The sequence below is a fragment of the Neovison vison genome, chromosome 6 (genome assembly GCF_020171115.1).
Source record: "Neovison vison isolate M4711 chromosome 6, ASM_NN_V1, whole genome shotgun sequence".
In the NCBI taxonomy this organism is placed as follows: domain Eukaryota; kingdom Metazoa; phylum Chordata; class Mammalia; order Carnivora; family Mustelidae; genus Neogale; species Neogale vison.
In genome coordinates this window covers 222,390,057-222,532,471 of record NC_058096.1, presented here as the reverse complement: position 1 = coordinate 222,532,471, position 142,415 = coordinate 222,390,057, and the positions used below count along the sequence as shown (strand labels likewise).

The 142,415-nt window shown below is 48.9% G+C and overlaps 3 protein-coding genes across 4 annotated transcripts in view; 2 read left to right on the top strand and 1 right to left on the bottom strand.

Annotated features, from left to right (window-relative positions):
- The window catches only part of LOC122909900 (zinc finger protein 77-like), a 13,276-nt gene extending 613 nt beyond the window's left edge, over nucleotides 1-12,663 (top strand). The window contains exons 2-4 of the mRNA XM_044254596.1: nucleotides 4,920-5,046; nucleotides 10,691-10,871; nucleotides 11,285-12,663. Of these exons, the coding sequence (XP_044110531.1) occupies nucleotides 4,920-5,046; nucleotides 10,691-10,871; nucleotides 11,285-12,563 (1,587 nt within the window). The 3' untranslated portion in view covers nucleotides 12,564-12,663. The remainder of the gene's footprint in view (nucleotides 1-4,919; nucleotides 5,047-10,690; nucleotides 10,872-11,284) is intronic.
- A 55,001-nt stretch (nucleotides 12,664-67,664) lies between these two features.
- Nucleotides 67,665-100,592, top strand: LOC122909899 (zinc finger protein 791-like). Its single transcript, XM_044254595.1, has 4 exons — nucleotides 67,665-67,758; nucleotides 96,957-97,083; nucleotides 97,508-97,691; nucleotides 98,836-100,592. The coding sequence occupies exons 1-4, from the start codon at nucleotides 67,756-67,758 to the stop codon at nucleotides 100,442-100,444; spliced, it is 1,923 nt and encodes a 640-aa protein (XP_044110530.1). The 5' UTR covers nucleotides 67,665-67,755; the 3' UTR covers nucleotides 100,445-100,592.
- An 8,206-nt stretch (nucleotides 100,593-108,798) lies between these two features.
- On the bottom strand, nucleotides 108,799-134,088 carry ZNF77 (zinc finger protein 77). Of its 2 annotated transcripts, XM_044254594.1 has the most exons (4): nucleotides 134,006-134,088; nucleotides 113,970-114,096; nucleotides 112,769-112,949; nucleotides 108,799-112,142 (listed from the first exon to the last, which is right to left on the bottom strand). In XM_044254594.1, the coding sequence occupies exons 1-4, from the start codon at nucleotides 134,006-134,008 to the stop codon at nucleotides 110,447-110,449; spliced, it is 2,007 nt and encodes a 668-aa protein (XP_044110529.1). In that variant the 5' UTR covers nucleotides 134,009-134,088; the 3' UTR covers nucleotides 108,799-110,446. The 2 variants fall into 2 exon arrangements, with proteins under 2 accessions (XP_044110529.1, XP_044110528.1); XM_044254593.1 differs by lacking the exon at nucleotides 134,006-134,088 and having other exon boundaries at nucleotides 113,970-114,389.
- Nucleotides 134,089-142,415: the final 8,327 nt, after the last annotated feature.

Below are 142,415 nucleotides of genomic sequence, written 5' to 3'. Positions count from 1 at the left end.
GCCGCGGCCGCGCATCCGGCCACGGTTCGGTCCGTGTTCGGGGCGGACACCCGTGGGCGTGTGTCTAAGCCGCCTCTTTACCGAGACCGTGACAGACGCGCTGCAGTTCACTGCGTGATTTGGGGACGTTTTGCTGAAATCCTTCTGCAGAGGCGGTGACCCCCGGTGCCCCTGTGTCCCGCCGGCAGCACAGGCGGTGCGAGTGTGGTTTTGGCTTCGCCGTCCCGGCCCCTCGCTTCCGGCTGGGGACCCGGCTCGGACCGCCTGTCGGCTCCGGACACCCAGTCCCCGCGGAGGCGGCGTGGGGTGGCCCAGAGCAGTTCGAACGTGTTCCTGCGTCCCGGGTGACGGAGCCAGGGCTTGCCTGGGGGCCGGGGGCGGAGCCGCGGACAGGATCCCGCCGCGGAGGTCGCTGTTGGGACCGGGAAGGGGGCGAAGGGCCTCCTCTGAGAGCCGGTGCGCCCTGCAGGGGGCCTGGGGCTGGGACCTGGGGACGGACCGCGGGCCTTTGCGTACTTTCCGTGCCTCAAGGAGAGATTCATTGTCTCTGATAGCCTTTGGCTCTTTCCAGGCCTGGGGGACACTGTTGGTCTCCGTGTGCCCTTTGTGCTCCTAAAACTTTTAAGGAAGGAGGGTTTTTTTGTCTTTTGTTATTCTGGTATGTTTTTTTTCCATTTCTTTGTGATTCGGACAGACTGGGAGGTGGTGGGATGGTAGTTGGAGGCAGCCCTACTTGGAGGGGAGAATGTTGCCAGGGGCTTAAAAAGGACCTCGTTCGGGCCGCCCCCGACCCTCTGAGCTCACAGGGGGACCCACTGTGGACCTGTAACCCATCCATCCGGGTGGTCACTCTTTGGTGAGTCAGAAAGGGCACCAGGTTGAAATATCCCCCCACCCCTCCCAAAAGAACTATGGATTGGCCGAGGCAAGGTCTCAGGAAAGGGCTTCCAAAGCATCCGCTCCGGGAGGCAGGGTGATGGATCTTTCCCTGGGGACAGCTTGTCCTCCTCTGCAGAGGGCGGGCTGAGGTGGGTTTCTGGTGCTGCGTGGGGACAGCAGCCCCTGCTCTGAGCCGCTCACCCGTGCTACTCCTCCCGAGTGTGTCCTGGGGAGGCTCTTGCTACCCAGTGGGTCCAGCGTGGGCGACACGACTTCTGCCCTTGTCATGTGCAGTGGGCTCTTATGTTTTCGAGTGTGGGCGGGTCGGGGCCTTGGGGGGTGGGCGGTCCCCACGTTCATCCCCGGCTGGTGTGGGCACCGCAGCTGCAGTCATTCTAAGAGTAAACCGGAGTAAACACTGACACATGGGGGGGGGGTCGCTGGCGGTGTCGGTGGCCGGACCTTAAAATTGACCAGTGAGTGTGGCTGCGGCGTCCATCCGGGCGGATGCCTGTCACCCAGCCCCGGGAGCTCTCTGGCTCGGCTCTGTCCAGCCCCGGGAGGACCTGGGATCTGCTGGGCGTCACAAAGCAGTCGCTCTAATCCGTACTGGGGTGGACTCTGTCATCCTGGGATTCCCCTGGGTTTCCCGCGTGCTGTCCCCTGTCACCCGCGCGTCTGCTTCCTTCACGCTCTGTGGACGTCCGTGCGGTCTCATTTCCGTGCGTTGCACAAAACAAAAGGAACAAAAGCTGAATGACGTCTTCTGAGAACGAATAAGCCTTGGCACAGGTCCGCAGCAGACCCTGCCTGCCGCAGACAGGGCACCGACCTCTGATCCCAAGACAGAACTGACCCTCCAACCTCCGGCCCGGGGTCCAAGAGAAAGCAGCACCGTGGGCTCTGTGGGACCCACACTTGCGTGCTCAGTGGTCAGTGTCTTCTTGGGGTCCATTTGTGATCAGCAAGTCACACTGACATTAACAATAAAACCATCACTTCTTTTTACAGGAAAGATTGTGTTATGGGGTGGGGGGAAGTAGGTGGTTCAGTGGCTTAGTGTCCAACTTTTGATTTTGGCTCAGGTCATGATCTTGATGTCTTGAAATTGAGCCTTGTTCTGTGCTTAGTACATGGTCTGCTGGAGATTCCCTCTGCACTCATAGATCCATAGGTAAGGAATAATGACAAATAAATGTATAAATAAATATGAATACAAATAAATTAGTAATTAATGAAAAAGAAATTAAATTAAAAAATTTAAAAGTCTTAAAGAAAAATGGGTTTATGTGGGAATATCAGAGAATCGTAATAGGGTACAAGGAAGCCCCCAGCAAAAGCACAGGCAAGGCTGGGAAAGAAAGGGAGCGGCTCCTTCTTCCAAGAGCAGGGGGTGGGGCACGGGAGGGGCCGTCACACAGAGCATCCATTGGAGCAACCTGGTTGGTCCATGTGTTGTGGCTTCTCATTGGCTGAGCCGTGAGTGTCTCTCATTGGCTGGACTGTTGCCACGCGGAGAAACAATCTTCCTTCCGCTGGTGCAGGACGGACTTGGCTGCGCGCGTCTCCGCCCGTTGCTCCGCAGCGGGCCCTGAGCCAGGGTTCGGGAGCTTTCTCTGCGGACTCCGGACTCCATCTTAGTCGTGTGTCCGTCACTCGTTTCCGGGGAGTGGACGGGCTGCTGCGCGGGTTTCCTTGCTGGCTGTGGGGTCGGCTGCTGAGCGCGTGCGAGCGCGAGCTGGTGTTGGCGCGCGCCCGCCCTTGTCGTGGGCAGGTGGTCGCTGTCGTGCGCGGTGACTCGACGCTCACCACTTTGACTCTTCCCAGGCGGCCGCACCGTTCGGCGTTCCCAGCAGCAGAGATGGTGACAGCTGCCCTTCCTCGCCTCCTCCCCGGCTCGCGCCTGCGAGACCTCGTAGCTGTTCTAGTGGGTCTGAAGGGGGTCGGCTTGCAGGGCCGCGTCCGTCCCCTGACGGCTACCGTCCAGCATCTCCTGAAGCTGTCGGCCGCTGGCAGATCCTCCTGGGAGCCGTGGCTGCTCAGTTGTTAGGTGTGGGCTTTTCCCTGCTGCCCCTTACCAGGGCGAGGCCGTTCCCCTTTGTTCCTGGTTGGTTGAGTTCTCTTGTTAAGACAGGGTCGTGGTTTCGTCAGATGGCGTCCTGGGTCCGTCGAAGCGATCATGGGGTTTTGGTTTTCATTCTGTTCACAAGGCTTATGACTGCAGTTGTGCTCCCTGAACCGGCCGTTTTATTTCCTATCATGGGACAGACCTGCTGCCGATGCCCAGAGGCCTGTCCCACCGAGGAGGGGTTGCAGCGGATGGCGGTAGTAAGCCCCGCTGCATCGTTGGCGGCAGTGGCCGGAGCCACACACCAGGTGGCCAAACCGGGTCATACAAGGAGAGGACTCCCCGTTGGGACACATAGGAGCGTGTTTGGCTCTAGATCAAATGGCGGCTGAATGTAAGGGAACAAAGAAATTAAGGGGTTTGTCTCCAAGCGAAGCTGCTGAGAGTCAGGAGGCCTCAGGAGAGGGTCTGGGAAAGTACATTCCCCCTGCAGAGTCACTTTGCAGGAGCTGCTGTTGCCACCTGCGCCGCGTGTTGGGAGTGGAGGGCTCAGGTGATGTAGTGGGAGAGAATAGGAACGGGGTCCTTTGCCCACATGGGCACTCACAGCCCACGACCTTCTGTTTTTTGTGGAGTACTAGGGTTAGACCAGCCGAAGGACTAAAAAGAGAAAGAGGGAGGAAAGGGGTAAGGGGGGATATCTTTCACCCTTTTGGGCAACGCAGTCCGTAGGGCACTCCTTGGGCCTCTGGATGATCTCAAGGAACAGTCCCAGCTGGAGATCGTCACCGAGGGAAGCTCCCACAAAATTCTTAAAGACTCTGGGGATACAGTGTCAGAGCAAAGTGGCCCCCATGACGGACGCCAAACTAGGGTGGCCTGATCCCGTGGCGCTGTGGCATGGGTGGGGAAGAATTCCCCGAGACAGACCCCGGAGATAGAAGTATATTGAGGACCCCACAGGGGAGCAGCACACGGGACAGCGGAGGACAGTGTCTGCCTCAAGGTGGTGCCGAGGGGCGAGAATCGGGGGACCATGAGGGAGTATGTGATCCTATGGACTCTTCCCTGTTTGGGTAACTGTCCCTGGTTGGAGGAAGTCTGCTGCTTGCTTAGGGCCTCTGCCCATTTCCCGGTAGTGACTTCATGAGCCGGGTAGCATTCAGCTGTGGTCGCTGTGCGCCGTTTGCTTTGATGCTTATGTTTCCATTACCCGAGCTTATTGCTGGAAAGCGGCCCCTACATTATGTCCCCCCCTTCTGTTAAGGTCACCCTGGGCTCTGTTACCATCCGTCTCTCAGGGGCTCCTCTTTCTGGCGCCCTTCTGCTTGCGTTCTGGGCACCGGGGTATATGGCCGAGGCCCCGCTGATTTCCGTGACTCTTCAGGAACTGGAACTCCTCTTATGCACTACGTGTGCCAGGCCCCTGGGCCCTGTGTCCCTGCTCACTGTCCACCTAACCCAGGGACAGGGTGGCATCTGCCTCTGCCGGGATGGAGGGGACTGTGCTAGGCTCCGTGACCTCGTTGCCCTCCAGCGAGAGCAGCACTGGAATCCGTGTCTTCACAGCATCCTGACATCTGGTTCCAGTTCTTGGGGCTGACAAGGCAGTAATCGTCCTTGCGCAAGTCAAAGATGTGCCGTCCAGTTTCCGTGTGCTCTGAACGAGTATTTCATTTTTCATTCTTTCCCATGCAAGTGTCCTCAGATCTGCTCATTTTCAGTACAAACAGCCTATATTTGGGTGTGTGTACGTCTGTATGAGCTGTCGTCATTGCCCTCTGCTTCAGGGTCCCAGCCCTTCCGGTCACTGAGGGCACTGCTATGGGTGTATTTGTGTGTTGTCACTTCCCGCATGGGTGTGACTTCGGTCCTAGCGTGGGATGTGGTTCCCTAAGTGTCGCCCCCACATCCTCCCACACACATGGGTGAGGACGGAGCGTTGCTACAACAGAACACGTGGATGTTCCAGGACGCGGTGGTCTTTGAGGATGTGGCTGTGAACTTCACCCGGGAAGAGTGGGCTTTGCTGGATGGTGATCAGAGGCAGCTCTACAGAGACGTGATGCTGGAGACCTGGAGGAACCTGGCCTCCCTGGGTAAGCGTGGCTCCTCCCGTCTCTAGAGTTGTAGGGAACGGGTGCTTCTTAGAAGTGTCTGATCTTCCTGGGGCTGAGGAATGGGAATATGCTGGAGGAGAGACAGACGTGGTCCAAGCCTTCTTGGAAACTACCGAGGGTCACATAACCTTTTGGTAAAAACAGAGTTTCATGTGTTAAATCGACTCTTCTTTAGTCTTGATCCAAGTCTGAGACTCCCTGCTTTTCTAAACGCGAATGTGGTCTCCAGGGTCCCGTTAGGGCAGGGAGTGTACTTTTCACTCCTAAGAAAGTTACATGGGGGTCGCTACCTGTCAGGCTCGGTGACGTCACTCCAGTTAAACCCTGACTTAACGAGAGGGAAGATGCCAGAGTAGGAGAATCCCGAGCTCACCAGCTCTGCTGGACACACTGAGGCAAGAGCTGCTTGTGTTCTGACTCAGTCTGAAAATGATCTGAAGGCCGCCAGAACAGATCTTTTGCAGCTAGTCCCGGTGAGAAGTCCTCATGGGAGAGGGTAGGTGGGGCAGAGATGTGGTTGGAAACCCAGCCCCAGTGCAGCTACGTGGAAAACCGATGGGCTCATCTCCCAGGTAGATAGAAGCAAGGAAATGAGTCCCTACACCAGGCATCTTGGCCCTGGGAACCACAGTGCAAAGACCAGGGCCTGGGACACCTGTCTTTGAAAATCAGTGGGTCTTAAGTTTGGGAGCTAAAACATCAGTGGGGCGATGGGACTGTTCCTTGAGAATGTCCAGAGATCAAAGGGGAGCCTTACGGACTGCCTTTGCCCAAAAGGGTGAGGGATTTCCCCTCTTACCCCTTTCCTGCCTCTTTCTCTCTTTAGTCCTTTGGCTGGCCCATGCAGGAAGGATGGAGGGCTATAGACAACTGACAGAGAGCACACTGTTGCAGTTGGCTCGGGACGGAGCACAGATCTGCATGTTGAAATGTCCCTGCTTTATGTGTGAAGATTCATTGCCCAATTTCAGGGCACACACTGGAGGCCCAGAGAGCCGTCTAGGGACTGACGTGTTGACGGGTGTCATTTGTCTTGCAGCCCGTCCCCGGAAATAGCCAGCGGCATCTGGGAGCCAGTTCTGACCCGTCACATGTGCATTCCTTATACTGGTTCCCCCACTCGGCACTGGTTCCCACTCACCCACCCTGTCTAACCCACCTGTCCTGGAGGTGCCCGTCCAAAGTAGCTCCTGTCCAGTCACCCTTGGTGGCAGCCTCCCTTGGGACTGATGTCTTCCCCATTGGGACTCCTGTCCTGCCACCCCATCAGGCAGCCCGCGGTGTGATGCGCACCTCTCCATCATGATTTCTGTCCCAGGGAGTGAAGGAGCTAACCACAGCGACCAGGGAGCCTGCATTGGCCGCATTCAGGCCTTTGGTCCCCTGGCCTCTCAGCTGCCCAGTACTGCCCACCTGTGCAGTCCCCACGCATTGTTGCACACAGACATATTGAGGGTGACCCCCATTCATCAGTGCCCCAGCAAGGCTACAGCAGGACTTCTCAGCCAGCCATGCAGGGGTGCGAGCCCCACACAGTGTCATGTAGCAGCTGGGTCTCAGCCGTGACAGGCGGCCACACAGGGCTCACAGCAGGACACTCCTGGAGCAGCTGTCCTGGTGGCTGGGGTATGCTGTGGTGGAGGGCACCGTAGCGTGTCTTCTGGAAAGGCCACTAGTCTGAGGACCGGGAGATGTAGCTGACTGACTTAATACCTGCCAGCACGGGGAGAAGACAGAGGAATTTGTTGCAAAGAAAATAACAGGATAAAAGCACTGAAAATGACCTAAATCATAGAGAGATAAGTCATCTACCAGATAGAAGAATTCAAGGTAGTGGTCATGTAGATACCGCCCAGGCTTGAGAGAAGAGTGGCTGGACACGGTGAGAACTACAACAAGGAGATAGAAAGTATAAACGAGAACCAATCACAGCTAAGAAACGCCATAACTGACGTGAAGAATACACTAGGGGGATCCATAGCACATTGGAGGAGGCCCAGCAGCTCCCCGCGATCTGGAAGGTGAGGGAACGTAAGAAGCAACCAAGCCGAAGAGCAGAATTACAGTAATGGTGAGAAATGAGTAACTGACGTATTAAGTTCACGGGCCTGTTGAGCACAACAGTGATGACAACATTTGCATCATGGGGGTCTATGGAGGAGAACAGAGAAAAGAGCAGAACCTTCTCTGAAGAAACTGTGGGTGAGGCGTTCTCAGATCTGGGCATGGAACAGATACTCAGGTCTGGGAGGTTCAGCAGGGCCAAATGGGAAGAACAAAAGAAGGTCCACACCCGCATTTACAATAAAATGGAGAAAAAAGGAAATATGAAGAGATTATCTGAAACCAGCTGGAGAAACTCTAAACTACAAGGAAAACTCCCTAAGGCTGTTAGCTGATTATTCAGGAGAAGTCCCAGGGCCAGTGGGAAGTGGCTCAGAGCTTCTGGCTCAGGTCGGCTCTTTGCTCAGAGTGTAGTCAACTCCTTTTCCCTCTGTCCCTCACCCAGCCGCTGCTCTCGGGTGCTCTCTCTCTCACTCTCTCTCAAATAAGTAAATCTTAAATAAAACAAAAACAAACAAACATTTAACAAACTAGGAAGAAGTACATGCTTCTCAGTAATTCCTTTCAATGTGGACAGACTAGACGCTCCAATCAGAAGACATACATTGACTCAATGATAAAGAAAAGAACCGACGTGTCCTCTGCCTAAAAGGGAGACTCAGTATGACCTGAAAGTCAAGTGGACTAAAATAGATTCTCCACGCAAATAGAAGGGGGGTAGAAGCTAGAGCTCGAATACTTACATGAGATACAGTAGGCGTCACAACGAAGACTGTGACAAGACAGAGACTGCCATGACATGACGATAAACAGATTAGACAAGACCAGTTGAACAGTTGAATATATCTCTGCACCCAATGGGAACGCTTAAATATACAAAGCAAATATTAGGAGACATAGAGTCAGAAAGTGACAATAGTAAATAATTGTAGGAGGATTTAACACTCCACTAACATGCCTGCATAGAACGCCCAGACTGAAAATCAGTAAAGAGTGGATTCCAGTGACATCGCACCAGGGGGACATAGTGAACTTTCCATTCCAAATGGCAGAACATGCATTCTTTTCAAGGGCACACAGAACATTCTCCAGGATAGTTTGAGTGTTAGACCACAAAACGAGTCTCAGTAAATTTATGAAGACTGTGATCTTAGGAGGCATGCTTTTGAAGAATGGCAGCATGAAATTACAAGTCAATACTAAGAACAGGAAGCAGCTTGGGATGCCTGGCTGGCTCAGTTGGTCAAACGTCTGCCTCCCACGTGGGTCACGGTCCCATGCTCAGTGGGGAGCCTGCTTCTCCTCTGCCTGTGGCTTCCCCTGCTTGTGCCCCCTCTCTTCTCACTCTGACAGATAAATTTAAAAAATGTTTATCAGGGGCACCTGGTTGGCTCAGTTGGTTGAAGCCTCTGCCTTCGGCTCAGGTCATGTTCCCGGGGTTCTGGGATCAAGTCCCATGTGGGGTTCACTGTTCAGCCGTGAGCCTGCTTCCTCCCTCTCACTCTGCCTGCCTCTCTGCCTACTTGTGATCTCTCTCTGTCAAATAAATAAAATCTTTAAAAACAAATCTTTACCAAAAAAATAAAAATAAGCAAATACATGTTGAGGCCAAACAGCATGCTACTTACACCAGTGGGTCAACAGAGAAGGTCAGGGAGGAATCACAAAATACTTGGAGCCAAAGAACAACGAGGGGAAGATGGAACATCTTTGTCCCGAGCAGCACAAGCTAGTAAGAGAGATGTGGACTGGGCGCCTGGGGGATCAGTGGGTTAAACCTCTGTCTTCGGCTCAGGTCATGATCTTGGTGTCCTGGGATCGAGTCCCACATCAGACTCTCTGCTTGGCGGGGAGCCTGCTTCCCCCTTTCTCCCTGCCTGCCTCTCTGCCTACTTGTGATCTCTCTCTCTGTCAAATAAATAAATAAAATCTTTAAAAGAAAATCATCAGGGAAGTCCAAACTGAATCAGCAGTGAGATACCACCTCAAGGCAGCCAAGTTGGCTGTAGGAGAAGGACAAGGATCACAGGATAACAGGTGCTGGTGAGAATGCGGAGAAAAGGAAACTCCTCTTTGCTGGTGGGAAGGTAAACTGGTGCAGCCCGCGTGGAAAGCAGTACAGAGTTTCTACAGAACACCACAGAAGGACCATATCATTTGTAAATCTGCTTCTGGATATTTAACCACAGAGAAAACATTAATGTTCATCGTAGTGTTAGTTGCAATACTCAAGATACGGAAGGATCCCACACATCCGTCGACGGGTGCATTGTATAATGAACATGTGGAAAATGCATATAAGGGACGATTACCCGGCCGTGGAAGAAGGATGACGTCTTCCCATTTGTGAATATGTGGATGGAACCGAGGGTTTTCTTCCAAGTAAATAAGTCAGAAAGACAAACACCATATTTAACTTATGAATCTAAATAACAAAGTGAATGAACAAACAACAGGAAATAGACAGACTTAAAACTATCAAGAAGAAATTGGCGTTTGTGCCACTGGAGGGTATGGAGGGAGAGGAGAAATAGATGAAGGTGATTGAGCGGTCCAGAGCCGCACTTACCGAAGGTGTGAATGAATGAAGGAGGACACTATTGCGTGGGGCCCTGGGTGTGGTGTATAAACAGTGAATATTGGAACACACACACACACACACACACACACAAAAAAAAAACCTAAATGTGGGAATGGAAAGTACAGCAGAGGGAATACAGTCATAATATTGTATTAGTTTTCCATAGTGACAGATTTTAATTACACTTAATGTGGCAAGAATTTTGTAATGCGGATGGTTGTTGAAACACCGTGTTGGGAACTGACCATAAAATGAACGGTCAATATACTTCCAGCAAGAAGAAGAAGAAAAAGTCCACACTTAACCATCATCAGTGAACTCGAAGAATAAAGAGCCCATCTTCCAGACTGCTTGTGGCCCTTCAAATCCTCCCCCCTGCTGGGCTGTTCTCGGGGAGCTCTCGGCAGCCACACCCACCGTCCGACCCCCCTGTGGCAGCTAGGGCAGTCAGGCAGGCTCCCCCGATGGCCTCGGTGCCTTCAGAACGGTCCAGCAGCCCTCCCTCAGTCGGAGAAGGGAGAAGGGAACGGCATTCGCGCATGTCCGTTAGAAACGTGACCCGTCCTTGTTCTGAGAAGGGCGATTTTGTCATTGCCCTGGCCTCCTGTCACACATTTCATCCATCCTCGCCCACGTGGCAAGCCTTTCTGTGTTCCTTGGTAGAAGTAGGGTGTGAAGCTATGGATCTTGCCCAGTTCCTTTCTACTTTACTTTTCTGATAATACTTCCCTCCACATTAGTCGCCATGGATTTTGAAGTATTTCTGAGTAAACAGGCTGCCCTACATACACTTTTCCTCTTATTGCCAAAGTCCCAAATCACTAGGGTCCTGAGGATTTTTCTTTGGTTACTTGTCTGTTCTTCCTGATGAACCTCGTTTCCATTTCGGGATCAGTGTATGACTAGAAATCGACTTATGGCCTGTTTTCTTACCTTCAAACATCCCAAGAAATTGAACTTTGCTCCTAATTTTTGCAGTTGGTACAAGTCAGGATGAAAGGAGTGCATCAAGGACTCAGCGGAATGTTCTGCAGAATGAGCTCCCCAGTGAAGGCGAGACCGTCTTATGTGCAAGAAATGATTCGTGCTCTGTCTTTGGAGCAGACTGGAAATTTCCTAATGGTGGAGATCAGACCCAAACCAAGGAAAGGCGTTTGAGGTGAGTCACACTCATACAGGGGAAGGAGGGGCTCAGGGCGGACGGTGAGACTAACTTGAAATCAAAGGGCCGCTGAGAGCACACCTCAATAATCGTATGATCCAAACTTTCACACGAAGAAGTTTTAATGAATGCATTCTAGATACTGAACATCTGAAAATTCATTCAGTTGGAAATAATGGTGAGAAAAATGACATCCGAGAAACCTAGCGTGTTCGGACAGTATTTCCGTCTTCAGCCAGTACATTAAGCTTGTTTCACTGTTACCATGGAGACAGTGCCACAAACACAGCCGTTCACTGCAGACGGCCATTATGTAGTCAAGTAATCACTAATATGGATCAGTAGGTAATTAATAAAGAGATCAGTTAAAATGATTATTCCGTAACAGTGTGCCTTCCCATTTTGAACAGAAGTCATCTGCCGGAGCGGGTCTGTGAAAGCAGTGAAGATGATCGACATGGAGAAACCAGAAGGCAGATGACAAGTCTTCCCGTGCGTGAGGATCGTCCTACTGGAGACAGGTCCTGTCGCTGCGCCAAGTGTAGAGACGCCTTCACCGATGGTTCTTTCCCTGAGAATCCACTAAGATCCCACCCTGGACACAAACCTAGTCCCCGTGAGGAATGTGGGCCGGCCTGCAGCTGTGTCTCTTGCCCCAGCCCTCACGTGGACACAGGCCTTGGAGAGAAACCTTATGAACCTCCGGACACTGGGGGAGCATCGAAGAGAGACTTGAAGAGTCGCGGTAGTAAACAATCTTTAAAGTGCAAGAAATGTGGAAAAACTTTCACTTGCAGGTCGTCCCTTCGGGGTCACGTGAAGGGTCACTGTGGACAGAGAGTTCATGCGTGTGACGTGTGCGGGAAAGTCTTCATGTATCAGTCCTACCTTACATGTCACATGATTACTCACACTGGGGAGAGACCCTATGAATGTGTAGAGTGTGGGAAAACTTTCCAGAAGTGTGGACATTTTAATCGTCACATGGCCTCCCACAGTACCGTGAAACCCTATGAATGTAACCGGTGTGGCAGATCCTTCCGGGATAACACAGACCTGCGAATCCATATGAGGACGCACACTGGGGAGAGACCCTATGAATGTCAGCAGTGTGGGAAGGCCTTCAGATATCGTGGAAATCTGCGGGAACATATGCCAACACACACGGGGGAGAGACGGTATGAATGTCAGCAGTGTGGGATGGCCTTCAAGTATAACTCAGGCCTGCGAGAACACATGCGGAAGCACACTGGAGAGAGACCCTATAAGTGTCAGCACTGTGAAAGAACCTTCATTCGCCACTACACACTTGTACTACATACTGCGAGAAGGCACACCGAGGATGGAAACTTGGAATGTAAGGAGTGTGGTGAAACTTTCAGAAAGCATCAACCTTTCAAATGTCACATGGCCACACACGGTATCCTGAAACCCTATGAATGTAAGGAGTGTGGCTCAGCCTTCAGGTGCCACAGAGACCTCCAGGTACATACGAGGACACACACTGGGGAAAGACCCTTCAAATGTGAGCTGTGTGAGAAAGCCTTTAAGTCTCCTGCAAACCTTCGAGCACATATGAGGACACACACTGGTGAAAACCCCTGCAAGTGTCAGCAGTGTGGGAAAACCTTCTCGACTCCTGGACACCTGCGAGCTCATATGAGGACGCACAGTAGAGAACGACCTTGAACATGTCAGCAGTGTGGGAAAGTCTTCACCTCTCCTGGAAACCTACGAGTGTCACCACTGTAGCAAAGCCTTCAGGAGTCCATTGCGCCTAGAAGCACACAACGTGCACACAGGGGAGAGACCTTTTAAGTGTAGAGAGTGGGAAAGCGTTCAGTCGGCCTCACTGAGAGAACTTCACTCACAGAGAGAACTTCACTGGTCACTACTCCTTTCAGGAACACGTGAGGAATCACAGTGGACGGTGACCTTTTGTGAATCTACGGTCTCTGGTAAGACCTTCCACTGTCACACAGAACTGCAAGTATCTGTGATGGCACTCACTAGACGGGAATTGTGTGAATGTCCACGCTGTGGGAAAGCCTTCAGGTGTCCCTCTAATCTTCGGGGATGCTTGTAAGAGCACAGTGATGTGAAACCCTGTGAAGTTAAGAACCATGGAAAGACCTTCCAGTATTTCCTCAATCTGGGAGCACAGACACTGTGGGAAAGCGTTTAATCTCCCTAAAATCATTTTTTAAATGAGAGCCAATATACTGGAGACAAAGGCGAATGGACACAGTTTGGGGAACACTTCCCGTATAGAACGTCATGTATTTTGTTCATGACAGTTGTGGCAGGACAGAAATCATTTCGTTGTTACAAACTTTTTTTTTTTTTTTTGCAAGTGCCTCTTCCATGATAGAGATGCGAAGTGTCTTAATTTCTAGTTCCTGTTGCTGATACAAACACTCGTGGTGAGTGACTTTTGTCCTCTACATCGGTACGACATGCACTTTGTTGTGTCAGACTTGAAGTAATCACCTGGTTATGTAAAACATATTTGGTTTTTTTTTTCCTCCCATTACAATGTCTTTTACACTCAGGTTGATAAGAATGTGTTTGTGGGAGGGGTGTGTATGTGTACAACTTTATATAATTCTAGAAAAAAGGAAAAAAAAAACTTGAAGTTCATATTCCAAACACTTCCCAATCTGTGATCATCACATGAGACTTTTTGATTGTTGAAAGTTCTTTTCTGTTTTCTGTTGCTAATAGTGGAATTTCCTGACTGAATCACCTCTGTATTTTCAGTCTTCATTATTGAAACACATATTTTCACCTAAATTTTCTCCTTTTATTGAAGAGAAATAAAAAAAAGATTATTGTTACATATTTTGTGTTGTTTTTATCTCTTCTGAGAGTTATTGTTGGTGTCTTTGGTTTATTTTATTCCAATATGACTTGGAAGAATGTGCCTTTTGACCAATGCTCAGGATTGCTTGTTTTTTTCCCCGCAACTAGCGATGGTGGTGGGAATATCTATGAAGTGCTTTCTTCTTAACCTCCGAGCCAGTCTGGCGTGCACAGTGCCAGTAATAGCAGCCAGAACTCCTGCCAAAATACAGCATAACGTACATTATAGGCATGGGAGCCTCTTCGTTTTATTGACATTGGATGTAACAACATTTCATGGTTTCCATAATATTCCACAGTCCTGAAGTACCCCAGTCGCATACCAATTGGACTAGTGTTTGTGGATTTACCCTTGGCAAAAAGAGAGAGTGTAACTCACCCTGTTGGGGTGGACATCAAACGGGATAGTATTGCTGTCTCAGACCTTCAAAAGAATTTGCAGGGTGCTTGGACGACTAGGTCTGTGGATCGTGGAACTCTCTCTCATCTTGGCGTTGTGGATTAGAGCCCCACATTCTGTGTACAGATCATGTAAAATAAGTAGTCATCAAATAACATCTTACAAAGGGAAAGGATTCCCAGAAGCACACCCAAGATAATGTTTACTACATTCATGCTTTTTAAAATACCCACCAGAAAACTGTGAAAAAAGTCTTTTTTCCTTAGAAGAGTGACACGTAATGTCACCGGAACTCAAAACCTGATGTGTCTGCATTAAGGATGAGGGGTTTTGCCTGGATCCCAGTGTGGTCTGGTTCCAAGATCAGATACCCTACGTGTTTATCTTGAGTTTGAGCAAACTTTAATTTTTTGAGACTTTATGTCCCTTTAAAACTCAAAGTTTCAACAAGTAGATGATGCCTTCCATTGAAAGGCAGAGAATGAAATTGTCTCCATAGTGTGCCAATATAAAGATGCAGATTGTCCGCCATCCAGAGTTACCTTAGGGGTCCATGGAAAGTACAGAAGATTCTGCGGTTCCCTGTGGCATGACTGTCTGTGGGTGTTATCCAAGTGGAAGCAAAAACTCGCTACACTTACCAGCTGGAATCCCAAATCCAGTGCATAGGTGAGTTACGATGAAAAATTCCCTCTAGTGGCAATGGATGTCAGTGGCCTGTGGGGTTAGAAACAACAGTGTGGAGGCAGGAACATGTTACTTAATTGCCGAGAGGTCCGGGATAGATGTCCGTTGCCAGCCATTGGGTTTTCTCACCAGGAAGACCGTGTTACACGGAGTAGTGCTGGGAGATCATGAGACACTAATGCTTAAATCTTCTATCATGGGCTTGATGCCTGAAGTGCATCTTTATAGACTATTGTCTCATTCTCCCAAGAGATTTTGAAAAATACAGTTTTATCTTTATGAGGCGTACTGTGGGTTCTGCCAATCTCAGCTGAACGTGTTGCCCGTAAAGAACAAGGTAGCAGATCCAGTAGGAACAGACCCCATGGCGCCATCAGAGACGGAACGTGCAGAAGAGGCCAGGAGGTCGTTCGCTTCTCCTGGTTGATTGTTTTGATCACTGCTGCCCAGTTCTGGAATTATGGGCCCATTTTGAGGGAACCAGATTCTGGCATTTATTTTTCTTTTTCTTTTTTTTTTTTTTTAAAGATTTTTTATTTATTTGACGGAGAGAGAGGAATCACAAGTAGGCAAGGAGGCAGGCAGAGATAGAGAGGGAAGGAAGCAGGCTTCCCGCGGAGCAGAGAGCCCGACGTGGGGCTCGATCCCAGGCCCCTGGTATCATGACCTGAGCCGAAGGCAGCAGCTTTAACCCACTGAGCCACCCAGGCGCCCCTGGCATTTTTCTAAGGAATGTCAGGTGCACACATGAAGAGAGGAGAAGCAACAGAGGGGAAGAAGGTGAGTATCTCTCCACGGGCCCCGAGAGGAAGAGGCTGAGAGGCAGGAAGAGACCTGTGGAGATGTTTTTAAGAGGGCCCACTGTTGGAGCTGTTTAGTCCTTGTAGGCAGGGGTTTTGTGTGAGGGAGTTGGCCCCCAGGAGGGTAGTTCTGGTGTCAAGGGCAGAGACTCCTCCCAATGTGCAGATGGTCTCACCAGTTGTTTAAAAGGGACCCCTGGGAACAGCCCCCGTAGTTCCTTAGAGCCCTGGTCTGGGAATGCAGGGAATGTTGGGACGGCCAGCTGGAAGGATCCAGGTGTCTGCAGCCCTTACGTGTGTAACAGGCTTCCTCCAGTATCCTGGCTCCTTGTCGTAATCGCAGAACGTACTGGTTTCATAACTGTTTCACATGTCGCAACTGAAAATTGAGGAGAAAAAAAGAAAGGGGCGCCTGGGTGGCTCAGTGAGTTTGGTCTCTCTCTCTGCCTTTGGCTCAGGTCATGATCTCGGGGTCCTGGGGTCAAGTCCCACATCCGGTGCTCTGCTCTGCAGGGAGCCTGCTTCCTCCTCTCTTTCTACCTACTTGTGATCTCTCTCTGTCAAATACATTTTTTTAAAATTTTCTTTAAAAACAATTTGAAGTCAGTTTTAATCATCCTGAATAGGCCCATCAGGTTTTTGTGTGCAAGTCTGAATTTTGTTCCACTCAGCGGGCTTGAGGGAAGATAGTAGAATTGCTCAGTAGTATTTCCAGCAAGTGTTCTAGTGTCCCTGCAGAAACATGCTGTTCCCTTAATACTTCTTAAGATGTTCCTACCGGGCCAGAGTCAACCAGTGTTTGGCCTGGCCCTCACCAACAAGCATGTGAAGTAATTCCTAGAAATAAATTTGAATAACTGTTCACCATACCTCTGGGGATCCTCAGCCACATTGGGAAATGCTAACTGTGGCTCATGGTTCAGTCTTGAATGCAGGGAATTGAGGTTCCTTGGACCCCCAAATGGGCCTGTTTTAACAGGTTCAGGATAGGAAGGATTGGGGAGAGCATCTGAGGAAAAGGGACCTTCAGAGAAAGAATTAGAAGTGGGGGGTGGGTTCATAGGAGATGAGGATTGGGTAGAGGAAAAAGAGGAGGAGGCCACTGGAGGACTGGTCTGAACACCAGGTGGTGGCAGCTTTGGAGACAAAGAAGATGGGGGAGGTGGGGACAAGAGGATCAAAAGCCATTTTGATAGCTTTCAGTGGCTCACCTCTGTGAATTTAGAAATGGTGTTTTGCAGAGAAGCACCATTAGGTCCTGATAGCGTTTGGAAATCTCGCAAATAGCCATTGAAGCAGGCATTGGATCTGGTTTTGACAGCTGTAGTCATGGCTGTTAAATTGCATTTTGATAAGGGTCAATTTGGGGAGATCAGAAGTTCCCCATAAGGACTATTGATGTTCTACGTTCTTGTGTAGTTAGTCCATTTAGTTAGAAGCGCATGTGAGGAGAGGTGGTTTTTGTAAATATAACACTAGAGGACGCCACAAGATGGGACAGAGGGATACCCTCAAAGCATTTTGATGTCTGGGATCCCATTTCTTTAGAACAAAAAGAAAGTCCTAAAACCCACTTTTTCAACAGGAACAGGTCAGGTTCAAAAGCAGTTAGTCTGAAGGCCAGCTCAGGTCCAGAGAGATGGGTCTGGAGGCTGATGGTCAAGAATGAACTTGGAATCGTCTTTGGTGCAAAGAAGGTAGTTTTATCAAAGCACGGGGACAGGAACCAGGGACGGGGCAGTCTGCCCTGGGGTTGGCAGGAGTTGGCCGGTTATATCTTTTCAAGTTGAGGTGTACTTATGGCTAGCATCAGTCTCTAAGAAATTTGGTATCAACGTTTTAAGGACCTTGAGGGACTGGCTGTTACCAGCAAAATGCATTATTGCTATCTAGTAAAAGCTTAGTCTTGAGACCTTTTGGTTTTGTATCAGTGAGCCTTAGGATTGGAGAATGATTGTTAATATACATCTTGGGGGGTAGAGTTGAAGGGAGTTTCTGAAGAATATTTATATCTTCAAGGAAGTTAACAGGATCATGGAAGTAGGGCTAACGTTGAGCTAAGGTTGCTTTTTGCCCGTAGCAAAGTATGAACATCAAGGCAGTGAGTTCCTAGAGGAAAGTCAGCCTGGCCGTCTCAAGGACTTGTTTGTAGGTTGCCAGGAAATTGGATTTTTCTCTTGCATTAATTCTCCACATCACTTCCCCCTGAGCAGTTGTGACCCTTAAATCTTACAGTTGCCGCCGATAGAAGGTCTTCTGTGACGTCTTCCGGCTCCGTGGGGTTGTAGAGGTGTCCCCACCTGTGGACGCCAGGGACTTACATATAGAGAGAGCATTTAAGAAGGCAGTGGCAGCTGCATCAGACGGAGACCACAAGTACGGATCTGCCCTAGTGGAGAGGATCATCTGCTGGCTTGACCTTACAGCGCTGAAGGGGTCTTGGCACCAGGTGGAGAGTCGTGGTAGAAAAGAGCAAAGTGTACTTATTGGAACAAAAGGAAGAAGAGGCAGAAGCCCAAATAAGAGTGGTTTTATTGTTGACCAAAAATCTTATAGTTTCGAGTTCAGCCATCGCTAAAAGAAAGAGACGGATGGTTCAAGGGCCCCGTTGAATATTCAGGTCAGGTGGGACCCCTGAAATACTACTGGGACACGCCGGCATGTGTACACAGCATTCTGTTTCTGTCACAGCACAACATCCACCTTGTGCAGCAGCTAAAGCATCCCCTGCATTCTGTGTCGCACACGCGCTCTGCACAGTTGTGTTCCTTCAGCCTTTAATAGGGAAATGCTATTTGAGTGTCATTTAGGGCTTTGACTGCTATGAAGAGCTTCCTTGTGCAAAACAAAACCCTTCGTCCTAAAGAGGAGTAAAAGTGGACGCTAGGTGGTCATACCAGTGAAACACAGCATGTGTCCACCATTGTTTTCAACGTGAAAGGTTGGCTGGGTTGATAATGGTTTTAAAGTGGGTCTGTCCATCCAGGCAAAACCCAGAGTGCAATGGTCTATCCGGCCTGGGGGAAGCCATGGTTAAGGTTAGAGCCATACAGCCATTGGGCTCTGTTAGGAGCCAGCCATGTAATTCTGGGCCTCCTTGTCCACTCAGTAGTGAACCCATCCGTGGCCTAAACACTGACTTGTGAGCAAACTTCTGATGGTAGCCTCTGTAACGGCTGTGTGCTGTTGGTTCATGTGTTGTCACTGTTTCCTTTTTTCCCCAGCGTAGAATTGCCTTTTGGCTTAACTGTTCCATTGTGGGGTAAGCCATAGCTATTAATTCCGGTTCGGTGTATTCCATCTAGTGTGTACCCGGGTTTGCTTAACGTGGCTGCTGTCGGCTTGGCTAAAGGCTCTACTTGCCATTTTCTATCACTAGAGGCAGTTCCTGGGGCAAATTGTGGCTAAGGGTTAAAACCATCAAAGCCCTCTTTGTTTGAGATCTAGCCTTAACAATATCCTAATAATGAGGAGTCAGTGGGAAGTGGTAGAAGACTTGTCCCAGACATAGGGCATCCCCAAGTGCATCAGCCAGTCCCATCATACGCGTAGTGAGGCTACCCATTATGTCCATCAGTCCGCAGTCAGCCGCATGGAGGGGGGCACCCCCTAGCTTCAGGAGTGATTTTACCATCTTACCCATGCACAATAGGTCATGGTGTTCCTTGAGTTACACGATTGTTGGGGGACCCATTCGTATTGCCAGCTGTTCAAGCAATCATGTGTTGCTCGGATACTGGTATTACCCTCACAGAAGCAGTAGGGGATGTTGTGAAAAACAGAAGACACAAATCCATGATGTTCTTTTTTTTTTTTTTTAAGATTTTATTTATTTGTCAGAGAGAGAGAGAGCACTGGCAGGCAGAGGCGGAGGGAGAAGCAGGCTCCCCACCGAGCAAGGAGCCCGATGTGGGACTCGATCCTAGGACGCTGGGATCATGACCTGAGCCAAAGGCAGCTGCTTAACCAACTGAGCCACCCAGGCGTCCCAAATCCATGATGTTCTAAGCGACCTTTCTTTTTTTTTTTTTTTTTAAAGATTTTATTTATTTATTTGACAGACAGAAATCACAAGTAGATGGAGAGGCAGGGAGAGAGAGAGAGAGAGCGGGAAGCAGGCTCCCCGCTGAGCAGAGAGCCCGATGCGGGACTCGATCCCAGGACCCTGAGATCATGACCTGAGCCGAAGGCAGCGGCTTAACCCACTGAGCCACCCAGGCGCCCCCTCTAAGCGACCTTTCAACACACGTAGTCTTTACAGCAAACTTCCCTAGGAAACCTCCTGGTTGGGTTTGAATTCAATCAGTTACTGGTTTTGTCCAGTTCTGAGCAAAGGTCTCATGGCCAAAAGCAGCTAGACGAAGGATGTGAAGGGATCACAGTAGACCAACGAGGAGGAAGCCTCACACGGGAGTCTTAAGATCGGCAGCTGTCATGGTGACTTACTTGGCTGTCTGGTGCCCAAGACAGACAACTTTGTTTAAGGACAGGAATAAAGAGAGGGCATCAAACCATTCCAGCCCTGGCACTAACTTCTAGCCAAGAGGCAGGCTTTCCCCGCCCCAACAGTAGCCGTGGGCTACAGGATTTCAGCCTGAGCAATGGACCAACTCCTTGAAAAGTCGCTGAAATGGAAGTAAAGGAAGGGAAGGAATTTGCAAGCCAAGTTTGCTCTGAGGCTTGGAGTGCAGGTGAGAAGAATCAAGCCCCATAGTTCAGTGCCAGAAAGATGTGAAAGATGTGAACTGTGGTCTAGAGAGAATTCTTGAGATGTCTTCAGTGCAGAGAGTGGTTTATAAAGCATGGTGATAGGAGCCATGGGCAGAAAGAGCTGCCCTAGGGGTGTGAGGCTGCCTGATGGCAGACTTTCAAGTTGGGAGGGACTTAGGGATAGCACATCTGTCTAAGGAATTTGTTACCAAGTTTCCCAGGTGCTTGAGGGGCTAGCTGTGGTTAGGAAAAGGTCATTTATTACCGTCTAGTAAAACCTTAGTTAAGAGATGCTTCAGGTGTGTATCAGTGAGCCATTCTCTTGGAGGCTGATTGTTCACATGTATCTTAGGGTAGGGGAGGGTAGAGATAAAGGACGTTTCCTGAGGAATTTTTGTATGTTAAAGCAGACCTATGGGATCTGGGAGGTTGGAGTAACGTTAAGCCAAGCTTGCCTTTTGTTCTTGCCAGAGTATTAACATTGAGGCAGTTGAGTTCCCAGAAGAAATCCACAAGCATGACAGTCTAAATTGGTGGCCTGGTTGGTGGTCACAGTGGGGCGGAAGTTGGGAACCCAGAGCTGTGGATTGCTGATGATAGACTCTAGAATCCCATCCTCGATGGGGAGATTTTGGAGATGGAAGTGGAAGGCAGGACAGCAAAGAAGACAGAAGGGAAAAGGTTGGCGTCTGGTGGGTACAAGCCTGATTGACAGGCTGTTCATCAGAACAGTGGACTCCACTCTTGCCCAGCCAGCTCCCGTGGATCAGTTCATGTGGATGGCGACCCCAGCCGGAGTCTAGGGCATCATCGGTGTACTTTAAATACTCATGCAAGTTAGGCCACTGGTGAATGGTCAACCTAGAATCATCAAGATGGGAATTCTCAGAAATGTGCCTGCGGGCCTTACCAACCATGAAATAGCACAAGTCAGCAGAACTGTAATTATTGTTGACCTTTCAAGGTAGCATGAAAATATGGAGTCCAGTGAAGAGATGAAAGGAAAATGTACTTGGAGATAATATATCTATTTCAGAAATACACATGTGTATATAGTCCAAAATATGCATGTATATGTCAGAGACACACATGCAGATGACGTTGGAAGGATGAGGAGCAAAACAGGAATGATTTCAGTTAACACTACTGCTTGATTCCCAAATTGATAAGACATACGAAGTACAGGCATACACATGCTCTGGGTTCAGTATTGTACCCCCCACATTTCGTGTCCAGTGGAACCTCAGAATACACCCTCACCTAGAAATAAAGTGAACGCACAAGTAATGCAGATGAGACCATATGGGATTAGGGTAGGTCTAGAGCCAGTGACGGGTATCCTTATAAAAGTGGGAAATTTAGACACAGAGATCTGCACTGAAGACAGGGTCAGACCACGTGAGACAGAAGCAGGGAGGGGCATGATGCGTCCACCTGTCTGAGAGTGCAAAGGACTGTTGGCGGCCACTAGAAGCTGGGACAGAGCCTCCAGCAGGAACCAACCTTGCAGACAACTTGATCTCCGGCTTGCAGCTTCCTCAGTTGTGAAACAACAAACATCTGTCATTTCTGCCACCCAGTATGTGGCACTTGGTTATGGCAGCCCCGGGAGATAAACGCGGTTCTCAAGGAGGGAAGGTGCCTTGGATATCCGAAGGACAATGGGAGCACAGTGAGAGGGGGCGGAGGAACAGCAGAGGCCAAGAAGACTGACTTTGGTGGTGGGTGGCCTGGACCCTCAAGATGAGCTGAGGAGGCAGCCTCACGGGATCCCTCTGTTACCGTGACAACAGGGACTAGGATGGTGATGTAGCCATGGCGGTGGATCAGACTGAGTTGTTAGGAGTGGCGTTGATGTGGAGGTTGGACCCCAGGTACAATTTGAAGTTAGAGCCATCAGAATTTCCTTGCTTGGAGGTGGGGCTGAGAGAGAGAGAGAGAGTGAATCAAGGGAGACCTCATTATTTTGTTGGAGAAAAACTGCCACGATGGAGAGGCATCAGCTGCGATGGAGGTCTTCACACGTTGAGAAGGTTTTGGTGGAGTGGCAGGAGAGCTCCTTGGAGCCCTCCGAGATGGCAGTGAGATAGTGCACATCAAAGGAGAGGATAAGCTCTTCACAACACTCATTGATTTCACTCCAATTCAAAACTAATTCGAGAAGTAACTTACTACCAACATGGCTTTTACAAGCAAAAAAATGTGGAGTCATTAAGATAGCTGCAAGCATTTTTTTTTAAAGATTTTATTTATTTGACAGAGATCACAAGTAGGCAGAGAGATGGGGGGGGAGCAGGATCCCCGCTGAGCAGAGAGCACGATTCGGGGCACCATCCCAGGACCCTGAAACCATGACCTGAGCCAAAGGCAGAGGCTTAACCCACTGAGCCACCCAGGCATCCCAGCTGCAAGCAGCTGAATCAATCCAGAAAAAGAGTTGGGTCTTAGAAGGGCAGCTGAATACAATTGAGTGGAGGGTAAGGTAGGGAAGACCAAGCATATTTGAACAAAGGAATTTTGATACAATGATAGGAGGGGCACCTGGGTGGCTCGTTTGGTGAAACTGATATGAACCTTTTGACTCCTTTTTACATGCAGTAGAGAACAGAACCAGTGTGCACACAGGTGATGAAAATAAGGAACCAAAGGGAAAGGACGTGATTGCAGCTGAGTTACTGGAGTCTGCAGGGGACAGGGCGTGTCTTCTGACAGGACATCAGTCCACGTAGGATGGGGGTGTCACTGCCTCGTTCTTGTTCGTGTTGTGATGTCATGGATGTTTCTTTTGTTATATTTCTGTCAGATGTACATTTCGTGGATTTCCCTGTGTGTCGAATTTACAGGAGCATGTTATGGGATGGATGAATCTAACTTACCTCCATGCTCCATTTTATATTATTTTTGTAGTTTTAATGTATGTTTAAAAGTTATTTATTATGAGGGGGGAGGGGCAGGATGAGAGATAAAAAGAGAGAATCTCTAAAAGACTCCACAAGGAGCTTGGAACCCAACACCGGGCTCAGTCTCACAGATCTGAGATTGTGACCTGAGCCGAAATCAAGAGTTGGACACTTGATTGAGTGTCCACTCAATCACTGACTGAGCCACCCAGGTGCTCCCCAATGCCACACTTCAAATAATCTATCTAAAATTATCTCAGTAGGCAGAAGAAAAGTGTCTGATAGTATTCAGTGTTCATACTATGACAAATACACTTACCAATTTAGGAACGCATGACAACTCTCCAGTCCTCTTGAAGGGCATCTCCAAAATGCAGTATGCAAGAATGCATACGTAAATGTGCTTAGAGTCACTTGCTCAGTAGAATTGTATGTACATCATGAATACCCATCACTCCGGTCCCCTTCAGCAGGATTGTAGATCTCCCAGCCAAAACCAGGACATGTGGGTGCAAAATTACAGTGAAGGAAAGGACCTTATCCTGTTTCATAGCCAAAGCCAATGTGTACATAGAACCTCAAGCTTTCATAGTCATCAAAGAGAAAAGATAATTAACAGGTTCCCAGAATGTGCTCAGGATGTCCTTCCATTTCTAATCACTATCGAAAAGATAATATTTAAAGGGTGACATGTATAAAAGTTAAAATAAGTTATTCAGGTATCAAAGTAAATCTTATGAAGGGAGAGAACCTAATGTGAACATTGTGTGGTTTGTGTGGTTTTATATTCACCGACATCAAAAAAGACCAAAACAAATGCAAATCTGGTGCATACTCTAAGAAACGATTAATCAGTGTTGCCATGATGTGTATAATTACCAGAGAGCTGAATCATTTTAATAGAATTCCACCAATATTATAACCAATTTCCCCCCTGGAACTTAATAAATCCCATTGTACAATTCTATAAATAAGAACAAATGTGAGAAAATAGCCATTCTTTTTGAATAATGAAGTGAAGGGACTTACCCTAATATGATCAAGCATTAAACACTCACCATGTTGTAAGATAATGATGAAAGGGTGGGAGCGTAGAAGTATATTCACATAGAAATCAAAGGTCATCAGTTAAAATAGAAACACCTTTGCCTTTCAGTTCATGGCCTTTCACGATGAACGATTATCTAGGGACATGTGCGTTATCAAATGCATCTCAGTTCCAGGCCTTAGACAACTCTGAGGAGTATCTCCAGCCCTACACAAGCTGTCCTAGGAAATTAAATGTGACCCAAGTATTCCCGTCCTACCTAAATGGAAGCAGACATGTGTGCATGAATGCGAGGTGAGAAGCTGTTCAACACCCGCGGACGTGGGTTACCGCTCCAGGCCCGCCGGCGTGGACGGACGAACAGAGTGTAGCGCGGACACAGACCAAGGATTGTCACCCACAAAACGGAATGAAGCAGGGACACGTGATGTGCTGCGAGGGCATCGCAGAAGTACAGGGCGCCGCGGAAACACCTGAGACGGCCGGCCGGGGTGAGAGTCCGTTTCCGTGAAGATACAGAGGAGTCTAATCTGTAGAAACGAAGTTGCTCGGCGGCAGCCACGAGGCATGGTTTCCTGGCTGTTCTGGCCTTAAGTTTGTTTGAAAAAGGAAGGTACAATTCCCAGACCATAATCTCATGCCTTTTTTTTTTTTCTTTTTTTAAAAGATTTTCATAACCTGAGATTTTACTTATTTATTTATTTGACAGACGGAGATCACAAGTAGGCAGAGAGGCAGGCAGAAAGAGGGGAATCAGGCTCCCCACCCAGCCCAGAGCTCGATGTGGGGCTCAATCCCAGGATCCTGAGATCATGACCTGAGCTGAAGGCAGAGGCTTTAACCCACTGAGCCACCCAGGCGCACCTCAAACTTTTTTTTTTTTAAGATTTTATCTTTAAGTTGTCTCTACACCCAACATGGAGCTTCAGCGTGACATTCTGAGATCAAGAGTCCCACGCTCCATTGACTGAGCCTGTCGGGTGGCTCTTTTCAAACTTTTCAGTATTTATTGACGGCACTTACCTGAATCCATTATGAGTATGAGTATGACGTGTGTGAAGGGATTGTTCTAACACCGTTATTTTTTTTTCCATTCTTTAATTTGCTTTCTAGTGTGTAGAAAACAAATTTTCCCTTTTCACCTTTATTTATTTATTTATTCCCATTGGTGTTTGGCTCCTGGTTTCTTGCATTACTCAATAGGCTTTTGCTTTCATTGTTGGTTTTGATACTCAAAATTTTGTGAATCTTCCCAGTGGGAACCCTTTCAAAATAGTTTTTATATCTGGGGTACATGGATGGCTCAGTTGGTAGAGCATGTGCCTCTTGATCTTGGGGTTGTGAATTTAAGCCCTACACTGGGCATAGGCTTTATTAAAAAAAATTAATATCTTATCATTAGCAGAAGTAGTTAGGCAATAACTGTTCAGGCATACCTCAAACATATTGCAGGTTCAGTTCCAGACCACCCCAATAAAGCAAATATTGCAATAAAGTGAGTTAATTTTTTAGTTTCACTGTACATATAGCAGTTACACTAGACTGTACTGTTAAGTGCAATAGTATTATGTGTAAAACAATATATATGTTAATTCAAAATACCTTACTACTAAAAATGTTAACCGTAATCTGAGCATTCAGCAAGTCATTATCTTTTTGCTGCCAGAGGGACTTTCTTCTTTTTTTTTTTTAAAGGTTTATTTATTTATTTATTTATCTGTCTGGCAGGAGAGAGAGAGAAAGCACAAGGAGGCAGAGCAGCAGGCAGAGGCAGAGGGAGAATCAGGCTCCCCGCTGAGCAAGGAGCCCAACCCTCGATTCCAGAGCCCTGGGGTCATGACCTGAGCTGAAGGCAGCCGCTTAACTGACTGAGCACCACACCCCCTACCCCCGCCAGCATCCGCAGAGGGTCTTTTCTTGATGTGGTTGGCTGCGGAAGATGGGTGTGGGGGTGGCAGTTTAGTATAATAAGACCACGACGTTTGCCACATCGCTGGACTCTTCCTCTCATGAATGATTCTGTGTAGCATACCATGCAGTGTGGTAGCCTTTTGCCCACAGTAGACCCTCCAGAATTGGAGTCAGTCCTCTCAAACCCTGGTGCTGCTTTAGCCACCAAGTTTACATAAGGTTCTAAGTCCTCAGCCTTTGTAGCATCTTCCCGGGAGCAGTTTCCACCTCAAGAACCTTCTTTGCTCATCCGTAAGAAGCAGCTCCTCATCCATTCCATTTGTATCATGAGATCGCACAATTCAAACGTTAAGAGTAATGGAAACGTTTGAAATAGTGAGAATCGCCAAAATGTGACACGGAGACATGAAGTGACCAAATGCTGTTAGAAAAAAAATGGCACCAGCTGACGTGCTGGACACAGGGTTGCCACAAAACTTGCATTTGTGAATACATAGTTCCGTAAAGTGCAATAAAGCAAAGGAAAATACCATGAAGTATGCCTGGGTATAATGACATGCTAAACGTACTCTGTCTCAGCTTGTCAGGGCTCCTGCCATAACAAAATAACACAGTCCTAGGTGGCATAAGAGCAGAAATTTATCTCTTCACAGTCCTGGGGTCTGGAAGTCCGAGATCAAGGTATCCATAGGGGTAGTTTCTTCTGAGACCTGTCCTTGGCTTAGAGATGGCTATTACGTGGTCATCTTTCTGTGTGGGTCTGTCCTTATCTCCTCTTTTTATAAGTACACAAGTCACATTGGATTAGGGCCAACCCTAATGGCCTGTTTTAATGTAATCCCGCATTCAAGGCCCTCTCTCCAAATACATGCACATTCCAAGGGTCTGGGGAACAGAGCTTCAAATTTTGGGGGTGAACACAATTAAATCCATAACGTATTCTAATGAGTCATGTAAAAAAGGATAATGGGATAATAAAGATTTTCTCTGATGTAGGAGAGATGTTAGGGTTCGAAGACAACAGCCAAGAGAGAAGGATGAGGTGTCTTTGGTGCAACACGGTGGTCCTGTGGAAGCTTGAGGACAGGACCCTTGGGCAGGAAGAGCTGCACGGGGCCATGAGGAGGGGCTGGTTACATAGTTTCTGCTTGGGAGGCGCTGGGGATAGCATGAGTCCCTAAGAAATTTTGGAGGCAAGGTTTCTAGGACCTTGAGGGAGCTAGCTGTTGCTGGGAAAGGGTCACTTATTACTGTCTATTAAAACCTTAGTCATGAGACCCTTCAGATGTATATCAGTGGCCATATGCTTGGGGGATGATTGCCAACATGTATTTAGGGAACAGAAGTAAAGGAAGCTTCCAAAGGAATTTTTATATGTTAAAATAGACTTACAGGGGCGCCTGGGTGGCTCAGTGGGTTAAGCCGCTGCCTTCGGCTCAGGTCATGATCTCAGGGTCCTGGGATCGAGTCCCGCATCGGGCTCTCTGCTCAGCAGGGAGCCTGCTTCCCCCTCTCTCTCTCTGCCTGCCTCTCTGCCTACTTGTGATTTCTCTCTGTCAAATAAATAAATAAAATCTTAAAAAAAAAAATATATATATATATATATATAGACTTCCAGGAGGATCCTGGAGATTGAGCTAAGATTGCCTTTTGCCCTTAGCAAAGTGTCAACATCGAGGCGGCTGAGTCCCTTGAGGAATGTCACTCTGCCTGTTTCAGGGACTTGTCAAGGAGCTGTAAGTAGTAAGGAAATGTAATGATTTCCCTTCTGGCTTTGTTTCCCACCTCATTCGCCCTTGAACAGTTTTGACCCTTGAATCTTTAAGGTTGTTGGGGGTGGAAGGTTTTATCTTCTGTAATGTCTTCCTGCTGAATAGGGGGATGGAGGTGCCCCTAACTGTGGGAGAACGTTGTCATTTGGGGCTTCTACAGATAGAGGAGTTGCGAAAGGCAGAGGCAGAGGAATCCAAGGGAGACCGCACGTGTGGATCTTCCGGAGCGGACAGGATTGTCTGTTGGCTTGAAGTCGGGGCAGTGAGGGAGGCTCGGCACCAAGTAGAGAGACAAGGGAGAAAACAGCAAACATGACTAGTGTAACAAAAAGAAAAAGAAGCCCAAACAAGAGTCCTTTGATAGCAAGAAAATCTCCCAGTCCAGGAGTTTAACCAGAAATATTCTGTGGTCATCTGGCATGTCTGTACAGCCTTCTGTTTCTGCGCTCGCGTAAGCTCTCCCTAGTGCAGCCGCTGCAGCATCTAATGCCATTCTCTGTTGTAGAGTATCGCTTAGGGCGTTGGCCACGTAATTAATAAGACCTTCCATGTGCCAAACAACATCTTCCAGTCCCAGAGAGGGAACAAGAAGGGATGTTCGGTGGCCATGCCAGTGAGACATGGAACACATCCACCATGGTTTTTGCCGTCATGCCCTGAAATCAAGTTTTCAGACACGGATCTGAGCAGCCATGCAGGGCCCGTCTCTGCAAGGGAGCGCAGCAGTCGCTGAATTCTGCACATAGGTTTTGTTTTATGTTTTATCAGGAAAGCAAGGATAGAGGCAGCGAAGCATGGGAAAGGACTACGAAGGGATGGCAACTACCTGGATGCCGCATAGTGGGAGTGCACTCTCCCCTGCTTACTTCGCCCCGCAGGGAGGCAGTCATGGGATGCGGGAGGACTGGGAAGTTTGTGCCGGCGATCACCAGGTGCAGGGAGGGCAACTGAGGGTTACATTCTTTCTTTCTTTCTTTCTTTCTTTCTTTCTTTCTTTTTTAAAAGATTTTATTTATTTATTTGACAGAGAGATCACAAGTAGACAGAGAGGCAGGCAGAGAGGGAGGGAGGGAAGCAAGCTCCCCGCTGAGCAGGGAACCCGATGCGGGCCTTGATCCCAGGACCCTTTGATCATGAGATCAAAGGTGTAGGCTCAACCCACTGAGCCACCCAAGTGCCCCTACGATGCATTTCCTAAGAATAACTCTACAGTTTTAATTTTACAGGTTGATTGGATTGGTTCTGGTTTTAATAATGCATCCATGCATCCAGGCAAAACCCAGAGTACAACGGCCTCTCCAGCCTGGGGGAAACCAGGGACACAAGTTAGAGCCACACAGCCACTGGGTCATTGAGGAGACAGTCATTTTTTTAAAAAAGATTTTATTTATTTGACAGAGAGATCACACGTAGGCAGAGATGCAGGCAGAGAGAGAGGGGGAGACAGGCTCCCCACTGAGCAGAGAGCCCGATGCGGGGCTCAAACGCAGGACCCTGGGATCATGACCTGAGCTGAAGGCAGAGGCTTTAACCCACTGAGCCGCCCAGGCACCCCTGAGGAGACAGTCATTTAATTCTGGGTCCCCTTTAACTACATTCAAGATGTCCAGGGGGGTGCCTGGGTGGCTCAGTGGGTTGAAGCATCTGCCTTCAGCTCAGGTCATGATCCTAGGGTCCTGGGATGGAGCACTGCATCAGGCTCTCTGCTCAGCGGGGACCCTGCTTCCCCCTCTCTATCTGCCTGCCTCTCCGCCTGCTTGTGATCTCTGTCAAGTAAATAAATAAAATCTTAAAAAAAAAAAAAAAAAGATGTTCAGGGTGGTTCAGTTTTGGAGGGCCATCTTTTGAATTTCTGTAATGAAAGACGGTCTGTTGTCACTTTGTAGGGACCAAGGGAATCCAAATCTAGGGACGATTTCTCTTACCAAAGTGTTTTTTGTTTTTCTGTCGCCTCCCTGGCCTTGTTACCCCATTCAGCAACCTGGTGTAAACCCTATATTACCTTTCATTGGTTATTTTTGGATATAAAGTTTTTTCCCTCATCATTAACAAGCCAGTCTTGTGCATTTCTTGGTCTGAGTTTACTGAACTGATGGATTTTATTAGAGTTAAGACTGGTAAAAGTTTTAATACTAGTTTATTTTGAGCTCCCTGCTTGGCTGCCTGGTCTACCAAATTGTTTCCTTTCGATTCTAAGGTCATATTCTTCGATGTCCTTTGAGGTGACTTATAGCCATCTCCTTAATTTCAGGCCCATATTTGATGGGGGAGTTACGGCTTCATAATAATCCTCTTTTCTCTCAGATTGTTCTGTGGGCATGTGAGACTAGGAAAGCACGTTTGGGGTCAGTACAAATACTAGTTTTTAAGGCTTTGGCAATTGCCAAACACAAACGCACACTGTAGCATACCCAGTTTTTCTTATTCCTTTTTCCATGAAACTATTGTCATCAGTAAACCAACTGTCATCTGTATTTTGAATAGGGGGTCTTTTTTTTTTTTTAAGATTTTATTTATTTATTTGACACAGAGAGAAATCACAGGCAGAGAGAGGGAGAAGCAGGCTTCCTGCTGAGCAAGGAGCCCAATGAGGGGCTCGATCCCACGACCATGGGATTATGACCTGAGTTGAAGGCAGATGCTCAACCGACTGAGCCACCCAGGCGTCTCTCAATAGGGAATTCTTTTAAATCTGGTTGACTAGAATAAACAAGATCAGATACGACTGAGCGGTCACACTCTCCAGAAGTACGATGGTCGGGTCTGGGTATAGGGTAGCTGGGTTTAAAGTTTGACAGGTGTCAAGTCTATTTCAGTCCTAACTGTAAGCATAGTCCGGTACTTAGTAAGTCAGCCTCCCCTCATCTGCTGTTGGCTTTTGGTCAGACACTCTGAACCTGACTGTCCTGTAGCGAGCCTGGAGGCTCCTTGAACCAGCAGGGCTGCTGTGTGCTTGGCTAAATCCTGTGTTTGTAATTGTACCTCCATAGGGGTGGCTTCTAGGATAAATATGACTATGCGGGATGAAACCATCAGGAAGCCTTTTTGCCTGAGGTCCAGCCTTAACAATATCCTAATATTGTAATATTAACCATATTAACAATATCCTAATATAATAATAATAATTATAAGGAATCGCTGACAAATGGGAGATTTGTCTTAAGAGGTAATGGCTTCCCCAAGTATATCAACTCCAGTCATCAGAAAAGTGGGGTCATCCATGATCTCCACAAGTCCACAGTGAGCCCTATGGAGTGGGGTATGGTCTGGCTTTTAGAGAACGATTTTGTCATCCCAGCCACACAGAATCGGTCAAGATAAAAGCTGACTTACACAGTTGTTGGGGGAATCAATCCCATTTCCCAGTTTTTTAAACAATCCTATGCCCATGGGGTCCTGTTTCAGAACAGAAAGCACAAAGACTGCCTTTATGAGCTATTGTGGCAATTTCTCTGAAGTTTACCTGAAGTTGTCTAGCTTAGATGAACAACAAACATTTAAAGACAATCAGAAGGGCGCCTGGGCAGCTCAGTTGGTTAAACAACTGCCTTCAGCTCAGGTCATGATCCGGGAGTCCGGGAATGGAGTCCCACATCAGGATCCCAGCTCCGCAGGGAGTCTGCTTCTCCCTCTAACCTTCTCCCCTCTTATGCTCTCTCTCTCTCTCAAATAAATAAATAAAATCATTAAAAAATAAAATAAAGACAATCAGAACTAGAATTTAACATCCACAAAGACGTGTTATTGAAACATAATTTTTCTCTCTAAAATAAGTCTTATTTCCAGAGATAGCCAAATCAAGACTATTTAGTTTTACTAAACAAGTCCAGTTTTAACAGACTTGGCTTAATTATCTATATATGCTCAGCAAGAATGATCATCTTTTAGAATCTGCTTTGCTGGAAGTTTTTATAAGGAATCTAGATTGAGTTTTTGGTAGCCTTTCCAGGCCAGAAGCCAACCCAAGTACTTGCCATCAGACATGCCTGTAATCCCTGTAGATGTGGGCAAATTCCTCATCTTGAGGTCCCCAAAGTATCCTGCGGTTCCTGCTTTACTCACCTGGGGAGGCTGCTGGGAATTCAGTAAGCAAGGTATCAGACCAACATTTCCAAGGGGCTTTATGGCTCCACGGTTCACAAAGTCAACCTTAGTTCCTCAAAGCTGTTTGGCTGTATCTGAGGCCATGCCTGTTTCTCAAATATGACATCCCAGTCAAAGCCTTGGTAAAATAACAATTTTTCCAATGCTGTCCTGTTACAAGGAGAACAGAAGCTTATTGAGCTTATGCAAATGACTCTGAATGCCAAGGAAGAAAGAATACTTGCTGAAAACTTTTTTTTTTTTAAGATTTTATTTATTTATTTATTTATTTATTTATTTAAAGATTTTATTTATTAATTTGACAGAGAGAAATTACAAGTAGATGGAGAGGCAGGCAGAGAGAGAGAGATAGGGAAGCAGGCTCCTCGCTGAGCAGAGAGCCCGATGCGGGACTCGATCCCAGGACCCTGAGATCATGACCTGAGCTGAAGGCAGAGGCTTAACCCACTGAGCCACCCAGGCGCCCAAGATTTTATTTATTTATTTGACAGAGAGAGATCACAAGTAGGCTGAGAGGCAGGGGGAAGCAGGCTCCCCGCTGAGCAGAGAGCCCGACGTGGGGCTCGATCCCAGGACCCTGGGACCATGACCTGAGCCGAAAGCAGAGGCTCTAACCCACTGAGCCACCCAGGCGCCCCTGCTGAGACCTTTTGAATTTCAGAGGGTTCAGGTAGAGAAAAAAGCTGAATGCTTCAATTTGTTCACAAATCAATACTTTATCCCATTTCTGTAAGTTACAGATATCATAAGAGAAAGTGCCCTTAATCTGGAGGAGCGAACAGTAGAGAAGCAGAAATGTTTCAAACAAAACTCACAAAACTGTAATCACCTTTCTACTTCAGTTAGTCCCCTGTTACTTAGTCTTGTTTAATTTGAATGCACCATTTTTTAGCTAGTTCTGGAAATTCTTACCATTTCAGTGTTATGATCTTAAAGATATTGAACACCTGTATTTGTCCTAAAACTCCTTTGAACCTCCTTGAAGGTGAAACTCATATTGCAAGACAATAAGAACAATGAAAAAAACTCAGAAACGGACATTGTTAATGATCTGATATGAGAGTTCATTATGATGCAACTGACAAGGAAATTTAGTTATTTCTGTGACAGATAACACTTCGATAATCAGAAGGTTGCTGTTGGGTTGGGGAGTAGGGATCGTGTGGCTGGGTTATGGACATTGGGGAGGGTATGTGCTGTGGTGAGTGCTATGAAATGCATTGTATACATTATGTATGTAATAATACATTATATGTTAAATAAAACATTATATGTTAATAAAAAATAATAATCAGAATATCAAGTGATGATTGGTGTAGGAAAGAACATTAGGGTTCGAAGCCAACGGCCAAGAAAGTATTACTGTGATGTCTTTGGTACAAAAAGGTGGCTTTATTAATAAAGCATGGGGACAGGACCCATGGGCAGAAGGATCTGTCCTAGGTCATGAAGAGTGGTCCATATATATATATATATATATTTTTTTTTATGATTTTATTTATTGGGGCCCCTGGGTGGCTCAGTGGTTAAAGCCTCTGCCTTCAGTTTTCAGGTCATGGTCTCAGGGTCTTGGGATCAAGCCTCCCATAGGGCTCTCTGCTCAGCAAGGAGCCCGCTTCCTCCTCTCTCTCTGCCTGCCTCTCTGCCTTCTTGTGATCTCTCTCTCTGTCAAATAAATAAATAAAATCTTTTTAAAAAAAGAGAGACTTAAAAAAATGATTTTTTAAAATTTATTTGACAGAGACACAGAGAGAGGGGGAACGCAAGTGGGGTTAGAGTGGGGTGTCGGAGAAGGAGACAGCCTTCCCACGGAGCAGGGAGCCCGAAGTGGGACTTGATCCCAGGCACTTGGGACCATGACCTGAGCCAAAGGCAGATGCTGAACGACGGAGCCACCCAGGTGCCCCCATTACATATTTTTGATGAAAGATAGTTGAAAGGCAGGCAGGCAGGGACAAGCCTCCCACCCCCCCTTGCAAAAGGATTTTATACTACCCTGGAAGGAATCAGTCTGTCAACAAGCCATAAAAATCCCTAGACTTAGAAACTCTAGTGGCAACCTTCTTGATTCCCCTCCCTCCTCGGGAGTTTGTGCTAACACGCCATAAACGTACTCGCTTGGTGCCTGGGCAGCTCAGCTGATTCAGCATCTGCCTTCCACTTGGGTCATGCTCCCAGGGTCCTTGAACTGAGGCCCTTATCTGGCTGTCTGCTCAGCTCTCCCGGACACTCTGCCTGCTTGTGCCTGCCTTGCTTCTGTCAAATAAATAAAACCCAAAACAATAACAACAACAAACCCCTTTCTTTGCGTCCCACGCTCTATCCTGTCTACCTCTTCCTTCTTCAGAGCAGTATGACGAAGAACCAAGGGTACCCAACGACGGAGAAGAAAATCCTGTAACATGTTTAAGTTGGGAGGGGGCTAGGGATAGTGTAACATAGTAAGGAAATTTAATAACTTTTCTTCTGCCTTTCTTTTCCATATGATGACCTTATACCAGAAAGTAACTGAGCAAACAAACAAGCCTAATTAGTCAATGAACCTCATTTACAATTTAAATCTTGAGGAAGTTTGTTAAAACCTTTGAAAGCTTTAAAGCCTGGACCTAAATAGGATTATGGATCATCAAGGATCTGATAAAGGCAAAACACAGAAACTGGGTTTTCTGGATAGACAAAGAGAAAACAACTGTGTACATTTTCTTACCAAGAGCAGACCAACAGTTCAAGAAAACTTGTCTTTTTAACTCAGAGAAAGCAGACTTTTGTGTCTTGTACCAGTGTACCTCACATTCCATTCATCTCAAACTTGGTCCATCCTGACAACACATGAAAATCCTTTCCCAAGTTTTCCCATCACAAATCTTCTACAAGTCTCGTTTGCATTCAGATTTTGTCCCAAGCCATTCCTCCAAACAACCAGTCTGTTTTAGGACAAAATTTCCTTCTTTAGCCTTCAACGAAAATGCTTTCCCACTCCTTCCTTCTACCTTTCTGACACATACGGTTGTTTTTCTTATTCCCATCAATCTTAATTACATTCGGCAGAATTTTTCATTCTTAGAAAGGCCTTGGTCTCCAGTGCTGAGTAGTAACCAATTGCAAACTGTTGCACCAGAATTCTTTAGATGACGTTTTATGAAACAGCAGAGCATAAAGCATGTTTACTAACAGACACAAATATTCTTAGTTTCTTTACAGTACGAAGTCAAAAGCGCAAACCTTTAGCACCATATCCTGCTCGGAAAAGACCCCAATCTCCAATGAATTCAGTCCCATTTATCATCCAAGCAAAACTTTAAACCTTCAGGCTCCCAAAGACTCTGAAAGCTATCTTAAAAATTACCCATGAAAACTTGGACGAGATGGACAACTAACCGTTGTTTTATTTGTCTTTTTGCTAACACGTTGAAACAGAGATAATGTAAGCTTATTTGGCCCTCCACAAACCTCGACGGAATAAAAGTTTCACATGTATGACTGATAACTTTAAAGACAGAAATTAAACCAACAAACGTAACTTGGTTTAAATATTGAATTATGTTCCACCTGGATCCTCCCCATTATTAATGTTTACCTGAGACACTGGTGGGGAAATCTGGAGTGGGTGGTCTTAGGTGTCCCTTGACAGCAAGGGCACCAAGGATGGTACCAAAGCCAGTTATGCAGGCCACACACCAAGTGGTTCAGAAACTGGAGGAGGGGGAGAGGAAGGCAGAAGAGGCCAAGTGCTGCCAGAAGGCAGAGAAAGGGTTCCCTGTTTTAGAGCTCATCATCCCCAACAGAGGAGCAGACGCCATGTTTTCCTGCCAATAAGGGGGGTTAGGGGGTAGGCAGTCCACGTCAGGCCAAAGACAAGGAATTTCCCCTGAAACAAAGGGAGTTTCAGCAGCTGCCTGGGAATAATCCTTAAAGTCCCCTCCCTGAGATAGGCAAACCAGCAAGCTCCAGCTGTAGCCACTGGCCCAGGAAATGAGTGAGGGAGAAACCCCCACATCTGTTGGGAGGTGGAACAGTGAGAGAGTGAGTCAGCGTCCCCTTTGCTGGGCACGGCCCGTGTTTCCTCCAGGAACCTGGGTTGGTTTGGAGGAGGCTGATTTAGGTCATTATCATCCCTTATGTCGGGAGGGATTTACTGCAGACACATTCGGTCAAACACATTCTGCCCGGTTTCCTGCAGAAGCGATCTAGCTGACAGATCCCGCTGCGGCCAGCAGCGTTGCAGACCAATCCTTTCCTCAATTTTGCAGTCTGAATTATTTCCAGTGGTTGAAAAGGCATCCCAAGGGACAGTCCTTGGGGACTGAAGAAGAAGCCTACTGAGGCCATGCTCCTGGGAAAGTAGAAAAAGTCCTTTACCAAAAATTACCAGACACTCCCCCGTGTCTCCCTAGTGGCACCCATGCAGGGTATGGCAAATGTTCCATGTGTCAAAAGCAACCAGAGGTGACCCTCAAATGAAAAGTCACTATTGATCACCATCCTGCCTTACCAAGAAGGCACTCCTGTCATAAAAGACCCTGCCGGAGGGATGCTGGGCTCTCTCCATTTTCCCACCACATCCTAGGCTACAGATGGGTGCTTGGTAAATGGGCTGAAATACTGTCATGCTGTCCCATCCCCTGAAAGTTGTGCTATTGCCTGGCATTTTTCACCCCTGGAGAACACTAGAAAAGTTTTACAAGGGGAAATGACCCCATTTTAATTTAAGTTTAAGACTTAATGTAAGTAGTTGGCAGAGGATGTTGATGGACAGTAGTAAAGACAGAAATCTGTCATGGTCTAATCGACATTCTCGGAAGTCTTTTTTTTTAAGATTTATTTATTTATTTATTTATTTGGCAGACAGATCACAAGTAGGCAGAGAGGCAGGCAGAGAGGGAGAGAGGAGGAAGCAGGCTCCCTGCTGAGCAGAGAGGCCGATCGATCCATGCAGGGCTGGATCCCAGGACCCTGAGATCATGACCTGAGCGGAAGGCAGAGGCTTAACCCACTGAGCCACCCAGGCGCCCCGACATTCTCGGAAGTCTTCACCGCAAACTTCCATGGGAAATATCCTGGTTGGGTTGTCAGTCAATCAGGTACTGGTTTTGGCCAGCTCCCAGGGGCTTCCCTTGTCGAGATGTGGCCAGACCAGGGCTGTGAAGGGGATCCCATTAAACCAATCAGGAGGAAACCTCACACGGGAGTTAAGATTACCCACCGTCCTGGTGACTTAGGTGGCTGTCCCGTGCCCAAGACAACAACGTTGTATAAGGACAGGAACAAAGAGAGTGCTAGGTATCCTATTACCATTCCCGCCAAGTACTAACTTCAGGCAAAAGGCAGACTTTCTCCTCCCTGGTGGGGTAGCCACAGGCTAGAGGACCGCAGCCTGAGCAGCCCATACGGGTGTGTTCCAGGAAGTACGTGCTTCTTGAAGATCCCCTGGAATGAAAGTAGGGAAGAGGAGAGAAAGTACTCGCCAAGTTTGCACCAAGGCTCAGAGTCCAGATGAAAAGACTCAAAAGTCCCTTCACGGTCACCAGATGATATAGGAAAGATGGTAGGGTTTGAAGCCAACAGCCAAGGAGTGAAAAGGGTTTTCTCCCTCCCTTTCCCCCTCCTTCCCCCTTCTCTTTGCTTAGCCAACACCCCCTTCTCCCACTCCCTTAAACAATCCTCCCATGTTGTAAAAAGTGATAAGATACTACAAGGAATGTTGAAAGGTCAGTCTACATGCTAATAAGGGATTGTAGTCTGGCCAATGCCGATGATCAGTCTACATGCTAATGAAGGATTGAAATCTAGCCAATACTGTCTGTTTCCCTTTTGTTAACGACCAATGAAAGTAACTTCCCACTATGTAAATGAAGGATGCTGAGCGAACCAATCAGGGGTATTCCCGCGCGCCAAGTATGCCTTTACATTCAAACCAGCCAATGAAAACTTTGTAACCATGCTTATGCTTCTGTACGTATGCTTTCGCTTCCCCAAACCCCATAAAAAGGCCCTGAACAAAGGGCTGGCGCGCGAGTCCTCCTAAGACTTGACCGCCCGCAGGTACCTGTGTCAACTCAATAAACCTCGTGCTGTTTGCATCTGACCAGTGGACTCGGCTCGGTTTTTGGGTCCGGGGGTCTCCTCCTGAGAAGGGGTCCATTCCGGGGTGCTTGGAGCCCCGGGGGGATCTTTCAGGAGGAATTCTTGAGATGTCTTTGGTGCAATAAGGTGGTTCTATTAAAACACAGGGAACAGCACCCTTGGGCAGACGGAGCTGCACTGGGGCCAGGAGGGGGGTGTCCATTATATAGTTTCAAGGGAGGGGGTTGGGGAGAGCATAATTCTTGAAGAAATTTTGGAGGCAAGTTTTCCAGGACCTTGAGGGGGCTAGCCGTTGCTGGGAAAGGATCATTTCTTACTAATAAAACCTGAGTCATGAGACCTTTCAGATGCGTATTGATGGTGGGTCGGATGCTTGGGGGATGATTGCCAACATGTATCTTGGGGAGCAGAAATAAAGAAGTTCCCAAAGGAAATTTTACATGTTAAGGTAGACTTGCAGGATCCTGGAGATCGGGCTAAGATTGCCTTTTGTCCTAAGCGAAGTGTCAACATCCAGGCTGTTGAGTCCCTAGTGGAACGTCACCCTGCCTGTTTCAAGGACTTGTCCAGGGGCTGCAGGTAGTAAGGAAATGTAATAATTTCTCTTCTGCCTTTGTTTCCCACATCATCATGCCTGACATCAAAGCCAACTGAAAAAAGAGAGCGAGAGGGAGAGAAACATGAATAATGCTCTTAGAAAAGAGAACTCGGTGCTGCCATTAATGTGGGAAACAGAGGCAGAAGAAAAATTATTAAATTTCCTTACCTACTGACAAGCCCTTAAAACAGGCAGAGGGACTCTCCTACCCTCACCTTAAGGGACTCAACTACCCTCACCTTAAGGCTTTGCTAAGGGCAAAGGGCAATCCTAGCCTGACCGACCCCGACCCCCAACCACAATCCTGTAAATCTACTTTAACAATTCCTTTGAAAACTATCTCTAAACCTCCAAGATAGCGTCCACAATCATTCCCGAGCATATGGCCCACTGATAGACATCTAAAGGGTCTCACGAATCCTTGCTTCCAAAACTTACAGACTTACGCCATCCCTAATCCCCTCCCCAACTTACAAGTATATAATAGACCACTCTTCACATCCCCGGGGCTCCTCCTGCCCATGGGTCCTGTCCCCGTGCTTTAATAAACCACCTTTTTGCACCAGAGACTTAAGAATTCTTTCTTAGCCGTCAGCTCCAGACCTCGCCCTGCCTGACCTCACCCAGATTCTAGAACTTCATCACCCTGATATCAGTTCTAAACAAATAGATGTATAGTTTTCATTAAATTTCAGCAAAATGCCAGTAGGGATTTTTGGTACTTTACAAAAACTCTCTAAAATTTCCATGGCAGAACAAGTACCCAGGAATACCAGGAAGTTCCTAAAGAACAAGGCGGTGGGACCTTACATAATGATGTTGGAAGGACACTATTAGGATTCGAAGCCCACAGCCGAGGAAGAATTCTTGAGACGTTTTTGGTGCAAAGATGTCTTTGGTTCCTGGGTGGCCCAGTGGGTTAAGCCTCTGCCTTCGGCTCAGGTTATGTTCTCAGGATTCTGGGATCAAGCCCTGCTTCCCCCTCTCTCTCCGCCTGCCTCTCTGCCTACTTGTGATCTGTCTCTGTCAAATAAATAAATAAAATATTTAAAAAGAAACGTGGTTTTATTAAAGCCCTGGGACAAGACCCGAGGGCAGAAAGAGGGGCACTGGGATCATGAGGAGGGGCCCATTATACACTTCAAGTTGGGAGGGGGTTAAGGATAGAGTGAGTCTCTAAGGAAATTGGGAGCAAGGTTTCTAGGACCCTGAGGGGGCTAGCTATTTATTACTGTCTAATAAAACCTATACATAATAAAACATACACATAATGGTAGAGCGTCAAATCACAGATTCTATCAGCATTTCTTGGTAAATGTGAACATTATTGATGTGGCTTGAAGTGTTGTTGGGGTCCTGGGCTGAAAGAATTCTTGAGAGGTCTTGGGGTAAACCGGTGTTTTGTTAAAGCTGGGGCACAGGACCCAAGGGCAGGAAGCACAGCATTGTTAAGCGGGAGAGAGGATTATACACTTGGGCCTTTGGGGGGAGGTTGGGAGAAAGCGAGGTTTCCGAACGGACTTTGATATGCTAAAGGCGACTCAGGGGATTCTGGAAGCCTGGCTGTGGTCCAGCTGCGGTGGCCTGTCCTTCTAGTGAGACGTGAACGTGAAGGCACTTGGCCGCTTTCCGGAGGAAGGTTATAATAATCTGCTTCTCTCCAGTACTGGTCAATGGGCTGCAGACTATAAAGAAAGTGAATTTTACTTGCATTCCCTTCTCCTTTTGTTTCCCACATCACCGCGGAGGGGAGGGTGAGGCTGGGGCGCCAGGAAACCAAATCTCTGGGTCTCGGGGAGTTTCGGGGCTGCGGGTAGGAATGCTCCTCCCTGGTAAGCCCCTAAGAGCTGGGTAAGCTGACGGGAGACTCGTCTTGCAGGACGGAGATCTCTGCCTGCTAACCATGGGTTTCCCCCTCCCTCCGTTCTGGGGCAGGCAGGAATGCCTGAGGAATGTCACACTTACCCCGGGAGGGAGTCCCGCGTCGGGGCGGGGGCGTCCGCCTCCTGCCCTTACCTGCCTCCCGCTCCCCCGTCAGTCACCAGCCCCGACTGCGCAGCGCTTTCCTCCAGGATGGGGCCGACTCTTAACCGTTCGCCCTTGGAGACGAAACCAAGAATGACGGTCGCAGCCAGAACCCCCGCAAGAAGGGAAAGTGGTCGAGAGAGCGCAGTGCTGCCAAGAGCTGGGGTGGATGCGTGGAGGGGGGGGACTGGGGGTGGGAGCGTGGGATGTGGGGAGGCCCTGGGACACCAGCAAGACGGACCAGGCTGAGGGGCCACGGAACAGGCTCCCTCGTGTCACTGGGCTCTTTTCCTGAGTTCACGAGTCAACCTGAAACCCCAGTCCTCAGGTGGTGACGGCGGAACATTCAGCAGGACAGGAGTGCGCGGGAGTCGTCCCCGGAGGGGCGGGAGGGACAGGGACTCAGGGTGGGAAACCCCCGGGATGGGGGGGGACATGAGCAAATGGCCAAGAAAGAATTCTTGAGACATTTTTGGTGCAAAATGGTGTTTTTCTTATAGCCCGGGGACGGGACCCCTGGGCCCGAAGAGCTTTGGAGGCCGGTGGTTAACGATGAGGAACACAAAGGCAGAAGAGATGCAGAGAAGGGGACGCGCCCTTGTCCCCCGCAGCCGCTCGGAAATGCCCGAGGCAGGTGGAGCGTGACCTTCCTCCAAGAACTCAGTACTGCCCTCCCCTTAATGCTTAAAAAAATTATTTATTTGAGAAAGTGAGAGCGTGAGTGGAGGGGCAGAGGGGGAAGCCGCCTCTGCTGAGCAGAGAGTCCCATGCGGGGCTCGAAGCCAGAACCCAGAGATCATGAGCTGAGCCGAAAGCAAAGGCTTAAACCACTGAGCCCCTGGGCGCCCCAATGTTGATGCTTTGCTAGAGGCAAAAAGCAATCTTAGGTTGACTTTAGTGAGACCTCCAGGATCCGTAAGTCCTAACATATGAAAAGCCCTTTGGAAACAAACCTACTGCGGGCACAGGAATTTCAGAATCCGGTTCCCCATGGAGTGACCCTTTGTCCAGAGCGGAAGGGCTCTTGAGCCAGCCGGGAAGTGGGGGGGACACACGACAGGAGGGCCGGGTGTCCTGCAGGGCGGGGGCCGGTCAGGGATCAGCCCCGGAGGGAGGCCTCCAGTTCACTGCGCTTGTTGTTCTGGAGCCCGGTTGGGAGCTTCCTGGCTGTAATCTGAAACCAGCCCCCCCACCCCCGGTAGTCGCGGGGCAGAGACCCCAACAAAGGCGGGTTCTCCCAGCTTGGTAGACAGCTGCTTCCCAAAGTAAAGGGAACTTAGGAGAAAGGCCTCTGTGGGGCTGCAGCAAGGTGAGGGGGTCCCCTCGCCCACCCACCAGCTCTTTATAGAGACGCCTTAACTGTGCTCAGTCTCCATGCCGCGTCACCCGCGCAAGGCTGTGCCCCACCGACAGTACAGCTTCCAGTAACGCACGCGATGATGCTCGGCGTCACGATCGACCGCGACGCGAGCCAAAACCACCACGAGATGCCCCTTCCCCGCCGGGATGGCTGGAATCCAGACGCTGGGAACCGGCGCCGGGCGGAGATCCCGGAGGCCGGACCCCCCCGCCCCCCGTGACGGCACCGGCTCCGGGACTGCGCTCCAGCACGCGGGACAGGGGCTCCGTCCCCTTGCCCAGGCGGGGACCACGGACAGCTCCGTTCCGCCGCGTCCCGATTGGGCGCTGCACGGGGGAGGCTCCGCGTGGAGACTGTGTCGGATTCCGGGGGCGGAAGGAGGGCGCAGGCTGGTCGGCGGGCGGGAGTCAGCCGGGTTGGGAGCCGACTCCCCGCAGGCATGTGAGACACGTGCGGAGCGCCGGCCTGTCAGTCAGGATGCGGGAGGCGGGGCCTGGTAGCGCAGCCGGGTGTGGGTCCCCAGGGGCGGTGCCTGGAGTGCCGCCCAATCAGAAGGTGAAGGGCCGCAGGCTGTCCTACCACGGCGCGGCGAGCTCGCGTCCCGGAGAAATGTCCAATCAGGGTCGGGAGGAGGTAACTTCGAATCCCTGTGCAATCCGGTCGCAGGACCCGAAGCATCGCCCAATCGGAGCGCCGGGACTGTATCCCGTCCAATCAGGCCCGAGGGAGGACCCCGGACCTGGTAGGTGTGGCTCAGGAGGGCAGCGGGCGGTGCTCACCCTCGTGGAGCGGCGCACGTGTGGGTCTGCGGGGCGGGACGGACGCCGGGAGGTTCGGGAGCCGGACGCCGAGATGGTGAGCGCGGGGCCCGCACCGTGGGTCCCGCCGGCCAGAGCGAAGCTGGAGCGGCCGCGGCGGGGCGCTCCCCTCGCGGTCGGGCCGCACCTGCGTGCTGGGCGCGTGGAGCCGGAGCGAGGCCGGCGCGGGGCGGGCAGGCCTGGGGCTCCGGACGCTGTGCGGCCCCGCGGGGCGACGGGGGGCGCCGACCGGGCAGCGGGCGCGCAGAGGACCCCTCCGGGCGGGACATCCGTGCGCTCCCCCGGGGTGGGGGTGGGGGTCTCTCACTCGGGCCGGGACGAGCGCGCGCGGGGCTGAGCCGCCCCGGACGGCCGCGGTGGGTTTCGCTTCCTGCGGAGCCTGCGCTTCTCGGTCCGGTCACTTCGGGGACGACGGGCCCGAAGAAGGGTGTGCAGCCGCCGAGAGGACGCGGGACCGGAGCGGGCTGCCGCGCGGTGGTACCGTTAGGGGTTCTGAGGGACTTCGGCTGCATGTAGGGGCCCGGGGCTCCGGCGGGTCCGTCGGAACGGGCACGGGGCGCGCCGAGCGGTGCCCGTCGGGCCGCGGCCGCGCATCCGGCCACGGTTCGGTCCGTGTTCGGGGCGGACACCCGTGGGCGTGTGTCTAAGCCGCCTCTTTGCCGAGACCGTGACAGACGCGCTGCAGTTCACTGCGTGATTTGGGGACGTTTTGCTGAAATCCTTCTGCAGAGGCGGTGACCCCCGGTGCCCCTGTGTCCCGCCGGCAGCACAGGCGGTGCGAGTGTGGTTTTGGCTTCGCCGTCCCGGCCCCTCGCTTCCGGCTGGGGACCCGGCTCGGACCGCCTGTCGGCTCCGGACACCCAGTCCCCGCGGAGGCGGCGTGGGGTGGCCCAGAGCAGTTCGAACGTGTTCCGGCGTCCCGGGTGACGGAGCCAGGGCTTGCCTGGGGGCCGGGGGCGGAGCCGCGGACAGGATCCCGCCGCGGAGGTCGCTGTTGGGACCGGGGAGGGGGCGAAGGGCCTCCTCTGAGAGCCGGTGCGCCCTGCAGGGGCCTGGGGCTGGGACCTGGGGACGGACCGCGGGCCTTTGCGTACTTTCCGTGCCTCAAGGAGAGATTCATTGTCTCTGATAGCCTTTGGCTCTTTCCAGGCCTGGGGGACACTGTTGGTCTCCGTGTGCCCTTTGTGCTCCTAAAACTTTTAAGGAAGGAGGGTTTTTTTGTCTTTTGTTATTCTGGTATGTTTTTTTTTTTCCATTTCTTTGTGATTCGGACAGACTGGGAGGTGGTGGGATGGTAGTTGGAGGCAGCCCTACTTGGAGGGGAGAATGTTGCCAGGGGCTTAAAAAGGACCTCGTTCGGGCCGCCCCCGACCCTCTGAGCTCACAGGGGGACCCACTGTGGACCTGTAACCCATCCATCCGGGTGTCACTCTTTGGTGAGTCAGAAAGGGCACCAGGTTGAAATATCCCCCCACCCCTCCCAAAAGAACTATGGATTGGCCGAGGCAAGGTCTCAGGAAAGGGCTTCCAAAGCATCCGCTCCGGGAGGCAGGGTGATGGATCTTTCCCTGGGGACAGCTTGTCCTCCTCTGCAGAGGGCGGGCTGAGGTGGGTTTCTGGTGCTGCGTGGGGACAGCAGCCCCTGCTCTGAGCCGCTCACCCGTGCTACTCCTCCCGAGTGTGTCCTGGGGAGGCTCTTGCTACCCAGTGGGTCCAGCGTGGGCGACACGACTTCTGCCCTTGTCATGTGCAGTGGGCTCTTATGTTTTCGAGTGTGGGCGGGTCGGGGCCTTGGGGGGTGGGCGGTCCCCACGTTCATCCCCGGCCGGTGTGGGCACCGCAGCTGCAGTCATTCTGACTAAGCGTAAACCGGAGTAAACACTGACACATGGGGGGGGGGGTCGCTGGCGGTGTCGGTCTCCGGACCTTAAAATTGACCAGTGAGTGTGGCTGCGGCGTCCATCCGGGCGGATGCCTGTCACCCAGCCCCGGGAGCTCTCTGGCTCGGCTCTGTCCAGCCCCGGGAGGACCTGGGATCTGCTGGGCGTCACAAAGCAGTCGCTCTAATCCGTACTGGGGTGGACTCTGTCATCCTGGGATTCCCCTGGGTTTCCCGCGTGCTGTCCCCTGTCACCCGCGCGTCTGCTTCCTTCACGCTCTGTGGACGTCCGTGCGGTCTCATTTCCGTGCGTTGCACAAAACAAAAGGAACAAAAGCTGAATGACGTCTTCTGAGAACGAATAAGCCTTGGCACAGGTCCGCAGCAGACCCTGCCTGCCGCAGACAGGGCACCGACCTCTGATCCCAAGACAGAACTGACCCTCCAACCTCCGGCCCGGGGTCCAAGAGAAAGCAGCACCGTGGGCTCTGTGGGACCCACACTTGCGTGCTCAGTGGTCAGTGTCTTCTTGGGGTCCATTTGTGATCAGCACGTCACACTGACATTGCCAATAAAACCATCACTTCTTTTTACAGGAAAGATTGTGTTATGGGGTGGGGGGAAGTAGGTGGTTCAGTGGCTTAGTGTCCAACTTTTGATTTTGGCTCAGGTCATGATCTTGATGTCTTGAAATTGAGCCTTGTTCTGTGCTTAGTACATGGTCTGCTTGAGATTCCCTCTGCACTCATAGATCCATAGGTAAGGAATAATGACAAATAAATGTATAAATAAATATGAATATGAATACAAATAAATTAGTAATTAATGAAAAAGAAATTAAATTAAAAAATTTAAAAGTCTTAAAGAAAAATGGGTTTATGTGGGAATATCAGAGAATCATAATAGGGTACAAGGAAGCCCCCAGCAAAAGCACAGGCAAGGCTGGGAAAGATTGGGAGCGGCTCCTTCTTCCAAGTGTAGGGGGTGGGGCACGGGAGGGGCCGCCACACAGAGCATCCATTGGAGCAACCTGGTTGGTCCATGTGTTGTGGCTTCTCATTGGCTGAGCCGTGAGTGTCTCTCATTGGCTGAGCCGTGAGTGTCTCTCATTGGCTGGACTGTTGCCACGCGGAGAAACAATCTTCCTTCCGCGGGTGCAGGACGGATTTGGCGGCGCGCGTCTCCGCCCGTTGCTCCGCAGCGGGCCCTGAGCGAGGGTTCGGGAGCTTTCTCTGCGGACTCCGGACTCCATCTTAGTCGTGTGTCCGTCACTCGTTTCCGGGGAGTGGACGGGCTGCTGCGCGGGTTTCCTTGCTGGCTGTGGGGTCGGCTGCTGAGCGCGTGCGAGCGCGAGCTGGTGTTGGCGCGCGCCCGCCCTTGTCGTGGGCAGGTGGTCGCTGTCGTGCGCGGTGACTCGACGCTCACCACTTTGACTCTTCCCAGGCGGCCGCACGCACCGTTCGGCGATCCCAGCAGCAGAGATGGTGACAGCTGCCCTTCCTCGCCTCCTCCCCGGCTCGCGCCTGCGAGACCTCGTAGCTGTTCTAGTGGGTCTGAAGGGGGTCGGCTTGCAGGGCCGCGTCCGTCCCCTGACGGCTACCGTCCAGCATCTCCTGAAGCTGTCGGCCGCTGGCAGATCCTCCTGGGAGCCGTGGCTGCTCAGTTGTTAGGTGTGGGCTTTTCCCTGCTGCCCCTTACCAGGGCGAGGCCGTTCCCCTTTGTTCCTGGTTGGTTGAGTTCTCTTGTTAAGACAGGGTCGTGGTTTCGTCAGATGGCGTCCTGGGTCCGTCGAAGCGATCATGGGGTTTTGGTTTTCAGTGTGTTCACAAGGCTTATGACTGCAGTTGTGCTCCCTGAACCGGCCGTTTTATTTCCTATCATGGGACAGACCTGCTGCTGATGCCCAGAGGCCTGTCCCACCGAGGAGGGGTTGCAGCGGATGGCGGTAGTAAGCCCCGCTGCGTCGTTGGCGGCAGTGGCCGGAGCCACACACCAGGTGGCCAAACCGAGACATACAAGGAGAGGACTCCCCGTTGGGACACATAGGAGCGTGTTTGGCTCTAGATCAAATGGCGGCTGAATGTAAGGGAACAAAGAAATTAAGGGGTTGGTCTCCAAGCGAAGCTGCTGAGAGTCAGGAGGCCTCAGCAGAGGGTCTGGGAAAGTACATTCCCCCTGCAGAGTCACTTTGCAGGAGCTGCTGTTGCCACCTGCGCCGCGTGTTGGGAGTGGAGGGCTCAGGTGATGTAGTGGGAGAGAATAGGAACGGGGTCCTTTGCCCACACGGGCACGCACAGCCCACGACCTTCTGTTGTCTGTGGAGTACTAGGGTTAGACCAGCCGAAGGACGAGAAAGAGGGAGGAAAGGGGTAAGGGGGGAAATCCCTTACTTGTTTTGGCCAACGCAATCCGTAGGGCACTCCTTGGGCCTCTCGGTGTTCTCATGGAACAGTCCCAGCTGGAGATCGTCACCGAGGGAAACTGCCACAAAATTCTTAAAGACTCTGGGGATACAGTGTCAGAGCAAAGTGGCCCCCATGACGGACGCCAAACTAGGGCGGCCTGATCCCGTGGAGCTGTGGCATGGGTGGGGAAGAATTCCCCGAGACAGACCCCGGAGATAGAAGTTTATTGAGGACCCCACAGGGGAGCAGCACACGGGACAGCGGAGGACAGTGTCTGCCTCGAGGTGGTGCCGAGGGGCGAGAATCGGGGGACCATGAGGGAGTATGTGATCCTATGGACTCTTCCCTGTTTGGGTAACTGTCCCTGGTTGGAGGAAGTCTGCTGCTTGCTTAGGGCCTCTGCCCATTTCCCGGTAGTGACTTCATGAGCCGGGTAGCATTCAGCTGTGGTCGCTGTGCGCCGTTTGCTTTGATGCTTATGTTTCCATTGCCCGAGCTTATTGCTGGAAAGCGGCCACTACATTATGTCCCCCCCCCCCTTCTGTTAAAGTCACCCTGGGCTCTGTTACCATCCGTCTCTCAGGGGCTCCTCTTTCTGGCGCCCTTCTGCTTGCGTTCTGGGCACCGGGGTATATGGTCGAGGCCCCGCTGATTTCCGTGACTCTTCAGGAACTGGAACTCCTCTTATGCACTACGTGTGCCAGGCCCCTGGGCCCTGTGTCCCTGCTCACTGTCCACCTAACCCAGGGACAGGGTGGCGTCTGCCTCTGCCGGGATAGAGGGGACTGTGCTAGGCTCCTTGACCTTGACCTTGTTGCCTTCTAGTGAAAGCAGCACTGGAATCTGTGTGTTCACAACATCCTGACATCTGGTTCCACTTCTTGGGGCTGACAAGGCAGTAATTGTCTTTGAACAAGTCAGAAATGTGTTGTCTGATTTTTCATTCTTTACAATACAAGTGTCCTCAGATCTGCTCATTTTCAGTACAAATAGCCTATATTTGGGTGTATGTACGTCTGTATGAGCTGTCGTCATCGCCCTCTGCTTCGGGGTCCCAGCACTTCCCATCACTGAGGGCACTGCCGTGGATGTGTTTGCGTGTTGTCACTTCCCGCATGGGTGTGACTTCGGTCCTAGCGTGGGATGTGGTTCCCTAAGTGTCGCCCCCACATCCTCCCACACACATGGGTGAGGACGGATCGTTGCTATAACAGAACCTGTGGATATTCCAGGATGCGGTGGTCTTTGCGGATGTGGCTGTGAACTTCACCCGGGAAGAGTGGGCTTTGCTGGATCGTGGTCAGAGGCAGCTCTACAGGGATGTGATGCTGGAGACCTGCAGGAACCTGGCCTCCCTTGGTAAGCGTGGCTCCTCCCGTCCCTAGAGTTGTAGGGAACGGGTGCTTCTTAGAAGTGTGTGATCTTCCTGGGGCCGAGGAATGGGAATACGATGGGGAAGAGATGGACGTGGCCGAAGCCTTCATGGAAACTACCGACGGTCACATAACTTTTGGTGAAAGTTTGCTGTGTTACATCAGCTCTTCCTTAGTCTTGATCCAAGTCTGAGACTCCCTGCTTTTCTAAACGCGAATGTGGCCTCCAGGGTCCCGTTAGGGCAGGGAGCGCTGCTGTGTACTTTTCATTCCTATGAAAGTTACATGGGGGTCACTACCAGTCGGGCTCGGTGACGTCACTCCAGTTAAACCCTCACTTAATGAGGAGCGAAGATGCCAGAGTAGGAGAATCCCGAGCACACAGCTGCATGTTGAAATGTCCCTGGGTTATGTGTGAAGATTCATTGCCTAATTTCAGGGCACACACTGGAGGCCCAGAGAGCCGTCTAGGGACTGACATGTTGACGGGTGTCATTTGTCTTGCAGCCCGTCCCCCGGGATAGCCAGCAGGCATCTGGGAGCCAGTTCTGACCCGTCACATGTGCATTGCTTATACTGGTTCCCCCACTCGGCACTGGTTCCCACTCACCCACCCCGTCTATCCCGCCTGTCCTGGAGGTACCCGTTCAAAGTAGCTTCTGTCCAGCCACCCTTGGTGGCAGCCTCCCTTGGGACTGATGTCTTCCCCATTGGGACTCCTGTCCTGCCACCCCATCAGGCAGCCCCAGGTATGATGGCCGCCTCTCCAGCACGATTCCTGTCCCGTGATCAAAGGTGCTAACCACAGCGACCAGGAAGCCTGCATTGGCCGCATTCAGGCCTTTGGTCCCCTGGCCTCTCAGCTGCCCAGTACTGCCCACCTGTGCAGTCCCCACGCATTGTTGCACACAGACATATTGAGGGTGACCCCCATTCATCAGTGCCCCAGCAAGGCTACAGCAGGACTTCTCAGCCAGCCATGCAGGGGTGCGAGCCCCACACAGTGTCATGTAGCAGCTGGGTCTCAGCCGTGACAGGCGGCCACACAGGGCCCACAGCAGGACACTCCTGGAGCAGCTGGTCCTGGTGGCCGGGGTATGCTGTGGTGGAGGGCACCGTAGCGTGTCTTCTGGAAAGGCCACTAGTCTGAGGACCGGGAGATGTAGCTGACTGACTTAATACCTGCCAGCTCGGGGAGAAGACAGAGGAATTTGTTGCAAAGAAAATAACAGGATAAAAGCACTGAAAATGACCTAAATCATAGAGAGATAAGTCATCTACCAGATAGAAGAATTCAAGGTAGTGGTCATGTAGATACCGCCCAGGCTTGAGAGAAGAGTGGCTGGACACGGTGAGAACTACAACAAGGAGATAGAAAATATAAACGAGAACCAATCACAGCTAAGAAACGCCATAACCGACGTGAGGAATACACTAAGGGGATCCATAGCACATTGGAGGAGGCCCAGCAGCTCCCCGCGATCTGGAAGGTGAGGGAACGTAAGAAGCAACCAAGCCAAACAGCAGAATTACAGTAATGGTGAGAAATGAGTAACTGACGTATTAAGTTCAGGGACCTGTTGAGCACAGCAGTGATGAGAACATTTGCATCATGGGGGTCTATGGAGGAGAACAGAGAAAAGAGCAGAAACTTCTCTGAAGAAACTGTGGGTGAGGCGTTCTCAGATCTGGGCATGGAACAGATACTCAGGTCTGGGAGGTTCAGCAGGGCCAAATGGGAAGAACAAAAGGAGGTCCACACCCACATTTACAATAAAATGGAGAAAAAAGGAAATATGAAGAGATTATCTGAAACCAGCTGGAGAAACTCTAAACTACAAGGAAAACTCCATAAGGCTGTTAGCTGATTATTCAGGAGAGAAATGGCACCCAGTGGGAAGTGGCATCATACATTCAGAGTGCTGAAAGGAAAAACCCCACAACCGAGGATATTCTACTCAGGAAGTCCATCACTCAGAATTGAAAGAGATAAAAGGGTGTCCCAACAAACAATAAGTAAAGAATTTCATCACCAGGCAACCATCTTTAAAAAAAAATATTTTATTTATTTATATGAGGAGAGAGAGCGCACACGCACAAGGAGGGTGGCGGGCGGAGGGCGAGGAAGAGAGAGAATCTCAGTGGGATCCACACCAAGTGTGGGGCCTGATGTGCAGCGTGATCTCAAGACCCTGAGATCATGACCTGAACCAAAATCAAGAGTTGCATGCTCAAATCACTGATCATCCAGACGTCCCACCATTAAATCGGCCCTACAAGAATCATGATGTGCTGCTTTTAGTGGGAAAGAAAACTTATTTTTTAAGTGGAAAAGAAAAGGTGGTAAATAAAAGCAGGAAAATTATGAAAGGATATAAGAATTTGCTGGTAGCTGGAAACATCAGATTAGTAGACAGGTCACTTTGAAAGCCATTCTGATGGTTAAAACACACAAGTAGTGAAATCATTTGTATCTTGAGGTTTATGCATAGGTAGAGAGGACCAGATATGAAATATGTGGAGCCTGGCTGGTTAGCTGGTAGAGCGTTGGCCTCTTGGTCTTAGGGTCATGAGCCTGAGCCCCACATTGGGCGTACATATTTCTTTAAAAAAAAAAAAAGAAAGGCTATAGGGACACCTGGGTGGCTTAGTCAGGTAAGCATCTGCTTTTGGTTCAGGTCATGATTTCAGGGTCCAGGGATCCAGCCCCACATACGGGCTCTCTGCTCAGAGTGCAGTCATCTCCTTTTCTCTCTGTCCCTCACCGAACTTCTGCTCCCTCGTGCTCTCTCTCACTCTCTCAAGTAAATCTTAAATTGTAAAAAGAAGCATTTAACAAACTACAAGAAGTACATGTTTCTGCGTAATTACTTTCAATGTAGATGGACTAGATGCTCCAATCAAAAGACCTACACTGACTGAATGATTAAAAAAAAAAGAACCCATGTTTCGTCTGCCTAAAAGGGAGACACAATATGGACTGAAAGTCAAGTGGACTAAAAGAGATTCTCCACGCAAATAGGAGTGGGCTAAAAAGTAGAGCTCAAATACTTACATGAGATACAGTAGGCGTCACATCGAAGACTGTGACAAGACAGAGACTGCCATGACATGACGAGAGACAGATTAGACAAGACCAGTTGAACAGTTGAATATAATGGGAACCAATGGGAACGCTTAAATATACAAAGCAAATATTAGGAGAAATAGAGGCAGAAAGTGACAATAGTAAATAGTTGTGGGAGGATTTAACACTCCACTAACATACCTGCATAAAACGCCCAGACTGAAAATCAGTAAAGAGTGGATTCCAGTGACATCGCACCAGGGGGACATAGTGAACTTTCCATTCCAAATGGCAGAACATGCATTCTTTTCAAGGGCACACAGAACATTCTCCAGGATAGTTTGAGTGTTAGACCACAAAACGAGTCTCAGTAAATTTATGAAGACTGTGATCTTAGGAGGCATGCTTTTGAAGAATGGCAGCATGAAATTACAAGTCAATACTAAGAACAGGAAGCAGCTTGGGATGCCTGGCTGGCTCAGTTGGTCAAACGTCTGCCTCCCACGTGGGTCACGGTCAAATGCTCAGGGGGGAGCCTGTTTCTCCCTCTGCCTGTGGCTTCCCCTGTGTGTGCCCCCTCTCTACTCACTCTGACAGATAAATTTTAAAAATCTTTACCAAAAAAATAAATAAGAATAAAAATAAGCAAAATATATTGAGGCCAAACAGCACGCTACTAACACCAGTGGGTCAACAGAGAAGGTCAGGGAGGAATCACAAAATACCCGGAGGCAAAGAACAATGAGTGGATGATGGAACATCTTTGTTCTGAGCAGCACAAGCTGATAAGAGAGATGTGGACTGAGTGCCTGGGGGATCAGTGGGTTAAACCGCTGTCTTCGGCTCAGGTCATGATCTCGGTGTCCTGGGATCGAGCCCCACATCAGGCTCTCTGCTCAGCGGGGAGCCTTCTTCCCCCTTTCTCCCTGCCTGCCTCTCTGCCTACTTGTGATCTCTCTCTCTGTCAAATAAATAAATAAACTCTTTAAAAGAAAATCATCAGGGAAGTCAAAATCGAATCGGCAGTGAGATACCACCTCAAGGCAGCCAGGTTGGCTGTAGGAGAAGGACAAGGATCACAGGATAACAGGTGCTGGTGAGAATGCGGAGAAAAGGAAACTCCTCTTTGCTGGTGGGAAGGTAAACTGGTGTAGCCCGCGTGGAAAGCAGTACAGAGTTTCTACAGAACACCACAGAAGGACCATATCGTTTGTAAATCTGCTTCTGGATATTTAACCACAGAGAAAACATTAATGTTCATCGTAGTGTTAGTTGCAATACTCAAATACGGAAGGAACCCGCACATCCGTCGATGGGTGCATTGGATAATGAACATGTGGAAAATGCATATAAGGGATGATTACCCGGCCGTGGAAGAAGGATGACGTCTTCCCATTTGTGAATATGTGGATGGAACCAGAGGGTTTTCTTCCAAGTAAATAAGTCAGAAAGACAAACACCATATTTAACTTATGTGTGGAATCTAAATAACAAAGTGAATGAACAAACAACAGCAAATAGACAGACTTAAAACTATCAAGAAGAAATTGGCGTTTGTGCCACTGGAGGGTACGGAGGGAGAGGAGAAATAGATGAAGGCGATTGAGCGGTCCAGAGCCGCACTTACCGAAGGTGGGAATGAACGAAGGATGGCACTATTGCATGGGGCCCTGGGTGTGGTGTATAAACAGTGAATATTGGAACACACACACACACACACACACACACACAAACTAAATGTGGGAATGGAAAGTACAGCAGAGGGAATACAGTCATAATATTGTATTAGTTTTCCATAGTGACAGATTTTAATTACACTTAATGTGGCAAGAATTTTGTAATGCGGATGGTTGTTGAAACACCGTGTTGGGAACTGACCATAAAATGAACGGTCAGTATGCTTCCAGCAAGAAGAAGAAGAAAAAGTCCACACTTAACCATCATCAGTGAACTCGAAGAATAAAGAGCCCATCTTCCAGACTGCTTGTGGCCCTTCAAATCCTCCCCCCTGCTAGGCTGTTCTTGGGGAGCTCTCGGCAGCCACACCCACCGTCCGACCTCCCAGTGGCAGCTGGGGCAGTCAGGCAGGCTCCCCCGATGGCCTCGGTGCCTTCAGAACGGTCCAGCAGCCCTCCCTCAGTCGGAGAAGGGAGAAGGGAACGGCATTCGCGCATGTCCGTTAGAAACGTGACCCGTCCTTGTTCTGAGAAGGGCGATTTTGTCATTGCCCTGGCCTCCTGTCACACATTTCATCCATCCTCGCCCACGTGGCAAGCCTTTCTGTGTTCCTTGGTAGAAGTAGGGTGTGAAGCTATGGATCTTGCCCAGTTCCTTTCTACTTTACTTTTCTGATAATACTTCCCTCCACATTAGTCGCCATTGATTTTGAAGTATTTCTGAGTAAACAGGCTGCCCTACATACACTTTTCCTCTTATTGCCAAAGTCCCAAATCACTAGGGTCCTGAGGATTTTTCTTTGGTTACTTGTCTGTTCTTCCTGATGAACCTCGTTTCCATTTCGGGATCAGTGTATGACTAGAAATCGACTTATGGCCTGTTTCTTACCTTCAAACATCCCAAGAAATTGAACTTTGCTCCTAATTTTTGCAGTTGGTACAAGTCAGGATGAAAGGAGTGCATCAAGGACTCAGCGGAATGTTCTGCAGAATGAGCTCCCCAGTGAAGGCGAGACCGTCTTATGTGCAAGAAATGATTCGTGCTCTGTCTTTGGAGCAGACTGGAAATTTCCTAATGGTGGAGATCAGACCCAAACCAAGGAAAGGCGTTTGAGGTGAGTCACACTCATACAGGGGAAGGAGGGGCTCAGGGCGGACGGTGAGACTAACTTGAAATCAAAGGGTCGCTGAGAGCACACCTCAATAATCGTATGATCCAAACTTTCACATGAAGAAGTTTTAATGAATGCATTCTAGATACTGAACATCTGAAAACTCATTCAGTTGGAAATAATGGTGAGAAAAATGACATCCGAGAAACCTAGCGTGTTCGGACAGTATTTCCGTCTTCAGCCAGTACATTAAGCCTGTTTCACTGTTACCATGGAGACCGTGCCACAAACACAGCCGTTCACTGCAGACGGCCATTATGTAGTCAAGTAATCACTAATATGGATCAGTAGGTAATCAATAAAGAGATCAGTTCAAATGATTATTCCGTAACAGTGCCTTCCCTTTTTGAACAGAAGTCATCTGCCGGAGCGGGTCTGTGAAAGCAGTGAAGATGATCGACGTGGAGAAACCAGAAGGCAGATGACAAGTCTTCCCGTGCGTGAGGATCGTCCTACTGGAGACAGGTCCTGTCACTGCGCCAAGTGTAGAGAAGCCTTCACAGATGGTTCTTTCCCTGATAATCCACTAAGATCCCACCCTGGACACAAACCTAGTCCCTGTGAGGAATGTGGGCCGGCCTGCAGCTGTGTCTCTTGCCCCAGCCCTCACGTGGACACAGGCCTTGTAGAGAAACCTTATGAACCTCAGGACACGGGGGGAGCATCGAAGAGAGACTTGAAGAGTCGCGGTAGTAAACAATATTTAGAGTGCAAGAAATGTGGAAAAAGTTTTATTTGCAGGTCATGCTTTTGGGGTCATGTGAAGGATCACTGTGGACAGAGAGTCCATGTTTGTGACGTGTGCGGGAAACTCTTCATGTATCAGTCCTACCTTACACGTCACATGAGAACTCACACTGGGGAGAGACCCTATGAATGTGTGAAGTGTGGAGAAGCCTTTGGGTCTGTTTCAAGTCTGCAAGGACATGTGAGGACATACACTCGGGAAAAACCCTGTAAATGTCAGCAATGTGGGAATGCCTTCCCTGGTGACTACTCCCTTGAAGCACACATGAGAAAACATGAAAAGGACAGAACCTTGGAATGTAAGGAGTGCGGGCAAAGTTTCAGGAAGCATCTGCCTTTTGAACATCACATGACCACACACAATGTCATGAAATCCTATGAGTGTAAGGAGTGTGGCAGACTCTTTAGATATCACACAGCCCTTGGAGTCCATATGAGGACCCATACTGGGGATAGACCCTACGAATGTAAGGAGTGTGGGAAAACTTATCGGAAGTCTGAACCTTTTAAACTTCACACAATCACCCACAGTACCGTGAAACCCTATGAATGTAACCGGTGTGGCAGTTACTTCCGGGATCACACAAACCTGCGCGTCCATATGAGGACGCACACTGGGGAGAGACCCTATGAATGTCAGCAGTGTGGGAAAACCTTCAGATACCTTGGAAAACTGCGGGAACATATGGTCACACACACGGGGGAGAGACCGTATGAATGTCAGCAGTGTGGGAAGACCTTCAGGTATAACTCATGCCTGCGAGAACACATGTGGAAGCACACTGGAGAGAGACCCTATAAGTGTCAGCACTGTGGAAAAGCCTTCATTCGTCACCACACTCTTGTACTACATACTGCGAGAAGGCACACCGAGGGTGGACACTTGGAATGTAAGGAGTGTGGTGAAACTTTCAGAAAGCATCGACCTTTCGAACGTCACATGGCCACACACGGTATCCTGAAACCCTATGAATGTAAGGAGTGTGGAAGAGACTTCGGGTGGCACAGAGACCTACAGGTACATATGAGGACACACACTCGGGAAAGACCTTTCAAATGTGAGCTGTGTGGGAAAGCCTTTAAGTCTCCTGCAAACCTTCAAGCGCATATGAGGACACACAATGATGAAAGCCCCTGCAAGTGTCAGCAGTGTGGGAAAACCTTCTCGACTCCTGGAAGCCTGAAAGTACATAGGAGGACACACACTGAGGAAAGACCCTGTAAATGTGAGCAGTGTGGGAAAGCCTTCACAACTCCTGGAAACCTGCGAGTTCATGTGAGGACGCATAGTGGAGAGCGACCTTGCAAATGTGAGCAGTGTGGGAAAGCCTTCACCTCTCCTAGATACCTCCGAGCTCATATGAGGACACACAGTGGGGAAAGACCCTGTAAATGTGAGCAGTGTGGGAAAGCCTTCACCACTCCTGGAAACCTCCGAGCTCATATGAGGACACACAGTGGGGAAAGACCCTGTAAATGCCAGCAGTGTGGGAAAGCCTTCACCTGTGCTGCATCCTTGCGGGTACATATGAGGACACACACTAGGAAGAGACCCTATGTATGTCACCACTGTGGCAAAGCCTTCAGGAGTCCATCGCACCTGGAAGCACACAGGCGGACACACACTGGGGAGAGACCTTTTAAGTGTACAGAGTGTGGGAAAGCGTTCAGTTGGCCTCAGTGTTTTCAAGATCATTTGAAAACGCACAACACAGTTAAACCCTATGAATGCAAGCAGTGTGGGAAAGCATACAAGTTTCCCTCATCCCTTCGAGGGCATATGAAGAAACACACTGGGGAGAGAACTTCACTGGTCACTACTCCTTTCAGGAACACGTGAGGAATCACAGTGGGCGGTGACCTTTTGTGAATCTACGGTCTCTGCTAAGACCTTCCAGTATCACACAGAATTGCCACTATCTGTGATGGCACTCACTAGACGGGAATTGTGTGAATGTCCATGCTGTGGGAAAGCCTTCAGGCATCCCTCTAATCTTCGGGGATGCTTGTGAGAGCACAGTGATGTGAAACCCTGTGAAATTAAGAACCATGGTGAAACCTTCCAGTATTTCCTCAATCTGGGAGCACAGACACTGCGGGAAAGCATTTAATCTCCCTAAAATAGTTTTTTAAATGAGAGCCAATATACTGGAGACAAACCCGAATGGACACAGTTTGGGGAACGCTTCCTGTATGGAACGTCATGTATTTTGTTCATGACAATTGTGGCAGGACAGAAATCATTTCATTGTTACAAACATGGCTTTCTTTTTGCAAGTGCCTCCTCCATGATAGAGATGCAAAGTGTCTAATTTCTAGTTCGTGTTTCTGATACGAACACTCATGGTGCTAAGTGTCTTTTGTCTTCTGCATCTGTACGACATGCACTTGTTGTCTCAGACTTGAAGTAATTACCGGGTTATATAAAACACGGTTCTTTTCCATTACAATATCATTTAAACTCACGTTGATAAGAACGTGTGTATGGGAGGGGGGTGTGTGTACAACTTTATATAATTTTAGAAAAAAACTTGAAGTTCATATTCCAAAAATTTCCCAATCTATGATCATCACCTGAGACTTTTTGATTGTTGAAAGTTCTTTTCTGTTCTCTGTTGTTAATAACCAGAATATCTTGACCCTGAATCGCCTCTATATTTTCTATCTTCATTATTGCAATACATATTTTCACAGAAGCTCTCTCCTTTTATTGAGCAGTTGTTAAATTTTTATCTTGTTTTTATCTTCTGAGGGTTATTTTTTGTGTCTTTGGTTGATTTTGTTCCAAATATGACTTCTAAGAATGTGCTTTTGACCTTTGCTCAGGATTGCTTGTTTTGTTTTGTTTTGCTTTGCTTTTCCTGCGGTCAGTGATGGTGGTGGAAATATCAGTGAGGTGCGTTCTTCTGGACCCCAGGCGCCAAAATCTGGTGTGCCCAGTGCCAATAATAGCCAGAACTCCTGCCAAAATACAGCATATCATAGATTTTAGGCATGGGAGGCTCTTCAGTTGTATTGACATTGGATGTAACAACATTTCATGGTCTCCATAATATTCCACAATCCTGAGGTACCCCAGTAGCATACCAGTTGGACTAGTATTTGTGGTTTTGCCCTTGGCAAAAGGAGAGAGTGTAACTCACCCTGTTTTGTTGGACATCAAATGGGATAGTATTGCTGTCTCAGACCTTCAAAAGAATTTGCAGGGTGCTTGGACTACTAGGTCGATGGATTGTGGAACTCTTAGTCTTGGTATTGTGGGTTAGATCACCACAGTCTATGTAGAGATCATGTAAAATAAGTAGTCATCAAATAACATCTTACAAAGAGAAAGGATTCCCAGTAGCACACGCAAGATAATGTTTACTACCTTCATGCTTTTTAAAATACCTACCAGTAAACTATGAAAACAATCTTTCTTCCTTAGAAACATCAAAACATGATGTGTTTGCATTAAGGATGAGGGGTTTTGTCTGGATCCCAGTGTGGTCTGGTTCCAAGATCAGATACCCTACGTGTTTATCTTGAGTTTGAGCAAACTTTAATTTGAGATTTTATGTCCCCTTAAAACTCAAAGTTTCAACAAGTAGATGATGCCTTCCATTGAAAGGCAGAGAATGAAATTGTCTCCATAGTGTGCCAAAGTAGAGACGCAGAAGATTGTCCGCCATCCAGAGCTGCCTTAGGTGTCCATGGAAAGTACAGAAGATTCTGCGGTTCCCTGTGGCATGACTGTCTATGGGTGTTATCCAAGTGAAAGCCAAACTCACTACACTTACCAGCTGGAATCCCAAATCCAGTGCATAGGTGAGTTACGATGAAAAGTTCCCTCTAGTGGCAATGGATGTCAGTGGCCTGTGGGGTTAGAAACAACAGTGTGGAGGCAGGAACATGTTACTTAATTGCTGAGAGGTCCGGGATAGATGTCCGTTGCCAGCCATTGGGTTTTCTCACCAGGAAGACCGTGTTACACGGAGTAGTGCTGGGAGATCATGAGACACTAATGCTTAAATCTTCTATCATGGGCTTGATGCCTGAAGTGCATCTTTATAGACTATTGTCTCATTCTCCCAAGAGATTTTGAAAAATACAGTTTTATCTTTATGAGGCGTACTGTGGGTTCTGCCAATCTCAGCTGAACGTGTTGCCCGTAAAGAACAAGGTAGCAGATCCAGTAGGAACAGACCCCATGGCGCCATCAGAGACGGAACGTGCAGAAGAGGCCAGGAGGTCGTTCGCTTCTCCTGGTTGATTGTTTTGATCACTGCTGCCCAGTTCTGGAATTATGGGCCCATTTTGAGGGAACCAGATTCTGGCATTTATTTTTCTAAGGAATGTCAGGTGCACACATGAAGAGAGGAGAAGCAACAGAGGGGAAGAAGGTGAGTAACTCTCCACGGGCCCCGAGAAGAAGAGGCTGAGAGGCAGGAAGAGACCTGTGGAGATGTTTTTAAGAGGGCCCACTGTTGGAGCTGTTTAGTCCTTGTAGGCAGGGGTTTTGTGTGAGGGAGTTGGCCCTCAGGAGGGTAGTTCTGGTGTCAAGGGCAGAGACTCCTCCCAATGTGCAGATGGTCCCACCAGTTGTTTAAAATGGGCCCCTGGGAACAGCCCCTGTTGTTCCTTAGAGCCCTGGTCTGGGAATGCAGGGAATGTTGGGACGGCCAGCTGGAAGGATCCAGGTGTCTGCAGCCCTTACGTGTGTAATAGGCTTTCTCCAGTATCCTGGCTCCTCGTCGTAATCGCAGAATGTACTGGTTTCATAACTGTTTCACATGTCGCAACTGAAAATTGAGGGGAAAAAAAGAAAGGGGCGCCTGGGTGGCTCAGTGGGTTTGGTCTCTCTCTCTGCCTTTGGCTCAGGTCATGATCTCGGGGTCCTGGGGTCAAGTCCCACATCCGGCGCTCTGTTCTGCAGGGAGCCTGCTTCCTCCTCTCTTTCTACCTACTTGTGATCTCTCTCTGTCAAATACATTTTTTTTTAATTTTCTTTAAAAACAATTTGAAGTCAGTTTTAATCATCCTGAAAAGGCCCATCAGGTTTTTGTGTGCAAGTATGAATTTTGTTCCACTCAGCGGACTTGAGGGAAGATACTAGAATTACTCAGAAGTATTTCCAGCAAATGTTCTAGTGTCCCTGCAGAAACATGCTGTTCCCTTAATACTTCTTAAGATGTTCCTACCGGGCCAGAGTCAACCAGTGTTTGGCCTGGCCCTCACCAACAAGCATGTGAAGTAATTCCTAGAAATAAATTTGAATAACTGTTCACCACACCTCTGGGGATCCTCAGCCACATTGGGAAATGCTAACTGTGGCTCATAGTTCAGTCTTGAATGCAGGGAATTGAGGTTCCTTGGACCCCCAAATGGGCCTGTTTTAACAGGTTCAGGATAGGAAGGATTGGGGAGAGCATCTGAGGAAAAGGGACCTTCAGAGAAAGAATTAGAAGTGGGGGGTGGGTTCATAGGAGATGAGGATTGGGTAGATGGAAAAGAGGAGGAGGCCACTGGAGGACTGGTCTGAACACCAGGTGGTGGCAGCTTTGGAGACAAAGAAGATGGGGGAGGTGGGGACAAGAGGATCAAAGGCCATTTTGATAGCTTTCAGTGGCTCACCTCTGTGAATTTAGAAATGGTGTTTTGCAGAGAAGCACCATTAGGTCCTGATAGCGTTTGGAAATCTCGCAAATAGCCATTGAAGCAGGCATTGGATCTGGTTTTGACAGCTGTAGTCATGGCTGTTAAATTGCATTTTGATAAGGGTCAATTTGGGGAGATCAGAAGTTCCCCATAAGGACTATTGATGTTCTACGTTCTTGTGTAGTTAGTCCATTTAGTTAGAAGCGCATGTGAGGAGAGGTGGTTTTTGTAAATATAACACTAGAGGACGCCACAAGATGGGACAGAGGGATACCCTCAAAGCATTTTGATGTCTGGGATCCCGTTTCTTTAGAACAAAAAGAAAGTCCTAAAACCCACTTTTTCAACAGGAACAGGTCAGGTTCAAAAGCAGTTGGTCTGAAGGCCAGCTCAGGTCCAGAGAGATGGGTCTGGAGGCTGATGGTCAAGAATGAACTTGGAATCGTCTTTGGTGCAAAGAAGGTAGTTTTATCAAAGCACGGGGACAGGAACCAGGGACGGGGCAGTCTGCCCTGGGGTTGGCAGGAGTTGGCCGGTTATATCTTTTTTCAAGTTGAGGGGCACTTATGGCTAGCATCAGTCTCTAAGAAATTTGGTATCAACGTTTTAAGGACCTTGAGGGACTGGCTGTTACTAGCAAAATGCATTTATTGCTATCTAGTAAAAGCTTAGTCTTGAGACCTTTTGGTTTTGTATCAGTGAGCCTTAGGATTGGAGAATGATTGTTAATATACATCTTGGGGGGTAGAGTTGAAGGGAGTTTCTGAAGAATATTTATATCTTCAAGGAAGTTAACAGGATCATGGAAGTAGGGCTAACGTTGAGCTAAGGTTGCTTTTTGCCCGTAGCAAAGTATGAACATCAAGGCAGTGAGTTCCTAGAGGAAAGTCAGCCTGGCCGTCTCAAGGACTTGTTTGTAGGTTGCCAGGAAATTGGATTTTTCTCTTGCATTAATTCTCCACATCACTTCCCCCTGAGCAGTTGTGACCCTTAAATCTTACAGTTGCCGCCGATAGAAGGTCTTCTGTGACGTCTTCCGGCTCCGTGGGGTTGTAGAGGTGTCCCCACCTGTGGACGCCAGGGACTTACATATAGAGAGAGCATTTAAGAAGGCAGTGGCAGCTGCATCAGACGGAGACCACAAGTACGGATCTGCCCTAGTGGAGAGGATCATCTGCTGGCTTGACCTTACAGCGCTGAAGGGGTCTTGGCACCAGGTGGAGAGTCGTGGTAGAAAAGAGCAAAGTGTACTTATTGGAACAAAAGGAAGAAGAGGCAGAAGCCCAAATAAGAGTGGTTTTATTGTTGACCAAAAATCTTATAGTTTCGAGTTCAGCCATCGCTAAAAGAAAGAGACGGATGGTTCAAGGGCCCAGTTGAATATTCAGGTCAGGTGGGACCCCTGAAATACTACTGGGACACGCCGGCATGTGTACACAGCATTCTGTTTCTGTCACAGCACAACATCCACCTTGTGCAGCAGCTAAAGCATCCCCTGCATTCTGTGTCGCACACGCGCTCTGCACAGTTGTGTTCCTTCAGCCTTTAATAGGGAAATGCTATTTGAGTGACATTTAGGGCTTTGACTGCTATGAAGAGCTTCCTTGTGCAAAACAAAACCCTTCGTCCTAAAGAGGAGTAAAGGTGGACGCTAGGTGGTCATACCAGTGAAACACAGCACGTGTCCACCGTTGTTTTCAACGTGAAAGGTTGGCTGGGTTGATAATGGTTTTAATACTGGGTCTGTCCATCCAGGCCAAACCCAGAGTGCAATGGTCTATCCGGCCTGGGGGAAGCCATGGTTAAGGTTAGAGCCATACAGCCATTGGGCTCTGTTAGGAGCCAGCCATGTAATTCTGGGCCTCCTTGTCCACTCAGTAGTGAACCCATCCGTGGCCTAAACACTGACTTGTGAGCAAACTTCTGATGGTAGCCTCTGTAACGGCTGTGTGCTGTTGGTTCATGTGTTGTCACTGTTTCCTTTTTTCCCCAGCGTAGAATTGCCTTTTGGCTTAACTGTTCCATTGTGGGGTAAGCCATAGCTATTAATTCCGGTTCGGTGTATTCCATCTAGTGTGTACCCGGGTTTGCTTAACGTGGCTGCTGTCGGCTTGGCTAAAGGCTCTACTTGCCATTTTCTATCACTAGAGGCAGTTCCTGGGGCAAATTGTGGCTAAGGGTTAAAACCATCAAAGCCCTCTTTGTTTGAGATCTAGCCTTAACAATATCCTAATAATGAGGAGTCACTGGGAAGTGGTAGAAGACTTGTCCCAGACATAGGGCATCCCCAAGTGCATCAGCCAGTCCCATCATACGCGTAGTGAGGCTACCCATTATGTCCATCAGTCCGCAGTCAGCCGCATGGAGGAGGGCACCCCCTAGCTTCAGGAGTGATTTTACCATCTCATCCGTGCACAATAGGTCATGGTGTTCCTTGAGTTACACGATTGTTGGGGGACCCATTCCCATTGCCAGCTGTTCAAGCAATCATGTGTTGCTCGGATACTGGTATTACCCTCACAGAAGCAGTAGGGGATGTTGTGAAAAACAATACAGAAATCCATGATGTTCTTTTTTTTTTTTTTTTTAAGATTTTATTTATTTGTCAGAGAGAGAGAGAGAGCACTGGCAGACGGAGGCGGAGGGAGAAGCAGGCTCCCCGCCGAGCAAGGAGCCCATTGTGGGACTCGATCCCAGGACGCTGGGATCATGACCTGAGCCAAAGGCAGCTGCTTAACCAACTGAGCCACCCAGGCGTCCCAAATCCATGATGTTCTAAGCGACCTTTCAACACACATAGTCTTTACAGCAAACTTCCCTAGGAAACCTCCTGGTTGGGTTTGAATTCAATCGGTTACTGATTTTGTCCAGTTTTGAGCAAAGGTCTCATGGCCCAAAGCAGCTAGACGAAGGATGTGAAGGGATCACAGTAGACCAACGAGGAGGAAGCCTCACACGGGACTCTTAAGATCGGCAGCTGTCATGGTGACTTACTTGGCTGTCTGGTGCCCAAGACAGACAACTTTGTTTAAGGACAGGAATAAAGAGAGGGCATCAAACCATTCCAGCCCTGGCACTAACTTCTAGCCAAGAGGCAGGCTTTCCCTGCCCCAACAGTAGCCGTGGGCTACAGGATTGCAGCCTGAGCAATGGACCAACTCCTTGAAAAGTCGCTGAAATGGAAATAAAGGAAGGGAAGGAATTTGCAAGCCAAGTTTGCTCTGAGGCTTGGAGTCCAGGTGAGAAGAATCAAGCCCCATATTTCAGTGCCAGAAAGATGTGAACTGTGGTCGAGAGAGAATTCTTGAAATGTCTTCAGTGCAGAGAGTGGTTTATAAAGCATGGTGATAGGAGCCGTGGGCAGAAAGAGCTGCCCTAGGTGTGTGAGGACTGCCTGATGACAGACTTTCAAGTTGGGAGGGACTTAGGGATAGCACATCTGTCTAAAGAATTTGTTACCAAGTTTCCCAGGTCCTTGAGGGGCTAGCTGTGGTTAGGAAAAGGTCATTTATTACCGTCTAGTAAAACCTTAGTTAAGAGACGCTTCAGGGGTGTATCAGTGAGCCATTCGCTTCGAGGCTGATTGTTCACATGTATCAGGGTAGGGGAGGGTAGAGATAAAGGAAGTTATCCAGTTCTCTTGAAGGGCATCTCCAAAATGCAGTTTATGCAAGAATGCATTCTTAAATGTGCTTAGAGTCACTTGCTCAGTAGAATTGTATGTACATCATGAATACCCATCACTCCGGTCCCCTTCAGCAGGATCGCAGATCTCCCAGCCAAAACCAGGACAATGTGGGTGTAAATTACAGTGGACGAAAGGACCTTATCCTGTTTCACAGCCAAAGCCAATGTGTACATAGAACCTCAAGCTTTCACAGTCATCAAAGAGAAAAAATAATTAACAGGTTTCAAGGATGTGCTCAGGATGTCCTTCCATTTCTAATCACTATCAAAAAGATAGTATTTAAAGGATGACATGTATCAAAGTTAAAGTAAGTTATTCAGGGGCCCCTGGGTGGCTCAGTGGGTTAAGGCTTCTGCCTTCAGCTCAGGTAATGATCCCAGAGTCCTGGGATCGAGCCCCACATCGGGCTCTCTGCTCAGGGGGGAGCCTGCTTCCTCCTCTGCCTGCTTGTGATCTCTGTCTGTCAAATAAATAAATAAAATCTTTTTAAAAAAAAGTTATTCAAGTAAATCTTATGAAGGAAGAGAACCTAATGTGAACATTGTGCAGTTATATTCACTGACATCGAAAAAGACCAAAACAAATGCAATTCTGGTGCATATTCTAAGAAACAATTAATCAATGTTGCCATGATGTGTATAATTACCAGAGAGCTGAATCATTTTAATAGAATTCCACCAATATTATAACCAATTTTCCCCCTGGAACTTCATAAATCCAATTGTATAATTCTATAAATAAGAACAAATGTGAGAAAATAGCCATTCTTTTTGAATAATGAAGTGAAGGGACTTACCCTAATATGATCAAGCATTAAATACTCACCATGTTGTAAGATAATGATGAAAGGGTGGGAGCATAGAAGTATATTCACATAGAAATCAAAGGTCATCAGTTAAAATAGAAACCCCTTTAAGTTCCTGGCCTTTCATAACGAACGATTATCTAGGGACATGTGCTTTATCAAATGCATCTCAGTTCCAGGCCTTAGACAACTCTGCACAGTATCCCCAGCCCTAAAGAAGCTGTCCTGGGAAACCCAAGAGTGAAAGAAACACAGGGAGAAATCTTCATGAATTTGCATTCAGTAAGGTCTTAAATGGGAAAGGAAAACCACAAGCAACACAAGGAAAAGTAGGTAAATTAGGTTTCTGCAAGATTAAAATATTTTGGGTATCAAAGGTCGCTAACAAGAGATTGAAGGACACCCCAATAATGGGAGAACAGATCCACAAATAACATACATAGGATTTTAGTATCCAGAATACACAAAGAATTCCTACGTGCATAGAAAAACTCAAACAATGCAGTTAAGCACTGAAGGAAAACTTGCCAAGTTTTCTTTGTAGCGATGGCCCATAAACGCAGTAAAGCACCCTCCCCATTAAGGGAAACACAAGTCAAAACCATGAGGGGATACCTCTTTCCACTCACTGGGAGGGCTAGGATCCAGAATTCAGAAACCAAGTCTCATCGAGGATGTGGGCAATTGGGACCCCCTGCGCATGGCTGGTGGTAATGTGAAGGGGGCAGCCGATGTTGGGAAAAGTGTGGTGGTTCCTCAAGAAGTTTATCACGGAATTAAAATGTGACCCAAGTATCCCCGTCCTACCTAAATGGAAGCAGACACGTGTGCATGAATGTGAGGTGAGAAGCTGTTCAACACCCGCGGACGTGGGTTACCGCTCCAGGACCGCCGGCGCGGACAGACGAACAGAGTGCAGCGGGGACGCAGACCTAGAACTGTCACCCACAGAAGGGAACGGAGGGTCACGTGACGCGCTGCGAGGGCCTGGCAGAAGTACAGGGCGCCGCGGAAACACCTGAGACGGCCGGCGGGGGTGAGAGTCCGTTTCCGTGAGGATACAGAGGAGTCTAATCTGTAGAAACAAAGTTGCTCGGCGGCGGCCACGAGGCATCGTGTCCTGGCTGTTCTGTCAAGTTTGTTTGAAAAAGGAAGACACAATTCCCAGGAAAAAAGCTCATGCCTTTTTTCCTTTCCTTCTTTTTTTTTTTTTTTTTCAAGATTTTATTTATCTGAGAGCGAGCGAGAGTAGTGAGGGCGGGGAGTGGCCGAGGGGGCGGGACAGGGACGAGCAGGATCCGGAGGCCACCTGACCCTGAGATCGTGACCTGGGCCGCAATCAGGAGTCCGCAGCTCGGTGCCCCGCGCTCCCACCTTTCAGAGTCAAACTGGGTGTCCGGTGTCTGTCCCCGCTGTACCACGTCCCGACCTAACAAAGGCGACAGCGCCCTACAGTCCACGTTCGCAGGGACCGGCTGCAGACTGGACCTGCCGTGACCTTCCTGGCAGGATACAACACGCACACCCGTCTTCCAACGTGTCCCGGCTGCGGCCCTGCCTGCTTGGGCCGCGGGATCCCTGAGAGAGTGGAGGGCGGGGCCTCGCGGGGTCGCAGCTCAGGCCCCAACCCAGGAAGGCCTCGCCTTCCACGGTGACGTCACTGGCTCCGGCGTTGTGCTTGAATACCGAGGACAGGTGCACGTCCCCTCACCCCGGTGCCGACCACAGACGGTTCTGTTCTGTCGCATTCCTGATGGGGGCGTCGCACAAGGAAGGATCCGCGGGGAAACGGAGTTAGACTCCCGGTGCGGGAGGAGGTCGCAGGCGGGTCAGCCGGCCGGGGTCGCACTGCGCGGGGAGTCAACCTCGGGGCAGGCGGGTGGGACGACCGCGCACAGCAAGCCTCAATCTGGATCCGGGAGGCGGGGCCTCGGACTTCTGCCCAATTAGGGACCATGGGGGGGGGGGGGAATGGAGCCTAGACTACGACCAATCAGAACGGGAAGAGCCGCAGGCTGTCCTGTCACGGTGCGAACTCGCGGAGTTCGGAGCAATGTCCAATCAGGGCCGCGGGGCGGTCGCTGTATTCCTATCCAGTCACTTTGCAGGATATGGATCAACGCCCAATCGGAGCGCGGGGGCGTGGATCGCGGTGAAAGGCCCAGCCTCCGGAAACTGTCCAATCGGGCCTGGCGGGCGGGACCCCGCCCTCTTGGACGCGTGTCTGCGCGCGCCGCGGGCTGCTGCTCAGTGGCCCGGAGCCGGCCCAGGTGTGCGGCGCGCGCAGCGCCCACTTGACCCGGCTGCAGTGCCGCGTGGAGGCGTCCTGGAGAGCACGGAGCGGAGCCCCGAGATGGTGAGTCGCGGGCCCGGGCGACACGGGCAGGGGCTGCATCCGGCCGCAAGTGGCGGTGGGTCTCGGTCTCCAGGCCCTGGGGGTCCCGTCCGGAGTCTCCGCCCTCGGCCGCAGGGTGGGCTTCCGGCGTCCTGTCCCCCCTCCTCGTCGGTGTCCCGCTGGCCCCGACCAGAGTCTCTATCGTGGGCCAGGGTTGGGGGTCCCGGCGTCCTGTCCCCTCTCCTCGTGAGAGGCCTGTGGTCCCACCCGATAACCCGCGGTGGGCCGTGTTGTGTTTTCCCGCGTCCTGTCGCATCCCCGCGAGTGGGCCCAAGGGTCCCATCCCGAGTCTCTGCCTTGGGCCGCGGGGTGGGGGTACCGGCGTCCTGTGTGGGTCCCGGCGTCCCATCCAGGTGTCTGTCTGGCGTCGGGGTGGGGTTCCGACCTCCTGTCTCATCCCAGCGTGCTGGGAATCCTGTGAGTACCTGAGTCCCTGCCTGATGGAGGGAGGCGGGACCACTCCCCACGGGGCCGTAAAGGAATCAGGGTCGGGGGACCCATGGTGGACCTGGGAGGTGAACTCAAATACGGGCTTGGCTGAGGCACTTGGTTGCAGAGAAGTTCCAGCGGAGACAAGGTCCGATGTCACACATCCTCCAGAGTCTCCAGGGACCTACAGCCAGAGCTGTACTTTTCTGTGTCCAGCGGCTGAGCAGGAAAGCCCAGGGTCAGGATCGGCCCCGCGCGGAAGGAAGGCCTCGTGGCTCAGGGGCCCAGGGCTTTTTTCACCAGCTCTGTGCATGCCCCAGTGCCCCCCTGCAGCCCGGGGCCTTTGGGGAGGACAGTAGCCTGGGTCAAGTGTGTGCGGGCAGGAAAGGGACAGTGCTGGGCAGTTGGTCACACCGGTGTCCAGTGAAACATTCGAATTTAGGGAGGAGAGACTTGTATTGAGAAGAATGAGGGCGAAGGCTGGGGGGCGGGCGCTGTGGGGCTGGGGGCAGGGGCTACCTCCCTGCGACCACCGCTGTGAGCAGAAGACCCGCCAGACCAGCGTCTCAAGAGCTGTGTAGGAGGGGGTTTCTTTTCCAGAGAGGAGTAAGGAAGCGCAGGCATGGCCAGGCCTGGTGCCGACCTGGGGCTCCCTGAGGCCAGCCTGTCCACGGGAGGGGCTGTCCGTGGCTCAGGCAGGCGGCAGCCCACGTTCAGGGTCCGGAGCTAGGAGAGAAGCCAGAGCAGCCCTGGAACAGCAAGCACTTTGTGACCACGGGTCCGTGGGGACCAGCCGCAGAGCGAATCGTGGGTGCGGCCGAGAGTGTGGATTTGGGGGGGTCTGTGGCCGGCCCTGGGGCGGATGAACAAGGGGGACTTGCCGTGAGTCCTGGCTTGGTGGAAGGGGAAGGGGCCCTTTTTGCAGCCTGCCGTTTCCCACACCCCCCAGAGTGGGGGAGGGCATGCCTTTCACCTCCAGGATGTTTGCCCAGGAGCTCCGGGCTCAGGGAGAGCCTGCCTGTCACTGAGCCCCGTGGCCGCACTGTCCCTGTCGAGCTCGGCGTGGACAGCTCGTTCTCAGGCAGCCTTACGTGCAGCAGGTGGAAAAAAACGGAATGCTTTCTGCCTCCTTGCTTCCCCTTGAGCGGGGAGGGTGGTCAGTGGGTCACGCCTTCCTTTTCCTGCGGGCTCTCGTGTTATTCTGGGGCTTATCCAGAGAATGTCCCCTCGGGGGAAAAGTGTCTCAGTCCAGGAAGTGTCCCTGTTCATCAGGTTTGGGGGGAAGATGCAGGGGGTTCCCCGCCTTCTTGCCGGGGACGCCAGTGCTGGCGAGCCCGGCAGACTTCGGTGCCGCGTTTGCAGGGTAAGATGCTCCCCATCTGGTGTGAGCAGCTCCCAGGGTGCTGCCCCAGGACTCCTGTTCTGCTGCTTTGCCTTCACAGCTCTCGCTCCGTTTTCCTCACCCAGCGGGGAGGGCTTGACTGTGGCTCTGCTGAAATTGCTCAAGGGGACGGGGCTGGTGTGGTCATGACCGAGGTGGCTGCCGTGGGGCTCCGCAGCCCTGGTCTGGGTCGCTGCCGTAGGCGTCTGCCGCGTGGGTCCCAGAGTTCACTCCGCCTTCCTGGGCCTTACACGGGCCTCGGGGTATCTCATGCGCGGTTCTTGATTGGTCACTGCTACTTCATTCTTACTTTTGTTTCCAAGTGCGAAATGCAACTCAGTGTTTCTACACTGGAGAGAAGAATTGTGGGTTGTAGATTATGGCTAGCTTCAGTTTCCTAGGAAATGATGCGGGCCTGCATGCAGTTTAATCCTGTGTGCCGTTGGCACCTCGAAATGCCGGAGGTATTTTTGTCCATCTAATGTGTGAGCCAGAGTCTCCCCCTTAGGATGCACTAATTCTGAATTCCTGTAATTGAGGCTGAGCATGCGGGCTTCCAGCTTGCGTGGAAGTCTCCTGCCATGTTCCCACCTCTAGTGTGTGTATTGATTTATGGGTCTTTATGTACTCTGGACACGAGTCCTTTGTCATTTTTAGGCAGTGCAGGCATTTGCTCCTGGAGGCTGGTTTTCCTTTTCACTCTATTCAGTGCTGCTGAATGGACTCCTCTGAATTTTAAGAGAATCGTGATTGACAGTGCTTTCCGTTGTAACTTATTCTTTTTCCCTTTATATTAGAAAACTTGGTAATAGCAAGTCCTAGAACATTTGTGTTACCTCCTTCTGCAAGTGTTCTGCTTATAAAATCTGCATTAAATTGTTTTTTCTGTATGAAGTTGGTATGAAAGACATTGATCATCCCCCATAGATAACCTTTGGCACCACCTCCTGTGTGAAGGTGTCCAGCATATCCACCATTGGGCAGAGCCCGCCAAGACTGAGCAGTGTCTGCTGGGGCAGAGGCCAGGAGTGGGCAGTGTCTGGTTGGGACTGGGCGGAGCCTTCCTGGAGTGGGCGGTGCCTGCACGACTGGGCAGGACCTGCCAGGACTGGGCAGAGCCTGGTGGGTTAGAGCTTGCCAGGAAAGTGGAGGGGGGGGGGGTGGCTAGGCAGAGCCTGATGGGAGTGGGCGGTACTTATGGGGACTGGGAGGAGCCTGCCAGGGCTGGGCAGTGCCTGCGGGGGACTGGCCAGAGCTTGCTGGGTTGGAGCCTTGGGCCCTCAGCAGGCAAACCTGGCTCAGTGGCTTCCGGCCCACTGGTCCCTCTCTCTGCTCTTGCATACCTCCTGCCGCATTCCGTTGTTCCTCACATGCCGTGATGTGTTTTAGGGAAAGTCTCTTCCCCCTTGTTCCACAGAAAACTTGGCTATTCATAGACACTTGCCTTCAATTTCAATTTTTTGACATAGTTTTTCATACGTTCAAAACCAAAACCCAGCCTGGTTTGGGATTTCGTGGAACGTCATGAAAAGTCTGGGGTTGATGCACGGCGGGCGGTTTTCTTCCAGAGAACACATGCCACTCTTCCATTTCTGCCTTTGCATTCTCCTGTCACCCAGGAGCATGTTAGAACGTTTTCTTTAGGATCCTTTTCTGTTTTTACCAGACACTGTATCTGGAAAGCCTCTCTGGTTCTCCTACATCTTTCCATTTTGACACAGAAAACTTCAGTTCTGACACTTCTGGTCATTGGCTATGCAGCTGTTTCCCCAGTCTGCAGCTGGAGCCTGGGGTCCTACAGTCCAACTCAATTCTGGCAGCATCAGACCCCAGAAGCTGGGGTTCAGTCCCCATCCATGAGCCTGTTGCTGTTCCTAGAGCCTCAGGTCCCCCACAGCTGTCCCACTTGGCTACAGGTCAGAGCTTCCCATGACCCCCTCCTTGGATTAAGTTGCTGGAGCTGCTCACAGACCTTAGGGACCAAACACTCAGCAGTTACCAGTTTATGAAGGAATATGATTCACGGTACAGGTGAACAGCCAGATGAAGAGGTACACGTAGGGGAGGGTCCTGAGCACAGAAGGTTCTGCACCCCATCCTGCTGGGATTTTAGAGGTGTCCTCACCCAGGCGTAGTCCATGGTTAATTCTGAGCCCAGACCCTCTCCTGAGACTGGAGGGGTGTGGTGGGGGCTGAGAAGGGCTGAGAACTCCCAGCTTGGGGCGTGGCTTGGTCTTTCTGGCAACCAGCACCCATCCCCGAGACACCCAGGCACCTCATAAGCATAAAAGTTGCTCTTATGACTCCAAAATTTATAAGGATTTCAGGAGCTCTGCTAAGAACCTGGGGCAGAGACCAATATGTATATTTTCTCTTACCACACAGACATGCTTGAGGACTTTAAAAATGTGTAATAAATTGAAAATTGTCATTAAAATTAGTTACATATATTCTAGGTTAGACTCTAAAATTTTTCATTTTTTTTAAAGATTTTGTTTATTTATTTGACAGACAGATCACAAGTAGGCAAAGAGGCAGGCAGAGAGAGGGGGGAAGCAGGCTCCCTGCTGAGCAGAGAGCCCGATGTGGGGCTTGATCCCTGGACCCTGAGATCATGACCTGAGCCAAGGGCAGAGGCTTAACCCACTGAGCCACCCAGGCACCCCTCTGTTTTGTTTTGTTTTGTTTCTTAAATTCCACACAACTGAGGTCATACGGTATTTGCCTTCCTCTGACTTATTTCAGTTAGTGTAATATTTTCTAGCTTCATCCATATTGTTGCAAATGACAAGGTTTCATTCTTTTTCATGGGTGAGTAATATTCCATTGTATAAATATGCCACATCTTCTTTATCCACTTATCAGTTGATGGATACTTGAACTTTTTCTGTATCTTGGCTCTTGAAAATAATGCTGCAGTAGACAATCAGAGTGCATATATCCCTTTGAATTAGTGTTTTTGTATTTGGGGGTAGATACCTAGTAGTGCCATTGCTGGGTCATAGGGTAGCTCTGTTTTTAACTTTTTGAGAAAACTCCATGCTGTTTCTGGAGTAGCTGCATGAGCTTGCACTCCCAGCAACAGTGCATGAGGGTTCCCCTTCCTCCGCATCCTCGCCAACACCTGCTGTTTCCTGTGTTACTGACTTTTGCCATTCTGACAGGTGATTTATATTCTGACAGGTGTTTTGATTTCTATTTCCATGATGATGAGGGATGTTGAGCCTCTTTCCACGTGTCTCTTGGCTATCTGTAGATCGTCTTTGCAGGAATTGTTCATGTCTTCTGTCCATTTTTAATTACTGAGAGTGTGTGTGAGCGGGGGTGGGGAGAGGGAGAGAGAATCTTAAGCAGGCACCATGCCCAGCTTGAAGGGGATGCGGGGCTCGATCTCAGTGACCCTGGGACCGTGATCTGAGCCAAAATCAGTAGTTGGGGGCTTTACCGACTGAGCCACCCAGCACCCTGCCCATTTTTTTAGTTGGATTGTTTTTTGGATGTTGAGTTTTATAACTCCCTTATATGCTTTGGATACTAACTTTTTACTGGATGTGTCATTTGCAAATACATTCTCCCATTCTGTAGGTTGCCATTAGTTTTGTTGGATTGTTTCCTTTGCTGTGCCAAAGCCTTTATTTGGATGTAGTCCCAAGAGTTTATTTTTGCTATTATTTCCCTTGCCTCCAGAGACATCCCTAGAAGAAAGTTGCTGTGGCTGATGTCAGAAATTCTTGCCTATCTTCTCTAGGATTTTTATGGTTTCAGGTCTCACATTAGGTCTTTAATCAGTTTTGAATTTATGTTTGTGTGTGGTGTGAGAAAGTGGCCCAGTTTCTTTCTTACACATGTGGCTGTCCAGTTTTCCCAACACCATTTCTTCAAGAGACCATCTTTTTCCCACTGGATATTCTTTCCTGCTTTGTCGAAGATGAATTCACTATATAATTGTGGTTTCATTTCTGGAGTTTCCATTGTGTTCTTTGATCTATTTGTCTGTGTGTGTGTACCACACTGTTTTGATTACTTCAGTCTTTTTTTTTAAAAAAAAAGATTTTATTTTATTTTATTTATTTGACAGAGAGAGGTTACAAGTAGGCAGAGAGGCAGGCAGAGAGAGAGAGGAGGAAGCAGGCTCCCTGCTGAGCAGAGAGCCCGATGCGGGACTCGATCCCAGGACCCTGAGATCATGACCTGAGCCGAAGGCAGCGGCTTAATCCAATGAGCCACCCAGGCGCCCTTGATTACTTCAGTCTTGTCACACAATGTCAAGTCCAGAATTGTGAGACCTCTAGCTTTGCCTCTTTTTAAACATTTCTTTGGCTATTGGGAGTCCTTTGTGGTTCCACTGAAATTTTAAGGTTGTTGTTCCTAGCTCTGTGAAAAATGCCCTTGGTATTTTGTTAGGGATTGCATTAAGTGTGTAGATTGCTCTGGGCAGGATAGATGCTGGAACAATATTTGTTTTTCCAGTGCATAGCAGGGAATGTCTTTCCATTTCTTTGCATTGTTTTCAATGTCTTTCCTCGGTATTTTACAGTTCTCAGAGTGCAGGTCTTCTACCTCTTTGGTTAGGGTTATTCTTATGGATTGTACATATCTTAACTATTTTGTTGAAAGTGTGAATGGGATAATTTTCTTAATTTCTTTCTGCTGTTCGTTTTTGCTATATGGGAATGCGGCAGATTTCTTTACATTGATTTTGTCTCCTGCCACTTCACTGAAATTGCTTATCAGTTCTAGCAGTTTTTTGGAGGAGTCTTTTAGGTTTATTGTGTAGAAGATCATGCCTTCTGCAGACAGTGAAAGTTTTACTTCTTCCTTAATGATGGATGCCTCATATTTCTTTCTGTTGTCTGATCGCTGTGTCTAGGACATCTGCTACTATGTTGAAAAAAAGTGAGAGTGGACATTCTTGTCATGTTCCTGATCTTTGAGAAAAAGCTCTTACTTCTTCCCCATTGAGAATGATATTATCTGTGGGTTGGGTTGGTTTTTTTTTTCTTTTAAGATTTTATTTATTTATTCATTGGAAAGGGTGTGTGAGAGTGTGAGCAGGGGCAGGGAGTAGGGGCAGAAGGAGAGGGAGAAGCAAATTCCCTGCTGAGCAGGGAGCCAAATGCGGGGGCTTGGTCCCAGGACCCTGAGATCACTATCAGAGTCATAGGTAAATGCCCTGCTGACTGAGCCACCCAGCCACCCCTGTGGGTTTTTCATATATGGCCTTTATTATGTTGAGGTATCTTCTCTCTAAACCCACTTTGTTGAGGATTTTTATCATGAATCGTTGTTGTACTTTGGTAAATGCTTTTCCCTATCTGTTGAGGTGACCATACAGTTCTTGTCCTTTCTCTTATTATTGTGATACATCATCTTGATTGATTTGTGAGTATTGAACTACCCTTACAACCCTGGCATAAATCCTACTTGATCGTGGTGAATGATTTTTTAAAAAGATTTTATTTACTTACTTGACAGAGAGACACAGAGAGAGGGGAACACAAGCAGGGGGAGCAGCAGAGGGAGAAGCAGGCTTCCCGCCGAGCAGGGAGCCCAATGTGGGCCTCAATCCCAGGACCCCGGGATCATGACCTGAGCGAGAGGCAGCTGCTGAATGACTGGACCACCCAGACGCCCATGGTGAATGATTTTTTAAAATGTTTTGTTGGATTCTGTTTGCTAGTATTTTGTTGAGAATTTTTGCTTCTATGTTCGTCAGAGATACTGGCCTGTAGTTCTTCTTTTTTGTGGTGTCGTTATTTGATTTTAGTGTCAGGTTAATGCTGGCCTCATAGGGTGAAGTTTTCCTTCCTCTTCTATTTTTTGGAATAGTTTGAGAAGAGTAGGTATTACTTCTTCTTTAAATGTTGGGTAGAATTTGCCTGTGAAGCCATCTGGTCCTGGGCTTTTGTTTGTTGGGAGATTTTTTATTACTGATGCAGTTTCTTTGCTTGTTATGGGTCTGTTCAAGTTTTCTATTTCTTCCTGTTTCAGTTTTTTTTTTTTAAGATTTTATTTATTTATTTGACAGACAGAGATCATAAGCAGGCAGAGAGGCAGAGAGAGAGAGGAGGAAGCAGGCTCCCTGCTGAGCAGAGAGCCCGATGTGGGGCTCGATCCCAGGACCCTGGGATCATGACCTGAGCCGAAGGCAGCGGCTTAACCCACTGAGCCACCCAGGCGCCCCTCAGTTTTGGTTGTTTATATGTTTCTAGGAATTTATCCATTTCTTCTAGGTTGTCCAATTTGTTGGCGTGTAATTTTTCACAATATTCTCTTATAATTGTATTTTTGTGGTGTTTGTCATTTCTTCTCTCTCATTTGTGACTTTATTTATTTGGGTTTGGTTTTGGTTTGTTTGTTTGTTTGTTTGTTTGTTTTTTCCCCCATGGGTTCGGCTACAGGCCTATCAATTTTATTGATTTTTTTCAAAGGACTAGCTCCTGCTTTCATTAATGTGTTCTATTGTTTTTTAAGCTTATATGTCAGTAATTTCTGCTTTAATTTTCCCTACTGCTCTAATCTTTATTATTTCTTCCTTCTGCTGGTTTTAGGTTTTGTTTGTTGTTCTTTTTCCAGGTCCTTTATTTGTAAAGTTAGATTGTTCTTTTCTGAGGTCTTTCTTGCTTCTTGAGGTCGGCCTGTATTGGTATAGACATCCGTCTTAGAATCACTTTTGCTCTGTTCCAGAAGTTTTGAAACATTGTGTTTTTATTTTCATTTGTTTCCATGTGCTTTATTTCTTCTTTTATTTCCTGTTTAACCCATTCATTGTTTACTGTTGAGTTATTTAACCTCCATATATTTGTGGTATTTCCAGGTTTCTTCTTGTAGCTGACTAATAGCAGTGTGGTCAGAAAGGATGCATGATATGCTATCAGTCTTGAATTTGTTGAGGCTTGTTTTGGGGGCTAATATGTGATCCGTTCTGGAGAATGTTACATGTGTACTTAGGAATAATGTGTAGGGGCACCTGGGTGGCTTAGTTAGTTAAGCGACAGTCTTTGACTCAGTTCGTGATCGTAGAGTCCCAGGATCAAGTCCTGCATCAGGCTTCCTGCTCAGCAGGGAGTCTACTTCTCCCTCTGACCTGCCCCCCCCGCCCCGTCATTCTCTGTTTTAAATAAATAAATAAAATATTTTTTTTATTTTTTATTTTTTATTTTTATTTTTAAGAAACAAGGGTACATTGGGCTCCCTGCTCCACGGGGAGTCTGCTTCTCCCTCCCACTCCCCCTGTTTCTGTTCCCTCTCTTGCTGTGTCCCTCTCTGTCAAATAAATAAAACCTTTTAAAAAATAAAAAAATAAAGAATTAATGTATATTCTGGAATTTTTTTTTTCCAAAAAGATGTGTTGCTTAATTTCCATGTATTTGTGAATGCTTCTGTTTTCCTCACATTATTATTTTTTTAAGATTTTATTTATTTATTTGACACACAGAGAGAGGGAGAGAGAGAGAGAGAGAGAGCACAAGCAGGGGGAACCTCAGAGGGAGAGGGAGAAGCAGGCTTCCCACTGAACGGGGTGCATGATGCGGGACTTGATCTGAGGACCCTGGTGGGATCGTGACCTGAGCTGAAGGCAGAGGGTGAACCGACTGAGCCACCCAGGCATCCCACAAAGGAATTTTTGATAGATATGTATTTATTGCCATTTTATTACTTGTTTTGTAGTTGTTTCTGAAGACTTTTTTCTGATCTTTTCTTTCATGGCTTGCTGGTTTTCTTTAGTGACATACTTGGATTTCTTTCTTTTTATTCTTCGCATATTTATTAGTAGATTTTGATTTGTGGCTTCCGTTAGGTTTGTATGTAATGTCTTCCTCATAGTTTGAGTTTGGACCCATTCTTTACTCCTCTCTGTGGAAGTTCATAATGCCTGGCTTGATAAGACTTAATAAACACATGCCTCCCTGGGTGAGACTAGCTGGAAAGCAAGGGGGTGTCCACAAAACCGGGCCCCTTCAAGGCTTCTGGGCTGAAAAGAGCCAGGTCCTCACTGCGGCTTGGTGCACTCACCCAGGGACTAAATGCTTGACTTAGGAGAAACATTTACGCCCGCACGTTCCCTATCTGCACACCCATCCTGAGCATAGCTCATTCTGTTCACACGATACTCCCTATGCCACTGTCCTGATTATTATAGTTTCACATTCTTGTTTCCCTTATTCCCTTGTTGTTTTGATGACATTCACAATAAAGATGGAGACAGCATTGGCTTGGGGACCTTTCGCCACTAGACTGTCTGGTTCCCATGCCCTCTCCTTTCCCCAGCTAAGGTATCTGGACTGATCTTTTCATTCACCACCTCAGGGTTTCCTGGCAAAACCCAACACCTCTCCTCCCCACATTTTAGGTATATGGTCCCATATTTTACATCCTTTTATTTTGTGAGTTCTGATGTTTTGCAGAAATACTCGTTTTTGCTGCTTGTGTCTCCCACCTTCATATTGTCATTTTTGCTCAGTCCTTTTCTCTCAAAAAGTCCCTTTTAATATTCCTTCCAGGACTGGTTTAGTGTTCATGAACTCCTTTAGTTTGTCTGGGCAACGTTATTTCTTCTTCTCTTCTGCATGATAGCCTCGCTGCATGGAGGATCCGTGGCTGCAGGTTTTGCCAACTCAGCCCTTTGACCATGTCTTGCCTTTCCTTTGTATGTGACGGTCTTCGTTTGTCTTGCTGTTCTTAATAGTTTTTCTTAATAACTAGATCTTGTTGCTTTAATTACAGTGTGCCTTGGTGTGGACTTGCTTTCGTTCATTTTGTGGGGGGTTCTCTGTGCCTCCTGGGTCTGCCTGTTTCCTTCCTCAGATGACAGAAGTTTCCGGGTGCTGCGTCACATGTATTCTCTGCTCCCCCTTCTCTCTTCTTCCTCTGGGACTCCTATAGTACGAGTGTTGTCATGTTGGATGGGATCCTGAAGTCTGTCCCCATTTTTCATAATTCTCTTCTGTTCAGTCCGGTTGCTTTCTGTTTCTCTGTCGTCTGGTCACTAATCCGTTCCTCTGCTGCATCCCGGCTGCCGCTCATTCCGTCAGGCCTGTTTCTTGTTGTGTTGATGGAGCCCGTTATCCCTGCTCTAAGGTCCTGATTTCCGTGTTGACCTTCTCGCTGATGCGCTTCACTCTTCTCTCAAGTCCAGTGACTGTCCCTGCGCTGAGTCCTTCTACTTGCTCCGTCAGGCGTGTTGCTTCTGTCTGTTCCGCTTAGATCTCTGGCCATGGTCTTGTCCTGTTCTTTCGTTTGGGACAAATTCCTGTGTTTCAGTTTGGTCTAAGTCTCTGCCTGTTTCTGCATCAGCTGTATCGGCTGTTTTTGAGGGAAATGGCTCTGTGAAAAGGAGGTCCTGTCTCCAGTCTCCGAGGCGTGTGCCCTGCTGTGTTGTCCTGGCTGCTTTCCCCTTCAGGACAGTCATCCGAGAGGCCCTCTTTGACCGCCACGGGCAGTGTTTGGTCCCGGGCCGGAATGTGCTATGTTTCAAGTAGGTGTGCTCTGCTCTGCTCGTGACAGGAGCCTTGTCACCACGGCTGCTGGAACCAAGGCTCCACAAAACTCAAGTTCGTCGATGAGGGATGAGCTGGGGTTTGGGCTGGACTTCTGGGGCAGGGGGTCCCGCTGCCCTGCGCCTGGGGGAAGCATGACGGAATGGCGGTTCCACCAGGGCACAGCGTGTGAGACTTGGTGTAAGGAAGGGAGGTCGCACATGTCCGCCCTGTGCTGGTTCCCGCAGGTGGCCCTGTGCTTATGCAGAGGGACAGCAGAGGGAAGTGACGCCAGCCAGTTCCTTTGTTCTTGGACGTGTCTCTCGGTGAATGTTGCCGCTCTGGGACGTGCTCCTATTTTTTCTTTTTAAGATTTTTTAAATTTATTTGACAGACAGAGATCACAAATAGGCAGAGAGGCAGGCAGAGCGGGGTGGGAAGCAGGCTTCCCGCTGAGCAGAGAGCCCGATGCGGGGCTCGATCCCAGGACCCTGAGAGCATGACCTGAGCCGATGGCAGCGGCTTAACCCCCTGAGCCACCCAGGCCCCCTGGGATGTGCTCCCTGATGAGCATGGAACCTCCTGCTGTGTTTCCCACGTGCCCTTCAGATGCCTGTCCGGGCTGCAGGTCTGTGGTCTGTCTTTCCTCCAAGGTCGGCACCAATGTCCTCTGCGCTCTCGCAGAGCCAAGCATGCTGACCCTTAAAATCCAGGTTTTATTTTTTTAAGATTTTATTTGTCAGAGAGAGAGAGAGTGTGTGTATAAGTAGGGGGAGAGGCAGAGGGAGCGAGAGAAGCAGACTCCCCCCTGAGCAGGGAGCCGGATTCAGGACGTGATCCAGGACACTGGGACCAGGACCTGAGCTGGAGGCAGAGCCCGGCGTCCCTACACTCCGAGCTTTAGCCCCACTGGTTGCAAGAACTCACGGAATTTGGAGCCACTTGTGATTCACTTTCCAACCTAATTGTTACGGGGACTCATGTTCCTTGCGCGTTCCTCCTGATGCTCGTCTGTCTCTTGTGCTTGGTGGCAGAGGTTCCCTCCCCACCGTAGCGGCCGTGGTCTCTCCCAGCCGTGGCCCCGCACCTGCTGCCTTGTCCCGCGTGGCCGCTTTTCTGCCTTCAGTTGTGGAGTTTGTTTGGTAGCGCTCCCGTCGATTGCCGGGGCACTCAGGATGACCTAACAGGTCTCTGGTTGTATTCCTAGGATGAGGTGAGCCTAATGTCCTCCTTCTTCAGCGCCGTCCTCGCCTCCCCCCATTGTCTAAAGTTTCTTTTAAATTGCTGCTGCTCATGATTCAAGTGGATGCGATTTATTTTTGTATTGTGCTTGTATTCTGGAAGCTTAACAAAAATCTGATTTTCTGCTCATCTTCTAGTTCCTATGACTCTTGCATAATACTTTTAGCTCTGAATATAGGCAACATTTTTGCTTATAATTCTGACATATTTTTTCCCCTCTGGTGGCTCTGGATGGGCTGTCACCTAGGAGTGAGGTCATGGGACTCCTTTTCACCAAGATTAATTGGGAAAAGTTTGCACTCTGTACTCTTCGCGTGTACTTTTTTTTTTTTTAAAGATTTTATTTATGTATTTATTTATTTATTTGTCAGAGAGAGAGCGAGCGAGCGAGCACAAACGGGGGGAGCAGCAGAGGCAGAGGGAGAAGCAGCTCCCCGCCCAGCAAGGAGCCCGATGTGGGACTCGATCCCAGGACCCTGGGATCATGACCTGAGCCGAAGGCAGAGGCTTAACTGACTGAGCCACCCAGGTGCCCTTGCTAAGAGTTTCTATTTGGATTCATGTTGAATAGGATACATCTTCCTTTATCTGTTCAGATATTTTGACATTTTTCCTTTATTGTGGCATTGTGATGTCATAACTGATTTCATTGCACTTAATTGTAAAATACAGTGTTTGTATATAAAATGCATAGGCGATGGCACAGCGACCTAAATATTCTAAAGGACACGCAAGCCAGGACCTGGTGGAAGCCCTCACGCCAGACATCCCCCTTGAAATGACTCCAAAGACAGGCCTCCTCTGTCCGGGCAGGTATCAGTGTATGCATCTCTAAGTCAGTAGATTTTATTTTTGCACGTTTTCTTTTGAAGAAAGCTAAAGAATTCAGGTCAACAAATTCAGTTTGTTTCTTGTAAATAACAAATGGTCAAAAACAATTACTTAGAACTAGAATCTAATATCCACAAAGGTGCATTGCTGTCACATAACTACAACAGGACTAACTTATAAACCAAGTCTAGTTTCAATAAACTTAGCCGGATTATTTACATAAGTGGAGAAAGCTTAGTGACGGACCATATAGACTCCTTTAAATCTGCTTTGTTGATCTTTTCTTAAGGAGTCTCACACTGAAAATTTTAAAAGCTGCTCAAAGCTAAGAAGCCATACCAAGGAGTTTCCATCACACTTTGCCTGCAATACATATAAATTCCGGTGAATTCCTCTCTTCTTGAGGTCTCCAGAATATCCTGAGGTTTCTGCTCGTGCCGGCAGGGGACCTGGAAAGAAACCTGGGAACCCTGGGAGCGAGGGCTCAGGCTGCCGTTTCCAGGTGACTCCAGTGATTCCATAAAACGAATCGTAGTGGACTGGTCTGGTCACATCCGAACATATGCGGGTCTCTCTCCAATATGACCTTCCATTCCAGCCTCGACAGTATAACAAATGTTTCCAGCTGTGCCCTGCTACAAGGAGAGCAGATTCTGACTGAAGTTACGCAAATATATTGTCATGAAAATGCAAACAGAGTTGTCCCTTCGAACAACACAAGTTAGGACTGCTTGGGTCCACATATATGGATATTTTAAGAAATAGATAAATGATACTTTAAGTTTTTTCTTATTATTTCATTAAAAATATTTTCTTGGGGCGCCTGGGTGGCTCAATGAGTTAGGCCTCTGCCTTCAGCTCAGGTCATGATCTCAGGGTCCTGGGATCGAGCCCTACATTGGGCTCTCTGCTCGGCGGGGAGCCTGCTTTCCCCCTCTCTCTCTGCCTGCCTCTCTGCCTACTTGTGATCTCTCGCTGTCTGTTGAATAAATAAAATCTTAAAAATATTTTTTTTTCTTGAACATAGTTGACCATAAGAATACAGTATATAATACATATAAAACTTAATATATGTTAATCGATTATTTCTTATTGGTCAGGCTTTTGGCCCACAGTAGGCTTGTAGTAGTTAAGTTTTAAGGGAGTCAAAGATGTATATCGATTTTTAACCATGCAGAGGGTTGGTGCCCCTAATCCCTACATTATTCAGGGCCAACTATACTCATTAAGTTTCCAAGTTCTGGGGGATTAGATGGGGAGAAAAACATTTTTTTTCTGTATTGTAATTAAACTGATGTGAAACCAGGGAACTGGAGAGCAGAACCTGAGAAGGACAACAGTCCCATCTCGGTCACCCAGTTTGCAACATGATTTTGCTTGTTGGTGACTCACCTGTAGAAACTGCAGCAGGTAATTTCTGCACAAAGGAAACTATTTGTGGCAAATAAGGAGGTCACAGGGAATAATTTCCAAATCTGTGACTCCCTGAGCAAGGGTGGATGAGTTCCTTTTGTTTAGGGTTAGGGTGGATTTTTTTTTTTTAAGATTTTATTAATTTATTTGACAGAGATCACAAGTAGGCTGAGAGGCAGGCAGAGACAAAGAGAGGAGGAAGCAGGCTATCCACGGAGCAGAGAGCCTGATATGGGGCTCGATCCCAGGACCCTGGGATTATGACCTGAGCCAAAGGCAGAGACTTTAACCCACTGAGCCACCCAAGTGCCCCACGGGTGGATTTTTTTTAAAGATTTTATTTATTTGTTTATTTGAGAGCGAGCACACAAAGGGGTGAGTGGGATGCATACAGGGAGAGGGAGAAGCAGGCTTTCCGCTGAGCAGGGAGCCTGATGTGGGGCTCAGTCCCGGGAGCCTGGGATCATGACCTGAGCTGAAGGCAGATGCTAAACCGACTGAGCCACCCAGGTGCCCTTTGGGTGGATATTTCAATAGGAAAATCATATGTAGAAACAGGCAGGGTGTGTTTGCATCCTAAGGCCACATGCCCATACGTACATTGTGTGTTATGTAAATGAGGCTGGTGCTCCTCCTCGGGTGGAGATTTTGAAATTCTAACGAGGTGAAGGTAATTCTTGGGCACTGCAGAGGTCACTCTCTGATCCATCTGTGCCAGTGGGAGTGGTCTAGCTCAGCCTGGTCTGGGCCCACCGGAGGTCTTAACAGGGCGGTCACTACCACTTGACCAGTAGATTGGGGTTTCATTTGTCTGAGTGAAGAAATACGCCAAAAAGAACGTAAGGAAGCTAGTGAGTTCAAGCTGGTGGGCAGTGGAGGTGTCAGGTCTTGGGGTCTAGTTGGTGATAGTATTTGTTTGCAGAGATGTATTTTAGCTTAAGAGAAGGTTTCTATCTGGAATAGCAAGCATTAAACAGTATTGTTTCAAACAAAGGCATAAAACCTGTAATTCTCCTTCTCTGGTCTTTCAGTCCCACGTCATTCTTGTTCTGTTTGAATCTGGCTTTCCCGCCAGTCCCAGTGATGCTCACACAGTTCAGTTCTGTGATCCTGAGGTTATCGGAAACCTGTCTTGTGAAAAGTCCTCTCCATGAATCTCCTTGAAAATGAAGTGCTTTTGCAAAATCAGAGCCAAACGGTAGCTGTAAACGACAAAAGACTCAAAAATGGCCATGGATCTGACTAGAATTCAGTCTAATGTAGCGGACACAGAGATTTGGTTATTTCTGTAACACTAAACACTTAAGTAAGTAGAATTGCAAGTGATAACATACCAGGACATACTAGATTTCTGGTAATTTCATATGCTTTTTACAACATTGATGTATCCACACAAATACAGCCTAAAGAAGGTTTGGTATTCCTTACTCGACAGTTTCCTGTGTGATTTAATGTATCCAGCAAGCCTAATTAGTTTAACATAACAAATCCTCTGGAATATTCTAGGGATCTTTCAGGGAAAATCCCTAGTTTTCTTCCAGATCAGGAAGCTTCATTTAGAATTTGATTGGGGAAGTTTGTCAGAAACATCAAAAGGATTTTAAAGCCCTTGGTCAAATAGGGCCACTGTGAAAATCACTTTGGTTATGAAACAATGTGACAATAAAAGACTAAAAGGGCAAACCCAGGGGCGCCTGGGGGGCTCAGTGGGTTAAAGCCACTGCATTCAGCTCAGGTCATGATCCCAGGGTCCTGGGATCGAGCCCTGCATCGGGCTCTCTGCTCAGCAGGAGGCCTGCTTCTCTTCCTCTCTCTGCCTGCCTCTGCCTACGTGTGATCTCTGTCTGTCAAAAATAAATAAATAAATAAAATCTTAAAAAAAAAAAAAAAAAAAGCAAACCCAAAGGTTATATGGTTATTAGCAAAACTTAGCTTTTCATATTGAAAAGATTCAGTCTGGGGGTACCTCGGTGGTTCAGTCTGTTAAGCCTCTGCCTTCAGCTCAGGTGATGATCCCAGGGTCCTGGGATTGAGCCCCACATCGGGCTCCCTGCTCACTGGGGAGTCTCCTTCTCTCTCTTTCTGTCCCCAACCTGTTTGTCTCCTCTCTCTCTCTCTCTCTCTCTCAAAAGTAAATAATATCTTTTAAAAATAAAATAAAATAATAAAAAGCTGTGTGGCCTAAGTAAGATACTTAACTTCTCTGGCTTGGTCTCACAGAGCTCTTCCACAAGTTAATTTCGGCAATACCATCCAGAAGTAGAAAAATACCACACAGCACACCTAGAGGCATATAGGAACAGATGCAGACAGAGACCTTACGTACCCACGATTAGTGGAGAAGAGGTTTCATTTGTCCCAGTTTCTAATTCCTCTCTCTTTCTCTCTCTCCTTTTCTGTGATGAGAAACATCTCCCTGAAGTTTGTATTTAAGGGACTGGCCCTTAGATCCTAGAGAAGATGTGGGTGGGAAGTCTACATGACAGAGGCACAGAGCAAGTACTCAGTTTTCTCCAAGGACTTTGGTTTCTCAGGACAATACTGTACAAGCCTTTTGAGATAGAGAGAGCAGGTTTTGAGATTGGTCAAAAGGATAGGTTGAAGGTCTTTTACTTGTTTCTGAACAATTCTGGGTCATTTTCTAGTTGTGAAAAGGTTTTAAAGGTTGCTTTGCAACTTAAATGATATCATAGGTTTATCTACCCTTCTAGCTGCATTATCTTCAATTCAGTTCTTCCCCTCTGGGTACCTAGTTTTACTTTAGCTTAGGAGAGAAACCCTACCTTCCTCTCAGGCTCAAAGGGCAGCTTCCAATGTGGCCAAATTTTTGACTTAAGAGCTACTTAAAAACAAATTCTTTTGAGTATCTTGTCAATTTTCAGCCAAGAGAAGCAGTGAACACTACTGGCAGTATTGAATAACCTGGCCCCCCTCCCAAGGAGGATGCAAAGAATATTACCTTCCCAAGATAGAGAGTCACTCCAAAGATAGCTATAAGGAAGAACTGACAACATCCGTGTCCCAGTCAGGCAGACAGAGTAAGCCAAGCAAGAAAGCAAGAGCAGTCCCTGGGAGAGAAAGGATCAGTAACCAGAGGGTATGGAATTGGAAAGGAGGGGTCATAAGGAACCTCATTTTCCTCTCCTACCTGTCCCTACACATCCTCCTTCAGCTGGCCATTTGTGGGAAAGCCTAGGAGAAATTCTGGTCATCTGTTTTCTCTGTGATGGTGGGGAGGGGATTTGTGAATAGCCACTCATCTTTCTGATTCTCTAAATTTGGTATAATCTGCTGAAGAGATCTGCTGTCCAAGGGACAAGAGTTCTTTGGCTGGGGGCCTAGGATAGTTCCACAAAGAACATTACTCTGGAAGACCAGAAGCTGGCACCCCCTGTCTGTCCAAGCACTTTTGACTTCCAGCATTTACATGAGCACCTGCATACCGTAGGCTGGTGAAGGGAACCTAAAACAGGCAGATGGGGCCGGATTTTGAGAAGGGGAGTTTACACTGAGATTAATTTTTGTTCTAATCTCTGTTCTTTTAACTTGTTAAGGGAGTCCCTAAGGCTAGTCGTTACATTTCTTTGTGCTAGGACTCTCCACAGGGGCCGATAAATAAATGGTTTAGGATGACAACTCTAAATTTTTCTGATCTTCTCTCAGATATAGCTAATTCAAAGGATCCATCGTCTGGCCGTTGATGTGTATGTAGGATCATCAATAGCAATTCAGACCATTAAGCCTTTCTGGGGACCAATGAGGACTCACACAGGAGACTATGAGATATTCAGTGCTCCTGAGATCCAGAAGGGTCACTCCCAGAGATGGTCTAAGAAAGCAGAGACCTTCACTGCTTAGGCAGTAAGGATGGTGTAGTCCGAGGGGTGCCAGGGTGGCTCAGTGGGTTAAGCCTCTGCCTTTGGCTCAGGTCATGATCCCAGGGTCCTGGGATCGAGCCCCGCATTGGGCTCTCTGCTCAGTGGAGAGCCTGCTTCCTCCTCTCTCTGCCTGCCTCTGTGCCTACCTGTGATCTCTGTCTGTCAAATGGATTTAAAAAAAAAAAAAAAGGATGGTGCAGTCCGATTTCCCATGAGAACATGAGACACCTCCAGTCACAAACCCCCTAAGCTGCGATGCTGGGCAGGTGCTCACCCACAGAGTGATGAAGAATGAAATGACAAAGACCCATGATGGACTGGGACATTTTATGACATTTCCCCCTGAGAGTTGGCATTGCCAAATAAAAAGTCTGTTTGCAACCCCAGCCTGTTCAACTGGACCCCAAGGTGTACCCCAGGAAGTGCACCTTCCAGATGGTGGGGACCAGAGTGCATGTTGTTACAGGTCACAAAGCCATGTTCTCAGGATACAGAACAAGATGAGTTCTTATGTGCACATTAACAGCTTTAGCGAAGCCTTGGGTCTTTCAGAGCCACATGAACACCTTCCTGCTTGTGCCCAATAATTTTGTGGATTTGGCTTCCACCTGTTCCTTAGCAACAGCCTTTACCTCATGTGCATGTTAACGCAAAGCCACATTTGTCTAAAAAGATACTGGTCTGGGGGGTACTATGAACTCACTGGCCTGTGACACTGGCTCGAACAGCAGGCTTGGATGCTGTGTTCTGCCGGATGGTTTCCTTTCTTACGACAAACAACACAACAAAGTATGACCGTCTTTGAGAGAAAAAGGACCACTAGAGTTGCTAAACTCAGGGAACCCATTTCACTAATATTTTCTCCTGCTAATCTAAATTTAGAAAAGAAAAAAGAAGGGGCGGCCTCTCACCACTGCTTCCACAGGACTGTGCAGATGGACATCCAAGACTCTGATGTAATTCCTACTTTTTGCCAACTCTTGTCAGACATTCCAGGCTCTTCCTACTGCAACAGCTTTGGGCTGAGAGCCGTGTCTAGCTGGTGAGGCCCCCTGGTGGGCTCGCCAAAGGTGCTGGGGAGGAAAATTTTTTCTGTACTCTTAAAGGTTCTTCTGCCAGTCTTAGAAATACATTGACATGAGATCAATTAATAAGAGGAAATCAAATTTAATTTTGTAACATTGGAACCCAGCATACAAGAGAAGTTCAGAGACAGGGAAAATGAGGTATCTACACCATCCTGAGCATAGGAATGGGATAGGGACCTGGGGCTTCAAAGGGAGGAGGGCAGTTCACAGGCCCATAAGAAGATCAGATGTTTGTTAATCAGACATTTGCCCTGCCATACAGATGGGTCAATCAGATAAAATTTATCTCTGGTAATAACTCTTATTCCGGGAAAGACCCCCAACTTGGGTTTTCCTAGGTAGTTACGGGAGGGACAAAAGTTTCTCTTGAACCTGCAGGATCTCAACTGCTTTCCTTTCAAAATAGTCCACATGCCAAAGTAACATGTTTTGGGGAGATTTGACCTGAACCCCTTCAGGAATAAAATATGTTGGGTAAATCTAGGACAGCAAAACAGGGGCCTTGAGCCTCTGGGATGTCATCTGTCATCTCTGTAACGTTGGGAATGGGAGAATAAGTGGTGAGAATCTACAAATCTAAAATTCCATAGTCAGTTGAAGTTCATTCATTGCCACCCAGTTTTAACCTGGCAGATAGACTACTTCAGAGTGGGGTCGGTGGTAGACTAATGACCCCAGGATTGAGCATATTCCTAATGATCAGTGAAGGCCCTCTGTTCCCTGCTGCAGCTGACACCCTGCTGCATTTACAGTCCCCATTGGCCGAGGCAGGCGATAATGCCATTTGGCATTCCCCATGGGTGATTAGAAGCATGACCCAATCCATTCTGTCTGTGGTGCCAGCTGTGATACTGTTAATTCGCATTTGTTATGGGGAGCCCTAGGGTTTCTGAAGAGTCCTGGTTCTGCAAAAGTCTGCAGGAGAACTGAAGTAGAATTTATCACCCCCAGTCCTGGAAGTGGTATACGGCGTGCAGGTATACGGTGGCAGGTTACTTCAGGTGCAAAGCAGAGTATCACCAGTAGAGAGAGAATTTAGTTAGGTCATGTGTCATGGTACACTCTGACCACCTCTGCCTTTTGTTGGGTTGTGTGATCCGTTCACACTGTTAGCATCATTGTGGCTGTCTTGTGCCTTTGTTTTGTTTTTGTTTTTAAATATTTATTTTTTAAAAGATTTTGTTTATTTATTTGACACAGAGAGGGAGAGATCACAAGTAGGCAGAGAGGCAGGCAGAGAGAGGGGGGAAGCCACAGAGAGGCCAATGTGGGGCTCAATCCCAGGACCCTGAGATCATGACCCGAGCCAAAGGCAGACGCTTAACCCACTGAGTCACCCAGGCACCCTTAAGGATTTTATTTATTTGTCAGAGAGAGGCGGAGAGAGAACACAAGCAGGGTGAGCAGCAGGCAGAGGGAGAAGCAGACTTCCTGCAGCACTTGAACCCAGGACCCTGGGATTGTGACCTGAACCGAAGGCAGAGGCTTAACGGATTGAGCCACCCAGGTGTCCCTGTCTGGTGCCTTTGTTGCTATATTTCTCTACTACTTTGTTTTGCATTAATATTTTCCAGTAAAGCATTTCAATTTGTTTAATTACATTTTTAAGTATTTTTAAAAGATTTTATTTATTCATTTGACAGAGGTTACAAGTAGGCAGAGAGGCAGGCAGAGAGAGAGGAGGAAGCAGGCTCCCTGCTGAGCAGAGAGCCCGATGTGGGGCTCGATCCCAAGACCCTGAGACCATGACCTGAGCCAAAGGCAGAGGCTTTAACCCACTGAGCAACCCAGGTGCCCCATTTTTAAGTATTTTTTTAAAAGATCTTTAAATTGGTTGCTTTAGGGTTACAAAATACCCCTAATCAATTAGCTTCAGATTTATGATTGCTTAATCCCAGTGCAGTACAGAACTTGTGCTCCAATGTAGTTTTATTCCCCCCCTTTATAAGGCATTATTTCCCTGTATATTACAAATTAATGTTGCAAAGCCAACAATGCATGCTTTAATTAATGCTTTATCATCTCGAATCACTTCCATCCCTCTTCCATTACAGTTTTATTCCTACCCACCTCCTTTGTGCTGTTATTAGAAATTAGTTTACAAATATTTTACGCCCTAAGTTTTATATACCCAACAGTGCATTTTAACACTATTTTACATCATTGCCTTTGGAATCAGTTAAGAAAATGAAGCAGAAAAATACGCATTTATGGGTGCCTGGGTTGCTCAGTGGTTTAAGCCGCTGCCTTCGGCTCAGGTCATGATCTCGGGGTCCTGGGATCGAGTCCCACATCGGGCTCTCTGCTCAGCGGGGAGCCTGCTCCCTCCTCTCTCTCTCTGCCTACTTGTGATCTCTCTCTCTGTCAAATAAATAAATAAAATCTTTTAAAAAATACGCATTTATGTCATTATCTTTGCCAATTTTCTTTACTTTTTCATGTGGATTCAACTTTCCTTCTGGAAAAAATTGCAATCAGTTTTTTTTTTTTAAAGATTTTATTTATTTATTTGACAGAGAGAGATTACAAGTAGGCAGAGAGGCAGGCAGAGAGAGAGAGAGGGGGAAGCAGGCTCCCTGCAGAGCAGAGAGCCCGATGCGGGACTCGATCCCAGGACCCTGAGATCATGACCTGAGCCGAAGGCAGCGGCTTAACCCACTGAGCCACCCAGGTGCCCCAGTTTTTTTTTTTTTAATTAAAATTCCTGTTAACATACAGTGTAATATTAGTTTCAAGTGTATAATTTAGTGATTCATCACTTACAATACCCAGTGCTCATCACAAGTGTCCTACTTAATACCCATCATCTGTTTCTCCCACCCCTACCCCCACCCTCCCCCTGTCTCTGGTAACCATCAGTTTATTCTCTGCACTTAAGAGTCTGCTTCCTGGTTTGTTGTTCTTCCCCCCACCCCATGTTCACCTGTTTGTTTTTTTCTTTAATTCCACATGAGTGAAATCATATGGTATTTGTTTTTCTTCGACTGACTTATTTTGCTTAGCATAATACTCTAGCTCCATCCATGTTGTTGCAAATGGCAAGATTTGATTCTTTATTCCTAAGCAATATTCCATTTGTGTGTGTGTGTGTGTGTGTGTGTGTGTGTGTGTATCACAGCTTTTTTATCCATTCATCTGTTGATGGATATTTATGTCCTTTCCATAATTTGGATATTGTTGATAATGCTGCTATAAACATTGGAGTGCATGTATCCCTTCAAATCCGTATTTTTGTATCCTTTGGGTAAATATCTAGTGCAATTGCTAGGTCATAGGGTAGTTCTATTTTTAGTTTTTTAAGGAACCTACGTACTGTTTTCCAGAGTGGCTGCAGCAGCTTGCCTTCCCACCAGCAGTATAAGGGTGCCCCCCTTCTCCACATCCTCGCCAACACTTGTCTCCTGTGTTAATTTCACCCATTCTGACAGCTGGAAGGTGATAACTCATTATCCTTTCGACTTGCATTTCCTGATGAGTGATGTTGAGCATGTCTTCATGTGTCTGTTAGGCATTTATCTGTATGTCTCCTTTGGAAAAATTTCTATTCATGTCTTCTGCCCATTTTTTTAAACTGGATTATTTATCTTCTGGGTGTTGAGTTTGGTAAGTTCTTTATATACTTGGGATACTAACCTTTTCTTCATCAGTTAAATCATTTGCAGGTATCTTCTCCCATTCCGGAGGTTGCCTGTTAGTTTTATTGATTGTTCCTTTGCTGTGCAGAAGCATTTTATCTTAATGAACTTCCAATAGTTTATTTTTGCTTGTGTTTCCCTTGCCTCAGGAGACATATCTAGAAAAAAGTAGTTGCGGCTGAGGTCAGAGGTTGCTGGCTGTGTTCTTCTCTAGGATTTTGATGGTTTCCTGTCTCACATTTAGGTTTTTCATCCATTTTGACTTTATTTTTGTGTGTGGTATACAAAAGTGGTCTAGATTCATTCTTCTGCATGTTGCTGTCCAGTTTTTCCAACAGCATTTTTTGAAGAGGCTGTTTTTTCTCCATTGGATATTCTTTCTTGCTTTGTTGAGGATTAGTTAACAAGATAGCTGTGGGTTCATTTCTGGATTTTCTGTTCTGTTCCATTGATCTATGTGTCTATTTTTGTGCCACTATCATACTGTTGTGATGACTACTGCTTTGTAATACAGCTTAAAGTATGGAATTACGATGCCTCCAGCTTTTCCTTTCCTTTTCAGGATTGCTTTGGCTGTTTGGGGTCTTTTGTGGTTCCATACAGATTTTAGCAGTATTTGTTATTTTTCTTTTTTTTTTTTAAAGATTTTATTTTATTTATTTGAGAGAGAGAGACAGTGAGAGAGAGAATGAGCGAGGAGAAGGTCAGAGAGCGAAACAGACTCCCCATGGAGCTGGGAGCCTGATGTGGGACTTGATCCCGGGACTCCAGGATCACGCCCTGAGCCGGAGGCAGTCGTTTAACCAACTGCGCCACCCAGGCGTCCCCAGATTTTAGCAGTATTTGTTCTAGCTCTGTGAAAAATGCTGGTGATATTTTGATAGGAATTGCATTAAATGTGTAGATTGCTTTGGGTAGTATAGACATTTTAGTAATGTTTGTTCTTCTAATCCATGTTCCATTTCTTTATGTCATCTTCAATTTCTTTCATCACTGTTTTAGAGTTTTCAGAGTACAGATCTTTTACCTCTTTGGTTAGATTTATTCCTCAGTATCTTTTGATTTTTGTTGCAATTGTAAATGGGATATACTCTTGATTTCTGATGCCTCAGTATTGGTGTATAGAAATGCAATACATTTCTGTACACTGATTTTGTTTCCTGCGATTTTACTGAATTTTATGTATCAATTCTAGCAATATTTTGGTGGAGTTTTTTGGATTTTCTGTATAGAGTATCACGTCATCTGGAAATAGTGAAAATTTTACTTTTTTCTTGCCAATTTGGATGCCTTTTATTTCTTTTTGATGTCTGACTGCTTAGGCTAGAACTTCCAATACCATGTTAAATTACAGGGGTGAGAGTAGACATCCCCTGCCTTGTTCCCAACTGTAGAAGAAAAGCGGTGAGACTTTCCCCATTGAGGATGATATTAGCTGTGGGTTTTTCATATATGGCCTTTATTATGTTGAGGTATGTTCCCTCTGACCCTACTTGGTTGAAGGATTTTATCTTGAATGAATGAATGCTGTATTTTGTCAAGTGCTTTTCTTTTTTTTTTTTTAAAGATTTTATTTTTATTTATTTATTTGACAGAGATCACAAGTAGGCAGAGAGGCAGGCAAAGAGAGGGAGAATCAGACTCCCTGCTGAGCAGAGAGCCCGATGTGGGGCTCAATCCCAGGACCCTGAGATCATGACCCAAGCTGAAGGCAGAGGTTTTAACCCACTGAGACACCCAGGCGCCCCTCAAATGCTTTTTCTGCCTCTGTTGAGAGGATCATATGGTTCTTATTCTTTCTTTTATTAATGTCGTGTATCATGTTGACTGAGTTCTGAATATTGAACCACTCTTGCAGCCCAGGAACAAATCCCACTTGATTGCAGTGAATGATTCTTTTAGTAGTGTTAAATTTGATTTGCTAGTATTTTGTTAAGAATTTTTGCATCCCCCCCCCCAAGAAAAATGTTTGCAATCTTGTTCATCCGGGATTTGGCCTGTAGTTCTCTTTTTTAGTGGAATCTTTGTCTGGTTTTGGAATCAGGGTGATGCTGGCCTTGTAGAACGTTTTCTTTCCATTTCTTTCTTTTTCTTTTTTCTTTTTTTTTTTTTTTTTGGACCAGTTTGGGAAGAATGGGTATTAACTCTTCTTTAAATGTTTGGTAGCATTCACCTGGGAGGCCACCTGGCCCTGGACTTTTCTTTGTTGTGAGATTTTTTGATTAGTGATTCAATTTCTTTGCTGGTTATGGGTCTGTTCAAGTTTTCTATTTCCTCCTGTTTCAGTTTTGGTAGTTCATATGTTTTTAGGAATTTACCCATTTCTTCCAGATTGTCCAATTTGGTGGCATATAATTTGTCATAATATTTTCATAATTGTTTATATTTCTGTGCTGTTACTTCTTTTCTCTCATTTGTGATTTTATTTACTTGAGTCCTTTCTCTTTTTTTAAAGGTTTTATTTACTCATTTGACAGAGACACAGCAAGAGAGGGAGCCCAATGCAGGGCTTGATCCCAGGACCCTGGGATCATGACCTGAGTGGAAGGCAGATGCTTAATGACTGAGCCACCCGGGTGCTCCTCTCTTTTCTTTATAATATGTCTGACTAGGGGTTTATCAATTTCGTTAGTTTTTTCAGAGAACCAGCTCCTGGTTTCATTGAACCTTTGCACTGTTTGTTTTGTTTCTTGTTTTTTGGTTTTTTTAGTTTCTCTATTATTTATTTCTGCTCTAGTCTTTTTTATTTCCCTTTTTCTGCTAGCTTTAGGCTTCATTTGTGGTTCTTTTCTAGGTCCTTTAGGTGTAAGATTAGGTTGTTTTTCTCTGAGATTTTTCTTGCTTCTTGAAGTAGGGCTGTATCGCTACAGACTTTCCTCTTATGACCACTTCTGCTGCATCTCAATTTTGTTTCCGTGGATTTTTAAAGTTTTTTTCTTTAATTTCCTGGTTGACCCATTCATTCTTTAGTAGGATGTTCTTTAATCTCCATGTATTTGTGGTCTTTCCAATTTTTTTCTTGTGGTTGACTTCAAGTTTCATAGTGTTGAAACTTGAACATAGTGTTCAAGTGTTGTGTTCATAAAATATGCTTGGTATGATCTCAGTCTTTTTGCAATTGTTGAGGCCTGATATGTGACCCAGTGTGTGACCTGCCTGATGAATGTTGCATGTACACTCAAAAGGAATGCATATCCTGCTACTTTAGGTTGAAATGTTCTGAGCATATCTGTTAAGTCCATCTGGTCCACTGTGTCATTCAGAGCCATTGCTTCCTTATTGATTTTCTGCTTAGGTGATCTGTCCATTTCTGTAAATGGGGATGTTAAAGTTGCGTACTATTATTGTACTATTATCAATGAGTTCTTTTAAGTTTGTTATTAATTGTTTTATATATTTAGGTCCTCCCAAGTTGAGAGCATAAATATTTACAATTGTTAGATCTTCTCATTGGGTACTCCCCTTTATTATGACATAGTGCCCTTCTTTATCTCTTGTTAAGTCTTTGCTTTAAAACCTAGTTTGTCTGATACAGGTATTGCTACTCTGGCTTTCTTTTGATGTTGTTAGCATGATAAATTTTTTCTCCATCCTCTCACTTTCAATTTGCAGGTCTCTTTAGGTCTAAAATTAGTCTCTCATAGGCAGCATATGGAGGGTTTTTTTTTTTTAATTATTTATTTATTTGACAGAGACACAGTGATAGAGGGGACTCGAGCAAGGGGAGTGAGAGAGGGAGTATCAGGCTCCCCACTGAGCAGGGAGCCCGATGAGGGGCTCAATCCCATTACCCCAGGATCATGACCTGAGCTGAAGGCAGATGCTTAATGACTGAGCCACCCAGGTGCCCAGGGTTTTGTTTTTTTTAACCATAGTGACACCCTGTCTTTGATTAGAGCCATTAGTCCACTTACATTCAGCATAATTATTGATCGGTATACATTTAATGCCATTTAATTAATTGTTTTATCATTGTTTCTGGAGTTGTTTTTTTTTTTCCTAGTCTTTGTTACTTTGGGTCTGTTTTCCCCTTCCAAATAAGTCCTCGTTAATACTTCTTGCAGGGCTTGTTTAGTGGTCATGAACTCCTTTAGTTTTTGTTTTTTTGGCCAATTCTTTCTCTCTCCTATTCTGAATGATAGCTTTGCTGCATTGGGTATTCTGAGCTGCCGGTTTTTCCCATTCAGCACATTGAATATATCTTGCCGCTCCCTTTCGGCTTCCCCCGTTTCTGTGGAGAGGTAGCTGCTGTCCTTATTTGTGCTCCCTTGGAAGTCAGGGACTTCCTTTCTCTTGATGCTTTTAGGATTTTTTCTTTATCATTGTATTTTACAAACTTAAATACAATATGTCTTGGTGTTAGCCTACTTTTGTTTATTTTGATGGGAGTTCTCTGTACGTCCTGTATTTGGATGTCTGTTTCCTTACCCAGCTTAGGGAAGTTTTCAGCTATTATTTCTTCCCATAACTTTTGTTTCTTTTTCTCTCTCTTTTTCTGGGACTCTTATGATATGAATGTTATTTTGTTTGATGGAGTCACTGAGTTCCCTAAGTCTGCTTTCATGATCCATTATTCTTTCTCTATTGTGTACAGCTTCATTATTTTAAATAATTTTATCTCCTAGGGACACCTGGGTGGCTCAGTGGGTTAAAGCCTCTGCCTTCAGCTCGGGTCTTGATCCCAGGATCCTGGGATCGAGCTGCACATCGGGCTCTGCTCAGTGGGAAGCCTGCTTCTCTCTCTCTCTGCCTGCCTCTCTGTCTACTTGTGATCTCTGTCTGTCAGATAAATAGATAAAGTCTTTTAAAAAAATAAATAATTTTATCTTCTAGGTAAATTATTCATTCCTTAGTTTCTTCCATTTTTGTGGTCATTACATCCACTTGATTTGTCAAATCTCACATTGTTGGGTTGTTGGTTTTTTTTTTAAAGATTTAATTTATTTGACAGACACAGCAAGAGAAGGAACACAAGCAGGGGGAGTGGGAGAGGGAGAATCAGGCTTCCTGCTGAGCAGGGAGCCTAATTCGAGATTCAAACCCAGGACTGGGATCATGACCTGAGCCAAAGGCAGACGCTCAATGACTGAGCCACCCAGGCATCCCCAGCCTATCTTTAGCTCTTTTATATCTGTGGTGTCTCCCTGATGTCTTCCATGCTTTTCTCAAGCCCGACGTATCCTTTATGATTGTTGTTTTAAATTCAACATCAAGCATATTACTTGTATCTGTTTCAATTAGATCCCTTACCATGACCTTTTCATGTTCTTTCTTTTGGGGTCAATTTCTCTGTGTTGGCATTTTGTCTAGGTTTCTGTCTTCTTCTGTGTATTAGGAAAGCCTCTTAACGTTTCCTGCTTCTGAGAGTAATGGCTTTATGAAGAGTCATATAATGTTTAGGGGCTGGTGTTTCAGGAATTGTCTCTGGTATGTGCTGCATGCACTGACTGTTGTGTTTTGGCTGCTCTGTCCCTCAGTTCAGTCATTTACGGAGGCTCTCCCTGCCTGCAGCGGGGCAGTTTGGACCTTGGCCAGAGTTGGGTGAGATTCAACTAGGTGTGCTCTGGTCTGCTTGTTCAATGAGACCCGAAGCTATTTGTAAGATGAGAGCAGTCATGATAAATGTTGTGTCATGGTTGACTCCTTAGTGGTGCACTTAAGCCTGTTGGAGTCTGAGCACATATTGAGAGACCAGAGGGTTGGATTTCAACTTCCTACGAACTGATTTAGTTTCCCAGTGCTTTCAGACTCACCTTCCTCTTGCACACATTTGTATGTTTCAGGACTTGGTGGTCTTTGAGGATGTGGCAGTGGACTTCACCCTGGAGGAGTGGGCCTTGCTGGATTCTATGCAGAGGAACCTCTATAGAGATGTGATGCTGGAAACTTTCCAGAATCTGGTCTCAGTGGGTAAGAATGGCGGCAGGCCTTCACTTTGTCATTTAGTAAACAAGTATCTCTTGTCGGTGCTTTCCCACAATTTGAAATGTGGAAAAGGAATGCACTGGAAAGTAAAAACAGACATGGTCACAGCCATCTCGGACCTGCAATATAGTAATGTCTCCATGGCAGTGGGAATGTGTACATTAAACTTATTTTTGTCTTGGTTCAGACTTGAAGCTTCCTTGGCTTATTGATAGTGGGGGACTGGCTTCATCTGTTGTTTTGGTTCACAGAGAAGTTTCTTGGCAAACTTGATAGTTAGTAAATTGCCAACCCCTCTGGCCCCTCCTGCCTGCCACTGGTGAAGTGCTGAAAGCACTAAAGTCCTCAGTCTTTCTTTACTCATAAGTTCCTTCCTCCTTTAATATGTTCATTCACCTTTTTGTTTCAGATTATGAAACACTGTTTAAAGCCAGTGGGTTGGTTTCTCAACAGGATACGCTTGAAAAAAAAAAATCTATTGAACAGAAAATGGCAAAATTCACAAGAAATCATTCTTGTGCCTACATTTTAGAAAAAAATTGGGAAGATGACAGCACTAAAGAGCAACATGGAAACCATGCAAGACATCAGAGGTGAGATGTGTTCATAAGGTAAAGCAGTATTAATCCTAGGACAGAGTTTTGGTATGTCATGAGATTAAAAAAACTAAAAACCAAGCTCCAAATCTATTTTAGAGAGGACAAGGGGGTGGGAGAGGGACAGAGGGAGAGGATGAAGCATGACACAGGGCTTGATCCCAGGACCCTGAGATCATGACCTGAGCTGACAGCAGACAGTTAACTGACTGAGCCAACCAGGTGCCCCCAAATCTATTTCAGATTCTAGGAAGGTTTTGTTTTTTTTTTGTTTTTGTTTTTGTTTTTTTTTTTTAAGATTTTATTTATTTATTTGACAGAGAGATCACAAGTAGGCAGAGAGGCAGGCAGAGAGAGAGAGGAGGAAGCAGGCTCCCTGCTGAGCAGAGAGCCCGATGCGGGACTCGATCCCAGGACTCTGAGATCATGACCTGAGCCGAAGGTAGCGGCCCAACCCACTGAGCCACCCAGGCGCCCTCTAGGAAGGTTTTTAAAAACTTGACGGCGCTGCCTTCGGCTCGGGTCATGATCTCGGGGTCCTGGGATCGAGTCCCGCATCGGGCTTTCTGCTCGGCGGGGAGCCTGCTTCCTCCTCTCTCTCTCTGCCTGCCTCTCTGCCTACTTGTGATCTCTCTCTGTCAAATGAATAAATAAAATCTTTAAAAAAAAAAAAAAACTTGACGGCGACATCAAGTGTTTGAAGCATACCTCAGTTAGACACTTTTTTTAAAAAATATTTTATTTATTTGACAGACAGAGATCACAAGTAGGCAGAAAGGCAGGGAGAGCGAGAGGAGGAAGCAGGCTCCCTGCAGAGCAGAGAGCCCAATGTGGGGCTCAATCCCAGGGCCCTGGCATCATGACCTGAGCCAAAGGCAGAGGCTTAACTCACTGATCCACCCAGGCACCCCTCAGTTAGACACTCTTTTAGGAAGACCCCATACATGATAAACAGTATGAACAGTGAACATGACAGAGGTCGCTTCTAGGGCATTTAGTTAACTTTAAGACAATCTGAAGAGGGTAGAAAACCTTCTGGATACTAGAATGCAGTTAGCCATCTGGTTCTAATACTTACTAGTTGCTAATAACAAATCATTAATAAACATAATATTGATAAACTGTTTCTGACTTCTAACAGAAATCCTGCAACAGAGAGATTCTGTGAAAGTAAAGAAAGAAATCAGCACAGAGAAACTTGCAGCCAGCTTCCTCATTTTAATTTCTGCAAGAATATTTCCACAGGAGTAAAACTCTATGAATGCACCAAGTGTGGGAAAGGCTTCATGCATCTTTCTTCCCTTAAAAGGCACGTCAGATCTCACTGTGGACAAAAACCACACCTGTGTCAGGAACACCAGGAGGCTTGCATTTGTGGCACATGCCTGAGAACTCACACTGGAGAGAAGCCCTATGGATGTAAATTATGTGGGAAAACCTTTCCTTATTTCTATTCTCTCACACAGCATATCTGGATGCACACTCCGGAGAGAAACTATGAATGCAAGCAGTGTGGGAAAACCTTCCAAGAGTTCTCCAGTCTTACTAGACACGTGAAAACACACACTGGGGAAAAGCCATATAAGTGTAAGGAATGTGGGAAAGCCTTCATTTATCCCTCAATCTTTCAAAGACACGTGGTAACACACACAGAGGAGAGGCCCTATGAATGTAAGTTATGCAGAAAAGCCTTCCACCATTCTTACTCTCTCACTCAACATATGAAGATTCACACTTCAGGGAAAACCTATGAATGCAGGCAGTGTGGGAAAACCTTCCATGAGTTCTCCAGTTTCACTGGGCATGTGCGAACTCACACTGGAGAAAAGCCATACAAGTGTAAGGAATGTGGGAAAGTCTTTATTTATCCCTCTGTCTTTCAAAGGCACATGATAACACACACTGGGGAGAAGCCCTATGAATGTAAGTTATGTGGGAAAACTTTTCGACACCCGTACTCCCTTGCTCAACATAAAAAGAGTCACACAGCAGAGAAAACTTATGAATGCAAGCAATGCGGCAAAGCCTTCCACGGGTTTGCCAGTCTCACTAGACACGTGAGAACCCACACTGGGGAGAAGCCACATAAGTGTAAGGAATGTGGGAAAGCCTTCATTTATCCTTCTACCTTTCGAAGACACATGTTAACACACACCGGAGAGAAGCCCTATAAGTGCAGACAGTGTGGGAAAACCTTCAGTTATCCCCAGTCTTTCCAACGACATGAAAAGACACACACTGGAGAGAAGCCCTATGAGTGTAAGGAATGTGGGAAAGTCTTCAGTTGGCCTGAAACCTTCCGAGTACATCTGAGGGTGCACACTGGGGAGAAGCTGTATAACTGTGAGTTCTGTGGGAAAGCTTTCAGTTCCCCCAAGTCCTTCCAGGGGCACATGAGAACCCACACTGGGGAGAAACCTTATGAGTGTAAACAGTGTGGAAAAGCCTTCATTTGGCCCTCAACCTTTCGAGAACATGTAAGAAGACACACTGAGGAGAAACTGTATAAATGTGAGAATTGTGGGAGAGCCTTCACTTCTTCCAGATCCTTCCAAGGCCACGTGCGGACTCACACTGGAGAGAAGCCTTATGAGTGTGCACAATGTGGGAAAGCCTTTAGTTGGTCCTCATCATTACAAAAGCATGTGAGGATGCACACTGGAGAGAAACCCCATAAATGTAAACAATGTGGGAAAGCCTTCAAGTGGCCCTCATCCTTTCGAAACCACATGAGGATGCACACTGGGTAGCAGCCCCAGAAATGCATGTAACATTGGAAGAATGTTTGTTAGGCCAGGCTTTCTAGAGAGAGATTCGGTAATTGTAAGTAATGTTAAAATATCTTGCACTAATTCATGTATTATACTCTGGAAGGAAATACAGAAGTTATAAACATGGTATTGTGTTTTTCATTACCTCATTTAACACTGGACCCCTAAATAGTGAATTTCCGGTTCTTTGACAAATAAGTGCTCATGTAAGAACTCTTAAGTCCTCCTTCAGCGAGGATGTGGAAGTTTGAAAAGTGTTCTGTTTTTTTGCCAGGTTTTTCAGTTAAAACCATTTTCTTTCTTGGTAGTGCTACGGTAATGTGAAGTGTGCTTTTATGTGACGCAGAGTTTAACTCTCATATAGTGTATTGTAGTATAAGTGCGTGACAGTGAGCGTAAGATTATAACGTAGCACCTGACAGCGTTGGACTGCTGCGGCTTCTGTGTCAAAGACCTCCATGTGGACTAAACATAGTTGGCTGTAGACTGCAGTTACCGGCAGAACCATCCGGTACAGAAGCAGGCCACCCTCCACCAGTGAAGTTCCTACTAAAGAGTCAACCTGCAAAACCCTTGACCCCAAAATAGGCAGAACAGTAGGTCTGCATTCACTCTTACAGCCTTGCTGCGTGGCCCCAGGTGTACTGTGTACTTCCCAGGACTTGCGAGTAATAAACCTTGTCCTTCTAGGTTCTGTGAACTAAGGTGTGTCTTCCAATTATAATAAGAACCATGGGGAGTGGAGGTAGGAATATGCTTCAAGCTTCATTTCTTGATGGTTAAAAGGTTTAGGCCACGCGGTATGCGCTTATGACTAAATGGCCATCACAGAGCAGGGCTTTCCAGTGCTTTGCACATGGGTGTGGGTGTGGGTGTTTGAACATCCTGGTAGCAGAATTGCAGGCTGCATTCGTGACCAGCTCTGGCTGCAGTGGGCCACTCCACTGGCCTCTCTTGCATTCCAGCCGGGATCTTGATTGGCGACTATAATGTTAACACTGTAAATGCTGACTTTACTACTAGGGGTCTGAGTAAATTTTCAGTGATTAAGAAAAGTGGGTTTAGCAGTCTTTGTTTGTGCCCCTTGCACCAGGATGGATGGAGTAAATGGACATAAACGTTTAACGTTTACAATTATCATAGACAGACAGTACTGCAGTCATCTGATACAGACTGTTGTATTGCTGACTTGTAATTCCCACCCAAAGCGGTTCATCTGGGGAGGGCACAGCTCAGGCACAGTGGCCTCTCCACCCACTCCTGACATCGGGCTCATGGTGTTGACCCCCTACAGAGTTGTGCTCTGCTTCCTGGCAGCCTGAGCCGCCTTCCCTCCCCTTTCTCCTGGAGCAGACGCTGTACAAAGGTGATGGACACATTTCCAGAAACATCGTCATCTCTGGGCCACATCAGGACAAAATGAATGAAAGGTTGTGCAAATCTGTTTTTGAAGACTTAACATTTTATCTCAAATGGGATGTGTCTGGGAAAGCGGTAGGAAAACATTTTTGTGTGGAAATGCTTTTATTCCTCTTCCATACAGCCCTTCCACAGGAAAGGTCTGGCTGAGAGTGGGGGCTTGTGTCTTGCTTTCCCAGCGTGGGCCCACGGGCCTATTCCTCTTATCCTTTCCCTGTGAGAAATCTTGGCAACAATTGTGACCATGTTCTGAGTCCTGTACTTTGGGAATGCTGTAGCTACAAGACAAAAGACCAGCCAGTCTAACCAGTGAGACCCTGTTTGGGGCATCCTTATCCTTGGGCACCAGCAGTGTGTCTCTCCAGCAGCTGTCCTGAGATCTCTCCCAGCTCTGAAGTTCCCACCTCAAGAACAGATGTGTCCTCCTCCTGAGAAGCACCATGGGAGATGCACACCTGGCCCATTAGGGAGCAGGTCTCTAAGGCTGGAAACAGTGGCAGGATCCATGTCACAAGCCACAGCAATCCCCAGAGCCACACAGCTCAACACATGCACAGTCACATACAACAGTGTCAGAACTACCAAGGCTATCACAAAGGTACATCATGTGCTCAGCCACCCAATGTCCCTCAGTCCCCCACTACTGGTTCTCTTGTACACCCCAGCCTGACCACTTTCTTTGTAAAACACCAAAGAGAAACATACGTGGGGAGAACATAAACACTACTCATTCTCCAGTTTCAACTTAAATACTCTTTGAAACATTATTATTTTCTCATTATTTTAGTTTTTCAAGTATTTCAAATTGTTACCACCTTTTTCAAATTCAGAGACGTGCATGGACGGATGTGGTAACTTTTTAATGTCACAAACCTTAACCTTATCGTCAACCTTAACAGCATATGGTTCCCCTCAGCAGCAGTGCCTTTTCTTGGACAGTAACAGTAATTATTGTACTTTAAAGTAATCAAGCACACGAAAAAAGGCATCCCAAGGGGAATTTAAAGGTACTTGAGAGAAATGAAAAGGAAAATAATACCAAAACATACAGAGTGTAGCAACAGCATTGCTAAGGGAGAATTTGTAATCTACAGATACTTATATTAAAAAACAAGAAAAAATAAGACTTCAATTCAGCAATCTGACTTCACAACCTAAGAAGTGGAGCAAGAAGAAGCAAATCAAAACCTAGGAGAAGGAAGGAAATAATAAAGATTAGAGCAGAGATAAATGAAAAGTAAAATAGAAAAATAATAGAGAAAATTAAAGAGAAAAAAATTAAAACTTGGTTCTTTCAGATCAACAAAACTGACAAACATTTAGCTAGGCGGACTAAGAAAGAGAAGACTCAAATTATTAAAATCCAAAAGGCAGTGAGGACATTGCTACTGAGGCTACAGAAGCAGAAAGGACTACAAAAGAACATGAAGAAATGTACATCAACAAATTGGACACCGAGATGGAACAGGCAAATTCCTAAAAACACAAAACCTGCTGAGAATCAGTCATGAAGCAACAGAAAATCCAAACACCTATACTAATAAAGAAATTGAATAAGTGATCAAAACCCTCCCAAAGAAAAGTCCTGAACCTGATGGCTTTACTGGTGAATTGTACCAAACAATTTAAAGAAGAATATTAATACTTAACAAAATTTTCCCCCAAAAAATTGAAGAGAAAAGAACACCTTTTAAGCTATGAGACAAGCATCCTGATAGAAAAGCCAAGGATTCGACAAGGAAACAAAACTACACACCAGTAGCCCATAAGAATTTGTGTGTAAAACTCGCCAGCAAAATACTAGCAGATAGAATTCAGCAGCAAACTGAAAGGCCCGCACACCACGATGAAGTGGGATTTACTACTGGAATGCAAGAATGGCTCAGCATACAAAAATAAATCCATGCAATGCACATTAACAGAATGAAGGTAAGAAATCGAATTTTTACCTTAAACTGATGCAGAAGCAGCACATGATGAAATCCAACTTCCTTTTGTAACACTCCATCAGCTAAGAGTAGAAGGGAACGACCTCAATACTATAAAATCCATATATGAAAATCCCACAGAGAACATTACACTCCGTGGTGAGACTGAAAGCCCTTTTTCTCTAAGATCAGGAATAAGAATGACTTTCACCACTCCCATGTAACATGGTACAGAAGTTATACCCAGAGTAATTAGGCAAAGAAAACAAATAAGCATCCAGCTTTGGAAAGGAATAAAAATTATATCTGTACATCTTACATACAGAAAATTCTAAAGAGTCCATTTACGCACACAAAACCATTAAAAATAAACGAGTTTAACAAAGTATCAGGATAAAAAGGTAACACAAATTTGTTTCACTTCTAAATACAATAAACAATAGGAAAAGAAAATTACAAACCAATTCTAACTAAAATAGCATCAAAATGAATAAAATATTCAGGACTTAACCAATGAGGCAAAAGACTCATACAAGGCAAAACTACAAATCATTGCTGAAAAAAAAGATCTAATAATGGAAACACATCATATGTGCAAGGTTTAAATACAGTTGTTTGGTTTTTTTTTTTCTTTTCTTTTAGATTTTTATTTATTTGTCAGATCCTGTGAACAAGCAGGGGGAGCAACAGGCAGAGAGCGAAGAAAAAGCAGGCTTCCTGCTGAGCAGAGGGCCCGATGTGGGGCTAAATCCCAGGACCCTGGGATCATGATCTGAGCTGAAGGCAGACACGTCACTGACTAAGCCACCCAGGCGCCCCTGGTCAACTGATTTTGGTAAGTGTGCCAAGATTATTCAGTGGGGAAAGGACAGTCTTTCGATAAATGGTGCTTGGGGAACTGGACATCCCCATGGAAAAGATGAAGTGGAATCCTCACCTAATAACATATTCAGACATTATTCAAGATGGATCAACAACCTACATGTAAGCCCTAAAACAATAAAACTCTTAGAAGGAAACAGAAGAAAAGCTTTGTAACATTGGATGTGGCAGTGATTTCTTAACTATAACGCCAAAGTCACAAGTAACAAAAGAAAAATAGGGGCACCTGGGTAGCTTAGACGGTTAAGCGTCTGCTTTCAGCTCAGGTCATGATTTCAGGGTCCTAAGATCGAGTTCCACATTGGGCTTCCTGCTCAGCGGGGAGCTTGCTGCTCCCCCTGCTTGTGCTCTCTGCCAAATAAATCTTTAAAAAAGAGAAAAAATAGACCAATTTGGGTTCATGAAAATTTGAAAATTCTGTACATCTAAGACAGTATCAACATAGTAAAATGTCAACCCACAGAATGAGAGAAAATAGCTGAAAAATCCACATATTTGATGAGACTAATACCCAGGATAAGAACATCTAAAATGCAACAACCCAAAAACCCAAACCTAATTCAACATTAACAAAGGACTTCAAAAGACATTCTCTAGAGAATATACATACGTGTCCAATAAGCACATTAAAAAACACATGACATGTTTTTCAATGGGTTAAAGCCTCTGCCTTCGGCTCAGGTCATGATCCCAGGGTTCTGGGATCGAGCCCCGCATCGGGCTCTCTGCTCAGCAGGGAGCCTGCTTCCTCCTCTCTCTCTGCCTGCCTCTCTGCCTACTTATGATCTCTGTCAAATAAATAAATAAAATCTTTTAAAAAAATGACATCATGGGGTGCCTGGGTGGCTCAGTGGGTTAAGCCTCTGCCTTTGATTCAGGTCATGATCTCAGGGTCCTGGGGTCGAGCCCCACATCAGGCTCTCTGCTCAGCAGGGAGCCTGCTTCCCCCCTCCCCTCTCTCTGTCTGCCTCTCTGCCTGCTTGTGATCTGTCAAATAAGTAAATAAAATTTTTTTAAAAAAACATCATTAATCATTAGGGAAATGCAAATTAAAACTACAATATCATACCACTTCAAACACAATGGGGTTGCTTCTAAAAGCAAACTAGAAACAAATGTTGAGGATGTGGAGAAACGAACCCTTGTACACTGTTGATAAAATGGGAAAGCCACTGTGCAAAATACTATGGTAGTTGCTGAAAAATGTAAAATAGAATTACCGTCTTATCCAGCAATTCCACTTCTGGGTATATACCCAACAGAACTAAGAGCAGAATCTTGAAGAGATGTTGGTACACGCGTGTTCATATTGGCGTTATCCACAATAGCTAAAATGTGCAAGCAACTCACATGTCCACTGATGGATGAACAGAGAAGCCAGATGGAGGCCATACACTTAATGGGCTGTTTTTCAAACTTAAAAAGGAAGGAAATTGCAATGTGTAGTGCGACAGATGGCTCTTGAGGACATTATCCTACGTGAAATAAACCCATGAGACACAAATACCATATGATTCTACGTTGGGCTCTCTGCTCCGCAGGGAGCCTGTTTTCTCCTCTCTCTCTCTCTCTCTGCCTGCCTCTCTGCCTACTTGTGATTTCTGTCAAATAAATAAAATTTAAAAAAAAAAAGAACAAATGATCACAGGCACCTGGGTGGCTCAGGGGGTTAAGCCTCTGCCTTCGGCTCAGGTCATGATCTCAGGGTCCTGGGATCGAGCCCCGCGTCGGGCTCTCTGCTCAGCGTGGAGCCTGCCTTCCCCCTCTCTCTCTGCCTGCCTCTGCCTACTTATGATCTCTCTCATTGGCCAAAATTTAGAAGATGCTGTGAATATCATTTTGAACTGTGTAAATATATGAAAGATAAAACAAACAAAAAAAGTAAATAAATCCAATTTAAAAAAAAAAAAAAGAATATACTGTTGAATCCTATTGGCTAGTATTTTGGTGAGAATTTTCGCATCTGTGTTCATCAAGGATATTGATCTATAGCTCTCTTTTTTGATGGGATCCTTGTCTGGTTTTGGGATCAAGGTGATGCTGGCCTCATAAAATGAATTTGGAAGTTTTCCTTCCATTTCTATTTTTTGGAACAGTTTCAGGAGAATAGGAATTAGTTCTTCTTTAAATGTTTGGTAGAATTCCCCCGGGAGGCCGTCTGGCCCTGGGCTTTTGTTTGTTTGGAGATTTTTAATGACTGTTTCAATCTCCTTACTAGTTATGGGTCTGTTCAGGCTTTCTATTTCTTCCTGGTTCAATTGTGGTAGTTTATATGTTTCTAGGAATGCATCCATTTCTTCCAGATTGTCAAATTTGTTGGCGTAGAGTTGCTCATAGTATGTTCTTATAATAGTTTGTATTTCTTTGGTGTTAGTTGTGATCTCTCCTCTTTCATTCATAATTTTATTTATTTGGGTCCTTTATCTTTTCTTTTTGATAAGTCTGGCCAGGGGTTTATCAATTTTATTAATTCTTTCAAAGAACCAGCTCCTAGTTTCGTTGATTTGTTCTATTGTTTTTTTGGTTTCTATTTCATTGATTTCTGCTCTGATCTTTATGATTTCTCTTCTCCTGCTGGGCTTAGGGTTTCTTTCTTGTTCTTTCTCCAGCTCCTTTAGGTGTAGGGTTAGGTTGTGTACATGAGACCTTTCTTGTTTCTTGAGAAAAGCTTGTACCGCTATATATTTTCCTCTCAGGACTGCCTTTGTTGTGTCCCACAGATTTTGAACCGTTGTATTTTCATTATCATTTGTTTCCATGAAAGCTTTTCTGCTAAGGTCAGGAACACGGCAGGGATGTCCATTATCACCACTGCTATTCAACATAGTACTAGAAGTCCTAGCCTCAGCAATCAGACAACAAAAGGAAATTAAAGGCATCCAAATCGGCAAAGAAGAAGTCAAATTATCACCGATATAGCTCGGTGCAGCTGTATCAACCCTTATTAGTGCGTGGGATCCACACGATCACTGGCCATCCTGGCGAACTGAGCCCAGGAGAGGAAAGCCCATTCCGACAGTGGCTGGAATAACTAGAAGCACTCCTCTCTGCAAAGACTGTACGGAATCCTTGTTGTCCATCCACACTACCACATTGCTGTACGTTTCCTTCCCCTAGTCCCGGGGGGGCTACTCACGTTACGCAACCCCTCGGACATGAAGCCCAACCAGCTCCACCCAAAATACAAGCATACTTGTGCCATGCCCAGGGCCAGAGGGCATCGGAGGCCAGCTGATGGGAGACAGGAACTGAGCTGTGTCAACCTGGGGCAGATCAACAGGAAAACGAGCGGCCTCAAGGAAAGAGCAAGGCCCGGCCCAGCTTTCCTCCACCGCAATTAATACAAGGACACGCCACTGGGTGAAGTATGACCAACCACTTACCCATCCACCATGGGAAGAAACGTCTTGCTCAGCACAATTCAGCACAATTCCCAGCAAAAGGCATGAGGAGGAAGGACGTTTCCATTCTAGTATGGACTTTACGTAAACGCCTCAGAGCTATTTGGACAACAAACACTGAGAAGCAGCATCTCCAGAAATTAGGAATTTCCTCAAGGTGGTTATGCCTGGAGCACCAAGTCGTAAAGTCATTCCCACAACTACGACTCCCCTCATCACAAATGTGGTTTGTTCAGTTGTTGACAAGTAGGGAAGATGCATGTGTCGGGCTCCCTCTCCCACGCTCTTGAGCTGTGAGACCATGACTCCTGCTGTTCTTTGTCAGAGACATTACATAGGCAGCATTAAGGATATCACCACTGGGAGTCAATAATCTTTTCAAAATAGTTATTTGAGAGACAGAGAGAGCGCATGGGGTGGGGGAGGAGCAGAGGGAGAGGAAGTGATTTTCAGAGACTCCGTGCTTGCTGTGGAGCCCAACTCAGGGCTTGATCCCACAACCCTGAGATCACGACCCTAGCTGAAACCAAGAATCGGAACTGAACAGACTGCAACACCCAGGTGCCTCAGAAGTAAGTCATTTTATTTTATTTTGAAGATTTTACTTATTTACTTGACAGACCGAGATCACAAGTAGGCAGAAAAGCAAGCGGGGGGTGGAGGGAGCAGGCTCCCCGCTGAGCAGAGAGCCCAATGCGGGGCTCGATCCCAGGACCCTGCAACCATGACTTGAGCTGAAGGCAGAGGCTTAACCCACTGAGCCACCCAGGCGCCTCAGGAGTAAGTCATTTTAATGAGACAGTGATAGCTGCTGCCTGGGTATTGAAGAAACACACACCAGAAGGGAAATGTCAACTGTACTTGTCCTGTTAACCCAGAATAGGTTTTCGTTTTTTGTTAAATGGACACAATCAGAAGAAAAAGTTAATCCTGACGAACGGGATTTTTTTTTAAATTTTTATTTATTTGACAGAGATCACAAGTAGGCAGAGAGGCAGGCAGAGAGAGGGGGGAAGCCACAGAGAGCCACAAACTGCCATACACTCACAAGTGCTTATTCCAATTATAGAAACATCCAGAAGGAAGAAATACAGGGTTACTGGAGCCTCTCTACAGTGCAACAAGGGAAGGAGGTTCCCCGCATCTGAGGCTGCAGCATTAATTCTGTCAGGGGGAGGCAGGACACAGATCTACCCTGAGAGGGACAGGATGCTTACCACAGAAATCATGTGGTAGAAACAGCACGGGAGATGAACGGTGCCAGGATGAGAGAGACCCCTACACACGATGGCCTGAAGAGGTGGCCTCACGGACACAAGGAGCCACAGGGCAGCGCAAGGAACCATCTGGACCTGAAAACCGAGCTGGTCCATCAGAGGAGAGTTCATGGAGGAGTCTCTGGAGTGTGCTACCGAACAAAAACTGATGTCAAACCTGTGTCAGGTTGGAGGCTGTTCCAGACGACAAATCAGTAATCGAGAAGATGCGCTGTGACCCAAGCCCATGTGGGTCCCCACGCATCTCTGTTTCCTGCCGGAAAAGCATGGCTTCGTCACACAGTTTCTTTCCTCACGGCCTTCACCTCAGAACCACAGAGAGAAGGACTCTGGGAAACTCATGGTCTCCCACCTCACCACGCTCACAACGGAACTCAGTAGAACCAACCAGAAGCCAGCTTTCATCTTCACGCCACAGGGTTTCTTTTCTTAATGCATCATGACTAATGAACAACCAAGATGAAGGGCGATCAGCAGAGGCCGAAATAGGAACATAACTGGAGGAGACTGTCCTCTCTCAACATCCCTGCACATTTACTAATTTCTGTGGGGCGCAGAGGTGTAGTGTACAGCGGCAATAAGCAAATGTGAAGATACGTCATTCAATCATGAAGACTGAAAGAAAGGGTAGATACAGAGCCGGAATTTCCAGTATCCACAAGAGAGGGTGAGAAATAAATACACATCACTTGTCACCCCTGGGGCCCAAAGACATTGTCACGGAAATGAGAAATTTTATAGAACTCTACAATTTTCATGTGTGAAGTAACAAAATAGATCTCATACAAAGGGCACAGAGAGGGATATTTTATCTCAGGGGTTCCTCTTGGCAACATGCAGTGGAAATAAATATGACGGGGATCCCTGTTAGGGACGAGGCACTTACAAGGCACAACCAGGTTTATAACAAATAGAGACCGCTGTCCAGCCCTGAGTTTTTATGTACAAAATATACGAGGAACTATACCTAAAGTTTTCCCACCAGTCTTTACATTCATAAGGCTTCCTCCAGTGTGTCTGATTGGATATACAAGGTCTTAAGGACAAATGAAGGCTTTCCCACAGTCCTTCCATTCAGAGTTTCTCCCCAGTGTGCGTCCTCACGTGGGCTCGCAGGTTGGTCGGGTACCTGAAGGCCTTCCCACACTGCTGACACTCGTAGGGTCGCTCCCCAGTGTGCGTCCTCACGTGGGCTCGCAGGTTGGCCGGGTACCTGAAGGCCTTCCCGCACTGCTGACATTCATACGGTCGCTCCCCAGTGTGCGTCCTCACGTGGACCCGCAGGTTTGCGGGGCACCTGTAGGCCTTCCCACACTCCTTACATTCATAGGGTCTCTCTCCAGTGTGCGTCCTCACGTGTGCCCGCAGGTTCACGGGATACCAGAAGGCCTTCCCGCACTCCTTACATTCATAGGGTTTCACCCCGCTGTGCTTTCGCACGTGTACCTGAAGAGAGGAGTGACAGCTGAAGGCCTTCCCACAGTGTGGACACTCGTAGGGTCTCTCCTCAGTGTGTGTCTTCAGGTGGGCTCTCAGGTTGGCCGGGTACCAGAAGGCTTTGCCACACTGCTGACATTCATAGGGTTTCTCTTCACTATGTGTCCTCACGTGTTTCTGTAAGGACGAGGACCAACGGAAGGCCTTCCCGCATTGGGCACACTCGTAACGTTTCTCCAAACTGTGTGCCCTCACGTGTCCTTGAAGGGAGGAGTGACGAGTGAAGGCCTTCCCGCACTGTGGACACTCGAAGGGCCTCTCCCCGGTGTGTGTCCTCACGTGTTCCTGCAGCGATGTGGAGCTACTGTACGCTTTCCCACACTCCTTACACTCATAGGGTTTCACGCCACTGTGCATCCTCACGTGTCTTTGGAAATACCGAGGATGTCTGAAGGCCTTCCCACACTGCTGACATTCGTAGGGTCTCTCTTCACTGTGAGTTCTGACATGTTCTCGAAGGGATAAAGAACAACTGTAGGCTTTCCCACATAACGTACATTCATAGGGTTTCAGTCCACTGTGCGTTCTCACGTGTCTCCTGAAGTATTTGGGACAACTGAAGGCTTTCCCACATTGCTGACAGAGATACGGTCTCTCTCCAGTGTGTGTCATCATGTGTCCTTGCAAGGACGCGGGATACTTGAACGTCTTCCCACACTGCTTACATTCATAGGGTTTCTCTCCACTGTGCGTTCTCACATGTTCTCGAAAATATGAGAGGCAACTGTAGGCTTTCCCACACTCCACACATTCATAGGGTCTCTCCCCAGTGTGAGTTCTCACGTGACGTGTAAGGTAGGACTGATACATGAAGGCTTTCCCGCACACGTCACACGCATGAACTCTCTGTCCACAGTGACCCTTCACGTGACCCCGAAAGGACGACCTGCAAGTGAAAGTTTTTCCACATTTCTTGCACTCTAAAGATTGTTTACTACCGCGACTCTTCAAGTCTCTCTTCGATGCTCCCCCAGTGTCCGGAGGTTCATAAGGTTTCTCTACAAGGCCTGTGTCCACGTGAGGGCTGGGGCAAGAGACACAGCTGCAGGCCGGCCCACATTCCTCACGGGGACTAGGTTTGTGTCCAGGGTGGGATCTTAGTGGATTCTCAGGGAAAGAACCATCTGTGAAGGCTTCTCTACACTTGGCGCAGCGACAGGACCTGTCTCCAGTAGGACGATCCTCACGCACGGGAAGACTTGTCATCTGCCTTCTGGTTTCTCCACGTCGATCATCTTTAATGCTTTCACAGACCCGCTCCGGCAGATGACTTCTGTTCAAAAAGGGAAGGCACACTGTTACGGAATAATCATTTTAACTGATCTCTTTATTAATTACCTACTGATCCATATTAGTGATTACTTGATACATAATGACCACTTCCAAGGAATGGGCATGTTTCTGTCATGGTCTACACTGCTATGCTGTAGAAGAAGCCAAATGCTCAGAATAAGGGCCCAGTAATAGCCATAACTGTCAAACATTCTTTCTTTCTTTTTTTTTGTTTTAAGATTTTATTTATTTAACAGACATCACAAGTAGGCAGAGAGGCAGGCAGAGAGAGAAGGGGAAGCAGGCTCCCCGCTGAGCAGAAAGCCTGACGTGGGGCTCAATCCCAGGACCCTGGGTCATGACCTGACCTGAAGGCAGAGGCTTAACCCACTGAGCCATCCAGGTGCCCCACCGTCAACTTTCTTATAAGTTGGTTTTCCTGATAAATGTCTGGAGCTGAATTACATATCTGCTCATCAATACTACATCACATTTATGAAGAACTTGTGTAATTCTGACTACGCAACTGTTGAGCTAGGTTTCTAACTCCATGCCTTCTTTAATTTCAAATTATTCTAACAATTTGCCAAGATCCCCCTTTCTCCTACGGGAGAGAGAGGCACTTACCTCAAACACCTCTCCTGGGATTGGGACTGATCTCCAATGTGATGAAATACCCAGTTTTCTCCAAAAACAGCCCAGGAATCATTTCTTGTAAATGTTACTATTTTATCTTCACTGGATAGTTCATTCTCCAAAATATTCAGCTGAGTCCCTGATCCAAAAGGGTTAACTTGAGTGCAACAGTCTGCAAGAATCGGAAGCACAATTTAATTTCTTGGGAATGACCTGATATTTAAAGGTAAAGAAAATTCAGAAAACAGACCATTTGGGGATTGCTCTTCCCATACTGATCCCAAATGTAAATGAAGTTCATCAGGAAGAATGAACATGTGACCACAGAAAAATTCTAAGGACCTAAGTGCTTTGGGACTTTGGCAGTAAGAGGAAAAGCATATGAAAAGGCAGCCTGTTTATGCGGAAATGCTTTAAAATCGATGGTGACTAATGTGGAGATAGTATTATTGGAAAAGTAAAGTAGGAAGGAACTGGGCAAAATCCTCACATGCACACACTACCTCTGTAAGAACACAGAAAGGCCTGCCCCGTGGGCGAGGATGGATGAATGTCCGACAGGGAGAGCAGGGGAATGACAAAATCACCCTTCTCAGAACAAGGACGGAGACACGTTTCTAACGGACATGCGCAAATGCCGTTCCCTTCTCCAGAACCTGGTCCGACTGAGGGTGCTGGACTGTTCTGAAGGCACCGAGGCCATCGGGGGAGCCTGCCTGACTGCCCCAGCTGCCCCTGGGAGGTCGGACGGTGGGTGTGGCTGCCGCCCAGCCCCCCACAACAGCCCAGCAGGAGGGGGATTTGAAGGGCCACAAGCAGTCTGGTAGATGGGCTGTTAATCTGGTCTTCAAGGTCACCGAATCGGACAAAGTGCGAGGTTAACTGCAGCATGATTACTGGGAGAAATGGGTGTGAACCACAGCGCATCCTTCGCAGAACTGAAAACCACAAAGGAGCCCATCCTCACACTGATAAAATTAGGGAGTCTCAGACTGTGATTGCAGCAATAGTCAATTTAACACATGATTTGTTTTCATGGAAAAGGTATGTGACCCTCAGTGGTTTCCATAAAGGCCTGGACAACGTCTGTCTCTTCCAGATCATATTCCCATTCCTCGGCCCCAGGAAGATCAGACACTTGTAAGAAACACTCATTGGCTACAAGGCTAGAGACGGGAGGAGCCACGCTTACCCAGGGAGGCCAGGTTCCTGCAGGTCTCCAGCATCACATCTCTGTAGAGCTGCCTCTGACCATGATCCAGCAAAGCCCACTCTTCCGGGGTGAAGTTCACAGCTACATCGTCAAAGACCACCGCGTCCTGGAACATCCACATGTTCTGTTGCAGCAACGCTCCCTCCTCACCCGTGTGTGTGGGAGGATGTGGGGGCGACACTTAGGGAACCACATCCCACGCTAGGACCGAAGTCACACCCATGCGGGAAGTGACAACACACAAATACACCCATAGCAGTGCCCTCAATGACCGGAAGGGCTGGGACCCTGAAGCAGAGGGCAATGACGACAGCTCATACAGACGTACACACACCCAAATATAGGCTGTTTGTACTGAAAATGAGCAGATCTGAGGACACTTGCATGGGAAAGAATGAAAAATGAAATACTCGTTCAGAGCACATGGAAACTGGACGGCACATCTTTGACTTGCGCAAGGACGATTACTGCCTTGTCAGCCCCAAGAACTGGAACCAGATGTCAGGATGCTGTGAAGACACGGATTCCAGTGCTGCTCTCGCTGGAGGGCAACGAGGTCACGGAGCCTAGCACAGTCCCCTCCATCCCGGCAGAGGCAGATGCCACCCTGTCCCTGGGTTAGGTGGACAGTGAGCAGGGACACAGGGCCCAGGGGCCTGGCACACGTAGTGCATAAGAGGAGTTCCAGTTCCTGAAGAGTCACGGAAATCAGCGGGGCCTCGACCATATACCCCGGTGCCCAGAACGCAAGCAGAAGGGCGCCAGAAAGAGGAGCCCCTGAGAGACGGATGGTAACAGAGCCCAGGGTGACCTTAACAGATAAAGAAAATGAGGCTGATCCACGCTGTCAGAGCAACAAGAGATGACACCGCACTCATGGAATGGAGTTTAAAAATCATTTCTTTCAAAAGATCTGAGATCATCCAAACAAAACCTATGTTCTCAAAACTTAAGGGAAAAACAAAATCCCATATGCCACCCACATCACTTAATAAGAAGATCAATTCTCCTTCAACTGTGGTTATAACTGGGGTTTGCTTATCACACACCTGGTAACTCCTGTACTTTAAATATGTTTTAAAAATCCATATGACCCCATGAAAAATAAAAAACAATAATATAAAGAAAAATAATACGATCAAATCATGGGGAATGAATATGAGCAGGTACCTTTCTAAGAAGATATGCCAGCGGCCAACAGGTTCCGGAAAAGATGCTAGATGTCTGTTATCAGGGAAATGGATGTCAAGTTATAAGCAGATACCCCTTCAGACCCGCTAGAATGGCTATAAAGAAACAAGTTAAGTGCTGGTGAGGACCTGAGAAAGGGGGACTCTCTTCGTTTGAGAGAGAGAGCACAAGCAGGGGGAGCAGCAGGTGGAGAGAGAAGTAGGCTCCCGGCCAAGCAGGGAGCCCAATGTGGAACTGGATCCCAGGAGCCCAACAAGAGGACTCGATCCCAGGACCCCAGGACCACTACCCGAGCCAAAGGCAGATGCTCCACCAACTGAGCCACCCAGGTGCCCTTCTCATGCATTTCTGCTGCTGGGGATGCAAAATGGCACAACCCGGAGGAGTCCGGCGTGTCCTCAAAATGATGACCGTCCAGTCACCGTGCAATATAGCAATCCCACTCCTACTATCGATCTACCCAAGACAAGTGAAGTCGAGCACCAACACTATTTCCACACACTCTTCAGCAGCTTGATTCGTAACAGCCAGCAAGTGAAAACCACCCGAGAGCCCACCAACTCTCTGAAAATGAATAACGGAGACATGACTCCAGTGAAATTAGAAGCCCATAGCGGGAGCTCCCACCAGTACCTCCACTGCACTCAATAGCAAGAGACAATCTTGGACACATGACTGCCCCAGCAGGACAAAGGAAGGAAAGTTTTCTCCTCCCCTGGCAACAGCCCAGCCAATGAGAGGCAGTCACAGCCCACCCTGTGAGAAGACACTAGGGCTAGAACCCCAAGTTGCTCCAGTGGATGTCATGTGGGACAGCCCCTCCTAATAAGCCCTTCTCCTCGATAGAAGAGAGGTCCTCCCTACATAACAGAACTGCAAATCTCGGGGCGCCGGGGTGGCTCAGTCCACTGAGCAATGCCTTTTGCGCAGGTCATGATCCCAGAGTCCTGAGATCAAGTCCCAAATTGGGCACCCTGCCCAGCAGGAGCCTGCCTCTCACCCCCCTCCCCCTGACAAAGAAATAAAATCTTAAAAAAAAAAAAAAAGACTTGTAAATCTCTGCTATTTCCAAGTAAACCCATTTTTGCTAGTACAGTAACTGGCAGGTCACACTTAACCAACTGAGCCACCCAGGTGTTCCCAGCAGGTTTACTTTAAAAGTTATCATTACATGATCATCAGCCTTTCCAGGACGATTACAAACCAACTCCAAATTGTCTTTAAAGAAAATTCTGGTCTTCCTGTAGGTGTGGAATCCACCCAGGTAGCATTTAAGTCAATGTTTATTAAAGACCAGAACAAGTATCTTTTCCCTTTAATCATAAAGACCAGGCTAGAATGTGAAAATATGTCCACTGCAGGTAAATTTGACAAACCATTCACACTCATCCTAGATGAGTCACCTAAAAGAAAAACTGCTAAAATTCTCTTTTTTTAAATTAGCCTTTTTTTAAAAGTAGGCTCTGTGCCCAAGGTGGGGCTCGAACTCACGACCCTGAGATCAACTGCAAGCTCTACTCATTGAGCCAGTCAGGGGCCTCAAGACCACTGGAATTCCTAATTCTCAATTCTGGCAAATGGAGGTTCCGAAACAAAACCAAAACCTGACTCATTTATCCTATTTTTGCAGAGGACCAGGGCAATGGAAAAAAGATTGTTACCAACTTAAGTGCTCCCACATCTGCTTCCCTGCAGCCAGGCTTTCCAAAGTCCTCCTCCCTCCCAATGATCGAGCTGCAGGGGACCACAGGGACCCTTCCCAGTCTTCCCTTGTAATCAGCTCAAAGAAACCACTCCCCACACTGGGAACGAATCTCTGTCCTTGTTGACACGTGCCCAGCCCCTTGCTGTACAGGACTCCCCACCTAGGAGGACTATAGTACAAAGTATAAAGTACAAAGAGGTCCCTAACGAACCTCAACCGATTCCTGTGTCTGAACCCACTCCCTTCTGTTTAGGTCCTTTGAGAGACACACCATTTTCTACTTAGATCTTATGCCCCATTCATTTCATTGGGCAGATATTTTTTAAGTAAGTGTCTCTGTCCCAGAAAAGGGAAATAATTCTAGAATTTGGTAACAGTAATCAACATAAAAGCAAAGAAAATAAATGACCCTTCCACATCTTTCATCTGCTCCATCTCTGACACACAATAGTAAAGTCTGGAGAAACGGATCATTTGTCTTGATTGGATCACCTACATCCTCTTCCTGGGCAAAAACCTCAACTCATACTGGCAGGGTCCACAGTGTGCCTCCCATCAAGATTAAAATAGATCTCTCAGGGATGCCAGGGTGGCTCAGTGGGTTAAGCCTCTGCTTTCACCTCAGGTCATGATCTCAGGGTCCTGAGATCGAGCCCCGCATCAGGCTGTCTGCTCAGTGGGGGAGCCTGCTTCCCCTCCCTCTCTGCCTGCCTCTCTGCTTACTTGTGATCTGTCAAATAAATAAAAAGAAAAATCTTTTAAAAAATAAAATAGATCTCTCAAAGTGTCTTTCCAGAATGAATGAATACCCTATAAATAAAGAAGTCCTTTGAAGGCATCAGGCCCATAACAGAAAATTACAAGCCTCAGAGACCCAGCATCCCACACACTAGTCCCTGAAATGGCCTCTTTTTACCTGGGAGAAAACCCAATGGCCAAAGATAGAGGTTTGTCTAGAACCTTTGAGCAAGCAATACCATTGTTAACCCTTGGCATCCTGTTCTTCCTAAGCCCCACATGCTACTGACTCAGTTCCTAATGCAAATTCCAGGAGGAATACGTGACTCCAGGTTTTTACCAACAGAATAAAAAAATTTCCCCCCTGGGGTGCCTGGGTGGCTCAGTGGGTTAAAGCCTCTGCCTTCAGTTCAGGTCATGATCTCAGGGTCCTGGGATCAAGCCCCACATCGGGCTCTCTGCTCAGCGGGGAGCCTGCTTCCCTCTCACTCTCTGCCTGCTTGTGATCTGTCAAATAAATAAATAAAATTAAAAAAAAAATTTCCCAAAGTCTGAAAACTGCCAATATTCAATTGGCTACTTTCAGACCTAGAATCCTGGCTTAGAACCGTCATACATTTTGGATTTTCATGTTACTTTTGCTTTCACAGTTGTCATCTGTCAAAACGTTATAAAACTGATGTTTCCAACGAGGAGATCATCTCCAGTGCTTACCATCTTGATAAACAGGGACTGGAGGTGAGTGCCTCGGACTCCTCCCTTCTAAGGTGTCTTGTTATTCAAATACAGCCTTAACCGGTTTTCAACTGCCGTGTACTTTCCCTAGGACGTGGGACATCACTACCAGGAAAGCTCTTTCCTGGCACCAAGAAACAAAACCACTAAAAATGGAAAACAGACTCATAATCAATGATGCATTTCAGAAAAGGCCTCTACCAAAAAGGGGAAATGTAAAAAATACAGGGAAATCTTGCTAAGAATGGAGTCAGGAGGGGCACCTGGGTGGCTCAGTCAGTTAAGCGTCTGACTCTTGGTTTCAACTCAGGTCACAATCAACCCCCACGTCAGGCTCCACACTCAGCAGGGAGTCTGCCTGGGAGTTCTCTTTCCCTCTCCCTGTGCTCCTCCCCCCGTTCATGCTCTCCTTCTCTAAAATAGTAAATATTTTTTTAAAAAGCAGAAGAAGGAGAAGGAGGAAGAAGGAAGGAGGGAGGAGGAGGAGGAGGAGGAGGAGGATGGAGTCCAAGCCAGCAGTTAGAGCCCCCACAGCCTACCACTCCTGATCAACTGCAGAAGCAACAGCAAGAGAAGGACCTGCCACTGCCCATGGACACCACTTTACTATGACAACAGAAGAAAGATTATTTCCCCACATGGCAACAGCCCAGCCAATGAGACAGATACAACTCAGCCAATGGGAAGCAACAATACTTCCAAACCCAGTTGCTCCAATGGACTTTGTTTTATGGAATTATTAAAATACTTGAAAATGAGTGTGAAAATGGTTGAATAATTCTGTAAATACAATAAATACTGTAGAACTTTATCCTTTAAACAGATAAACATCACGGTTTGTGACCCACACCTCAGTTAGAGCTATTTTTAAAAAGTTGTCATAGAGGGGCACCTACGTGGCTCAGCCAGTTAAGTGTCCAGCTCTTGATTTCGGCTCAGATCTTGATTTCAGGGTCATGAGATCGAGCCCTGCATGGGGCTCTGTGATCAGTACAGAGTCTGCTTGAGATTCTGCCCTGTCACCTGCCCTCCCCCTACTCACATGTGCTCTCTCTTAAAAAAAAAAAGTCGTAAAAGCTAAAAATATATCCTCCTTAATCTTTTGGCAATTTTACTCAAAAATGATAGAATTTAGTCAAGTAAAAAGTATGAAAAAGGAACAAAATTACAACTTCAGAGATTAAGCAGACTTAGGAGATATTATAAACTAGCTGTGGAGAAAGATTTTTAAAATTTTTTTTTTTAATGTATTTGAGAGAGCGAACAAGTAGGGGAGGAGCAGAGCGAGAGGGAGAAGCAGACTCCCTGCTGCGTGCAGAGCCCAGTCCTGCAACCCCAAGATCGCAACCTGAGCCAAAACCGAGAGTCAGATGCTCAATCGACTGAGCTGCCCAACGTCCTGATTTTTAAGTAGGCACCATGCCCAGCACGGAGACTGATGCAGGGCTAGAACTCACGACCCTGAGATCAAGACCTGAGCTCAGATCAAGCGTTGGATGCTTAACCGATTGAGCCACCCAGGTTCCCCACAACGAAAGATGTTTCAGAATAAAGGAATAATTTTATACAAATTGGTAATATACCTAGGTGACGCAAGGTAACAGAATATCTAAGGATGTCATTAAAGAAGCGAAATTAGTAGATTCAAATATCCCCACACTTGAAAGGCATCTCAAACAGTGCATAGGGCAGGTACCAAGCATTTATTATTTATTTTTTTCAAGATTTTTATTTATTTATTTGACAGAGATCACAGGTAGGCAGAGAGGCAGGCAGAGAGAGAGGGGGAAGCAGGCTCCCCGCTGAGCAGAGAGCCCGATGCGGGGCTCGATCCCAGGACCCTGAAACCATGACCTGAGCCAAACGCAGAGGCTTTAACCCACTGAGCCACCCAGGCACTCCGGTACCAAGCATTTAAACATTGGTGATTCCCAAATGTAGAAAGGGATCACAAAGCATTAGCAAGATGGGAAAAGGACAATTCACACAGTTTTGAAAGGCAACATTCACAAATATAAAGGCAAATCTTATGTATGAGATTTTCTTCCTGTTTAGAAGGAAATCTTACACGTAAATGTACAGATAACATTAGAAGACAAAACCAAGTCTGTTCTCTTCTAGAAATGGATTCGATACTGACTCTTCATGAACATAATCTGCGCCTCTAGCGGAAACAAGACAAACGAACCACAGGCTTCCAGTCTATACCCGCTGAGGACATGCCTGTCTCACGTCCCCGTGCGTGGACACAGCTGACTCGGAGACCAGATGGAAACAAGCACCATGAGGAAGAAGCGGTGTCTGAACGGAAGCGAGAGCCGATTCCCTACGCGACCAGCTCCCTCGGAGATCGGGAACAAGCAGCTGAGGAGTCGTGGGTACAATTCCACACCCGTGACGGCCCGGCCGGTGCGGCAACAGAAAACAAGAAAGATTTAAAAACAAAAAGGCAGGAGCGCCTGGGTGGCTCCGTGGGTTAAAGCCTCTGCCCTCCGCGCAGGTCATGAGCCCAAGGTCCTGGGATCACACCCCGCATCAGGCTCTCTTCCCGGTAGGGAGCCTGCTTCCTCCTCTCCCTCTGCCTGCCTCTCTGCCTACTTGTGATCTCTGTCAAATAAATAAATAAAATAAAATAAATAAAAAGATTAAAAATAAAATGAAAACGAAAAGGCAGACTCCATCATCAGCAGGTGTTGGGCGCAGAGTTTAGAAATCCCAGAGTCCTACAGACAAAATTCCAAGAACATACAGATGAGGCCAGCCACCACCTACGTAGTGTTTGCATCCGGCAAGGACGGTTCCCGGAGAAGCACCGTCCCACGGATCCTGCGACATTCCAAAGCGGGACCATCAGAGCCCACCGGGTCAGAAACGAGACGAGCACAACTTACAAAACTGCAGCACCGTGTGCCAGCGAAGGGAAGGGGTCAGCCCTGAGAGCCCCAAGAATGGGCGTGTTGATGGGACACGGCCTTGCAGAGCGACACCCACGCCTGTCTGTCCTCCTGCTGCCCACACCTGCGCCTCCCCCCGTGTCTCTTCCCTCTGTGTCTCCTCCACCCCCCCAGAGAACGCTGTCCTTCTGTCATCTCTGTCACCTAGGCCCACAGGGTCCCGCGTGACGCCAGCCGAGGGCTGTACCTGGACACTCACCCTGAGGCTACCGACCTGGAGTCAGGGGCGGATCCCACAAGTCAGTGCTCGGCCCCACAAGACTGTCCCCATCCCAAACACACACCCGGTTCAGACACAGGCACAGGGCTGCCATCACCCGCACTTCTGACTGACGGGCAGGAGAGCAGGTTCCCGTGCCCCCTCCTTTGTCCCAGTAACTTGCTGGAGGGGCTCCCAGAACTCAGGGAAACACTTCCTTATGCTTTCCACTGTAGGGAAGGATACAGAGGAGCAGCCAGGAAAACAGACGCACAGGGGGAGGGATGGGAAAGGCGTGTCCATACGCTCTCTGGGTGCCCCACCCTTTCCGCACCCCACGTTTACAAACCCCCTTCTACTGGGATTTCTATGGAGGCTTCACCTCGTTGGCCTGATGGACCATTAACCCCACTTTCAGCCCTTCCCCTCCTCCAGGGAATGGGGCAGGACAGAAGTTCCAGCTTCTAATCACGGCGGATCTTCCCGGGGACCAGCCCCCCCCCCCCGGAGCCAGCCAGGAGCCCACCCAGAGTCACCTGATGCAACAGAAGATGCTCCTACGCCCCAGCAAGGACAAGGGTTTTTTAGGGGCCCTGGATCAGGAACCAGGAGCGACTTCATGTGCTTCCTCGTCTCACCAGCCCATACACACAGCTGGCACTGAAGGCGAGGAATGTCATCGGGCCTGGAGACAAGGAAAGGGAGACCACGAGTAAACCGAGCTCAGCATCTCTCAGGATCCTTTCCTGGCCTGGAGGGGGCTTCCTGCCAAACAGCGTGGGTCATTTCTCAGTTGAGAGCACACGGTTCGCAAAGAGATGTGACTGTATTAGATTACTTTCACAGATCTGCCTTAATACAAGGAGAACACGTCACTCTACTTGCATTTTTTGCAAAGCCTGCTGAGCTCTGAAAATGTACCAATACGGAGAAGAACAGATAACCAGTATTAACTGACAAGATCTTATTGTAGTTTTCAGAGACCGGTCGCGTCCATTTCCGTCACGCGTCTCAATGGAGCAAACACGAAGTGAACAATCATTCCACTGTATTTTCCGGGTCTCGGAGTAACGGAGCTCTCGTGTTACGGAAAGCCTCATCTTGTCTTTCTCGTCATCCCTGGAGCACAGATTGCTACAGAGAAAGTGAACCAGCAGCTGGCCTTTGCATATAAACCTCCTTATGGTTCCTTCTGAGTCTTCAACGGTGGACTGCTTCTCCCCAGTAAACAGATATGTGTCTACACTTTTCTCGTTTGGGTCAACACACGCGTGCTCAGGAGAGCTTTCCCAGAGTGTGGGACAGCCCAATCTAGAAAACAGTCTGCCGAACGCATCTGACAGGAAGGCCGAGTCCTGTTTCACACGTGTCTCTGCTGCATACAGCGGGATGGGAGCGAAAGACCCCTTCACACGTCACTCTGCATTGTTAGGGATAATGAGTTTAATAACTCCCTCTTTATCTTCTCCTCTGTGTTTTTAAAGATTTTATTTATTTATTTGACAGAGAGAGAGATCACAAGTAGGCAGAAAGGCAGGTAGAGAAAGGAAGCCGACTCCCTGTTGAGCAGAGAGCCCGATGCAGGGCTCGATCCCAGGACCCTGAGATCATGACCTGAGCCAAAGGCAGAGGCTTAACCCACTGAGCCACTGAGGCGCCCCTCTTTCAGGTCTTTTCAAGCATCCAAACGTACTTCTCACCCTCAGCAGCTAACTAGGAAAGACAGACACAGACATCTCTCTACTGTGGAAATGTTGTACATGTTTGATTTTTTCAATCACTTGTAGAGAAAACTAATGATGTAGTTTTAGCTGAAGAAATACTGTAACTGAAAAATTTACTCCTAAGTCAAATGATTATGCAGGTCATGTCCAAAAAGACTAGAAAGGTAATCATACAATCAGATGCTTAGTAAGTTTCTAGAATGCAAACTCACAAATCTCAGTGTGCACTTAATCACCAGAAACAAACAGTTGAAAATTAAATATTAAAAAGAGACTTTTTAAAAGACTTATTGATTTATTTGAGAGAGAGAAGAGCACAACTCTGTGTGGGAAGGGCACAGGGAGACGGAAAAGCAGACGCTCTACTGAGTCGGAGCCTGACGTTGGGCACAATCCCGGGACCCTGAGATCATGACCTGAGCCAAAGGCAGTCGTTAAACTGTCTGAGCCACCCAGGCGCCCCCCCAAAAGAGGCTTTTTAACATTAAGCTTTTTAACGACTACCTAGCTAATTGTCCTTATGTCTGAAAATATGTCCAGTGGAGGATATACATTGACTTAACAGAAAACCTACAAAAAGTTATTCAATGACACACAGCATACGGAAATAAATGGACAGACACCAAACTGAGACCATGATGTCAAGTCTCTCAAAAGGTCAAGAGTTTTAAGAAAATTTCACTGAATGTACAACCAGGTTTGTCTGGGGGTACTTTTATGGGATTTGTTCATTTCTGTTCTGTTTGAACTTAAAACACACTACTACTTTTTTCATTTTTGTTAAACATTTAAGTCATCTCTATGCCCAACGCAGCTGCAACTTACAACCCCGCGACCGTCTGAGCCAGCCAGGCACGACTTCTCTACTGAACGGTAAGGGACAGTGTCTAAGAATAGCGGAGGTGCCTTGTAGAACAAGCTGGCGGGATTTTACCTAACGGAAGTCAAGGCTGTTAAAGTATATTAATACGAAAATACAAGAAAAACTCCTTAGAAGTGAGGGCGGAGGCCAGCAGGGGGAGTTCTCAATCCCCAAACTTCAGGCAAGCACCTTGCGAGTCTACATGTGAAGTACACTGCGGTCCCAGGAAGACCACGGAGGAAGATTTCCTCCTGCCCTGGTAACAGCGCAACCAATGAGATGGTCACAGCTCAGCCAATGAGAGACAGTTAGAGCCCAGCCAATGAGAAACAGAGCATGTCAATGAGATGGTCAAAGCTTAGCCAATGAGAGACAGTTAGAGCCCAGCCAATGAGAAACAGAGCATGTCAATGAGATGGTCACAGCTCAGCCAATGAGAGACACAGCCCAGACTGTTCGGGACCGCCTCCGGCCGGGAAAGTCCCCGCCATTACACGGTCGCGCTTGGCTCACTGCCAGCAAAATAGCTGCAAGTGAACACCGAACTTTCTGGTGAAGCCCACCTAAAGGACATAGTCATTGGCTGTTTCAAATTTAATCAGCATAGTAACAGGACTCTCATTGGCTCTCCCCATTGTTTGGCCCCTTATTGGTCACCCTGACACATATAAGCTAAGAAAGTTGTCGAAATAAAGAGACGAAGCATTAACACCATGCCAGGCTGGTTGTCGTTCTTGCGGCCAAGGGTGACACAGACTGTGAGAGACAGTCACAACTCAGCCAATGAGAAGCCAGGACACGTGGAACCCAACCTGCTCCCACGGACACGGTCTTTGGAACAGCCCGCCCACGTCCCTTCTCTCTGAGAGTGCAGTTCTCCTTTCCTTTGCGGACCTGCCTGTGGTTTGGTCGTGGCTTCTGTGTCCCCTATTATGATTCTTCGCTATTCCCAGATGAACCCAGTTTTGCTGAAAAGTAACTGGCAGTTTTATTTTTAGGGTCAAGTTCCCCGGTGATCATGTATGGGCCCCGAGAAGACCCCACGTCCCACCTGCTGGGCAAACAGGTGTGGGTCCCACAGAGCCCGCTGCGCTCGCTGCCTTCTCCCCGACCCTGAGCGGGAGGGTCGGTTTTGTCCTGGGATCAGGGCCCCGCAGCCTGTCTGCGCTCTACAGGGCCTGCGGGGACCTGTGTTAGGGGCGCCCCGTCTCTGACGACTCACTGGCTTGCGTTCCAGCTCCGTTTCAGGGCCGGCTGCTCCTCTGGGATCTGTGCCTGCTGGCAGAGCGCCGGCCTCTGCTCTGACTTCTTCTGTAAGGAGGCTACTCCTGAAGAAACAGGGATTAGGGGCGCCTGGGGGGCTCAGTGGGTTAAAGCCACTGCCTTCGGCTCAGGTCATGATCCCAGGCTCGTGGGATCGAGCCCCACATCGGGCTCTCTGCTCAGCAGGGAGACTGCTTCCCCCTCTCTCTGCCCACTTGTGATCTCTGTCAAATAAATAAAATCTTTCAAAAAAATCTTTTAAAAAATACATAAAAAGAAACCTGGGATTAGAAATTCTTATTTTGGTCTAGAGAAAACCTGCAAAAATGGATTCCAGTCACCACAGTGCTGTGAGAGGGCGTGCAACGGGGACCCTGGCCACTTCCAGGTTCCCAAACCACAGCGGCGGGACATCTGGGCGGTTCAGCTGATCAGCTGACTCCTGACTTTGGCTGAGGTCAAGAGACTGAGCCCTGGTGAGGCTCAGTGCAGGGCCTGGAGTCCACCTGACATTCTTCCTCTCCCTCCGCCCCTCCCCTCCTCCACTCCGGCCAGCCAGCGCCTTCTCCAAAAACAAAACCAAAACCACAGTCTCTCCTCAGATGCGCTGCTAACAACTGAACCACACGAACGGATGTGAGAACTACCACGGCCCTTATGGGGAACTTCCGATCTCAACCTCCCAAAATTGTCTTACTGGTCAATAAATCTGCAGGTCGTGATTCCAAAACACAGAATCTGATACGCATGTTACCGGTCCCTTGAGACTCCCCGATCTTCAGGAAGCCGAGGGACCCTCCTTACCCAAGACCGCTTGGAAGGAACTGAGGCAAACGACGAAGGAAGACAAACGGCCTCGGACGCGTCTTCTCGGCGGCTCCGGGGGCCACAGACCCGCGCAGTCCCCTGCACCGCGGCCCGCCCCAACCACCGGCCTGGAAACGCCGCTGACCTTCGCTGCGCTGACCGGGTCCCGGGTCCCTGCTGACCTCGGCGCGCCGACACCGCGTCGCCAGAGAGGAGGCTTCTCAAGCTCGAACCCCCAACGCCTCCTGTCCCCTGCGCTGAGGGACAGTGTCCCGAGGGACGGAGACCCCCGCGAGCTGCCGAAGCACGTGACGCGGCTTTTCGACTGGCCCAGCGGGTCCCCAGACTCACACCAAGTCTCCCGTGGGTGCGGGCGCGTGGGCGCGGGCCCGGCCACGCGTGGGGCGACCCCGACCGGGGAGAGGGACAGACGCCTCACGTCGGCAACGACACCGCCACACGCGCCGGAAACCCCTTCGGAGCAGCCACAGCCGCGGCCCTGGCGGCCCTGGCGGCCCTGGCGCTGCGGGACCCGCGGCCGGTCGCCCCCGGGAGCCGGGCCCCTGCGGGCCGAGCACAGGGGACCGCGGCGAGTGCGCGGGACTCGGGTCTTCCTCCCGCGCGGCCCCCCGCCAGGCGGGGCGGACGGCTGAGCCGGGTCGCCCGGGGACTCAGCGCAGGGGAGGGGACGGGACCCCGCGGCCCGCGCCGGCGGTTCCTCTGGCGTCCAGCTCGCTCCGGCCGGCGAGGAGGACGCACAGCGGAGGCTCCGCACGGTCGCCGGCGCCACCGAAGGCCCGAGATCGCCAGCGGCCCGCGGGTCCGCACGGTCGCCGCCGAGAGCCAGAACCGCTGAGAAAGGCTGAGGCCGCCTGGACGCCCGAGCCCCGGAGCCCCGGAGCCCTCCTCCCAGCCGTTCCCATCCCCCCATTCCCACGGGGACCTCGGCCGCGGGGCTGTCCCCCAAGTCCTTCCTGACGGGCTTGGAGGAAGCGCTCTGCGGATGGGGACGGGCCCCTCCGTCCTCCCGGACCCCGAGCCACACTCGGTGCCCAAGCCCCGCTCCCCAGCAGCCCCGGCTCCGGAGCCCCCACCGCCCCCACCGCGGGGGTCCCTTGGAACCGCAACCGGTCCCCGGCGGAGCCCCGCCCCCTCATCAGGACCCTGGGACACAGACAGCATCTCCCCGACCTCCCGCACCACGGCTCGCTCGCGCTCTCCTCCCTCGGAAGGGATCCTGCAGGCCGTGGCTCCCCCAGACGGGAAAGCGGTTCTGGAAGCGGCCGGGGCGACTCCAACACTGCGGCGGGAAGGAAGCGCCCCTTCCGCTGGTTCAGTCACCCCTGGGCCCGCGGCTTGCTGCCCCCACACCTACTGCCCCCCTTGCACTGAGAGTCCTGTTTCTTTCTTTTTTCTTTTTTAAGATTTTATTTATTGGACAGACAGATCACAAGCAGGCAGAGAGTGCTGGGAGCCGAGCAGACTCCCCGCTGAGCAGAGAGCCACATGCCGGTCAGGATCCCAGGACCCTGGGACCAGGGCCCCAACCGAAGGCAGGCAGAGTTTTAACCCACTGAGCCACCCAGGCGCCCCTAAAAGCCCAGTTTCAATGCAAGAGAACCACACAGTGCGTCTTTCCTACTCGGGTTCGAAGGCCGCAGGCCCGGCTTCCTCCAAAGGATCGGAAAGGCAGCCGGGCTCTGAGGCCCAGGGCTGCATAGTCGTTCTGACTTTTCTCGAATCTTGAAAGCCAGTCTGAGTGAGGGCAAGTTTCCGAGGGCTCGATGGTGTTCCAGCACTCGATGATTTCCTTCCCCGCCCCTTCCCAGACCCCTTCTCAGGAAGACACAATCCACCTGCGACAGCTTTTGGCCTCCAAAGGCCATGACGTCCCTAAAGGAGTGCACTTTCTCACACTCGGGACCCGCACACGGAGCATCTGATCCGGGAACAGTCAGTATGGGTCGACCCACGTGAGCCTCTGGGGACCGCTGCCGCCCACAGCTCCCCCGCTGAGCTCCAAATCACCTGCACGAAGCACCTCATGGAGGCAGTTTCCATGGTTTCCAGATGCTTGGGATTTAAACACTGAAAGCAGCAGGGGCGCCTGGCTGGCTCGGACTGTGTGGCTCTGGTCTCGGGGTGGCGAGTTTGTGGGCACAGGGATTACTTACATAAACGAATACACACATTAAAATGAAGACTAAATAAATGAAAGCTGCAAACGGCACAGATCGTGCTGGGCACGTGACGACTCGTCCCCAGAAGGCCCTGAGCAGCTCCTTCGGCTCAACCTGGAGCGACATCTGCACGTCCCCCGGGCTCTGTCCCCTCACCGCGTGCAAGAGCACACGTGTCCCACCCGGGGTCCGCACGCCCGTCAGGGAGCTCATGACCTTGAATACCGCAGAGACCTCAAGGTGCTCCTGCCTCCAGTGGGATCAACTGAAAATGGCGCCGGAGTCCCACACTCACCAGATGCTGAACTTGACCTGTCTGCTCTGCCATCAGGACGGTCCCGCCTCCAGGGGCACCTGGGGGGCTCAGTCCCTGAAACGTCCCGACTCCTGACTGCAGCCCAGGTCACGATCTGAGCGTCGGGCTCTGTGCTGAGCGTGGAATGAGCTTCAGCTTCTCCCTCCCCCCCTTCTGCCCCTCCCCACCCCCCCCCACTCCAGGCCCCCACTCGCTCTCCCCGCTCTGAAACACACAAACGATAACCAGCAGAAAATGAAATGCTTCTCTAGGAAACCTCAGGCAAACATCTGTTCTCCCGCAGTGACGTGTGAGACACCCAACGACCGGCTCAGAGGAGGACACGGAACCCTGGAGATCGAGTGTCCCTTAGTCCAGGCTGGTTTGGACGCAAAAACCATCGGCCCCAGCAGGGACTCCACAGTCCCCGAGTCACCACTGGACCTTGTGAACCCACAGGCCTGAAACAACACGGTTGCTGCTCCGTAACCAATCCTAGTGCCGAATGTTCCCAAAGCCACGAAGAACGCACCTGCCAGGTCCCACCGCGTGCCTGGTCCCCGGACGCCTGTCTGCGTGGACGGAGGTCACAGGGCTCCCTCCGGCAGGATAGGAGTAGGTTTTAGCCACGGCTTACACGTTTCCTCACTGCACCCAGCCTTCTGGTGTAGACAGGCCAGCGCGTGTCCTGGGCCTGCAGTTCTGAGGAAACACTGTCCCTCCCAGGGGGACAGCTCTGTCACCGGGATCAGGGTGCCCACGTGACCAGCCGGGTTTGGCCGGGTCCACACAGTCACTGTGCAACACCCACAGTCCCGGGGCTTCGTGGAACACACTCGTGTCACTACGGAGAAGCAGCGGACACACTGTGGTGAGATCCCCCCACACCCCGAGTCCGGAAGGCCAGCGGTCGGTCCTTCTGAACCTCACACCCTCCCCCGGAGCCCCTGCACTCCCAGCACCGAGACCTCATAGGACAGTCAGGCCGCTCGGCCTCCCTCCTTACACCCTTGGTTGGAAGGACCGATGGCTTCTCCTGCCAAGACCCACCGTGCTCTGGGAGCGCCGTCTCCGCAGCACCTGCCCAGGGGCAAGACTGCAGGGAGACCCGGGCACCGGGAGATTTTGTCCCCCGAAAAGACACCTCCAGGTGCTCTCCAATCTTGCCAGAAGGGCCCCCGTCAGGATCTGCCTCCAACCCTAGAATGGCCACACTGCAGGGAAGGGGTCCTGGATGCAGAGGACACATCGGGACCCCCAGCACCCCCACCAAGTTCCACATTCTGCGTGCAGAGGCGACAGTCATGGCGCCAGCAGGGGTGCCCTCGGGTCCCACCGTGCTCCCCACCGGGGGCCCAGCAGGAAGCTCAGCACCCTGCAAGCCCACGCGACTTTCCCTGGGATCCGTGGTCCCCGGGGAGGAGACCTGCCTCCACCTCCCAGTGCCACCCAGCCCATGAGCCCACCCCCCACACGGGGCTTCCCATTCCCAGTTTCCTCCCAGATCTCTGTGTTTCCACAGCCACCCCTCCCCCTCTCCTCTGCACAGAGCCCTCCTCCCCTCTGTCCTTCAAAGAGCCTGTGGTTTTGCGACCTTACACTCTCCCAAGTGCAGTTCCCGCAACGGCAGAATAAATCCAGTTTGCGGGTAAAGTAACCGACAGCTTTATTTTTAATGAGTGATCAGACCGTTGGCACTGACAGAGGACGGACACACGGCCTGTGGGGAAGCAGCAGAATGTATGCACAGGCCCCTGGTTTGGGGAAGGGAACAGCAGGAGCTGTGGGGGCAGGGCGGCCACGGGGACATGTGGACACGGGGCCTTGAAGACTGTTTACGTGGGGCGGAACAAGGGATAGTTTCCCTTGACATGTGCACGGACCAGAGCCTAGCCTTGTGGATTCCACATCCCCGAAACAAGGGGACTGCACCAGGGGAAGTGCCCGCAGGGGTGCGTGTGACCACAGCGACGGAAGGGGTTTCTCACAGCACAGAGACCCGAGGGTGGTTTGCACGGGGGGGGGGGGGGGGCGACACGCACAAGTGTACTGAACACAGGGGCATGGAGAGACACGCGGACTCCTGAGCTGGACAGAACACGAGCAACACACGGAAATGAGACCACACGGACGTCCACGGAGTGTGAAGGAGACGGAAGAAACCCACAGATGCGCGGTGGCAGGTGACGCTGCCCTAGAAGGGGAACCCCGGAGTGTCCAGCCCAGCGGGCATCAGAGCGACTGACGTGTGGCCCGAAGCAGATCCCAGGTCCGCCCCGAGCTGGACAGAGCCGAGCCGGAGAGCTCCGGGGGCCAGGGGACCAGGGGACAGGCCCGACGGGTGACGCACGTCCTGCCAGCAACAGCGCCAGCCCCCCCGCGTGTCAGTGTTTACACTTAGTCAGACGACTGCAGCTGCGGTGCCCACACCGGCCGGGGATGAACAGGGGGACCGCCCACCCCCCAAGGCCCCGACTCGCCCACAGTCGAGAACGTAAGAGCCCACTGCACACACGGCAAGGACAGAAGGGTCGCCCACGCTGGCCTGACTGGGCAGCAAGAGCCTCCCCAGGACACACCCGGGAGGAGCAGCACGGGTGAGCGGCTCAGAGCAGGGGCTGCTGTCCCCACGCGGCACCGGAAACCCCGCAGCAGAGGGTCAGGCCCGGTCTGGTGATGGGGACCAGCTCTCGCTGCTGACAGTAGCCCAGGATGGCCGCTGCCAGGGACACAGGGAGGGGACCCTGAGCCCCAGGGGACAGAATCCTGCAGCTCCACACACCCTGCCCTCCCCCATCCATGTGGAGACGGCCCCTCCTCCAGGGCCCCAATTCTCACCAGGGAGGAAACCCTCAGAGTTCGGTTCTGACCCCTACAGGCTCTGCCTTCATCAACCCTTCCAAAAGCACTTGAACCCTAAGAGCCTTCCCTGCCCTTCACAGACTTCCTCCGTTTCCACAAATTCAACTCCATGGCTGATGCTAAACTGACTCTCGGGGCCCAGCCCCTGGGCGCCCCCAGCTCGGCCCACACGGCTGCAGGTGCCCCTCCTGTTCCAAGCTCTGTGGCTCCTCCCAGCATCAACAGCTCCTTCTGCAGGGGTCCTGGGGCTGGAGCCTCCTGCAGGGGAGCAAGACCCCACTGCCCCTTCCCTACCTCCCACCAGGCCCAGCTTCAGGTGCGGCTTGCCCCAGCCCAGGTGCGGCACCTGCTTCCAGCACCCTGAGTATTGAAATAAGACAAAGACCCCAACCCAGAGTGTGAACGACAACGTGCAGAATCCCCCCTTCCACCCCGTGCTCAAGAATAAAATGGGAAGGGACGTTCCAGGGCACGTTTATGGTTTTACAGGAGTTGAATGTGTCACGTTTTTCACAAAACAGTTATTCTTTAATTTTATCCTCATGATAACAAATCATATGTCAGAACTCGTCACATCTCAGTTCCCAGAATTTTTCTGCATCTGACCGTCAGCTATTAACCAGAAATGGGTCAGGATCACACAGTGTCCCAACTCTGGACCCTGTGGGAACACTCACTAGCACCTGGATGAATCCTTTAATCCATGCCTCTACCCACCTGGCATGAAGGTGGGGAACCCCCTGCATCTTCCCCCCAAACCTGATGAACAGGGACACTTCCTGGACTGAGACACTTTTCCCCCGAGGGGACATTCTCTGGATAAGCCCCAGAATAACACGAGAGCCCGCAGGAAAAGGAAGGCGTGACCCACTGACCACCCTCCCCGCTCAAGGGGAAGCAAGGAGGCAGAAAGCATTCCTCCACCTGCTGCACGTAAGGCTGCCTGAGAACGAGCTGTCCACGCCGAGCTCGACAGGGACAGTGCGGCCACGGGGCTCAGTGACAGGCAGGCTCTCCCTGAGCCCGGAGCTCCTGGGCAAACATCCTGGAGGTGAAAGGCATGCCCTCCCCCACTCTGGGGGGTGTGGGAAAGGGCAGGCTGCAAAAAGGGCCCCTTCCCCCTTCCACCAAGCCAGGACTCACGGCAAGTCCCCCTTGTTCATCCGCCCCAGGGCCGGCCACAGACCCCCCAAATCCACACTCTCGGCCGCACCCACGATTCGCTCTGCGGCTGGTCCCCACGGACCCGTGGTCACAAAGTGCTCGCTGTTCCAGGGCTGCTCTGGCTTCTCTCCTAGCTCCGGACCCTGAACGTGGGCTGCCGCCTGCCTGAGCCACGGACAGCCCCTCCCGTGGACAGGCTGGCCTCAGGGAGCCCCAGGTCGGCACCAGGCCTGGCCATGCCTGCGCTTCCTTACTCCTCTCTGGAAAAGAAACCTCCTACACAGCTCTTGAGACGCTGGTCTGGCAGGTCTTCTGCTCACAGCGGTGGTCGCAGGGAGGTAGCCCCTGACCCCTGCCCCACAGTGCCCGCCCCCCAGCCTTCGCCCATTCTTCTCAATACAAGTCTCTCCTCCCTAAATTCGAATGTTTCACTGGACACCGGTGTGACCAGCTGCCCAGCACTGTGCCTTTCCTGCCCGCACCTGACCCCTTTACCTCCCCATCCCCACCTGGCCCCAACAGGTTCTGAGAAGCAGAACAAGCCCCGGCCCACCGGGGCGGAGGAAGCTCGGAGCACAGGGGGACCTTCCCTTCCCTTCCCTTCCCGGGAACCACCTTCCCGCCTCTGCTACTCTTAGAGCAAAGCCCTGTCTCTCTCGGACCGCAGGTGCTGGAGGGTCCCCCAGACCCGTCTCTGCTGCAGCAGTCTTTGGAGTGTTAAAAACAAGACGACAGACCCCAAATGGAGTCCCTCGCACTCAGCGCCCGGTCACCCAGCCAAGAGTCAACTGAGCGGCAGTTTCGGCCTCTCCCAGCAAAGGAATCTTAAACCCGTCCATCAGGAACGAGCTGGTCAGCAGCAGCCAGGTCCTCCGGCGGCTCGACCCCGGCCACCCCGCCAAGGGCACCTGGTGACCTGCCCACCCCACCCCCCGCTTCCCCCTGTCACCGCTTCCCGCTCCCACCGGGCCTCGCGCAGCTCCCCAGCCCCGTCCGCCCCCGGATGGCACGCCGCCCCCGGGCATCACCGAACGGAGCCACTGCTCGGCAGCGCCCTTAACCGAGCACGGATGTGGCACCTGTCATGGGGGGCCCCGGCCGCCCCCAGCCCTTGCCGTCTGCGCGGGGTCCCCCCACCCCCCTCGGACCCCCACCCACGGGAGGACACGGCTCGGGGCCGGGGGAGGTGACAGGACGCTGCGGCCCCACCCCCGCTGAGAGCACCGACTCGGGTCGCGACCCCCAGGCGCGGGGCCGCCCGGCCGCGGCCACCTCCAGCCGGTTGGGGCCGGCTCACAGCGGCCTCTCCGGGCTCCGCCCGAACCCGCGCACTCACCATCTCGCACTCCCGCTTGGGGCTCTCCCTGCGCCCAGCCCGCGGCTGCGCGACCGGGGCCTACGAGACCGAGGACGCCGGGACGCGAGCAGCCGCGCGGGGCAGGTGCGCACGGCCGCCGGGGCCGCCGAGGAGCGGTGGACACGCGACTGGCTTGCGGTTAACCACCCACTAGGCTTCCGCGCCTCGGCACCGCCCCTGCAGCCCCTGACTGGACAATCCTCCCAGACCCTGCCCCCTGCGTCCTGAGTGACAAGCCGTTCGGACACACGTGGCCTCCTGGCGTGGGCTCGGAGCCGAACCCGCTCCCCGCGCTCGGACCTGCCGGCGCCTGCGTCTTCCCCCTGGACCTTGGAGTCCTGACTCCGTGTACCCGCGAGCCCCCCTCGTTGGGAGCCGGGACGGGAGGGGACGGACCGGAGGGGCTGCTGAACCCTAGGGTCAAGGGTTGGCCTGGGGGCAAGGTCAGCGTTCAGGTGGGCCTTTTGTTCAAGAACAAAGATCCTCGCTGGTGACGTCACTGCGCGCTGGGCGGGGCCGGCGGGTTGACAGCCGTGGGGGTTGGGGGTCCCCGAGCTCGCTTCTGGTCCCCACCTCTGGGGCCTGAGGTCAGCAAACCGCCCCCTCCTCCGCCCACCCCGGGGAGGTGGGACCCCGGCTCTGCAGTCTGGCACGGGACCCCAGAATTTGGGATCAGATGTGCCTTTTCCCCGTTACAGCCAGGACCGCAAGACTGGAAGGCCCTGAAAGCGTTTGGGGGGTTCTGGGGCCCTGCAGTCTGGGAGACGCGGGTGCGACCCCGAAGCGCGGGCTGGAGCCGGCGAGACCACGCGGTTACATAAGTTGTTTTGAAAGGATCGCGATTGGCGCTGGCGGAGCGCGCGCCGCCCGTCGGGCCCGCGATTGGCTGCCGGGCGAACGGGCGCTACAATGTGTCTATTTCAGTCCCGGGAGGGAGGCGCGTTCCCGGAGCCCCGCGGTGGCCGTCGGCGAAAGTGAAAAGTTCACGGTGTTCTGAGCGTTGGAACGCGACGTGTGCGTAGACCCGGCCTCCTCCGTGTCCTTCCGACTTTTTTTTTTTTTTTTTTGCGGGACTCTTTTAGGGATGCCCTCGTGATTTTAAATCTTCACACCATACAAGGAAATGTTTTTGGGGTTCGTTTCTGGGTGTATCCTTAGAGAATTCTGCAGCATAAAAGGCTGTGATATCTTGAAGGCAATCGAATGCCTATTTCAACAGATTTAAAAACAGTAAAAGCTGAAATCATTTATGTGGGACCGGAAACTCTCAATAGACCCCCAGCAGCGTTTAACAGGACCGCCCGTTTCAAAGTAGATCCCCCAGTTTTGGACAGAGAAGGTATCAACTCCCGTGTCCTTGACCGTCCTACCTACAAACGCAATTATAAAATTTCGTTTTCTCTGTTTTGCAGAAAGCTGTCATTCACTTCCATAAAAATGAGTGTTCTGAGCGTTAAAAACGAAATTCATCTGAGAACATTTGAATATGTAATTGGCTTTATTTAATGATTCACGAGTCAGGCGACCTCCCGTCTTGGCGGATGGAAAGGAGCTCCAAGGAGCTATGTAATAGAAAGCTTTTATAGGCAGAAGGGGATGGGGAAAAAGAAGTTTCTAGCAACAGCTGGATTGTTTCGGGCAAGGCCACCTTCCTTTGGGGGGAAAGCGGGTCTGTCTGGCGGATTATCTCACTGGTGCTGACCAGGCAATCACGGTGACTGGAAGAAGCCAAACCTGCAGTTTGGTTGGGTGTTAAGTGTCGGTGTGCTGAGAGGGAACTGGGCACCAGTGACTCCATTTGGGTCCTGTTGTTTCTTTTGTAAAAAGAGGAACATGTTTGAGAATGATTTCCCATATAGAAAAAGGACTTCCAGTTAAAAATAAATCACATTTGAATTATATACTATTTGTAGTGTCACATAGACAGACTTAGAAACCTAAGACTTGCTGGGAGTATCAGCAATTGGGTTTCTTGTACATCGGGTCAGTGTTTATGTAAAAAGGAACGAGTTCACTTACCAGTTTTGTTTTCTTTGTTATAAAAAAGTAACACCGTAAACACATTGCAATAGGCTTTGCTTTTTTGATTCAATTAAAAGTAAATCCTACAGCTTCTCATCTTAGTGACTTTTGTGATCTTCTAAAGGGGTGAAAATGGATAGAAATTGGTCAACCAGTTCTCTCCAAATATATGCTGGGCTTATTTCCAGACTCTGCCTACTCAAATATTGCTCTCTGTTGGGGAAATATAATTGAATACAGAACCTCCTGCCAACCTGGAAAATCCCTCACAAAGCCAGGAGAGAAAGGAAAAAGTTTTATTTCTGAATCAGCACTAAACCAGAATATGACCTGCGTCCAAGGCAGTCCTCTAAGAGATTGCAAAGACAAAGAAATCTCTTTCACTTACATAGCCAAGCAGAGGCAAGCCATGACATACATGGTCTCAAGCTGAGCATCACCAGTCTTAACAGGACAGAAACCAACAGCCTTGGTCATACAATCGTGCCTCCTCAAGCCACCTGGGAGTTGGGTGACCCTTGGTATTAATCAGCTTTATGCAAAGGGGAAAAAAAACAACTTCTGGGCACCTGGGTGACTCAGTGGGTTAAGCCTCTGCCTTCAGCTCAGGTCATGATCTTAGGGTCCTGGGATCGACCCCGCATCGGGCTCTCTGCTCGGCGGGAGCCTGCTTCCCTCTCTCTGAGAGCCTCTCTGCCTACTTGTGATCTCTCTCTCTGTCAAATAAATAAGTAAATAAAATCTTTTAAAACAACAACAACAACAACAAACTTATCTTTATGACAGGTAGTTTTGCAACTGAGAGAGGGGTTCCCACAGCAGGTTAGGCTCCCACCCTCCCTACAAACTGGAGGAAACCCCCACCTTGATGATTGCATTGCGAAGTGATAGCTCCCAGCAAAGACTCCTGGATTTTCCCGAGGTTTACTTACATTTCAAAGGACATATAGGGTTTCATAAACACAAGTTTTCTAAAGAAAATGCTAAAACAACAACAACAAAACAAAACAAAAAACGGGAGGAGAGGAGGAGGGAGAAATCCGTTTCCTTACTTTTAAAAGAGAGAATGAAAAGTCTCCCTCTGGATGTGATTTGCCCTTATACCTATAAACAAAGTAAATGCCAAGGGACCCACGGAGGCTTGAGAACCTCTTCCAGACTAAGTGTGAAATCAAAACTGGGAGATGGGGGCACCCGGGTGGCTTAGTTAAACATCTGCCTCCAGCTCAGGTCATGATCCCAGGGTCCTGGGATCGAGTCCCACATGGGGCTCCCTGCTCAATGGACAGCTTGCTTCTCCCTCATCCTCTGCCACTCCCCCGCTTGTGATTTCTGGCTCACTCTCTCTCTTTTTGTCAAGTTAAAAAAAAAAAAAAAAAACACTAAAAAAAACTACATAGACAACACTTCATTATCATCATTAAGAAAATGATCATTTCGGGGCGCCTGGGTGGCTCAGTGGATTAAGCCTCTGCCTTTGGCTCAGATCATGATCTCAGGGTCCTGGGATCAAGCCCCGCATCGGGCTCTCTGCTCAGCAGGGAGCCTGCTTCCTCCTCTCTCTTTCTCTCTGCCTGCCTCTCTGCCTACTTGTGATCTCTCTCTGTCAAATAAATAAATAAAATCTTTAAAAAAAAATGATCATTTCTTTATATCTAGTCTAAATCTATATTTAATTATCCCCAAAATATTCTCTAGGGATGGTCGTCCTAACCAAGATCGAACACAAGCCACGTGTTATCTGGCTTCTTATTCTCTAAATATTAGACTCTACAATTGCTTTCAATTTGTGGGTGTGCACTTCTCTAAGTCTTAGCTTTAGTATAGTGTTATGGGAATGAATTGTGTCCCACCTTCTACTTATATGTGGAAGTCCTGACCTCCAGGACCTCAAAAATGTGACAATTACTTGGGGACAGGGTCTTCAAAGAGGTAATTCATGGGGCTGCTGGGGGGCTCAGTCGGTTGAGCATCTGCCTTTGGCTCAGGTCGTGATCCCTGGATCAAGCCTGGCATCGGGGTCCTTGCTGATCGAGGAGCCTGCTTCTCCCTCTCCCTCTCCCTCTGCTACTCCCCCTGCCTGTGCTCTCTGTCAAATAAGTAAATAAAATCTTTTTTAAAAATTAAAAGAAAAATAAAGAGGTAATTAAGGTACAGTGAGGTCATAGGGTGGGCCCTCCGCCCATCCGATGGGTGATCTTACAAGGAGAGATTAGAGGGGCGCCTGGGTAGCTCAGTCAGTTGAGCGGCTGCCTTTGGGTCTGGGCGTGATCCTGGGGTCCTGGGATCGAGTCCCACCTCCAGCTTCCTGCTCAGGGGGGAGCCTGCTCCTCTGTTGACACAGAATGTGACATCACTGTCAGGTGTGGGACCTACGAATCAACAGTCTATGCCTGAGGAACCATCGCTGCCCCGATCGGCTCACCTGCTGTCCCGCACAAACTTACCAAGAGAAGGTCATCTGTCCCTCGCGGCTGCCGGCCACACGTGGCCACGCAAGGGGAGCACCTGCGGCTATTGGGAGACAGGGAGAAAGGGGGGAAGTGCGGGCAAGAGCGTTCACTGTGGTTCCCTCGGGAAGAGAGAGGCGAGGCAGGGGTGCAGGCTGAGGGCGGGCTAGCCTGCATAAGGGCAGCCAGTCTGGGCTGTAGCAGCGGGGGACCGGGACCGTGGCCGCGGCGAAAGCCCCAGAGAGGAGGGGGAGGGGCGCGGGCTCGACTGGCTGGTTTGCATGTAAGAGGTGTGCTGTGGACAAGCTGTCCCGGTGTGTCACTGGTGACCCCTGAGGGGCCCCAGATGCGGCACCATCAGAATCCGGAAAATCAAGGGCCGGGAGCGCGCATCGAGGAGGGACCGGAATGGTCACCGGGGGCTGGCGGAAGCGGGAAGGGGCGCAGCGCTGCGGAAACGTGCGGTGGCTCCTCCAGCGCTTGGACCTAAAATGACCCTGTGACCCCGCGATCGCAGGGGTAGGTGCACACCCACAGCAGCTGGAAACGGGGTTTCAACAGATGCTCGCCAGTGTCCGCTGCGGCGGGATTCCCACGCTGAAGGCATGAAGGAAGGTACACAGCACGGCCACCGCCCGCGGGAACGTAACTCGGCCGCGAGCAGGGGCCCAGGCCCCAACTCTGTTCCCGCCTCCAAGTTCCCCAGCCCCAAGCCCCCTCCCCAGGGGTGGGTCACAGCTCCTGCTTCTCCCCCTGCAGCCTCAGAATCATTCTGAGAGCCAAATTCATTCTCCCCAGGAACCAGGGCCACCACTGCCTTGTCCCTGCGAAGCCCACCTCCCGCAGCCCCTGTGGTCACTCTGTCCCCAAGTGCATCCCCTGTGTGGCCCAAGGGGCCTGTGAGGTCCTGCTCCCAGACTCTGGGTCCATGTGACGAATAAATGACTTCGGGTCTCATCTGCCCGGTGCTGGGTGCTGCATGTTGGTTGTCCCCGTGACCTTGGGGTGGGGGGTCCCTCGCTCACCAATGAGTCCGAGGGAGACGATGAGAACAGATGGTGTCTCACAATGCCTGTGTACTCCTGTGGACCAGGACTCTGTGCACAACAACGGATGAGACCACAATGGGACAGCCTTGTGGCCTCAGCACAGAGAGAGTGGGGTCAATGCAGGATGTGGCATTAAAAGTGGAAAACGGGGCTGCCTGGTGGCTCAGTCCCCTGAGCACGTTTGTGCCGAGGGGTGTGTGGTGACCGGCTCTCAAGAGATCCGGGCTCCTTCAGGGGCTCCCCATGCCCCACGGGCCCCCGCGGCACCTGCTGACGAGGGAGGAATGGTGGTTGCGGGGCCCCCACCCAGCTGTTGCTGGGGCACCGGGGGCCTGAACCCTGCCTGTGCCCTGGGGCAAAGCTCCCCAACCCTGGGTGTGTGGGTGGTTCACCAGGAGGAATCAACACATTCCTGACTATCCCAGGGCGTGGCCTTGGGGTCACTGTTTACTCCTGATTTCTCTTCCGAAGATTCATTCAGTCCAAGGAATGTTGTGGAGATGCTCGCTTGTGGCGAACTCGGAAAAAGACCTCTGCGTTAGGTCAAAGGCTGGCCTGCAGGCCAAATCCGACCCACAGCCCGCTTTGGTCCAAGTTGTGTTGGGACACAGCCAGGTCTGTCCGCGTGGACTGTCTGTGGCTGATCTCAGGGTGCGGGACACAGCCAAGTTTTCTGGGGCTGTACCCCAGAAAACATGCAGCAGCAAGCCAGAAGGAGTTGCCAGCTGGCCTCTGACTGGAAATGTTTGTGTTTGTTTCCTCCCAGTTCATGCTTTTCACAGACTTTCTCCTGAGATTCGACACCTCTTGAACAAAGCCATGTTTCTCACACGTCTCTCCTGCTCCTTGGCTTCTCTCCTAACTTCTGGTACTGACTTCTCCAACAGCAAAGGACAAGGACCTGACCCAAGGTGAATCTTACCATTTGCACGCCACCGAACAACTTTTTTCCAAGAATATCCTGTTTAGAAGTTGGCTCCTTGACTTTTTCTTTCCTAAGCAAACTCTGCACCCAACATGGGTCTCAAACTCGTGACCCCGAGATCAAGAGTCCCAAGCTCTACTGCCTGAGCCAGCCAGGCGCCCCTGCCTCCTTGATTTTAAGTTGTTTCTTCCACTCTAAAATAAAGTGGACCAAAAAATATATACTTATGGTCTTAGAAAAAAGTAACAACACTTAACAATAAAAAGACCCAAACAGGGGTGCATGGACGGTCCGGTCAGTTGGGTGTCCAACTCTTGGTTTCGGCTCAGGTCATGATCTCAGGGTCGTGGGGTCCAGCCCTATGTCGGGCTCCACGCTCAGCAGGGCGTCTGCCTGAGATTCTCTCCCTCTGCCCCTCCCTCAGCTCATGTGCTTTCTCTCTCTCTCTCTCAAATGAATCTTCAAAAACTTTTTAAAAATAAAAAGACCAAAATAAATGAAAAATGGGCACTAGATGTTAATAGATATGTCTCCTCAGAAGACATACAAATTGCTAATAAGCAGATGAAGAAACGCTCACCATTTTTCATTAGGGAAATGCAAAATTATAACACACTCCTTCACACCCCCTGGGAAGGGTATTATCAAAAAGACTGATGATAACAAGTGCTGACCAGGACACGGAGAGGCTGGAGCACATTGCACACGGCTGCTGTGAGTGTATAAACGGTGCGGCCCTTCGGGAAACGGTTCTTTCTGCATAGAAGTCAGAGACGGAGTGACGACATTCCCTTATTCAAGTCCCGACCCCAGCATGGCTCTATTTGCAGATGGGCTTTTAGGGAGGTGACAGAGGGAGGTCAGATGGGGGAGCCCTGATCCAACAGGACAGGTGTCTTCCTAAGTGGGGACAGCAAAGAGCCTGGCCGGTGCGTGCAGTCCAGGAGTGCTCACCTGCCCGGGCGCCACGGACAGTTCCTCCCCCATGTCCTCTGCTCTTCTCGGAGACCCCGGGAGGTCAGAGGCACTGGTGCCCCGATCCTGTGGGAAGATGTGGGATATGGGAGGCCACGGCAAGAAATCCCACATCCTTCCCCAACCTGGGGCTGAAACCCTGGATTCCAGGGACCAGGTAAGGGCAAGTCTGACTTTGGAGCGGCAGGGAGGGGCCACGCCCATACGGACACAGCTCGTGGTTCACACGGGGCCCCAGCGTCAGGAGGACGCTGTGCCCTGTGCTTCCCTAAGGACAGGACCCTGGGCTATCGCCCCTGAGCTCCTCACCCTGGCCCCTGCCTGTGAGAATCGTGGCAGCTGTTCTCACGGGGTAAGCCTGGCCCCAGGAGACACTCGTGGTTGTCGCTCCTGGGGGGCTGCTGGCATTGGTGTGGGCAGTACCAGCGCGGAGAGACCGTGGTCTGGGTGACATGGGGCGAGGACGGCCTTACCAGGCGGTGCTGGGTTCCTGCGGATCTCCTACGCTCTCCTATGGAGAGGCTGCCTGGAAAGAGCCCAGCAACTCCACCGGGGGGGGGGTTCCGGGGAGGACACCCAGTCCTGCCACACCCCACGGGCCTCAGAGCCTTCCCTGCGTGGTCTCTCTAGGCTCTGGGCGCCTGAGTGGCTCTTGATCTCAGCTCAGGTCACGGTCTCAGGGATGTGAGATCGAGCCCCATGTGGCATGGAGTCTGCTGGGGATTCCCTCTCCCTGTGCCCCTTCTCCCTGGCCCATGTGCATGCTCTCTCTGATAATACAGGCATAAAATATTTTAAAAAATAAAATGAATAAAGCTTGCTCTGACACCTGCTAGGAAACCGAATGTGGCACTCTGCCTCAGCCAGGGGCTCGACCAGCTGCATCCAGACCTGTCTGGGTCCCCCAGGGGCCGAGGACACTGGGGGCCTCGAGGCAACGCTCCAGCCATGGAGGCCCCTGGGCTCCC

Bases quoted from the DNA above. Each gene is read 5' to 3' on its own strand.
- LOC122909899 (XM_044254595.1), top strand. The intron at 97,084-97,507 runs GTAAGAATGGCG...TTTTTGTTTCAG, and splicing joins CCAGAATCTGGTCTCAGTGG to ATTATGAAACACTGTTTAAA. The intron at 97,692-98,835 runs GTGAGATGTGTT...GACTTCTAACAG, and splicing joins AACCATGCAAGACATCAGAG to AAATCCTGCAACAGAGAGAT.
- ZNF77 (XM_044254593.1), bottom strand. From the start codon at position 114,111: ATGTGGATGTTCCAGGACGCGGTGGTCTTTGACGATGTAGCTGTGAAC. The intron at 112,950-113,969 runs GTAAGCGTGGCT...CGATTCTTGCAG, and splicing joins CAGGAACCTGGCCTCCCTGG to ACTGTTGCACTCAAGTTAAC. The intron at 112,143-112,768 runs GTAAGTGCCTCT...CTTTTTGAACAG, and splicing joins TCCCAGGAGAGGTGTTTGAG to AAGTCATCTGCCGGAGCGGG.